General features: G+C 36.7%; 2 protein-coding genes across 2 annotated transcripts; both read left to right on the forward strand.

The window, feature by feature from the left end:
* Nucleotides 1-7267: 7267 nt before the first annotated feature.
* Nucleotides 7268-75635, forward strand: LOC123316965 (calcium-responsive transactivator-like). Its single transcript, XM_044903291.1, has 5 exons — nucleotides 7268-7558; nucleotides 14745-14969; nucleotides 47191-47370; nucleotides 67612-67704; nucleotides 75559-75635. The coding sequence occupies exons 1-5, from the start codon at nucleotides 7340-7342 to the stop codon at nucleotides 75625-75627; spliced, it is 786 nt and encodes a 261-aa protein (XP_044759226.1). The 5' UTR covers nucleotides 7268-7339; the 3' UTR covers nucleotides 75628-75635.
* Nucleotides 75636-124179: 48544 nt separating this feature from the next.
* On the forward strand, nucleotides 124180-125124 carry LOC123306576. Its single transcript, XM_044888636.1, has one exon. The coding sequence runs from the start codon at nucleotides 124180-124182 to the stop codon at nucleotides 125122-125124; it is 945 nt and encodes a 314-aa protein (XP_044744571.1).
* The last annotated feature ends 19055 nt before the right edge of the window (nucleotides 125125-144179 follow it).

Genomic DNA, 144179 nt, shown 5'->3' on the forward strand with positions numbered 1-144179 from the left:
AAGAGAAGAGGACAAGAAGAAACTGAATAAGCATAGCCAGATATTGAAAAATGCTTTAACAGAACTGCGTAATAACAGATGGCACCAGAGATTAAGGGAACTGAATACTGATCACTCGGCTTGGAAAATGCAAAAACGCTTACGACGAGAACGGACAGTTATACCTCCACTGCATGGAGCAAACGGAATGGTATATACGAGACTTGAGAAAGCCGAAGCACTGGCCGACTCAATTGAGAGAGAAGCCAGAATAAATTACAGAAATGATGATGACAATGAAGATCTAGAAGAAGAAGTGGAGGCAAACGAAGAACTGATGATGGAACCACCGGAAACCGAAATCATTCCACAACCGGCTTCACCAACAGAAATCAAAGAGATCATAATGAAATTGAAAAACAGGAAAGCGCCGGGAGAAGATAGGATAACGAATTATATGTTGAAGAAATTGCCTAGAAAAGGAATAGCAGCCTTGACGAATATAACAAACGGAGTGATGAGGACCGAATACTACCCAAAGAGATGGAAAACTGCAGAAATGATAGTTTTCAACAAGCCTGGAAAGGAACGGAAATTTCCTCAAAATTATAGACCAATCAGCCTACTATCAGCACTAGGAAAAATCGTCGAGAGGGTTATCGCTAAAAGGCTGAATGAGGAAACAGAAATGTTGAAGATAATTCCACCCGAACAATTTGGATTTCGACGAGAACATTCGACTGAACTCCAATTACTACGGCTCATAGAATACGTCACCGAAGGAATGCAGACCAAACAGGCCACAGGATTAGTTCTGATGGATATCGAGAAAGCTTTTGATAGAGTATGGCACGAAGGCCTAATCTACATGATGAAAAAAGCAGGATATTCGACCAAGCTATGCAAGATTATAAGGAACTATCTGAGGAATAGATACTTTTATGTGAAAATAGATGGAGCAACCTCTCAAATCAGACAATTGGAAGCGGGAGTGCCGCAAGGATCGGTACTTGGACCTCTGCTTTACGTAATATACGTCTATGATATCCCGAAGAATGCTAGAAATATGCTCACCTTGTACGCAGATGACACAGGAATAGCGTTCAGACATCGACGCCCAGAGATCATACACCGGAGACTGCAGGAAGCCATAGATGAATTACTCAAATGGTGCATCAAATGGAAAATACAAATCAATGGAAGAAAGACTCAAGCAATATTACTGCAAAAAAGAAGATTGAGGATGGAAGAAAACCTTGAAGTTGATGGAGAAGAGGTTGAATGGAAAAATGAAGCAACATACCTAGGAGTGACGCTTGACAGAGGACTTACATGGAAAAACCACATCAAATGTGCTGTTGATAAAACAAAAGCCGCAATGAGTAAACTTTAGCCACTCATAGGCAGAAGAAGTCATATGAATAAGAACATCAAGTTTACGATGATTAAAACTATTGCGCGACCACAACTCACATATGGATCGGCGGCATGGGGCTTCGCAGCCAAAACCCACATCAAGAGAATACAGGCCACTGAGAATAAACTCCTTAGAATGGCGATGGACGTACCCTGGTTTGTTAGGAACAAACAAATCTACAAGGACTTGGAATGGGAACCAGTTACAGAATTTATGAAGAGAAAGGCGGAAAGGATATTCGACAAAGCCAAACAACATCCAAATGAGGAACTGCGAAGATTAGTCGACTACGATCCAACGGAAGAAGCTAGAAGGTCAAGAACCTACCACCGAAGACCCAGAGATCAGTTAAGGATTTAAATGTAACCAAAGAAGAGCTTAACCTATAAAAGCTATAGGCAGCATACAAATATCAACACGACTATGATCGTGTGAGAGTCCAGAAACCATAAGAGTCAACTGGTTAATAGGCAAAATGCCCGGAACCTATGAAGAAGCAGTTAAGGGTTTTTAGTGGGTCTCGAGCTCAGAGAGTGAGAATCCCCACACTGTTCCCCCTCAGGAGAGGGTGTGTTCGTCTGTTTTGCAGATTTTCCCCCTGCTACACCAAAAAAAAAAAAAAAAATGCAAAAGAGCATCGAATTGTATTACATAACGCCCATGGGTTATCAATTCAATATTTAACGAGTTATTTTCATCTGTTTAGGAGATTAATGCTTTTCAAACCGAGCCTAATTTGTGAAAAACCATAATATGACCCTACAAGAAAATGAGATATTAGACAGGAAATTTTTTCTGCAAACAAAAGTATATTTTCCCTACCATTCAATAATTGGGTTTATGGAAAAATTACGAAATAGGAACTATAGTTTCTAACGTTGCAATTTCTTTCCAACCAATTCTTTCGTAAAAAAGAACAAAAAAAAACTATGAACATGAACATAGTTGAAAACACTTTCTCTGGCTGATTTTGTTAAAAATTTCTTCCCGAGTCATTGAACATACGGCTTCCAAAATATGACGTGTCGCCACCCTTGAATCATCCCGGGGGATACAAGTGCATTAATCGTAAAGGTTATCAGCCAAATCAAAGATTATAGAGTTAACTCTATAATCTTTGAGCCAAGTAGTCCGGTCAACTACAAACAAGATTGGGTACTTCTACTTATATTTTTCTAGAATTTAACCTTTGGTATTTGGATGAAGAAGTTCGCGGCATCATTCTTGTCTTCATTATCTCCTTCTGCTCATTCAATTCCCCTCAAATTATGAATAATAACAAGATGAAAAATAATCATTAACACTACAGTTTTCCCTCACACTCAAAATAGCATGTCATGAATTTCGTCATCAAGCGTTTAGATTTTTAGTTCGTTGAGACACAGTTAAAACAAATATATGTTCATTCTCCAATTTCTCAACTGCTTAACAGAATGCTTTTCTTTTATTAAAATATGTGAAATTCATACAAAAAATGCATTGCTATTTCTTTACATTCTTTTAATTGCCGAAAATTTGCGCCCCTCAAGCCTTCTACATTTTTAGTCGATGGGATGTGGCTACACTTAAGTTTAGCCGGCTAAAGATAGAAGAAACTAACATTAGCAAATACCCGAAGCTAAACCTTTTTTAGTTTAGCCGGCTAATCTTAAGTTTATGTTCACACCTATCTTTAGCCGTAACATATATAACAATAGGAAAATGCTGCATTAGCAATACAAGGAAATACCTATTTTTATTTCAACATTGCGTACACTACAGGGTCCTTGTTTGGTACCATAATGTCATAAAGAATATCTGAGGATTTGTAGGCTGGTTTGATGTCTTGTGTTCGGAACAAACCGCATATTTTGGTCAAATAGGGACTATATATAAAAGTTTCATATAATTGAACTCGGTAATTGATTGTGTTAGTGTTGGGGCGTCATTGGTTAAACGCAATGTTTAATTATGTTGAGTTCAGACTGGAAATCAACATTGGAGAGGGAAACACCAAAGAGCCTATTCACCTAAAAAGTCAGTCCTGACAGACGCTGACCAAGGTGATGTGACAGGAATAAGGATAAGGAAATCCTAATTTCCCGATACCCGATATATCTCGCCAAGGAGGCTTCAGTGGCGGACGATAGCTGTCGTTATGGCTGTGTGACACGTGAGACCATCCAGCATATCAACGAAGGAAGCCAGAAGTTTGCTGTCGCAAAGTACAAAAATAGACATGATGCTGTTGCCAAGAATTTACTCCCAGAATTGGCAATAAAAAAACAACTTCTAAGGTAAAAAAAATTTCCCTATTACAATTACCAACCGGATGCTGTATTGGAAAATGATCATCAGAATCTCTACTGGAATCGCAAGGTTCTCACGGACATAAAAATAACTCACCATAGACGTGACCTCATTTAACTGAATAAAAGAAGTTAACTTAATGCCTGAAAATAAACTAAGAATTTTTTTAGGGCTTCGTGCCATGAAAAATTTTCAAATTACTAAATAATCATGAGAATAGTGCAGTATTAATCGACGTGGCTATTTCAAATAATAACAGTGTACTAGACAGGCACATCGAAAAAATGTCAAAATAAATGAAAAGGATAGTCATGCAGAAAGTGGGTCTACTAGGGACGACGATAACTGTACGCAAGTAAATGGGAAATGCAGAAGAACATTCGGAATTCAACCCACTTGGGACAACAGGAAGCCGAACGATATCAGGGAGCCGACGAGCAGCCTTGACTCGACCACCACTTTTTTGTATAACCTCGTGGTTTCGTTTCTCATAACGAATTTATTTCATGCTATCGAGCGCTACTATATTTGAAGATTTTTTTTCTTAAGAGATAATTCGGGTTCGGATTGCTCAGAGTAAATTCATAACAAAATATGGGTTTTCGGGAAGCCGATATTCGAACGTCAAAATTGAAAAAATACCTTTTTCTGAACGCTTGTCGGTCACAAATAGGTGACTGGACTAATAGATATAAGAGTATTGATTTATATTGAATCGTCAGAAGCCATAGAGTAATTTTGATCAACTTTTAAAGTTCTCATATGTATAGGGTGGGCAAAATTGGTGATTTCTGAACTACAACTTTTTTACCCAACGAGATGAAAATGAATGTGCCATTCGTGTCGTCTTTTTTCGAGAAGCTAAAAATGCATTCCTCTACCTTTTTTTTTCGAGTTATAGGCCAAATTGGGCAATTTCAACTTTGGTCATCATATCCGTTTCTGTTGAACTGAAAACATTATAGAGACAATAATAAGGATAATTTCAGATGCATACCACCCGACGATATGAATATCGACAAGTGTTACGATCTGAATTGAGCTAGCCAATTTGCCATCGTCAAGGCCCCAAATGGAGTACGCTCTACCGAAGAAAAGCAGATGCTGACCATGGTTTCGGCCTCATTTGGCCTCATCAGAGCAACATAGCATTTTTCCACGGTGGAGAACGTTTGGAATTGATGGAACTTTATTCAATGTTGTCATTGAATCGGATACCGTTTCATGTTGGATGGCGCTCTGGGTAAATAATACCCGGTAGAACATGACAACATTGAATAAAGTTCCATCAATTCCAAACGTTCTCCACCGTGGAAAAATGCTATGTTGCTCTGATGAGGCCGAATGAGGCCGAAACCATGGTCAGCATCTGCTTTTCTTCGGTGGGACGTACTCCATTTGGGGCCTTGACGATGGCAAATTGGCTAGCTCAATTCAGATCGTAACACTTGTCGATATTCATATCGTCGGGTGGTATGCATCTGAATTTATCCTTATCATTTTATTCATTGCCTCCCCGTTTAGGCGTGATCATTCTTCATTATTGTACCGCTGGCATCGTACTCTGCCGCGACCTGAGCGCGTCTCAGACTTCCCAATTCATCATACGTCCGACGTTCGCAAAGGCGAATCGGCGTACTGAATTAGGGAAAATATGGGACATATGCTATTGTCTTCGTCTTGGTTTCTATCTGGAGGGGATTGAATCAGATACCGTTTCATGTTGGATGGCGCTCTGGGTAAATAATACCCGGTAGAACATGACAACATTGAATAAAGTTCCATCAATTCCAAACGTTCTCCACCGTGGAAAAATGCTATGTTGCTCTGATGAGGCCAAATGAGGCCGAAACCATGGTCAGCATCTGCTTTTCTTCGGTGGGACGTACTCCATTTGGGGCCTTGACGATGGCAAATTGGCTAGCTCAATTCAGATCGTAACACTTGTCGATATTCATATCGTCGGGTGGTATGCATCTGAATTTATCCTTATTATTTTATTCATTGCCTCCCCGTTTAGGCGTGATCATTCTTCATTATTATAGAGACACTTTTTTGATAGCAATCACGTGGTGTACTATGTTTTTTTTCCAACAGATATATTTGCCGAGCTATAACATAAAGTTGTGTTTTTTCTTACGGAAACAGTCGTTTGTAATGACCTAGAAAGAATAGCAATTTTTTTTTATTCAGAAATATATCATACATAGCCCCCAGATTCATTCAGGTATTATGAAAAATTTGATGTTGAGTTGATGAAAGTTTGTATGTTAATTTTCAATGAGTGAGTATCAAGTAGGCTGAAAATTACGAGAAATATGATATGTTAAAATGTTTAATTATATTATATATCATGTTAAATCAACTTGGTTGCTGTTTTCATATTTACTCGAACGTGGCTTTTTGAAAGAACCAAACACAGCAAACTTATCTGCCAACTGTTTGAAATACCTGACATTCGGTTGATTACGTTCGGGGTAAAGATGGAAATATGCATCACTTGCTACTCTATTATCCTCAGGCGTCAAAATAAAACATTTTGTCTTATCGTATTTCTCGTAATTTTTGAATATTTCCATAATGACGCCAATAATGACTTCTAATTCTAATAATTAATAACTGACAGTTGTTCTAAACCGAGAAAAAAACCATGGAAGATTGAATCAAGTATTCAAACGCAAAATAATAATTAAACCATGAGTAGAGACATATTATTCTGTGGTTCAGCCTACTTAATACTCAATCACTTGAAATTCACATACAAACTATATTTTTCATAATATCTGAACGAATCTGAGGACAATGTATGATGTATGATATATTTCAGGAACAGGAAAAAACTGTCGATTATTTCTGGATCATTTTAAACGACTGTTTCCATAAGAAAATCTGTTTGTTATAGCTCAGCAAATATACCTGTTGGGAAAAATCATAGTATGCCACTGGATTGCCATCCAAAAAGTGACTGTATAATGTTTTCATTTCAACGTCCCAGCCCAAACAGAAACGGAGATAATGATCAAAGTTGAAGTCGCCCAAAATTTCAATTTTTGCCTATAAATCGAAAACAAAAGAAGATAGAGGAATGCAGTTGATGTCATTATTAGTTTCTCGAAAAAAGACGACAAGAATGTCCCATTCATTTTCCTCTATCTCGTTGGGTAAAAAAGTTGTAGTGCTGGTATCACCAATTTTGGCCACCCTGTACAAGGCCTCGAAGAAAAAATTGAGAAACATCTAAAAAATAGTGCTAGAAGTATCTACCTCCATATAATTCAATTAATGATTTATTCACCTCTGGGTTCTTGTTTCCTAGAAGTTATAATATAAGCATTATTGGTACTATTTCTTCATTTGACGTATTTCCATATAATTTGCATGCGGCATACGCATATATCTCATCGTTGGAGACCCTTCAAAGTCTATGAAATTGCAGATGAAAACCCGATCGAATTTATGACCCGTAGGTACTATTGGATAAGAACTATTCGGACTAGTGCAACTTGCATTCGAGCGTTGCGCAATGCCTTTCTCCGATCGGTTACTTTCCCTAGTAAACCGATCAAGTAGGGTAAAACGAGAGTATAAATATCACCTAAATCCATGTTGCGTTTATATTTCTATAAGTGCATTTTATCGAAAGTGTAACGAAAAATGTGGTCAATAGTTTTGTTGCTTGTATTTGGCAGTGCGTTTGCCAGGCCTGCTTCTCAACCCTTATATCACAGTCAGTACGTGAGTGCTCAAGCTATTCCAACAGTGCAGTATAGGACACAACCTGATGCAACACAATATCTTACACAAGTGAACTACGGGAGGGGTAAAGGGCAAGGTCTCCAACAATATTCAACACATCAAGCTGCAGATAGACAGGTAGACAAAAAAGTGAATTGTATGTTCGAACCCGAACCAAAAAAAGTCACATTTTAGAAAGTAGAAGCATTTCTTGAGAAGGAAATATGTTCTGTAAGCAAATTAAAAAAACACATCTACACATATTTGGCGAAACGTTAACGCTGTAGAAACGAATGAGCAGGAAGCATGATAAATTGAACAAATACATGGTTTTCAAAAAAGGATTGATACATCGCAGTGGGCTTTGATTTCAAACTTAATATCATAGAATGTCAAAATTAACGCTCAATAGGAGGTTACAATCAGGCTTAGGCCTTATCTTTCTGGAACAAAGTTTAGTTGAGTGTACGATACTAATTGATATACCATTAAAAAATTCAACATGTTGAGTAAAGAGATAATATGATGCGAAAGTGCGTCATTTGCGAAAATTCGCAAACATAAATGAACGAAAAATAATTTTTTTAAAGTAAAGAAAAAGAACGTACGAAGGGCCGACTTCAAAATCGGAATTTAACAAAATTCCGAAACAGGATAGATGCCCATGCACAGTGTTCTATGGAGACATGGATCATTTCTCGATAGACAGAGGGATTTATGAGAGATTTTGATATATTTTTGAATATATTTATGTTTTGCTTTAAACGAATACTGAAATTCATTTATATTGTGAATGCCAATGCCAATACTGTGATCGCCAATTCATCAGAAATATGGAAACACCCAGTTCCATATGAATATCAATACTCGTTGAAAAAGCAACCTGTATTTTGGGTGATGACCCCCATTCCCCATTGCCATAAAGCACTGTAAAAGGTCGACATATAATTTATTGAATATGCCATTTGAAAAACAAAGTTGATATTTACCTCAGTTACAACGGATGTGACAGAGACTTGAAAAAATCGCAGATTTTTCCGTCATCCCGTATAACACACTGAAAATAAAATTCTGCAAAATATCTATTTATCCGTATAATTTTGGTCCGGTCAAAGATTATATACTGAGTATCCTCCGTAGGATTGCCTATTAGACGTTTATAGAGAACTGATCACAATTTCGTGCTGAAAATTTGTAGGTTAGAGTTTTAGATTACAAACTTTCCCCCTAAAATATTTTCAAATCTACGCAGCTTCCGGTAGTACCGGAAACAGCGTACTACTTTTGCATTTCGTATGGTACACGCAGTATATCTTTGCATCGCAGTAAAACTCTGATTTAATGGTAATTTCAACATTTTGCATTATGTAATGTCTTCTGGAATAGCTAAACAAGGAAACTACAGCTTTGATTTGAGAATTGAGAAAGTTTTTTTAGTATTGCTTAAATGCTAAGGGACAAAACCATTATCTAGAATTCTACAGCCAGAGAACTGCTTTAAGACAACTTGCCTCAAAGTGTGAGGGAGGAAAACTCACTCGAGAATGAAATAGACGATGATGGAAATTCTTACCTCAACTTCATCATTACTATAACGGTTACAAAAACTCTATTATATACATTATAAGCATCATCATTCATGTTTGGTTACATGGTGAAAGATGGTTGCACGTTTCATGGTATCTAGGACACGTCATTGATTCAAATGGTCTTCAATCAATGAAGGATAAAACTAAACATGAATTCAGAAGGCACAACACCACACTCTGGGTCATAATTCAACGGTTTATGAGTTATTGGGATTCTCATGAAAAAATCATGGAAGCAGGAGATCACCGGTTTAATGTTTCTGCTCGGGTCGTTCGAAAAACAAATCTTCACCTTTTTCAATTCCGCCATTAGGTGGTATCAAAACATTATTATTTTTTGCTGTTCGCAGTGTTCGCACCGAAAATGTACATGGTGTCAAATTCATCGAAATTCGAGCTTCTAAATTACAAAACTTACATTTTTCATTATCTACGACGATTTTACCTACAAAAAGAGGGAGTAAATAAAAACTATATCTCATATAAACATTCAAGAAAATTTATCAATAGAAATTTTGGAAAGAGTCCTTTATGGATTCTCAAAAATATCAAAAACAGTTTATTGAGTGCAATTAATGAAGTATAGCAATTATTAATCGGTACATTAAATTTTAGTTCCATTCTGTGGTTTCCGAAAGTCACACAGTAATCAAGCTGTTCGAAATTGCTGTTTTCCCTCATTCAAGTCTTCCTCGACCACTCTGAAAGTTTTAATTTGTGTAGGAGGATCTTTTAGGAAACCTCTATTCTTTTTTCAGGTAGAATCGACTGAGATAATAAAAAATGTGAGTATTTATTTGGGAATTTTCAGGTTTGATGAATTTTGTTTATACAATTGAATGATCTTTCCTTCTATAACCTGTAGATTTTCGGGCTTAACAGTCTTTCAATACTGATTAGGCAGTATTGAAAGACTTTAAAATTGTGACGTTTCCATCAAAATCATCACAGAAAATATGACCTGAAATATTCGTACCTAATTTCTTTCATATATATATATACCTACGAATCAGTCTACAGCGTTCTCCAACGTCTTCTGATTTCCAGCCTCCATTTTTCTCTGTCCTTCCAGAGGTCATCTTCAAAGCCCTTTGATCGCATATCGTTCATAATCCCTTTTTCTTCTTCCGTGCGGTGTCCATTGGAATATCTGTTGCGGTAGCCTATCATCCTCCATCCTTTGGACATGTCCGTACCAACGGAGCTGTTTTTCCCTTATATCTTCGGTCATTTGATGACTTACTCTCATTATGTCTAGGATGTTCTCATTTCTCACTCTGTCTAATCTCGATTTTCCTGCAGCTCGTTGCCAGAAATCCATCTCCGTGGCGTCGAGCAATCCTAACGACTTTTGTTTTAGAAGCCATATTTCACTGCCGTAGGTTGTGATGCTCTTTATTATGGAATCAAAGACTCTGTGTTTGTTTTCCTTCGTGATCGTCTTATACCATAGAATTCCGTTCAGTTGTCTTATTGCCATTCTGTTATTTCGGTGTTTTATTTCCTCGTCCATATTTCCGTCATTTCTGATGTGTACTCCCAGATACTTGTATTTGATGCATTTTTTGACGACTTGTTGTTCTAGTACCAGATCTTGTTGCTCTCCTCCGATGCACATATATTCTGTTCTGCTGATATTAACCTCTAGGCCCCAATTCCTGTATTCCTCTATGAGTTTACGTGTCATGTATACCAGGTCTTCGTAATCCTGCGCCAGAACCACCTGATCGTCGGCGAAGCATAATGTGTACAGGATGGCTTCGTTTAATGGTATGCTCATACCTCGGCATTTCTTCTTCCATGTTCCAAGAGCTTGCTCCAGATATATTCTGAACAAGGTGGGTGACAGGCAACAGCCCTGTTTCAGACCTTTGTCCACTCTGAACCCTCTTGACAACCTTCGTCCCTCCTTCACTTGACACCAATTTTTTTTATATACCTCTTGTATGGCCTTGATAAGATTTACGCTTATATTAGTTTTCTCTAGGGCCTCCCACAGTTTTTGTTGGGGTACACTATCATAAGCCTTCTTTAGATCTTTAGAGAAGATGTGTTTCTTGATTGACAGCTCTTTTCTTTTCAATTACCTGTGTCAGAGTGAACAGGTGATCAATGGTTGATCTACCCGCTCTGAAGCCCGCCTGTTCTTCGGCTTCCATATCCCGATATTCGTATTCAATCTTCTCTTTCAATAGTTTTCCATAAACTCTAGAAATTGTGCTGAGTACTGCTATGCCTCGAAAATTGTCACAACATTCCTTACTTCCCTTCTTATGAATAGTGGTTATGTATGAGGTCCTCCTTTCTTGGGGTATGCCCTGTCCACTAAGACACCGTTGGAATAGATCAGCTAGAAGTTCGAATAGTTTGTCAGTTCCGTATTTTAGCAGTTCGGGAGGAATGTGTCCCGGGCCTGGTGATTTCCTGTTTTCGAGTCCATGGCATAATTTTCTGACCTGTTCTTTGGTTACTTTGATAGGTGATGCCGTAATTGAAATATGGTCGTTGGTATTTCGTTATTCGTATTCTGGCCTTCTTTCTGTCAGTAGTTCGCTAAAATAGTTATCTTACTTCTTGAGAGATATGGGTGAAATGATATCTTTCTTATTTTGGTGCCGTAGGGATTTTATGGTTTTCCAGCTTTCAGTGCTCCTTGTCCCTCCAATGTATGTATTTATTCGAATACATGTCCTTTCCCAAATTCCATTTTTCTATTCTTGGATTGCCTCATATAATTTTTTTTTTCGGCTTGTTTATTTTCTTTTTTACTCTGATCCGTTTGTGTATTTAGATACTTGGTATATTTCGCTTTTTTCCATCTAATTATTTCTTCAATTTCCCCATCCCACCAGTATGGTATTCTTCTTCGGCACTTCTCTCGCTCCCCCAAAGTCTCTAACGCTGCTTCCTTCAGGCTTTCTTTTATATGCTATAACTATAAAGTTGTTGGGTGGTGTCAAAATGTTTCTTTGTGAGTTTGTTGTCTAATCTGGATCGAAAGAGCTGTTTAATGCTTTCATCATTGAAACCCTCAAGGTTATAGCTGGTACCTGAAATCTCTTGTTCTTCCTCTGTCGGCATTATTGTTTTTGTCTTTTTCGGTTCAAAGGGGAGTATTTTGGCCTTCACCAGATAGTGATCGCTTTCGCAAGTCACTCCTCTGTAGACACGGACATCTTGAATCTTCATCCTTGACTGTTGGCGCACGATCACATAGTCTATGATGGTCTTTAGACATTTTGTTGGTTTAATCCAAGTATACTTATGAGTTGAGCGATGTTGAAAGAATCCGTTAGTTATTTTCAGGTTGTTTTGTGCACAAATTTCTTTCATGAAAATCCCAATAACTCCCAACCATCAATTTTTTACACAAGGTTTGGCATAACCTTGAATTTGCCATAAAATCAGCTATCTAATGGTTGAACGGTATATATATTTGAATAATAATAAATAGTAGACTGCTTGCGGAGCAACTGGAAGCTGCAATGATCTGAAAATACACAACTGTGATTACTGTTCACTAAAAACGTCTAATAAGCCATCCAAAGCATGGCATCTATATAATATAATCTTTTGGTCCTGGTGGTCAGAGTGCGTGAGCACCGGAAATATACAGACGTCTCGTATTTCTCTGTACGTAAGAAAGAAAAGAGATGCCGAAAGTTTCTGACAAAATCTGCCATGGAATATGCCTGCATACACTCAATATCTGTAGGTATAAACAAACTTTCTTTCAAATGACAAATAAAAGTTTCATTCAATGAGAAGAGCCGCTTACAAAATAATATTTTATTATTTTGTGGAAAAAAAACTTCGATAATTATCATCGTATCATTTTTATAATTCAATTCGCATCTTCAAATCAAGAAGAAAATAAGAAGGCCGGTAAAAACTTAGAGTTCATGATACAGGAAATATTAGAATTTGAATAATCATCTATGATTTAGTGTTTTGAGTCAATCAAAAAATTCCATATATAATACTGCTTATTCTAAATTGGTCATATTTAATGATAGTTGGGGAGCCGAAGAAGGAAATATAAGGGGACATACCTCGGACCCTCTAGAGTACGTCTACCAAAAATTGAACCTGTATATAGGGGTAATTGTCTAGGACAGCCTGTCAGAATAGTAAAAAAAACGATCATTGTACATACTAGAGCGTGTCAGATTAAGATATATGTGCTTAATTACATGTAACTAAGTATATATTCTCTTAATCTGACAATTTAAGCGTTCCGAAAATGTGTAGGAGGGCGCCAAAGTTAAAAAAAAAAGTCACGTATACATTCTCGAGCGCGGTTGTGTTTTTTCTTATTTTGAAGCTAATGATTCAAAAATAACGGAAAAAATTTAATCTGACAGTTTTAGCAAGCCAAAACAATAAAAATTGGCCATAATGGTCACAAAACCGTTTTTTGAATTATCTCTTCCCGTGGGCTTCAAATCTTTTTCGCATCCATTATAAAAGTTGTGGAGTATAACATTTTCAACAAATTTGGTCCTAAGCAATTTTTTCTACGTTCAATCGTTTTTGAGATATATGGCGATTAATGCGAGGAGTTTAGCGATACATGCTGAAGCGAAAATTCACTCGTTGGAAAATAGTACATTCTAAGGTTCAGTCAGAGACTAATTTCGAAATTGTCATCATAGAAATACCTTGTCATTTTGACAATTGGATGAATGTAGATTAGACAGGGATTCTACATTGACCTTTCCCTTTCGCATGTGTGGCTAAGCTCTTCGCCCTTATCACCCTCTAACTCGAGAACGGTTGAGAGTACCTATGTAAAATAGCTTCAGACAAAAGTTGTGTATAATTTTATTATCTACAACTTTCATAATGAATACAAAACCGATTAGAGGTAGAGGCAGTGGAATTTTCGAAAAAAAAAAGCATTTTTATCATCTTCAAAGTGTCAGATTAAGAAAACTCCCCCTGATTAGTGTCAGATTAATGGGTCAACACGTCTACAACACCGAGATTAACCATCTGTATGCAAATCTGACTCGCTCGAGTATGTACAAGTAACAATTTTTTAAACATTTTCAAAGGATGGCTGTGATCTTGCGTCACGTCCAAATTGTCAGTACCTTGAAAAGTAGCTTCCTTTGGGTCCAATTAACATCCTCCAAAAATCTGACACGCCGGAAATTTTTGATTGGCTGATTTGTTTTCTTTTGTGGTTGGGTCATTTTTTGTTTGAGTTTATTTAAGTTCTTGCCACTTGTTGCATTTTTTTTTCTGCTATTGAGCTTTTGACTTTATCCTATATTGTATAAAACAATCTTTGGATGAATAAATTCACTTTACTTTACTTTATTTTACTTGACTTCATAATTATATAAAGTATCTGACACGTTGACGATTTTTTTCAAAATCTTTGAGATCCTGCAGACGCTTTTCCCACCGCTGAAAGTGCATACATCATAGAACCTTTTTTTCTTTCTACCTTCTTATCTTCAAAATCCACTAGGTCTCCACGACGCTCGAGTAAATCCCGATTTAGCATCATCGGCTACCCAACTATAAGGATTTTGATTAGTTTTGAGCTTATTTCCTGAAGAGCAAATATTTGATGACTTTCGGATTCATCTTATATCATCCAGTTAGTGGAATCGCTTTTAATCAAGTTGTTTTCACTTCTGTAAGATCGCTTCTGGATCCCCAATGAATCCCAAATGAATTGAATTATCTGATCACTAGTTGGAAAGTCCTCGTATTGTTTTCAGGCACAAAAGGCCCAATTTGGAGGTCCACATTATCTGCAACAGATTCAGGCTGCCCAACAACAAGCCGAACCGCAAGAAAATTATCCTGTACAAAGAAAGGCAACCCTACAATCCTTCGGCGGACAACAGCAACAAGTGAGATACGTGCCACAAAAACCAGCTGCTCAGGGATATAGACAGAATGAACAGCAGAAAATAGAGCAGGAAGAAGAGGAGGAATACGACGTGAGTTTTTTTTGTTTATGTTTCTATATCGACTTTTCTGATCTTGAGCTATTAGTAGGTATATATTCATCCATCTGAAGATGGTTTTGTGAAAGCGAAACAAGTGAAGCAGTTAAACACCTCTACATAACCTTCAAACGTTATGTAGTTACTTAGTATTTTATATCGAGTGGTATTATTTGCTTATGTTTTTTTTACTAATTTAGCCCACCTCTAGGGTTGAGTTACCTTCTCGAATTTTTTTTATATTCTGCTTTCGGATATTACGTATTCGAATTATATTCCCGAAAATTATTGAATGTCTATTGAATAAGTGTCTCACGCAACAATACCATATTGACGAATGAAATATATCGACTTTATTTCGACAATTTAGTGATGTCGCATGCAAGATAAATCAAGTAGACCTATAGACGGAGAGCCAGAGCAAAAAAAAGTCTCTGAATTTCTTAAGCCTGGTTTTTTCTCAGATGATTACAATCATAATATACAATAAAATGCTGCGGTCAGTCAAGTGGATGTTAGAACATGTGCCTCTGGTGCGCGGTCAAACATGTCGTGATTACCGACATAATAAAATCAATTTCTTAAGGCTGAAACTTTATAAACTTTCGTGTTTTAGTATGTAAATCAAAATTATGATAGTCAGTCAACGTCCGATCGGGACACAGCTGTTCAGTCAGCTTCAATGTGCGTAGCGTCGTTTATAAGGATGCAATTCGTTTATTAAGCGTGAATTTTTTTTTTTTTACTACTACTGACTATATTATTGATAAATAAAATGGTCAGTCAGTCATTCCGTAGAACAACGCCCGTCAGTCAGTGAATAAGAAATTAAATTTTTTCGCTCCCTATAGATATTACATCATAATCATTCAAAGTATAACACATTTATTTTAATGAGCAGTTCTTTAAAATTTCTTTGAAATCTCAGAAATAAAATTCGTTCGAAATCAACAGGATACTTAACGAACATGGGTATACGCACAAGTAAGAACTCATTGATTTTCAAACATTTCTAATATTTATTTAATTCATTAACGATAACAAGTTATGAAGAATCATCACATGATTCATCATCTGAATCTTCATCTGAATCCATATCATCATTTTCACTATCGTGATCTGACAAGTCGAGCTCGGGTGTTGCAGAATCTGAAAAATAAATAAAATTCAGTAAAAAAAGTATTTTTGTGATTGTTTAATCCAGATAAAGATATTTCTATAGCTGTATTTTCTTGTAGAGGTTGAATAATGACATCTTGTACAAGTTCTGGTAATTGGTCGCCTTTGAACCAATCCAAGTCGTATTTCTCATCCACCAATTTCCACCCGTAGTCTGTAGGAGATAGCTCCGTTGGAATTTGACAGTGAGCATTACGCCAAATATATGAAATGAAGCTCGCTCTTAAGAACTGCTGCATCAATTACGATTGGCATGGTGGCATACTCGACCCATCTACATTCTTTATTTTAATTTTAAAAGGATCATTTGTGGTGCTTAAACATTTATACGTCTGTGAAGATAAAACGAATCTTGCCTCGTCAATTGATTTAATTTTTTCAAGCCGTATAAATGGCAAACAAACTCTTGAACCTTATTGAACATGTTATTCTGGTTGCTTGCATTTACAAGTCCAAGGTCAGCGAATGTTTTTTGAAAATCTTCGCTTTGCTTCATTATCTGCAGAGGTTTTTTTTTACCTTTCTTGTAAAAAGCTGGGTTAAAATCACATCCAGTCAAAGCATGCAGTCCAGGAAGAGCATTGCAAACAGAATTTCCCAATTCTTGATGCATTCTATACTGTATTCACATTTATTTTAGCAGTCGGTTGGTCATGAAATAATTTTCTCAAGTTTTTGTAACTAGAACGGAGTAAGGTTGGCCCTCGTGAAATGTCGTTGATGTCATAAAGCCGTTGCCACAACTAATATCAATTTTCATTACGAAAATTCCGAAAGTGATCGAAAAAAGAGACAGGGTTTCAGGAAGTGCTATTTAGAATTCAGGTCCGCTCATTCAAATAGTTATACCCTGATATTTCAAAATCCACAATACGTCAGACGGTAGCGAACATATTCAATGTAATAGAATTTATATAATGGTTCAACTGAATCTAAACGGCTTATATTTTAGCTGAATGTTTCCACAATCAGAAAGATTGTGAATGAAGAGAATGACAAAGAATTTCCTTCTATGGGGAGACCCAAAAAAGTGGTGGCATTTGAGAATTTTATGTTTGAGTGAATGAATGCGAAAAGTTTACTACAGGATTTTCGATGAATGTCATCGTAGAATAAGTTCCCGACAATTGATTTTTCTATTTTTCATTTGACTTATCCTATACATTGTAAATGCCTCAAGGTACCAATAAATACCTAATTATTATTCTTATATCAATGTATTCAGATAAACAGCCACAAATACGTGCCAGTTGTACTGTTAGTTGTTTATTCATGTGAAATTTTTGTTCAAAGGTGAAGTTCATCTTGACTTGAAACTTCCTTCAATTCCTTTTACTTATATTATGCAAGATGATTTTTGTTGAAGAATTTAACATTCTTGTAATTATCTGTTAATTCCTTCGGGAATTCCCAACCACTGCATCATGCATTTTATCTTCGGGTTAATATTTTTGAAATCTACAACTGACGTAACGTATTCAAACTTTAGCCAAAGAAGATAACGAACATTAACTCTCCTCAAGCTAGTGCATATTATGATATTATACTGATCTCTTGTATTTTCCATGCAAATAACTGGATTTGGTATGCCTTCAATCAGTTTGTATAAACTTCAATTATGTTCTTCACATATTTTCCGAAGAGATTCGACATTGTCATTAAAAACGTAATAACAGAAACATTTACGTAGAACGGGCAACATAGCGTTGATTTAAATCCCAAAAATGATTTGACAAGCGTCATAACCTCACATTTTCGTACTATACAGAGTGAAATGTGTCAAATTTCCATGGCCAACCGACTGCTAAAATAGAAGTGAATGGAGTATACTGACATTAATCATCCTTTGATGCTTTCCAGTCACACGTCCAGTCCAGTCTACGCACATTAAAGCTGACTGACCAGCTGTGTCGCGATCGGACGCTGACTCACTATCATAATTTCGATTTACATACCAAAATACAAAAGTTTATAAAGTTTCAGCCTTAAGAAATTGATTTTATTATGTCGGTGATCACGACATGTTTGACCGCGCACCAGAGGCACATGTTCCAACATCCACTTGACTGACCGCAGCATTTTATTGTATATTATGATTGTAATCACCTGAGAAAAAACCAGGCTTAAAAAATTCACAGACTTTTTTTGGCTCTGGCTCTTGGACTACTAGTAGAATCGGGTCACTGAAGGCATTTAATGTCATGTTGCTATTGTTAAACTGATGAAAGAAAAACAGAACTATCTTTTACCTTCAATTAAATACACGAAGACGGTTGGATCTTGGTTGATACAACAAGAAAAAGCTTCGAAAAATATTATTTCAATAAGAACGGCTCGAACACTGTTCTCATTGAACATAAGGAATCAAAAAAATATATCGTTTCGTCGTATCCACGAACAATACCAAAAATTTAATATAACGGGCGTTCAAAAAATTTCTTCAATTAGGTATACTATGGAATTTTGAAGGTTAATATTCTGTGACTGAACCTATAAACTGTATTTCATAATTTTGTATGGAAAGTGGAAAATTACTTTTCAAGAAGAATTAACTGTTGTTTTCACCCAACGTGCTAGGACCATATCTTTCATTTAGTCAGACCACAAGAATTCAAACAATCTGAAAAAATTTCTCGCAAAAATTTCAACCGAAATGGAGAATTTAAATACGTAATTGACATCAATCTTGAATGGATCGAGGTATTATGTTTTTGTACCAAAACGCTGCTAACTATAAATTATATTCATACTCCATTCACTTTCATTTTAGCACTCGGTTGTCCATGGAAATTCGACACATTCCACCATGTATACTTAGTACTAAAATGTGGGGTTATGACGCTTGTCAAAACATTTTTGGTTTTCAATCAATCAGCCCTATGTTGTCCGTTCTACGTAAAAGTCTCAGTAATCAGTAATCAGTATTTTTTCACAATGTTGAATAACTTCGGAAAATATGAAGTCGAAAATATATGACGAACCTAATTGACGTTTATACAAACTGATTGAAGGCATACCAAATCTAATTATTTGCATGAAAAATACAAGAGATCAGTTTTTAAATATATTTATTCTGCTATGGAAGAAAATTGAATTATTGAAACATACTTTAATATGCAGTAGCTTCAGGAGGGTTAATGTTGGCTATCTCCTTTGCCTAAATGTTGAAGAAGTTTCATCAGTTGTAGAATTTTAAAAAATCAACAGATGAAATGCATCTGCTGCAGTGGTGGGGAATGTGAATCTCTCGAAGAAATTAACGGATAATTACAGGAAGGTTAAATTCTTCAACAAAAATCATCTAGCATCAGTGGAAGTCAAGGTAATTAAAGGAAGTTTCAAGGCAAGAGGAACTCGTCCTTTGAACAAAAATTTCACATGAATTAACAATTAACATGGCAACCGGCTCGTACTTATATCTTTTTATTTTTAATATTTTGATATAACAACGAGTATAATAATAATAAAAAATGAATACTTTTTTGATACCTTAAGACATTTACAATGTATATAATATATATGTATATACCTTTTTTTGGTCTCCCAATAGATGGGAATTCTTTGTCATGAATATCTGCTGGATTTAATTTCGGCCAGTTTTCTGGTTTCTAAGAAAAAAAATTCAAAATTGCTTTTGGTGTCATCTTCATAAAAGTACCTTCTGCTCAAAAAATTTATATGAATCACTTTTTTTAACTATTCAATTACACCCTGTATATATTTGCATGGTTGTGAATTCAATTATGACATGTATGAATATTATTCTTGTGGAAGTCCAACCCCGGCTTCACAAAGCTTGATCCGGCAATTAACGCTGAATTAACGGATAAACGTCAATGAATTTTTTCGATAATTAAATAGTGTTCATTCAGAATATCATTCTCGCATCAAATTATAATCTGTATACGTCAATTCGAATACAATGCGTTGATATGGAAATATTGCCATTTTATGAAAGCCCTTTTTTCTCGTGAAATTCTAGCTTTAACTCCGATGTTGGATTTTTCGCCAGTGGTGTAAAGCAACATACTGTTGTTATATAACAACATGTGAACATATAGAAGCAGCAAATTTCTATTTTTCGTCAAGGAATTTATAAATATTAGGAGATCCTATAAAAAAAAATTTTATATAGTGGCTTGTTAGTTCATCGCCTCAATACGTTTTCGTCAATTTCTCGATGACTTTCGTTGCTATAGAAATGCCGATTTTTGTGAAATTCTGTTTTTCTGGAGAAATTTGATTTTTTCTTACAACAATAGGAGATATCGTTCAAAATGCATCAATAATAACTTTCGATTGAAATAATCATCTGCATTGACTTGCATAAGGGGACAAAGGATCAAAAAATATTAAACTTACCTACCTAATTTGAGTAAAATTTTCCACAGTTTTTCACCATGGGTATAGGTAACCTGGAATGCAGATTTTGTCTTTGTGGGCGTCATCGAGCATCATTAGTGTGCAATAAGATGTCTAAAACAATGGTGTGTGCACTTGTCACTTTTTGCAAGCATCAACATTTCAGAAAATCGGGGATATGGGATCAGTTTCGTGGCGGCGCCACCATGTCATTGCTTCTTCTATCCATGTTCTACCAAAGGAAGTCCAATGATCTCTCGTTTTATTTTGTTTTGCGTTCATATATCGAATATCGATCAACGAGTTCATAATATGAACTGGCTGGCCCATTTTGTCAGCTGTTAAGGATTATGTGTGATTTACACTTTCATTTTATTTGTAAAAACAAATCTGTCAATATTTTCAACACTATCGAATAAGGGTTCGAAGGAGTATTTACTATTTTTCTTCAGGATAATTTCCGTTTGACAAATTGAATTCGTGAGGGGGATAATTCAATATGATATTAATAAAACACAGTTGATTGGTCAAATATCCAATATATTCAGTTGACGGAAAGGTAATTTTCATTATATCTACTCAGGAAGAATATTTCAAGTAACAGACTCGAATAGATTTATGTATTTCTGATTCTCAATACATGCTCCCAATTCACATTACGTATTTCCAATACAGTTTCTTTGAAACATTGCTGAAGTTTCCATAAAACTTATATCGGTCCCGAATGTTCGTTCATCTCATTTGGTTCTGCTTCAAATTCCAACAACACCGAATTCTTAGCTGTAATTCTTGATTGTCCATACAGAAAACTGAACGACATGTTGAATAAATGAATGTTCTACATCCCTTTCTCGAAACTAATACATTTTCACACACCAATAATCGTTTATAAATAGAACATATTCGTGAGTCGTAGGAAGTATTCAAATTATTTTCAAATATCAATTGACAATGCTCTGTCAAATTCCAAACAGCGCTACCTACAGTGAGAAAAACGAAACTGATCCCATATCCCCACGAAATTAAAAACAAAATCGAATCAGTGAATACACCAGTGTTTAAGACATCTTAGTGCGCAAGTATCGCCTAAAGCAAAATCCTTTAATCGTAGTAAATTCTTCCAAGATCCCAAGACGACATCCCTATTGGATCAAGTTGGACTTATTCCTAGATGAATAAATGCCAAAAACTCTCAGGTAAAATCTAACGGAAATAAAGAGAAAATTACGAAGGCGTAGAAGGGCCACATAATATTTTAAAAATATTTTTCCTTAAATTCCGACTTTGAAGTCGGAATTTAGTTAAATTCCGAGTTCAAAGTCGGAATTTAACAAAATTCCGAGTTCAAAGTCGGAATTTAACTAAATTCCGAGTTCAAAGTCGGAATTTACTAAATTCCGAGTTCAAAGTCGGAATTTACTAAATTCCGAACTTCTACGGGGTGTTCTACGACGACGTAGATTTGTTACAATTACAGTTTGCTTTTCTACAAATATTCAAATTCATATAATACAAGGTGTTCCCACATTTATGATGAATGAATAATTATGTATACAGGGTGTACATTATTATTTGAGTTTTCTTCTATGAGAGGTCATAACAATGATATGACCTTTTACAGGACATGACATGAATATTTTTTTAGACATAACTGTTTTTTAGGTATAGTTCGGATATTTTATGAAAAAATTTCCTTCCTATATGTACTCGTGAGGTTATCTCAATGGACACGAAATCAGTACACCCCGAGGTACACCCGGTGTGCTTTGATGTTTCTTACATGAAGAAGTCATTACAACGGTGAGAAAACCTCAAATAGGCAGCTCTATGACGAATTGGTTCATTTCCAAATATGCTGAGATATTCATGAGAGGATTCAGATTTCACAAAATAAAAACGTTGTCTTTAATAAATATTGAACTTGATGTATTTTATTGGAGATAATTGTCATTAGGTCCATGTTTTTGAATAATTATGAGATTATAGTCGTAGACAGGTAGAGGTAAGGTTGGGCACAACCTCCCCCCACCCCAGTACTGAAATAGTAACCATAAAATGTCGTCGTAGAATAACACCCTGTACGTCTAGCCTGTATCGGTTTCGAAGTAGATAAAATTCCGACTTTGAACTCGGAATTTAGTTAAATTCCGACTTTGAACTCGGAATTTTGTTAAATTCCGACTTTGAACTCGGAATTTAACTAAATTCCGACTTTGAAGTCGGAATTTAAGGATTAATATTTTTAAAATATTATGTGGCCCTCTACGCCTTCGTAGAAAATACTATTTTCACTGAACTCTAATTTTCTTGTTCTTTGAAAAGATAAAGCTCAACAAAACGATTAAAAATTTCGAATAGAATTAAGGATTTTATCTTGCACCTCATTTGCACAGAACTGCTCTTGATCCATTTCAATACTTAGTATTCCTTGATTCAGTTCACAATTTATCATTATTGTTTTTCAAAAAAAGACGAATTTGACCAGAAAAACGAAATTTCATAAAATAGCTTTATTTCCACAGCAACGCAATGTATCGAGAAAATGATGAAAATATACCGAGGTAATATGATACCGATGATGATAATCCACCCAGCATTAACTTTTCTCAATTTCTTCGTCCAAAATCGAAAAATTTTTGCTGCCGTATATTCACACTCTGTAAGAAAAGAAGAGATTGAAAAAGTACCTTGTGCCAATGGCAAATAGGCGAAGAATGAGGCTTTGCATCTAGGAGTCAAAATCGATTATCATCGAAGTGATGACGAAGTTATAGCTATTCAAATTTAGGCAATTTTTCAGATGTTCCACTTTATTTGCTGCTTAGTTTATATAACTTGTGACAACTTTTCCAACAATATTTAAGCCTCGTTTCCGCTGGACGTGATCAATTATGAATACAAAATCTTGTCCAGAAACTAATTTGCATCTGTTGTTGCAATGATGTAATTAGCTGTGTGAGCAATATTGTCATAGGGGCACATCCAACCCTGCATATTGGAAACCGCAGGTATTCTTTCGCTCAACAGGACATCAGTCGAGCTTGTGACATGCAGCAATACATCAAAGATAATAACCTGCGAGGTTCCGTGTACCGCAGATTTCAACATGTATCAAAGATCCATTAAGGGAGCGTACTCAATTTGATTAATTTCTCTAAGTGGTTGCCGCCTGGACCCACTCGATAATGATATGACGTTCACCTGCAAATTGCTGAAGCCGACGTGACCTCGATCGATTCAAGTTGCATTTGGCGCTAGGTTCGACATTCTGGAGATTCGACACTGATCTTAACAAGCTGGTCGCCCACTAGTAAGAGTGATTATTTTCGAACAACAGAATAATTGAAGGAAAATGAAAACGAGACTCTATTGCATCAGTTCAGTTAATGATTGACTGTGGTGATACAGAGAGTCAGTGAAGGAAGTTCTTCGAAATCTTCAGACAAATTCTGAATATACGCATCAATAAAAATCAGCAACATGATCATCGAAACTTTATCTTTGATAATAATCATAAATAGGCCTCGCCTCTTCTGGCAAGTGAATAATAAACGAAAATCCTCTGATAAGGAATCAGAAAATGTTTTTCGAATCAGCAGACTCACTCAAAATATTAACACAAGTCGAGAAACATAGACAGAGATCATGCTTTTGGTCTAATTTGTCCTCGTCAGAGCAACACAACTCACACCCCGACGAAAATGATATAATAATAATAAGCCTTTATTCTCCAACAGATTTTTTCAACCCAATTAAAAAAGAAAAATGTGAAAAAAAAAATACAATAAGAAACACAACAGCACATAGTTATGTTCAACAGTTATACATAGAAAAAATCAATAGTTACAAAATTTAATTTAGAAAATATTCAATTATACATGAACTTGGAGCAAATTATAGGCAAAGGGTCAATGTTGATGACATGAATTGGTAGACTCATTATAAGTTGTCAGCAGCCGGTATGGTGTAGGAATATACCTGAGCGCCATCTGGAAGGAAAATAGGACCAACTCAATTCACATCACTAACTCTCAGAGGAAAGACGACAGCATGTCAATCTCATTTTAGACGAAATAACATTTTCTTCAATTGAGTTGATTGTTAACGTCCATGGTTATATATTCAATAAAATGTTTTCAGGAATTTGGACAACTATTTATTCGAATCTTTTAGTACATCGCCAACGTTTCGAACCTTTCGTGGTTCTTTTTCAAGGCTCGTATTTAATGTGATTCGGAATGTGTCAGATTAATAAAAAAATTTATTTTCCCTCTGTAATGGGAAGTCAATGAAGAACACTGATGCGTCTTTCAAGAAGTATTCCGGCGAAATATCCTTCTGTAATACTTCGATTTATCAAAAATGAAAACAACAATTCTGTAAAATTAACGTTCATAAAACGAGCTAGTCATGGACGGGCGAAGGAAATCCCAGAGAAGTTGAAACATCTAAACGCAACGGTAGACCGGTTTCGGATCATTGTCCACTCGTCAGTACAGTGTAGCGTTTAAATATTCAAACAGGAGGATGGGGTCTTAAACTAAACCGGGGAGCCGTTTTGAATAATTGTTTCAATTCTCACCACGATGCGCCACCTGTCTTGGAAAGACTGAAACAAACATCACTTTCTCTGCAGACTCCTATACCAATAATGACCCTCAGAACTAACTACTCTCTGCAGTGAATTGTACAACAATTCTTAAAGTCAAGACGGTTCGCTCGCTAGATTCGGTCAGAAAATACGGTGAGAATAGAGCACACAGTACTCCTCCAAGTGCCAACCGGGCACTTCGGAAGTATCAAAACTAGAGACAACAATTCCGTGGAATGGTCGTTTCACTTTGATTGATGTTGGTTTGGTTGTTCGATTCAGATCGTTACATCTGATGATTCTACATACATCGGGAGGGGCCCTGCGTATCAACTAATTTCTTTTCAATAATAATAACAATTTCGAATTGGGGTTGTAACACAAAAATACTGGGATGGATGTACGTCACGACTGTAAGACCTATAATAATCAAATAATATGGGGCAGTAGCCTGGTTTGCTAAGACGAGTCAGGTAAGCACGAGGAGAATGCACGACAGAGTACAAAGGCTTGCCTGTGTGTGCATCACGAGAGCTATGAGAACTTCCCCAACTAGGGCGCTTGGGATCATCACAGACCTCACACCTCTACATTTAGTGATTTATAGGGTAGCCCATGAGGCCATCCGTAGATTATCTTAGGAAGGAACAGGTAACGAGAGAATCAAGAGTCAGAGAGTTTGGTCCTCTCTGAACAACTACATCTCATCTGCAAACCTTCCCAGTGACTTAATGATCAAGAAAGTAAGCATTGAGAAAGAACTTCAGTACAATGCCTTAGCAAGAAAAGATTGGGAATGGGAATACACCGACTACAAAATACAATAAAATGGTATACATCTGTGGTGCTAAAACCGCTACAGGAGCTGGCGCTGGGACTTACGGGGCAAGTACAAAGTGTGCACTATCGTTAGGCTCCTGTACAAGCGTCCTTCAAACGGAAATACTAGCCATCGAAAGATGTCTAGACGTAAATCTATAAAGAAACTAGCAGAAGTGTGATATAGCTATTCATACAAATAGTCAATCTGCCATAAAAGCACTGAGCTCGCATGTCATTGATTCAAAGCTGATTTGGGAGTGCTGGAACAAAATCAATGAGGTAGGCAAGAAAAATAAGGTCTTTTTAATATGGGTTCCTGGTCATTCGGGAATCGTAGGAAACGAGAGGGCCAATACACTTGCCAGAGAGAGCGCACAAACGCCACTCATTGGACCAGAACTCTTCTGTGGTATATCAAAATGCACCTACAAGAAACAGCTATGTTAGGGGGTACAATAGACCTTAAGGTCACAGTGAACTGTAACACCTTTTCAATATACACGGAGGGCCATCCATAACTTTCCACCCCGAATTTTGAGCTTTGGGATGGAATAACGAAAAAACGCTCATACAGGTCAAATTTTGTTGAAAGAGGGATAAATAAGGGTGTTCAAATGAGTTTGATATCACTACCCCTCTAGCCGCAACCCCTAACAGCTCTCATTTTTGAATAGGGAAAAGGGGTCGAGCAGCACCTTGTTGGAAAGGCAATTCAATTTCTTGCATGAGTGTTTTTTTTATCGCTTTATTATTATACATTGTGACTCAGTATTCCATCAATAACTTTCACACGCCGAATTTAGATCTTTGAGATGGAAAAAACGCTCAGACGGGTCAAAAACTTAATTCGATATCACTATCCCTCTAGCCGCTACCCTAACAACAAATTAATTTCAACAAAGCTACTCGACCTATTATTTCTATTCAAAAATAATTGCTCTAAGTGGAAGTGGCTAGAGGGTTAGTGATATCGAATTCATTTTTTGACCCGTCTGAGCGTTTTTTCCATCTCAAAGATCCAAATTCGGCGTGTGAAAGTTATTGATGGAATACTGAGTCACTCTGTATAATAATAAAGCGATGAAAAGGTGCTGCTCGACCCCATTTCTCTATTCAAAAATGAGAGCTGTTAGGGGTTGCGGCTAAAGGGGTAGTGATATCAAACTCATTTGCACACCATTTTTTGTCCCCCTTTCAACAAAATTTGACCTTTTCGAGCGTTTTTTCGTTATTCCATTCCAAAGCTCAAAATTCGGGGTGGAAAGTTATGGATGACCCACCCTGTATACTTTTTAACAATTTCGATTGATGTAAAATAATTCCTCAAAAAACATTTATATATATCATCTGAGATTCGATTACATTCTTTTGAATAACTTTCATGTTTTCTGAATAATTTGCAGATGATTGCAGAACTTTCTATCCGACAAGATTCTGTGCAAATATATGCCCAGGATTATTGTTGTGATCTCAACTTTGATTCAGTTCTCCCTATCAGTGTTACAGCAAATAAAAAGGGACAGAAACTGAATACATGCTGTAATCATCACTCTAAGAGTAAAGGGTCAAATACACGGGGCGAGTTTACAAATTACAAGCTACAAGCCGGCTTTTTCACAAGCAGCTTGTAAAGTATGTAGTTCATTGTACTCGTCGCACTCGCTCCGTTAGCTGCTTGTGAAAATGCTCTGGAAAAAGTTGAACTGCAGGCGACTTTACTCCCCACTAGCCGGCTTTTGAGCGAGTACCATGTAAACTAGGCACGTGTACTCAAAGTAGCTTGCACACAAGTGGTTAATAGCATTAGCAACACGTGGTTTCTACTCGCCAACTAGTTGGCTACTGACCAAGTGGAAAATTTTGTGTGTAGTAGACAAGTAGCGCACTCGCTTACTCGGCGGCTACTTACAAGCCTGCTTGTTAGTTTGTAATCTCGCCCCGTTTACTTCACCCTAGATAATGAAAAGCACAAAAAGCAGCCAATACATTGAAGATATTAGAACTCAAAAACAAATTATATAGAAAAATTTTCAGTTGAGGAATTGTTCAAAATGGTATCCCTCCATTTCAATACATTTTTGAGCACGTTGATACAGTTGCTTCACAGCTTTCGCCAACGTATTAGCGTATTGGTATTAGGTTGTGATTCAATAATGACGCAAGCATCAATAAATCTCTGTACTGCATAGACTTTTTTTTAAGCTCTTTCCATAAAAAATAATCCAATGGTGTCAAATCGGGGGATCGAAGAGGCCAAGCCTCATGTACATCTGTTTTCAAAAGTGTTAGTCAAATATTCGAGCACTTGTCTTGAATAGTACACAGGAGCTCCATCATGTTGCAACCACAATATTTCCATTGGAATGTTTTCTAAAGCCCGTTTGCAACAGCCGAGAATTCTCTGGATAATTCTCAACAAAATTCTCGCAAGAAAACGGCAGAGATTATTTTGTATGCAACTGAACAGAGAATTCTACCGAAAGTGCGTATGCAACGGTTTATAATTCACGGCGCATGAATTTTCGAGTAAATTCTCTAGAGAATTCTCGGCTGTTGCAAACGGGCTTAACAAACCAGGCAATGTATGTTCCGAAAAATTCTTACAAATTTCTCCTGTCCACCCTTCATGAATTTTCTTGAATTCTTGATCTTGGATTATTCTGAGACCATACGTGAAAATTACAATTATTTGTTTTCCCAATTTGAGAAAAATGTCAAGGAAGGTAGTAGTAAAGGTTAACGAATCTGCAAAATTCGAAATACTTCTCAAGATAAGTTTAAGATTTATTGAACTATGAAGTTTCACTCAATAGGAAATGTTTATTGATCACCCTTTGTATGACGGTGCCAAGCAGATATTTAGAATTTTTATTTTGAATTAATTCTTTGTGGTTACGAAAACGAAAAAAAATCAAAATATCCACGTACAGGGTGATCGAATATTCACGAAAATAGGAAAAGTCTAAAATTTTCCCAGTACGGATCTGATTTATTCGATTTCACGAATACTGGAGAATGGCCACCAGTATTTAATCTACATAATTCAAACCGTTTTCTCATGTTGGTAACACGATTTGAGATAAACTTATTACGGTTCTGATTGGGTGCATGGTGCATATTTTTTAGCAGTTTGTTGATCCATCGCGGCCTTTCCATTGATAACCGATTACTAAACTCTTTAGTTCTCAGAATAAGAGAGAAAGACAGACATTTGCAGATATATTTGAGGTCAAGAAAGAAAGAGCTAGACAACATCACAAATATACAAGGTGTTCCATTTGAAAAAATGAAGTTACCTTCAATCTGTTGTCTGCCCTCTATATATTTTGTTTTATAAAATCATTTTAAAAACAATTTGTTGATTTCGTATAACTTTTCTATAACATATTTTTTTATCTCTATTTGTAACAAGGATAAAATGGGGTATGAAATTAAAGTTGAAAAAATTCGTTTATCGAAATATGCACCTTCTATCGCATCGAAGAATTAATGAATCAAAAGTTGTAAGGAGCAATCTGCAAGGTAGGTACAGTAATTTACCTCAATCAAAGTTAGAAGCGATCAAAATTTTATTGTTGATAATTAAAGCTATAGCAAATCCTAACATTCAGATTTAATTATTTAGTACTTAGAGAATATACTCCCCGGATATATTGAATCTTGCTGTAGGGCGGTGCTATAACGATATCATCTTTGATGTATTGTAGAGGATCAACACTGACAATTGATTTTCTGTCTGGAAAGACAGAGCGAATCCGAGCTTGTGTCTAACGATACGCAAGGGATATAATAGCGTTGTTTGCATGAAAAGAATGAAATGAAAAAAGTACTTTGAACAAAATAAATCGGATTTCTTTCGAAACATTCCAGAGAGAATTTTAAAGGCTGAAAGCTGGGCCCGGGATTGAAGATAAAGCGGTCGCTCTGAAAGCGCTGCTGCTTTTATTGACCACATTCGATCTGGAGTTATTTGTTTATTTAATGGAAGAAACGTACATAAGTTATTCTACGGATGGGAATGATCAGCTTGAAAGAATACGATAGATGTTTGAACATTTCCGAGTCGAGTTACTTTGAAAGTTTCCCGTAGTGGGCATTTAGGTTTATTCGAAAAATGAGCCGTTGAAATCGAGCATAAGAAGAATCCTTTTGTTTTACTCAACTAGAAATCTGGTATCAATTTTTCAGTATATTTATAAAATTTATTTATAAAGAATTGAAACTAACGCATCTTTATGAAACTGATTATTGGTAATTGGATAATAAGTATTGATACGCTGTTTGGTTAATTAAATTGTTTAATTGGTCACATAAATTGATTAAGCACTCATTACATATAAATGAACTAATAATTCATCTACATTTTTATTTATACTGCTCAGCAATTGATAGGGAGCACTTATCAATTGTTCTATTTGTGGCTTATTTGGAACATTTGTTATACTTCTGTTCTTCTAGGGAAACTGAGTTGATTTCAGTTATATCATACCTTGGTTTCACTACATAGAGCTCTTTTCCTCTGACATGGACCAATTGTAGCACGCTGGTACGATGGCATAAAAAACAATGTGGTATTTGTCGAGAAACTTGTTTTTTTTTCCCTTTGAACGCATAAGATGATGTTTTTTTTTCAAAATGGTGATAAATGCTTTTTGTCAAGCACGATGTGATTTTTATACAGCGTTAAAAGGCATATGGTTAGTCAATATTTGGTTGGATCTTCTGTATTCCTTTGGTCTTTAGATAACAGATATGTTGAGCCATGTGATAGAAATATTGGCATTCTCTCAGGATTTTTTATGACATCGTTTATTGCGAGAGTTCATTTTCAATGCATATTCCTAAGTTTCTTGAACCAGAAGTTCTGCAAAACATAAGGTCCAGTTGTTTTCCAGTTCTTTGATAGCTGACTTTACTTCTTCAATATCGATTATGTCATCCTGCATCGGTTCATAGTTCTGAGCTTTAGATTTTTCACCTTCAATCCGTCTAGTATATATATTTATTCTTTTGAAAAAGAGTGTTACAAACTTTTACAATCTGAAAAACAATGAAGCGGGTGTAAAGAAATGGCAACAAGAGACAGATCCTAAAAACCTGTTCCTCGTTCCAGATCTCAGTGTAAGCAGAGGAAAAATGTCAACGGGGTACCATACATATCTTCGTATGATACATGAAAAAACAGAGATAAAAACCTCAGAAAAAACTCTCTGTTTGCCCGTATAAGTGTAATGATGTCTAGTATCTCCATTGAACTGATGTTCCAAAGATAACGGAGCAGAATTGTTCCATGGCTTTCTTTGGTGGCAACCTTTAATAAATTGTCTCCATCAGGTAATGTTAGTGACCGGTAGAGTCACATCCGACTTTTCAAATAAATTGTTCCCCTTTCCGGTTACATTTGCTCTTATATCATGTCAGAGGTTCCGGATACAGAGTTAATTTCTACTCAAATGTGTCAAGGCAGTGATGAGCTGTAATATTCTTAATCTCTCGTTATGTGTGTGTCCAGTTTCTGATTTCTTCAGCCAACTTTACTATTTTTAGTTCCTCGAGTCCCTCTCCGTCAGTCGTCCAATGTCCCTCTTTAGAGTTTCTGTTTTGTTTTGTAGACGTTTTTGCCATGGTGGCAATGGTGGTATTTTATGCAATCTTGGACCAGCAGTGTTCGTTCGGTTTACCACCCCCATGGTTTACGCTGTTGTTAGTGCTGTACAGTAAAAAAGTAGGTGCATATATTCCAATGAATTTCCGTTCTGAAGGTACTCGTTCTTGTTCAAGGCATAAATTACGACTCATAGTTTCTCGAATGTATTGTTTGGGAAGTACTGTTTGATGAAGAGGATTTGTTTCTTCAAACTCGGTAACGTATCTTTAAGATGTCTAAAAACATGGTGTATGCACTCGTAAATTTTTGAATGCAATGACATTTGACCAAATCGAAAATAAGAGATTTGTTTCGTGTCGGCGCCACCATGTTTTATCCTTGTTCTATCAAAGAAAGTCTCATGATACTCTCTCGTTTTATTTTGTTCTGCGTTGATATCGATCACAAATTACAGTAATCTGTAATCCCGATCGATCAACGAATCCAAATAAAATGAACTGGACTATTTCGTCAAATGTCAGCTGTTTTCGAATATTTGAGATATACACTTGAATTTTCGTTGTAAAAACGAATCTGCAGATATTTTAACACTATCAAGGATTCGAAGCAGTCCTTACAATTCTTCTTCAAGATAATTTCTGTTTGACAAATTGTATTCAAGAGGAGGTTAATTCAACATGATTTCAATAAAACACAGTTAATTGGCGAAATATCCAATATATTCAGTTGACGGAAACGGAGCTTTCACTATATAATCGTGAAGAATACCTATTTGAAGAACAGACTCGAATAGATTATTCATGTATTTCTGTTTCTTAATACATGCTCACAATTCACATTTTGTATTTTCAATACAGTTCCTTTGATTAAATATACCTAGTTAAGTTACCTAAGTGAAGTTTCCATAAAACTTGCTGTAGAGTCATTCGGGGCAACTGTGCGCACTTTTGCCTTTCAAGCCATACCCTGTTTCAAATGTTGAAGCTAGGAAAATTAAAACATATTCATAAGATAGAGAATTTTCTAATCTATGAAAAAACATCAAAAAGCAAACAAACAAAAACGTTTTTTTTTCCGCAACAAAAAATTTAATAGTGAAAGTCGGAGTGCGTTCACATGCCCCGTGTTGCAGGTAAGTGTGCGCACCCTCACGGGGTAAGTGAACGCAGTGCTTAGTGAACCACACAATCAAAACAAATTACAAAATAATGTCATCAAAATGTTACAATATTAGAAAAATGCTGTTTATTGTCAATACAGAAGCGCCTTTTTACAAGCAGTGCATTATTGTTCGTGCCACCATTCCTGATGAACACAACACTTGATACATTTCCCTGTTGGTGGCTCTTCATATTTTTCTGAACAAATAGGACAATATTGATCGAGTCTTAACCAAGAAAATCAACAATGTCGTAATTTATTCCTCACTGAACTAATGCCCATATAATTTATGCGCACACTTACCCGCGCACACTTTCCCCAGTAAGACAAAATTTGTATTGACGTTCTTATAGAGTTGAGCAGCTAAGAGAACCTAAAATTTTTAATTATATATTTAGATTAATATACGCATGATCGAATAAAATATTGTTTAACACTGTCGGACTCGGAACTTGGACCTGGCAGAATTTGCAGAGATGCTAAAAATTAACAAGAAAACTAGTGAATTTGATTGATTGCAAATAAAAAGTCAACGAAACGTCGCACGGCGCCTTCCTATGGAAAACTAATTTGGTGATTCTGCGCCCTTGCTTCACCCAAATGAACCCCTCTTTCATACATTGCATAGTCGAGATATACACACTGCGCACACTTACCCACTGCGCTCAGTTACCCCGAATGACTCTATCTGTCTCGAATGTTCGTTCATCTGATTTGTTTCTGCCTCAAATTCCAACAACAAAGGTCCAACAACAACGAATTCTTAGCTCTAATTCTTGATTATCCATACAGACCATACAGAAAACTGAATGACATGTTGAATAAATATGAATGTTGTATGACCTTTCTCGAAACTAATAGGTACATTTTCACACACCAATAATCGCTTATAAATACAGCACCTTCACAAGTCGTAGAAATATTTTTAAATTATTTTCAAATATCAATTGACAACTGTCAATTTATAAATAGCGCCACCTACAGTGGAAAAAACGAAACTTTTCCCTTATTTCCAAAGATGGAAAAACAAAATCTAATCAGTGCATACACCATGTTTTTAGACATCTTACGTATCTTTTCATGTCAATGTCAATTTGTCGGCGGAGCTCTTCCCTATCGTTCCGGTGTTCAGGCTTACTTGCTTTGGAAGGTGGACTTTCACATCAATTTCCTCTGTCTGTTCTTGCCCAAGTAGGTGAATTACATCTGGGGAGTTGATATTGGTCTCTATTGCTTAATTTCGTCGATCCTGGCTTTAGCTATGATTTCATTTCTCAAAATTATGAGGTATTTGTCTGCACACGTTCGTCAGAAACATTGAGGAGGATCGTCTGGAATTCACTGGTGTATATCTTCCTACTGACAATTGATAGTTACATCGTTGAAAATTATACTATCTCTAGAGAATACCCTACCGAATCTAAATTCACTCTGAGAGTGAATCACGAAACGTTAATTTTGTTGTATACAACATCCAATATTCCAATACACTATTTAAATTGAGTGGAAAAATCTCTATCTAACCTACCCTATACGTAATTCTGGTTTTCGAAAAAGGAAATTTTGAATGCATATGAAATCTCATTATGTTTTCTAGATAATATAAAGGGGTGTTTCAAATTGCGCGTTTTTTTTTTGAGAATAAATAAAATATAGGTGGCGACCTGAATTCGTCTGGGTATTTTGACATTTGAAAAGTGTGATGTATGACATTTATAAAAATGGCTTAGTACACGATACAACAACGCGTTCAAATTGATGAATTATTTAATGAAAATCAGAGTTCTGTGAAAAGTGTTTTTGGAAAATTACGTGAATTTTATGGTTTACATAATCTTTCATCTGAAAGCACTGTTGGTCGAATTATAAAAAAATTTCAAGAGACCGGTTCGGTGATAATCGAATTTTTGTGACCTGAATTAATGAATTTTGATCAAGAGGACATTTGGATTCATCAGGATGGCGCTACAGCTCACTTTGTAAATGACACAATTGATTTATTGAGACAATAATTTCAAGAACAAATAATCTCAAGAAACGGTAATGTGAATTGGCCACCAAGATCATCTGATTTGACACCGTTGGACTACTTTTTTTGGGGTTATGTGAAAAGCTATATCTATAAGAATAATCCGCAATCGGTAACTGAAGTGAAGGATGAAATTATTCGGGTCATTAGTGAAAACGTGCCTCAATTATGTCGAAATTTCATTGAAAATTTGAACAAAAGAGTGGACGTCTGTAGAGCTGCAAGAGGGGTCGATTTGACAGATATTATTTTTCGTACATAAATGTCATAACTGATATTTCAATTACCAATAATAAGTTTTGGAAAATGAATGCAAAATATGTGTTTTATTTATTTTTACCAAAAACCCGTAATTTGAAACACCCTTTATATTATATGTATATAATATTTTTACAAATTGGTTTAGAACGTCTTTCGACGTTGTCCGACGCCTAATCGTCAATTCTCTCTGTCTCTACAATCTTCGCTGTTCAAGTTTCTTTCACTCATGGACTTATTCACTGTCTTATAACATTCTTGTAGCGGGTTGCCACTCTAGAATCTGTCTAGGCAATCTTGTTTCAGGAGGAATGTGTTGTATATGTCCATACCATATGAGCTGTTTTGATTCTATTTCATCTCTTTTGCTGCCTTCAAGACCCATCCGCTGTTTTGTAACATCATTTCTTATATGATCTTTCCTTGAAATACATAAAGATCTCCTCGTCGGCGTCGCATCCAAGTTGCTCTTGGGGAAATTGCGTGAAACAATCTGTATATCTGGTGTTTTCATATCGACTAGACGACTGGAGGATATTTTGGGGGGTAATACAAGTTTCTCGAAGTTTTATCTGTACATCTGAAACAGAGTTCTTCATTTTCAACCCTGAGTTTTTTTCATTCGAAACTTACTGAAAAGTTCAATTGCAAAAACATTTAATTATGAAATACTTTTAAAATATACAGATATTTTATTATAGCCTACTACAAATTAGTATAAAATACATCACATAATTCAAATAAAAGGAGGCCATGTTCAACTGAACATACTCACTATTATGAGATACAGAAGCTACCCACACGTAGCTGTCGACTTCCATAAAATCTAATTGCTTTCTACTCGATAAATATCCAATTATCAGGAAACGTTATTAGAGAAAATTGCGAATACCAACAGAATCGAAGTCCGATCGAAAATGTGGATAAGACACGGCTACTTTCCCTCCTAATTGTAAGTACCCGCATGATGGTTTAATCTGAATGCGAATGAGAGCAATTAACAAGAAATTAAATAGTTATCTATCGATTTCCGAGGATTGCGTAATTTCACAATTATTACTATTGTTTCTTCAAGCGGAATCTAATAATTCTGATCATGAATATAGCTGTTCGAGCGAATACCCTAATCAAAAATCGAAATAGATAGGGGAGACCGGGGTTGGTTGTGCCAATTTTAAAGTATAATTATTTGTACATCTCGATAATAAAACTCAAGGCTCTCAAACGCATATTTATTTAGTTTAAACATATATCTGTAAAAAAATAGGAACGAAATAATTGAAAGCAATACAAAGATGGCTACTGAGAATTAAAAAAAAACTCTAAATGTCACAACCTGCCCCGACGTGAGGCTGGTTGTGACGCTCATGGGGTTGGTTGTGACGCCCCTACATATCGTCATCGGAATTGCAGTGAATGCATACAAAATATGGACTTTTATCCGGGCATTCTTCATGAGCCCATCTAGAGCAACTGGTGCACTGCAGCCATTTTTCTTTAGGTCGAGAGATGGAAAAAGGTTCGTGGTTCGTGACAAATTAAACAGAAAGTTTCCTCTTCATCTGCCGAACTGCTATTAGCTTAAATGGTCTTAGCTTTAGCTTTACCTTTACCCTTGCATATATTTCTCTTGACACCGGTTTCCTTTGTTTTTTCTTTTGTTCTTTCAAATCTTTCATCTTTTGTTTTTCTTCTAATTCCTTCTTATTTGGAGTATCTGTCCATATGGCTGATCTAACAGGTTTACGCCCTTTTCTTTTAGCTAGACGTTTTCCAGCCTCTGGTGTTGGTCTCAAATCTTCAGGAGAAAAATATGTTGTGATGCCAGAAGGTCCTGGTGAATTTTCAAGTTCTAAGTCTGGAAAGGAAAGGGAATATGTCTTAGATGGTGAATTTTTGGGGGTGCTTGGTGCCTCAATGTGGTTGGTTTTACTATTGGGCTGTGTTTCTGGAATGACACAACCAACCCCAAAGCACATTTCTGCTTTGTTCTCTTATTTCCAACTTTATTTCAATGAAGGGCCAAATAATTTTATATATGTGAGAAAGAGCATACCTGAATTAGTAATTTAACGCCACAATACTTGTTTCAGCTGTTACATTAGTCACTTCACACAACAATCTTTGACGTCACTTTTATTTCCTAAGGCATCTCGAAAATACATAAATCATCCAAACACACGCGGTACGTTAGCGATCAAAGCCACCGTCAGGCGCAATACGTAATAGCTATAGCTGGCTCTATTGGAATAATCGCGACGCGATTGATATCTATTAATTGAGAGCAAAAGCCTCTGTCACAACCAGCCCCCGTCACAACCAACCCCGGTCTCCCCTATTCAAGTAACGAATAGTTTAAAGCTTAGTGTGGATTTTTTATAACTGATATTTAATCGAGGATGAGGTTATTTGAAAAGGGCTTAATATAGTCAGGTTAAAAAAAACTGGAATTTAGTTTAGTTTTGATCTCATTAAACAGTTGAAATAGTCATATGAAAAGTTTTTTTCTAATTTAAACATATCAAGTGACATGTTTTGAAACTCATTGACGTTTTGAAACGTTTTACTTTTCGCAACCAGTTACGCAAAGTAAAATATTTCGCAACTGATGATGAAACGATACTTGCTTTCATAGTAACGGAGAGAAAAATTGAATAATTTCCGTCACTAGACGATTTTAAAGGAATCTCCGAGAGAAGCATTTAATGACGTTTCTGGTATTTTTAATTTGAATTCATACCCTATTCCTATTCAAAATTAAAAAAAATATTTTGTGAAACACGTTGGTAAACACTATGTTCCGTATTTCGCGTTCTTTTGCACAACGAGCGAAGCGAGCTTTTCCCAATTGGTTGCACAAATAACTATTGTCAAATGCCATATCATATTTATGTTATAATAAACATTTAGACAGTGATTTAAACTAATATTGGGACAGTTGAGTTGATATGTCAATGAATTGTATCAACAGATATCGAAAAATAATTATTGTGCATCACGATTCGACAAAAAATTCAGAAGAGTTATTTTGATTTTTCGTCGTGATAATTGGTATTCATTCGACATGGAATTGAAATGAAAACTATTGGAATATTCTATTGAATTTCAATTCAAACACAAAATTAATTATCCTGATTTATACTTTTGCTGGGGAAAAACCTTGATGTCTAGTTCCAGTTTTACAAATATTTTGAAGAATTGGATCCCTGATATCAAACAAAGTATTCTTCTAATGATAACCTCAGTTAATGAAGAAATAATATTTCAAACGAGAAACTGAAAACCGAATATAAATCAATTTTGGCGGCAAAAAAGATCCAAAGATAAAGAAGAACTAGAAAAGAGGGTGTTACCCATAAACTAGACAAACATATAAATATGGTCGTGTAGTAGAGATTGGTAGAAATATTTTCGCATTATCATATTTATATACCCAGTTTTCGGAACATAAGCGGGTAAAAGGGTGTTGAGTTATTTTTTCAGCAATATTTTCTTGGCTGTGTGAGTTTTGAATCAAAAATATTTTTCACTATGTCAACTCTTCTGCAGGTTATCAGACTTCAATTTCAAAAAAACTAAGTGTTTCGTTGAATACACAAATTTTTAATGGTCGAATACAATCATGGCTGTCATGAGAAGAAGAACTTAAAAGTCGTTTTCGAAATCTGAGAGGTTGATTCTGATGAAGATCATACAGAGTGTATCTGGAGGTGAGGCTTTTTTCAACTGAAGGTAGAACTGGTCAAAATAAAGCGTTTCACCAAAAATAACCTGTACAAAACTTTCAAAATGACAAATTTGAAAAAAAATTATTGAATGATTACTGAAATAGATTCTAATACGACCAAACCGTTGTTAGCTGAATTATCGCTAAGCAGTGGGAAAAACTTATCTCCTGGTGCGACCATGTGGTCTAGTTCAGGATATTGGCTCGTTCGATATTTACGTGGTAATGAAAATTGCAACTTACGATTGCCGAATTTTTCTCATTATTTTTTAGTAACTTACACGATTTTATTAAATGGCTCATTTCGATACCAACTGACAGAAGAGACTTAGGACACAAGTGTAAAGAATAGAATAATACTACAATACTACAATAATTATACGAAATCGCATCAATAAAATTCAATTTTTTCACAATGGGCATTGCAATCTTCTTGTTCGAACATTTCAAAAATCGTCGTAAAAATGGGATGAAATGAGGAAAAATCAGAGCACTTTTTCAGCATAATTAACATAAGAACTTTCAAGAAACTGCCTCGATTTTCAAAATTTTTTTCCCCCCCAAATTGCACGATATAACAATTATGATTCTGGCAAAAGTGACCTGATGCATCTTATCAGATGAACTTGGTACTGAACCATTAATTGTCCAGTCATATATTAATGTTTTGTTTCGTTTCTGCGATGCCGGAGTCACCTTGCACAGTCCCGCACTTGAAATTCGATGAAATTTTGTCGAACTTCTAGGGGTTGTAACTCAGCCATCTTGGCTATTTCATATAGACAATTTTTGTTTAAACTACTTATTTTAATGTCAAAAAAAAGCCTCACCTTTGAAAACACCCTGTATATAATTCTATAAAATGACTATAACATTGAAGAAGAATTTCAAAAGTTGAATAGCGAAAATACAAGCAATTTAAAATATCATATATTTCCGATTTTCTAAACTTATATGTAAATCTAGAACAAAAAAAAGATAAGATTCGACCGACGTCTTGTTGAAGGTACCACAAAGGCAAAAATTTGTGATCAATAAACGGAAATGGAATTTTTAGGTGAAGTTTGGATGATAGTAGTGGAGAGCAACGAATTGGTACTCGAATAAATTCTCTTATATAAAGCTTTGATACTAACTAGACATCACACTTTCATAATTCACGTATTTTGTGACGAATTCAAAAAATTTATGAACAAAATCAACTACTGAATAATGTCGAATCTTTCCTTGAAAATACCATCACTTGCATTTTATAGCTGGCGCTTTTCCATGGATTATTCAATGGTTAAGGCGACCGAAATGCACCAATAAAATAAAATAAAAAAATTCGTTCAAATTGTGTTTTGCCGAAAATAACGAGGTTGGGAAGCATTTTTGAAGTAATTTCTCTATAGCTGATGTTACTATTCAATTTTCTCATCAACGTTTGAGGGAGTGTCTGATATCGTATACTCCATTCACTTTTATTTTAGCACTCGGTTGGCCACGGAAATTTGACACATTCCACTATGTATAGTACGAAAATGAGGGGTTATGAAGCTTGTCAAAACATTTTTAGGTTTTATATCAACGCTATGTTGCCCGTTCTACGTGAAAGTTTCTGTTATTACGTATTTTATGACAATGTCGAATTTCTTCGGAAAATATGTGACGAACATAATTGAAGTTTATAGAAACTGATTGAAGGCAATCCAGTTATTCGTATGGAAAAGACAAGAAATCAGTATAATATGCATTAGCTTGAGGAAAGTTAATGTTCGCTATCTTCTTTGGTTAAAGTTTGAATACGTTACATCAGTTGAAGATTTCAAAAATATTAACCCGAAGATGAAATGCATATGATGCAGTGGTTGGGAATTGGTATCTCTCGAAGGAATTAACAGATAATTACAAGAATGTTAAATTCTTCAACAAAAATCATTTTGCATCAATATAAGTAAAAGGAATTAAAGGAAGTTTCAAGTAAAGATGAACCTTTGAACAAAAATTTCCCATGAATAAATAATCAACAGGACAACTGGCGCATATTTGTGGCTGTTCATCTTGATACATTGATATAAAAATAATAATTAGGTATTTATTGGTACTTTAAGACATATACAATGTATAGGACAAGTCAAATGAAAAATATAAAAATCAATTTTCGGGAACTTATTTTACGATGACATTCATCGAAAATCCTGTAGTAAACTTTTCGCATTGTTTTGCGAAAAGTTGCGATTTGCCACCACTTTTTTGGGTCTCCCAATAGAAGGAAATTCTTTGTCATCCTCTTCATTCACAATCTTTCTGATTGTTGAAACATTCAGCTGAAATATAAGTTGTTTAGATTCAGATGAAACATTATATAAATTCTCTTACATTGAATATGTTCGCTACCGTCTGACGTATTGTGGATTTTAGAATATCAGGGTATAACTATTTGAATGAGGACTCTTTGAGGACGTGAATTCTCAATAGCACTTCCTGAAACCCTGTCTCTTTTTTAATCATTTTCGGCATTTTCGTAATAAAAATTCATATTAGTTGTGGCAACGGCGTTATGACATTAACGATATATCATGAGTGCCAACCTTACTTCGTTCTAGTTACAAAAACTTGAGAAAATTATTTCATGGCCAACCGACTGCTAAAATAAATTTGAATGGAGTAAAGATATCAAACGTAATCCTTTCAACTGTACCATCTCTAAAGTCTCAAATGTTCATCGTTATTCGGATTCTGGTTCGTGAAATCGTTTTAATCGAACTCTTCCTCATGGATAACCAAAAGTAACATCCTTGAAGTGCTTCTCGAGATCCAACTAGAGGCACACTCCATTCCGAATCTTATCGCGCTTAAACATAATTTTCGTTTTTCCTCATTAGTTGAAGTGGAGCAGCCCACCCTCGAAAATTTATGTGAGCTCGATTGCACCAACAAACACAACCTATCGATTGATTTTCCATAAGTTCGGAACGAACGTGGCCAGCCAAACAAGGTCCAATTTAAAATCCTTCCGATAATGAGGTTATCCTACACCATTTTCCTGGATAATTATTAGGGTGAAGCGACGCAGCTACATAGACTAATCAGATCCTGGTATTCAAGATGTGATTATTCCAGAATTTATTTATTTTTCCTAGAAATATCGAACTCATTCAGGGGGAATGGATTCAGTGAATTGCTTACCGAAGGTAGATGGCAAGTTGAGACCTATCTGGAACCTGGGGTTTTATATCAGCTATTTCACAAAGAAAATGACATTATTCCTGTTTTTATCCAACAGAGGATTTTTTAACATAAACACGTTTTTATCAATTTACTTGTATATTAATTTAGAAGATTCTGATCAACTTGAATTTTTGCACACGGTTTAAGACAGATGATATTACTTTTCTTTCGAAAGATTATTAGAATATCTCGTCCAAGATCATTAGAAAAACCAGTGAAAAAACAAAGCCGGCGCCTTCACCAATTCGTCTCTTAAAGGTTGATTCATGCTAGACCGTGTCAGGTCCGGGCCGGGATCCGGCCGGGACACGGTAACAGAATCATATTAGCAATTTCAATTGACCCATCCACACTACACCGGTTGGGACAAGTGCCTTGCCCGTATTTTCAAAGTTACCACGGAAGGGAATAGGACTGGACATTCTTTTCCCGGCCCGGTCCGACTTTCAGTCAGCTTCTTAAAGCGGCTACACACTGCCCAACTCGGTCGGGCCAACTGTCGGGACGACCAGATTGGGTGTTGCGTACAGACGGCACGACCGCCGTCCAACTTGGTCAGTTGAATTTCACGATCGCTGGAGTATACATCGCTCGGATCAATGGTGACGGCAATGTTTGCAGCAGCGAATACCTCTCCAGTCGACATCTGAATACAGAATTCATTTCCACCCGACAGCGCTCCACACGATCCAACTTGGTCGGTCGGTCGTGCGGTTGGATGGCTAGGCCGTACGACAAGACCCGACAAATCCTCTGTCGGCGGTCATAGCTACACACGGACCGATTTCACATCCAACATCCAAGCCGGTTTGTCGGCCCGACCGAGTTGGGCAGTGTGTAGCCGCTATTAGACAAATGTTCTCTATGGTTAGCTCAGTTTGAGACAAAAAATTAAACGCGTGTCAAACTTTCATCAGAACTGGAAGACGAAATACTGATAGAATACCTGCGGGAGCATACTTGCCTTCACGACATGGCGGATCCAAAGTATATGGAAATATTCCACAAATCCACTATATGGAGGAGGATTGCTGAAAAATTACATCAAAGTGGTAAATAAAATGTCTTCATTTGGTTTCAAGAGGAAGCAGCATTTAGATACAATAAAAATGGGACAATTCACAGATTACGTATATTAATAGTTCAAAAATTCTGAGCAGCTGTAGACGCTAAATACTTTTTAAAGATTTCCCTTACTGCAAAATCTTCATTGAATAGTCTCCCTGGTTGATTCCTCAACGGTGTGATCGAAGAATGATCAGAGTTTGCTACTTCTTGTTGCGAATTTTGTGTTGCATCATTACGATCTTGTAGTAAATGAATATTGTCACTACGTTCACGTAAAAAATTATGCAGTACGCAACACGCTAAAATAACGCAGTCTACATATTCCGGCGCCAATTTTATTCCCCTACAGAAAATTCTAAACCTTTGCGTTCCAAACGCATTCTCGACCAATCGCCTCGCTAATGACAATCTATGGTTTAAATTCTTTTTATCAGCATCGTCAGCTGATTGAGGTCTTAGGTAGGGCCGCAACAAATAAGTTTTTAAGAGGAAAGCTTCATCACCAAATATGACGTATAGTGCACGGGTCGTAGTGTTGGGTAAATACTTTCTACTGGGTATGTTTAATGAACCATTTTCCAAACGTTTTCCAAGGGAAGAACAGGTAAAAATACCACCATCACTGTTTCGTCCGTAAGAACCAACATCGACCATAATAAATTTGTATCGAGCATCAACTAATGCTAATAACGCGATGGAAAAAGTATGTTTGTAGTTAAAATATATCGATCCACTACTTGGAGGAGCCTCAATGGTACAATGTTTGCCATCCAAAGCGCCTTTACAGTTAGGAAACTTCCATAATATTTCAAAATCTCTTGCCATAGACCTCCACATATCCTCCGTCGGTTGTGACATCACTTGATGTTTGGGTGCCGCACGAGCTGAAAAAACGAACGGAAAAAAAATTTGATAGACCGTGTTTCCATCTGCGATTCCTTGGCCAGACGGAACGTAATCGGGCCTTTTTTTAAGAGACTGGTGACTGGGGATGAGAAATGGGTCACATACGATAATGTCAGGCGAAAACTTTCATGGTCGAAGAACGGTGAAGCCGTCCAAACGGTGGCCAAACAAGGATTGACGTCCCGGAAAGTTTTGCAGTACGTTTGGTGTGATTGAAAAGGTATCCTCTACCATGAGCTACTGCCTAATGGTCAGACGCTAAATTGAGATCTCTATTGCCAGCAATTAAATCGATCGAAAGCAGCAATCGATAAAAAGAGGCCAAAATTGTCCAATAGGAGAGATGTCGCATTCCACCAGGACAACGCCAGGCCACACACGTCTATGATGACCCTCCAGAAGCTCCGGGACCTTTGTTCAGAGCTTCTTATGCATGCACCTTATAGTCCGGATCTGGCCCCAAGCGATTACCATCTATTTCTGTCGATGTCAAATGCTCTTGGTGGTGTGAAGTTGTCCTCAAGAGAGGCGTGTGAAAACTGTCTAACGCAGGTTTTTACCAATAGAAACAAGACGTTATGAGGACGGGGCATTATGAAATTACCTTCTAAATGGCAACGAGTAACTGAAAAAATGGGCGCATACTTTAGCCATAAAGAATGACTGTAACTATGGTAAATAAAGCTATGGAATGAACGTAAAAATAATGGATTTTTTTTCCCTAATCTAATATATTATAGAGAAAAACCAGAAGTCTCAAGCCGAAATTGACCCCATTGAGGCCTTCTTTCAAGGTCTGATACCTACAGTCAAACGTTCTCCCCGTATTAGCAGCATCTTGCCAAAGGAAGAAGATTTTCAGTATTGCATGAGTAAGAATTGGCTCAGTTGAATCAACCTGGTCCTTCATCTGAGATTTTCACATTACCTACATATGAATCGTCAACGAGTTCGTCATCAATAGTCAGGCAGACTCCATGGACTTCACTATCGGTATACACACCAACATCCAAAGAACCCTCCGATCAAAGACCAGCAGCCCAACCGGTAATAGCAAATGTGATAGGCAAATTATTGAATAATATATGCTGTATGTTAATGTACATTGAAATTTGCATATATGTTGATTTTCCTAATAAAATTTGTGTATTGGTTATTAATGAACTACCTGAGACACACTGCTAATAGCTCAGTAGGTGAAATGGGCTCCTGAAATTTTGTCTTCTGTATTGTGAGACCATATTTAACTTTTAAAAATAAAATATTGAAACATTCTTTGGACATATGAAAATATCCAAAGAATTGACTTTCATCGTCCAACAGCTCTTTATAGAGTGTTGCAAATTCTCCCTCAACCATCTTCTTACAGAATTTTTGATTTTATCAACTTGTTTCTCCTTTTCCTCTTAATCATTCAGTACAATAACAACGGCTTATAAGTATTCTTCGGAAAATATCATTCTGGAATCACAATTGCGATACACACACAGCTAAGGAACGGTCAGAACTGACGGTACAGCATGTAGGACGCTCGGCCACGCCCGGTTGCTACGGCCCGGAGTCGATCCCGACCCGGTTCCGACACGGTCTAGTATGAATCAGCTTTAACGAAACCACAAAAATACAGCGAATTCAATTTCAAACTGAACAGAAAGTCACTTTGAAGTTCCAAAGCATTTCCAAAGTTACTCTCAGTTAAGTGCGAAATCATTCAAAAAACTCGCTCTTGCTAAGATCGATATTCACTATTACTTATGGAAAATATTCCAGAATACGAAAAAAAAGAGGAGACTGACGAGAGAATGACATAAAATCTATCAATTGATGAAGTGATCGAAAAAAAAATGAAAGATTGTTTATTTTTAAGAACTAACATTCAGAAGAAGCTAAAATAGCTTGGTTGCATTGAATTCGGCAATGTACTGCTGAGTATTGAGCCTCACAACCAGAAAAAACATACAAAAAGCAAAAACGAAATTGTTAGGATGTTTCTAGTCACTGCAAGGCTAATTTGAATTCGAAGAAAAAGACTGCGCAATGTAAAATGTGCATATCGGTCATTTTTGCGTTTGTGTACATCGTCATCTTAATGAGTATGTGACAAAAATTTCAAAATGAAAAGCCAAGCATAGATTTAAGTGATGTAGATTGAAAGCTTCCATACTTCGAGACGAAATAGCAGACTAAAGTAGTCGCGAGTACTTCTGGGGATTACTAAGCACTAATCTCTTCGGAAATCTTGTCGAAACACGAATAAACGATCAATTCGTTGTCAGTTTACGACCATGTAGTATACCATAAAATATCAAATATATATTCATGAGTAAGTCTATTTCATGAAGAATAAGTCATCAAAGTCGTCCGTTGAAAAGAAAAGAAATAGAGTAGGCGTAGGTTAGATTAGGTTAGGTTAGTTTAGGACGGTTAGGTTAGAAAGGAGATGCTCAGACTTGAATTGCCTGCGATCTACTTCAATATTATCAGACTCCGATCGATCGAATTTGAGAAACTGACCCGACAATCAGAGACACGAGGGATGATATATATTCTGAATCATAAAAAAACATGGGACTGGAATATGTAAAAATAACAAAGGGTTTATATTTAAAAAAATATCACCGAACAGGCAGACTGAAAAAAAATCTTTTACTACGCGACTGCATTCTACATGAAAAAGTGTTTGTAGAAGGTGACATTTATTACATCAGTCACACTGATACTTTACGAAATAGAGGCACCAGTATGAAGAGCCGAAAAATGAGTTTTCCCTTATCACTTGAAAACAAAAGAAGATAGAGGGATGCGATTTTGGCCTTTAACAATTTGAAAATCGAGGTCGGAAACGGGTCATCCACTTTTCGCTAGCTCTTACGGTTACACCCTGTACCTACACAATGAATAAATCATTCAAGATAGCAAAAGCTATTAAGTGATAAGTAATATCTTCGAAAACTAATAAAATTAACGCCTGAAGGCTCAGGTTGAACATCATTGAAACCATGATAAGCTCCTTCTTTTTCTCCGTTAGTAAATTTGAAAATTTTTCCTCAATTATAAAATCTGTGATAGATCAATAAAACAAGGAAAAAGAAGAAGAAGGAGCCGAACAACCGTGTATTTCCCTAAGGCACTTATGATAAGTATGTGGTCGAAGATATGAAAAAATCAGGGCCAATTTATTCTTGTGACAAAAAATCCTAAACCCAGAAAAAATATTTCCGATCTAGGCAACGGTATAATCCAGCCTACCCTATGTACGCACGAAAATGACTGACAAATATTTGTTTCCAGCCAAATCCCTCCTATCAGTTCGGATTCGACGTCAAGGACGACCTCTATACAAACTACCAGAATCGCAAGGAACAAAAGGAGGGAAACAAAATTACTGGAAGTTATTCCGTGGTGGATTCCGACGGGTTCCTACGTACTGTAACTTATACCGCAGATCCCAAGGAGGGATTCAAAGCTGAGGTGAGTCTATTTATTCAGGACTGCATTGATCATCTCATTTGAATGATGGCGAAACTTTATTTCCTTCCTGCCTCCATTTCTGCCGGTCGGCAGAAATGGAATAAGAATTCAAATAATTGCGTTCGGGGAAAACCCAATTAATGCGACATTTGTTAAAGGGGAAAAGGGTGGAATTAGAATCGTCGGTTTCGGTGGAATTGATTGAATTTGTTCCCGCTGATTGCTCATATATATTTGATGAAAATTGCTCTGGCAGATTATGCGGGAAAATATTGACATTTCGAATTCGAAGGCAAAGCTGGTCAGAAAGCATGTCATAGTACTGAAATTTCATGATGTTCTTTGGTGGGCACGTATCGATGTTGTTCATAACTTTCCATAATAAATTCTTAACCGAAATGGATCATTTCACAGTACATCACTCCGCTAGTGTGACCATTGTGACAACAATGTGTGCATGAGTTCAGCTCTTGGAACATATATATGTTACGGGCAATGTAAATAATTGGGCATTGTTTATAATGACCGGTCAATTTGAAAAGTGCCCAAAAGGATATCACAAAATGATAAATTATGTTGCAAATATTACATTGCCCGGTCATTATGTCTAATGCTAAAAGTCAAGTGGGCAATTTGAAAATCATTTTCATTCATATTTCTTATAAAAAATAACAAATTTTTACATACCTAACTGACAAAGTAACAAATAAAAAATAACAAAGGAAATTTCCCATGCTGACAAATAAACCGGTGGCGATGAAATAAGTACAAACAAAACTTAATAAATGAAAATAATGTATTACATATGTACGTACTTATATTTACACAAAATGTCAATATGAAGTAATACATAGAGGGTTTATTTATTAGAGCAGCTTCCACTTTGGTGACATTTCGAGTTACATAGCTCTTTTTCTTTACGACACTTGCACTTGTCGGATTTACAGCCAACTTTACAGCCACATCGACTATAGCCTTGGCCCCCTGTCTTGGATGACAATCTTGAACATTCTCTTAGTGAAATCTCTGTCTGTGGAATATCTTCGCCATATATAAATTTCTCATTACATTTTGTAAATTGGTTCCTGGCATAAAATCGATTTATAATTCCGTGTTTCGTGCCTAATTTATACAGATTAGTATCTGTTACTTCGAGAACAAATGCCAAAATATTTCTTCCATCGGTACGACCTCTGTCGACATCTAGGACTCGAACTCTAACTGTGTTACCTTTTTTAGCATCAGGGTATTTTGTGTTAGAAGTTTGAACCATTTTTTCAGCTTGTTATTTTAGATTGTTCGCTGAAATCTGCCTAATTTTTTATATGTCGGCTTTCTTTTTTTTTACCAAGGGTTCTTCCGAGAAAACTTCATGCCCGAAAGATTCTTGAAATTATTTATTATGTAAATCAGGACTTGGTGTAGCTGGCAAAGTTGAAGTTTGAACATAACTATCAATAGAAAGTTGTTCCTCCTCATCACGTTGACTTGGACCTGGTAGGTTCGCTAACACATGTGACTCAGGTTTATTTTTCAGTGGACCTTCTTCTACAGACTGTAAATTGCTCTGATCTTTTACTAGAACTTCTAAGTCTTCTTCACCATTTATATTATGCAGAACGTCTGTGGGTAAAAAACTTTTTAAATCAACTTTTAACTTTGTTCCAAACATGGCCTCATACGGAGTACAGTTTATGCCACTATGATGAGCTCTGTTCTTCATTAGCTGTACAAAACGTAAGCCTTCTAACCATTTCCTAGTGCTATTGTCTTCTAGCCACGAACAAAGCATATTTTCCACGTCCTGATCCTCACATTCTACGGAACCCTGACTTTGGGAGTGTCAGGGCTTCCCATGCACCATCTTCAACTCGTGCCACATGCTACATAGTTCGCTAATAGTACTGTTAGCAAATTCTCTCCCATTATCACTTTGCAAAATACTGTGCGCACCAAAAATTGCAAAAATGTCCAAAGCACATAAGCTACTTCTTCTGCTCTTTTGCTTTTAAGAGGTCGAAGTTGAATGAATTTCGTAAGATGGTCTTGGTATACAAGTATGAATTTATATTTATATCATCAGCTTGTGACTGCATGTCAATTACACTTACTTAGTATCGTTCTAACAACTAATCCTTTTCTTGGCACACTGTGTTTTTTTTTTCGCAGGTCATACATAAATTTAGATATGTAACAATCATTTCCCTTGTAATGTTTTTATACTTTGAATTTAGCTCTTTTTCCATACGGTTTCGACCACCGTGCCCAATTGCTATATGTGCATCATGTAAGAGTTGAAATAACTCTTTCCGATGTACGTAAAATCTAATTTGTTCTTTACCTCCCTTTGAAGGAACTATCAACTTTTTCTTCTCTCCAATAGTCATTACGTCAAACCTACGAAAACACTTATAATCTTATTCTTATTTACCACTTTCCTTCTAGATGTTTTAACCTTTTCTAGTAACTCCAAGTATTGTGGCTTTGTGAGAATTAGTGTATTCTGAGCTTTTGATGAACATAATTCATCCAGACGTTCATTAAAACTATGCTTCATGTCATTGACGTCAGTTACTGACTCTTCCTGTATTTTATTTTATAGAAAAATTACCAACACTAAATAAACAGAACCCAAAGTCAATTTAAGACATATATCAATAAGTATTGGTCACACATAAGCTAAATAACATCCAAAGACAACCGGAAAACGTAAATAACGCGACGCAAGTCACAAATACAGCCTCAGGCGACAAGCCACTGAAACAGCAAGCGCAAATAGATTTTCGCTACCCTAAAATGGAATTGCGCTTGCTCTGTACACAACCGTTGCAAACCACTCTACGAACAAACCTAATGAATGCTGATTGGCCAGCCGAAATTACACCACACGCACGTGGTTGTCCCACTGCTGTCAATTAATCAAAGTGCCCAAAGAAATAATAGCGGTATTTATAATGACCGGGCAATGTGAGAAATTATCGTAAAGTAATTCAAATTTATCAAATTGCAGAATTTTAATGGTCATTATTCATAATAACCAAGCATTATGAATACTGACATAAATAATTACATTGCCCGTAACATATTCAAGAAATGGAAAATAAACGTTTGTTGTTGGCCAGAGACTGAAGTGATATATGCTAACTGACAAAGAAACTGCAGTACCCAGAAGGAGCTGTTTAAATTTTAAATGTTTTTGGGTAAAACATATATAGTATAGCGAGGAGTAAATGATTAAAATTCGGAGAAAAAAAAGTGTTTACAATTTTTTTTTTTACTTTCTAATAACTTGTTTATCCACCGCGGTTATCTTTACACTCCCCAACACGTTCTGGCATTGATACAAGAAGATGCTACCTGTAATTCATGTCTCGGAGCCGCCAAAGTCCGTGGGGGCTGGGGTAAATTTCCAAACCTTCTACCCATGATGTCCCGAACATGTTCTATGGGCGAAAGATCGGGGGATCTGGGCGGCCAAGGCAAAATATTCATATGGGTAGCTTCAAAAAAGTTGAAACTATCTCTGGCAACACGAGGTCGAACATTATCTTGCTGAAATATTGGATTCTCGAGCCGGTTAAGGTAAGGGAGAACATATGGCTCCACCTACGTTACCTTTGAAGGTAACGTAGCGCTGTCATGTTATCTCGAATAAAGACTACGGGTGACATTCTTCTATGTACAAAAGCACCCCATACCATAACGCATACTGTCCGGAGTACATGACGCTCAATATCAAAATGAGGTTCACGTCTTTCTCCTCGACGTCGTCTAACCCTTCTTCGGCCAACCCAAGGAGAATCGAAATTCATCAGAAAAGACGATCTGATGCCATTCTACATTCGGATGTTGTCGTTCTCTGCACCACTGTAATCGTTGCCAGCGATGCTCAACCGTAAGGCCAGGCGCAAATGGAAACGCAGGTTGGTGAGGGGACACAGGGTGACGCAGCTTTTTCCTGCGCTGCACGTAGTATCTGACAAGTCACTGTCACGCTTTATTTGCGTGGTCTTGTTCTTTTCTATGTTTTACAAAAACTCACGCTGGGTTACCTCACTAACCTGCGTTTCTATTTGCGTCTGGCCTAAGAGGTAACATAAGATCGGGTTGATAATGTTGCAGTCCAAAAGACCTTTTACGGTGGTAAATCGTTCGGACAGTTACAGGATGGCCTTGTTCTCCTAACCACTCATCAGCTAAAGATCGAGTTGTCGCAAATAGGTCTCTAATGGCTATAAGTCTTAGACGCCGATCTTGAACTTCATTTGTGCCTTGTGCCCCTTCGACGTTCGGTGCCTACTCTTCTTCGATTTTGAGCATTATCAAACCACGCTTTATAATATCTCATTACAGTGGTTGGATTATGTTCGTACGGTTAGCGATTTCTCGAAATGACAACCCCGCCTTCTGTAGACCAATAATTCGACCTCTTTCAAATTCACATAGCTAGCGATAAATTCCGCGTAGACGTGGTTTGGGCATTGTAACAACAACTAAACATCGACTTTGGATCTCTTCGAACAGCTAGTTTGTTGTAAAATTAAAAAAATTTGCAAAAAACGACTACAATATTTTTAAGTATTATAACAAAAAATGTTTATATAAAAAACCTTCACGATTTTTTTCTCCAAATTTTAATGTGTCTTACCAAAAGAAAAAAATTAAACAGCTCCTTCTGCAGTTTCTTTGTCAGTTAGTACTCGCGAATCCAATTACCGATGAGGGCGCTGCGAAATGAAAACAAACTTTGACGTTTGTCAGTACTCCTTTCGAGATTTGTACGGCCTAACAGAGTTTTTCTAGAAAATCAAGATATTTATCAGAATTATCGAAAGTGAATTTATTGATTTAGTTTCGTAAAGAAAGATCAACATTCTTTGGAAATATTTCATTTGAAAAGGATGAATTGTGGAATAAAATCGAGCGATGAAATGGTGATCCACTGTACCTAGACACAAAATCCTAACCAAACGTTACCATACAATTTTGCGTATGATACAAGAGCTCAGGGAACAACCCCAGTCAAAAAACCTTTTCTCCCCGTGAGTGTTGTGGATTCTAAGAGATGAAACTGTTTACAAAATGAGCTGAAATATTTCATATTGAAGGGCATCTCGACTTTAAAAACTGATTTTTTCCTCGAAGTGAAAGAAAGAACAGTAACTCTTCTCCAAATTACTAGAAAATTTAATCTGAAATGGAAAAACAAAAGCAGAAAAATATGAGATGAAAAAATTAAGTTCTATAAATCAGATTGACCTAAAATACACAACCCAATTCAAAAAAGATCTTGAAAGTTCATGTATAATCATACTGAAATTTATAAATTAGACGATCATAAACCAGATGATTTATGGTTTCTTCTGGGTCCCCGCATTCACAACTAGGACAACTGGATTCCATCGGAATATCATACGTCCCTGTGTTCGACCATTAGGGTTTACGCGACTTCAGTCTTGGAATCGTATTTTGTGGAATATTGGATGTAATTGGAAATGAGTCGGAAAAGGAGTGAAATTGTTTCCCAGAATTGATAACTGCAGTCTGTCTGCAGGGGCGAATATAGGCTGTACAATGTTTGAAAGAACTGGTAATCATGGAATAGGTGAAGATCTAATACTTCCAGTTATAATTCTCATAGAATATATTCAATATTCTGTAGTCACAGACAGATCAAACAGTACTTTATTGAAGTTTTTTCTTAATAACACTGAATGTTTCGAATTTGTAGAGTATATTAGTAACCCCTCATCTTCCTTCACGTGAAATCCACTCAAACGATAAAAAATTTAAGTTGTAATTTCAAAATTTTGAGTTCTTTGGAATTCGATTTTTTCAAATTGGTTATCATCTCATGTGTGCCCTGTTAATTTTTGGTGCAACAAACAAATTGAGTTATATATGCTACATAATGAAAAAATTTAAGCAAATGTCCTAAGAAGTATTATTCAAAAAAGTTTGACCTCTAGTTTTCAGCATTTTTTCATATGAATCCCAAGGCGTTGCATGCATAAGGTTGAATTTTCCATTAAATCGGCTATCTAAAGGTGCAAAGATGTACTGCGTGTACTTGACATAGTAAAGTAGTTAGCTGTTTCCGGTATAGCAGGAGCTGCAGAGGTTTGAAGATACTTCAAGCTTAAAGTTCATAGTAGAAAATCCCAGCTTACAAATTTTCAGAACAAAATGACTATAAGTTTCCTATAAATGTCTAATAAACCATCAAACACCCTGTATTTATTTAAGTGGACAAGGAGCGCGCCAGTGTTCTATTTAATTAGTTTTTCATCGATCGAATAGATCTGCTAATTTTATCGGATGGCCTAGAATACTTCTCGTTTTAGATCATTTTGAAGCCTATATTGCGAGTATTTCACTCCAAATTTGTTTGTGCTTCCTTGGGCCTGATCACGGTTGATTGTTATAATGTTTCACAAAATCCGTATTCGGACAATAGTCATCGTTTTATTCTCTTCGTATACTTCTATTCCATATCCATCAGCGCCGTACGCAATTTCATCATATTAGAACGAGTAACCCATTCGACTCGATCCAATTAAAATGCTGTAACGTACGTTCCGTTCTCGTTTTCATTGAATCATCAAACTCTAATACCCAGTCTGATTTCGAAAGTATTCACAGAATCTGGAACTGATAAATTGGCGTGGCCGAATTTCCAACATGGAGATTAATAACTCGACGCGTATGTAGCAATCAAATAAATCTCCACTAGATTCGAGTATTTTTCGTTGACTATCGTGGCATACACGTTGATTAATGGCGATATCATCGCTACTTCACACTGCATGAAGTATAGAACCCTCGCTATCGTGATTCAGCGAATCCTAACCTGGGTATGGCTCCCTCTGGAGATGGTGGATTTCGAACGAATATTCATGATTATATCCTATACAGGGTGTCTGATGAGTGGGTGTACAGGGTGAGCAAAATTCGATGGGATTGCATGGCAGATATTTAACCATAAGAGCTGAGGCAAAATTTATGTCACGTTTCTGACCTTGATTTTCAAAAGATTAATAACGGCCAAAAGAGTATCCCTCTTTCTTTTTTTATTTTCAAGTTATAAGTAAAATAGTATAGTAGTAGTTTATTGATATCAAGTAATTACATAAGAATAAAAAAGGAACAAGGAACAAGTCATAAATTTACATTAACATAAACCTATCAAGAAACATAGAATTGTTTTTACAATATTCCTTGAATTCGTTGAGATTATATGGTTCACAAGACAAGAAAAAATTTATACAGTGACTTCTTGAATTTTCTTGGACAAGTTATGCTCCTAAACTTGAGGGGAAGTACATTGAACAGATTTATTGCCATACAGTCTACAGATTTTTCCCTTGTTACACTAGTATGTGGTGGAACATGGAAAGTATTGATTTTTCTAGTATTATTTGTATTCCTGTAGGCATCAAAATAATGATTGTGCTTAGTAAAGAACAAAAGTTTGTATACATGTATAAGCCATAAAATGTTAAAATATCCTTTTTCTTAAATAATCCACGTCACGATTCTCTTAATCCTAGATGTAACATGATTCGCAAATCTTTTTTTTTTTTGAACAATGAAAATATCACTCATAAAAGATGCACATCCCCAGAAAATTATTCCACCAGAGACTATAGAATGACCGTAGACTGAAAATTGGCATAATACACCATCTTTAGATAACAAAAGTCCATCCTACATCTAAGCATGAACAATGCGTAACAAGCAACTTTAAGTCTTCCTATAAGCCTTTCGGTATGTTGACCCCATTTTAGATGTTTATCGAGGAATTATTCCAAGGAGTCTAATGCTGTTCTCCACCTTGATGGGAACATCAGAGACAATAACTGTTCCCGGAAAATTCAACTTGGATCTGTCACTGTGAAAGTACATGCATTGGGTTTTATTCATATTAATAACCAGATTGTGAACCGATAACCAATTTCCTACCACTGCCAGAATAATTTCCGCCTCTGCAATAGATTCGGTAATAACTGCTGATCTGTAATTCATATCATCAGTGAATTTTTGTAAGGATATCGTTGAGGTACTAAACAATGGAAAGTACAAGCTTGATCTCGTAGCACCACCTGTGATGACATTCTGTGCTCGATGCAAGAAATGTACATAAATCAGAAAGAGAAGGGGATCAGCAATCTTTCCTTGGGGTACGCCCAATAAGACAAATAAGACTCCATGAGTTTCAGTTCTTCATTTCTGATTCCGCAGTTTTCAAGAATCTCCAATAACCTCTGATGGTCCACACATTCGAAGTCCTCGGAAAGGTCTAAAAAAAGTCCTAGTGGAATTTGATCCTGTTCAAGTGCCTTAACAACCCCATGAATGAGTTCGAACAGTACAGTCTCTATATTTTTGTTTTTCAGAAAACCGTGTTGACAGAGAAAAAGGACTTTAAATTTGATGAAGAAGTTAGTTAACCTAACCAGAGAATGTTTTCGAAAATTTTGGAAAAGGAGCATAAAATGTTTATGCAGGGTATTTCATGAATCGTTGGCCATAGCCCAATGGTGAATGCAGATCATCCAGGCCTCTTCGAAAAGTTGCCTGTTTTGTATCCTAAGGCAATTAGTTTCGGGAATACGGGGTGATTTATTAATATTGACCTAAATTTGCGATAGCCATAACTCTGGAATGCAAGGTCCGATTTCAAACGGTTCATGAAATATACATATTTTCAGGGCAGTACACAAAATATCATGATTTTTAATTCGACACAAAAATCTATATTTTTCACATCCCTCACAGAAATTTCGTTATTGCCATGAAAAACTACATAACCCATTCTAAGGAATTCAGTCTTAACTTTGCATAGCACATTTGTCACAAGAGAATAGGAACCGAACGAATTCATATTTTGTGTCATTTATTCGAAATGCGGTCCTCTTTTTATTCCTTCGGTGATATTTTTAATTGTCTTCGGTCGATAATTTAAAGTTTTTTAAATTCTGTTCAACTCATTTTAAACCCTCAGTTCTCACTGAGTGTGCGTGAAAAAGTGACAGACACTTCTGACATCACGGGAGTATTTGCAGCAGAGAAAAGAAGAAGCCTGTAGAGAAGTTAAACAAAATCCGGATATGATAAGAAGGGAAATAAATAATCTGATTTTAAGAGCTAGGAAATATGTCTAGATGAAGGAACTCCATTTCGAACATCTCTGATGATAGTACATTTTCATTGTTGAAGAATAAACTTTAATACTTATGTGTGTTATGAAGCAAATACACTTATGGAATATATTTTCCAAGATGGTTTACATCATTTGTATCTAAATTCAATATGTAACATCAAAATAATTCACAGCTCGACTTACATACTTTTAAACACTTTTTTACGAACACTCAGTATCTGCTGAGGGTTTAAAATTAAGAAGAATTAAACGGAATTTAAAATAATTCAGAATCGCGGCAAAGGACACTATATATTATCACCGAAGGAATAAAAACAGGACCGCATTTCGAAAAAAATGATATAAAATATGAATCCTTCTTGTTCCTATTCCCTTGTGACAAGTGTGCCATGCAAAATGAAAATTGAATTCCTTAGAATAAATTATGTAGTTTTTCATAGCAATAACGAAATTTCTGTGATGTGAAAAATATTGATTTTGGGGCTGGAATGAAGAATCTCGATATTCTGAGTACTGCCCTGAAAATATTGATATTTCACAAACCGCTCGAAAGAGCATTCTGAAGTGAACAAACCCATGAAATTTTTTCGAAATAGGACCGTGCAGTCCAGAGTTATGGCTATCGCAAATTTAGGCCAATATTCATGAATCACTCCGTATCAAAACAGGTCAGTTGAGAACTTCACTGCCGAATGATCACAAATATGGTATTCTTATACTTAAGTCACAAGTGCAATTATAACATTATCCAGACATGAACCTGAGCAAGAGCGAGTAACTTCTCTGTTAGATACTGTCAAGTTAAAAGAGCTCAGTACTGACAAGTAATTTCTCACATCGGGAGAATCAATCAAAAAGTTGAAGTCACCAACCAAAATGAAATTTGCCTTTAACAGTGAACAACGTCGGAGAATAATTGTTAACCTCTCCAAAAATAAGTCAACGTCAGCTAATGGCCAAGTGTTAGGTCGATAGATACAAATGATTAATAATTTATAATTTGCATCATATAGTTACACAGAACAACCCTCAATCACGTTAATAAGACTAACTGCGGGTTTCATAAAACCTTGATTGTTCTACCAACGATTTGACAATCACTCGATTACTGAAACGAAATCACTGAAACCTTTTAATTTCTGAATATATTGAAGAAGTAGCAATTGAGAATGATTTAATGAGCGTACGACCATCATAATTTGATGCGAGAATGATATTCTGAATGATCATTACTGAATTATCGATTGAAAACAATTGACGTCTATTCGTCAATCAAACGTTGATTCCCCGATCAAGCTTCATGAAAGCCGGGTTGGCAAGTTTTTGTCGTGCAAACGGTAAGCATGGTGGTTCAGCGATCTATAGCAAAAATGGCCTCAAATTCAAAGAGGGATCATATTTAAATAGACTTAAGTCTTTGACTTTGAGGCCCACCTTGCTATAGATCGCTGAACCATCATGCTTACCCTTTGCACGACAAAAACTTGTCAGTAACCTATATCCTTGTAGATGGTAGATTTTGAGTTCTTCTTCACATTTACAATGTTCGGTGATAGCTAGGATATCTGGATTTTCTCGATTAACCATATGGTTGATAGTGGTGGCTTTCATTAATTTAAATATAAACCTCATGTTATTTTTACATATTCTAGTCCAATATTTTTTCTGATTCAGAATACATAATATACATCGTGTATCTAATTGTTTTTCCAATAAAAAAACTCCAAAACCAGTTCTGTCAAGTTGGAAGGTTATTTTCTTGGAAAATATATTATGATAATAAACTTTACATAGTCATTAAGAAAGAAAAAAATCAGTTCCAAGCGATAGCTCTAACTGTCGGAGAGGCTCTTTATTGCATCCATTAGTTGTTTCATGGGGTATCATCTCTTGTTTTGTTTTTAATGATGGATCGGTTCATAAAGAACGGTTGGAGGGTTCGGAGGTTGTGTGGTCTGCTCACAAATTTCTTTTGTTTTGGAATCAACTTTTCTCCATTTCATCACAAGATCATTTGGTGGATTATGGAGTGGATTTGTTGGATGGCCTATTCTCCTCAGTGTTCTCATGCTACTACGTTCTCCTACTTCGATATTATTAAGGGTCGCCTTCTACAGTTATTACATATCAGATGTGCATATGCTGATGTCGGGTCTCTATATAGTTTGGTTTATTCTGTAAGCTGTAGAGGGGTTTATGCCGCGGTTTTTGTAGGTGAGGGTCTTAAGTGCTTTGATCCAGCAATCATTCTTTGTTTTCATTGTAGGAATGCATCTTGAAGTTGGTCTTATTATTCACTGTATTTCCTGAATATTTTGCGTATTGGAAAGGTTGGAGCATTTTTACAAATGGTGAGTTTTCTTATATTTTATGGCCAAATATTATTAATTCAGATTTGTCAGTTTTAGTTAGTATTCTCTATTTTTTCATCCATGTCATGATTTCGTCACATAGCTCCTGTAATTTCTCCATGGTATCTTTCAATTCTTGCTGTGTGTTATGAGTGCTGTATCATAATCTTATTAGTGGACGTAATTTTCCAGTTCAGTAGTTGATTTGAGCGAAACGGTCACACGACTGGTTGATTGTTCTGGTGTTTTCCTTTCGAGGATTTGTCAATCATGCCATATATTCATTCAAAAATAGAACTCGTTGACACTATTTTATTTCATGGTGAGTGCAAGTGAAATTCTTCCTTAGCAAACTGGTTGTACGCAAAAAGATATCCGCTGAAAATTTATTTATGTCTGCGAGAGATCATTGATTTGGTGGGAAAGTGTAGCCTGCTACATCACAATGGCAGATATGAAGGAAGAAATTCTGAAAGAGTCGAAGACAGCAACCACAAGAACATATACTATATCTAGTGTAGTGGAAGTTAGCCACTCTAAAGAATGAAAGACATTGAATAAAGAACCGTTTTACACCTACCATCATCAAAGTAGACAGGCACTGTAATTGAAAGATTATTCTCCAAAAAGAGATTTTGATAAGGCTCTCGAATAATGCAAACATGAAAAAATGAATTATGTCCACCGATGATATCACATCCACAAGAAATGAGGCAAACAATTCTCGTAACACCGAAGTCAACAGAAAACCCCCACTCTGTGAGAACAAATTTCCAGCAAAGAATGTTACTGTCATTTAAAGATGGCCTGATGATTATGAGAGTAACACAAGATTGATAGAGGATTCTTTTAATTCAGATATTTGAAAAGTTTTATACACTTTTACTTGTAGGAGGAATGGTTTATTTTGATGAGTTCTAACAGCTATTAAAATTAGAGACTCACATTTGGAAACACACTACATAGAGAATATCGATTTCATACATAAATGGATCATGTGTTTGATAAAATCGACCCAGTTTTCCAACAATCAACCTAGCCAGTATACTCACACGATGCTATGGTGTGGACAGCGTTTAAGGTTTTCAATAAGGAAAGAACTTGAATTCGCCTGATTCCGAATAATCTTCAATCTCGGTGTACATACCGATATTCCAAATATTCCTAGAAGGAATGTATTTCGATAGCAACAGTCGAGTACATATTTCGAATACATACCAGTTTCTATCATATATACCTAATGTGCTTGCTACGGCGTACAGGCTTCAGTATATTGGTAGGTTCAACCAAGCGCGTTCCATATAGATTCAGTAAAATAGACGAAAATTCCATAATTCCGATTTGATATAACGTCAGTTATGTTGTAAACATGTGTGACGGCTAGAGATAGGTGTGAATATGAAGTTAAGGTTGGATGGCTAAACTTAGGTTTAGCTTCGGTGATTTGCCAATGTTAGTTCATTTCGTCTTTCGCCAAACTTGAGTGTTCTCACAGCCTCTCGTCTAAAAATATAGAAAAATATAGCAAAAGTATTGGCAAGAATTTGGAGGAAGCATTTGTCCGGCAATTAAAGAATTGTAATTCTTAAACTTACGAAAATAATGAAATAATTGAAACAATGCAATTTATCTACGAATTATACCTACATATTTTCAATGGCAGAAAAGTATTCTGTGGAGCAGTTATTATGAGCGAATTCAAAAATCTAAATCTAAAAGTTGAAAGTACCTGATGTTTCAATTGTGGCCAGGTTATTGAATGAAAAAAAACACTTGAATGCTCCGTACAAGGATGGCAACTGGCTGTATTTCGGAAACCGTATGTTGGGAGAAATTTTTTTAACAGAGCCAGCCTAAACAAACATTTCAACAATTTTCAGGTTTAATGTTTTTTCGAGAGTTTTTTTATGGGTCAATTTATCACTTTTACAAAACATAATATTTTTGTGTTCAAGATTGGATGTTTTCGCTGCTTTTAGTTTAATTTGTTATACTTGATGAATTCCATCCTTCATTCCGTAAAGCAAGTTATTGAGTGGTGGGTGAAATATACCAATGTATATGGAAAAAACACTGTATCTAAACACAATCCACATTTACTAATGGCCCTTATATATCCTAACCTCACTTTATTGTACAAAATAGCATTAAGTGCTATTGCATATCCATATGGAATCAGTCATTTCGGGTAATGATAAAATTTCCTGAAGCAAATAAATATTTTATCGAACTTTAGACTGTCCTCAAATATAAACCGGTAGCCGGCTAATCTTAAGTTTATGCGGACACCTATTTTTAGCCGTTACATATGTACATACAGGGTATCCCATTTTAGGAACTTTTGCGTCGTTTCTCCCATTATTTAGTTAGTGGATTGTGGTTTTCGCGATAGTGTCCTATTTCTTTATGAAATTAAAACTGCCGCAACCGGAATTTTGATAGCTCTTTTGGTTATTGAGATACATTGTAGAATTGAAAAGTATAACTGTTCAGAAATCTCTCTTATCTCAGTTAAGTTTCTTTTCAATGATCGAAGAAGTTAAAAATTATTCTGATTCTGAATTATTGTGACGTAATTTATTTTCTCTAATATTGTCTGTTTTTAGTTATGAAGTACCTTAACATATAAATTGTTTCAATAGAACACCCTTTATATTATTTTTTAAATTGATTAAGTATGATCTGATTTTTTACACTTATACTATAATAACACATATTTCGTACTGATAATTTCGTCGTCGTTTTACACATTCGAAAAAATATGACGAACATGCTCTCCATCGTCTACATAATAGTGGTGGTTCATTTTAATCCTTCGAGTTGGAGGTCTAGGGCTATCAGTATGAAAAAAAAGTTATGTCAGCATATTTTATTCATCCTCCTATTTACTCTATCCATCAATTTCTCTGACCGTCTCTTTTGAACTGATATTTCTCCTGGAGTAGAAATCCGTAAAATATTCTGAATAGAAAAAAAAACGTATAAATTTATAAATTATTATGATCCTTGGTAAGCAGTCACTCCATCCTTCCTTGCATATAGCTTATTATTCACTTCGGCATTCTATTCTAAATAAGGAAAAATATTAAAAGACTGCAGCATTGATATAAGACATACGGTATTGACCGTGGTGGAATAATCTTTCTTGAAACTGGATGGCCAGGAGTACCTAAACATCACTACGGTGTATAAAAGGATTTATTTGATTGATCGATTTTATTTTCGCTTATGACTTTTCTTTTGATTTGGTGGTAAAAGATGGATCCACCGATAAAATAGATCGCTGGGCTTACTAGTAACTAACTATGTCACTACTATTTATTTTCACTCTCCGCTTGCACTGTAAAATTTTTTATCCTGTCCTGCTCCTCCGCTGAGCTTATATAGACGCTGGAAACTTTCTCGCGGTGTTTCGCAATTTCCAGAAGTAACAGGGCCGGACTGATTACATTCTGATAGGTAGAATATGGCTAATTTGTTAGAACAGTAATACTTTTTAATTCGACTCTGTAACGCAAAAACCAAAAGAGCCACAAAATTTTACTTGCGCTATTTTTGATTCTATAAAAATGTAGAAAACTACCTAAAATGGGATATTATTTTTTGTCAGAGTGGAATGCAGCAGGCATTTCAGTTTGTTGCCTCATTCTACCCTTTTTCTGTATGGCAAAGGAAAATTAAAAAAATGAGGATTTGTCTAGATTTCTTGTACTTCACATTGTCAATGTCAGGTCGGATCGACCGTTGAAACGTAACAAGAAAGATCGAGAACCGTTGCAATAATGTGAATCCAATCCTCGCTTTGATATTCGCTCAAATCCCGTGCCAGTAATTCCATCAACTTACGCCGATTCCCCTGTGTTTATAGGAAATGGAAGGATAGACCGGACGAAATTCTCGAAAGCAACATAAAATTCATGGAAGCATATTTGTTTTGAATATATAGTGGATAGGTACCTACCTGAATGTGAATTACAACAGTCTTGCATTTCAGGATTTAGGCTAAACCGAATTTATATTACGGCCGTGATCTTTGTGCGATATACGTAGCATCTGCTGGGATTTCCTCCCCAAGCCTTGCAAAATGCCGAAGTCATGGACAGCAATACTGGAACATTTGAAGCGAAAATGGATACTTTTGAAATCTCCTGTTTTCCTCTATATAATGTTGGTCTCTCCTTTGTATACGTGCTCTGGTGGCCATCAGATGAATCAAGCTAAAGAAATAGCATATGTACAGGCAAAACAGGGTGAGCCTTTGACATGTACAAGGTGGCCATAATTCGTTTTCTACTTGGGGAAACTCGAGAATTATAGCAGCTAGAAGAAAACGAATTTTTGAACGAATTGAGATTTTGACGATTTCGAACAGTTCTCATAACTTTTTTGTCTTTGAAGTTACAGGTCTCAATCTTCTGAGGCACTTTTATACGAAGAAGATTTTTCTCTAATTTAAAAATAACTAATTCAATAAAAATTCGCCTAATGATTCGAAAAAAAAAATATTTTGGGCTCGTCAGTAGATTATACTTAAAATAGTGCATGTAAAAGGTTCAAGTTTCAAGATTTGTAACTTCAAAAGTTATAAGAACTTTTCGAAATTGTTAAAACCTTATTTTTGCCGAAAACTCATAAACGAAAAATCGTAGGAGGCTACGGTTTTCACCATTCTTTGTTTCTTTGAAAAAGGATCTTGGAAATGTGTGATCCGTTTTCTGCTAGCTACTATAGTTCTCTAGAACCGTTCAGTAGACAACGAATTTTATACATCCTGACCATATATTTCAACATTAGATATTTGAGCTCAAAAGAAATACTTTTTTTGTTACTATTTTTCCCTGTTCGGTCTAGATAAAAAAATACAGGGTTGAAGTTGAAGAAACATGAATACTAATAATAAGACCCAAGATCATTTGTGATCTGAATAATCGGAAATCACAAATCAACGAGCAACAATTATTTATCTTGTGATGATTTAATCAACCTTATAGAATAATAGTTCAAAAACTCACCAACAAGATTCATTAAAATTATTCACAAATTCATTCGTTATTGTCATCACAATCTTTTTCTTGTTACAAATTACCAAAAATGTCACACTTCGTGAAAATCGATTGAAATAGGGTAGAAATAAAAGCATGTCATGAATATGTTTTGCCAAAAAAATGCACTCCCATTTTAGAAAAAAACTTTTTGTTTCGTTTTGTATAATTTTATATTTTCAGTTTCCAATTCAGGATTGGGAGATAACAGATTTTTTCTTCGCCAGTACCGATAAGCAGAAATTAAGACGTCTTTATCGGCGCAAATATTACCGATTTTCGACATCCGGGGCACATCTAGTTTCCACACCCCCCCGGTGGGTATAAAAGCAGATTCCGCAAATTCGAGATTTTGTTGATAGGCGTTACGATAAAGACGCTCAGTGGAGCCGTCCTTTTTGTTATCAGACTGGTAATTTTGTTTTTTTCTTGGCAGTTTTCTTTTTCTTTCTCAATTTTTTTTTCTTCGCCGAAGTAACTTTCTTTTCGGTGCTAGTGCACGTCCCAAAACCTTAACCGTCTTTTGACCAAAGGTAAGACAACACTTGGTATTGTTATTTTGGAACTTCAGCCTCTCCTCTAACCAGTACTGTGCCACATTTTGAGTTCCACCCCTATTGTTAGTACGATACCCTTCTGGTGTGGATACCCGGGAGGTGCAGAACGCACTTTGAGCTGTCCTTCCCTCATTTTTCCTAACGTGCCAGTGTACACCTCTACTGTTAGTTCGATACTCTGCTGGTGTGGATACCCTGGGGGCGCAAAAAGCACCTAGTGGTGAACCGTCGTAGGTCTGTGCCGTCTTAATCAAATCCCAAACTTGCTGAGTTTCGATTCGTAAATATCGTATCGCGTTTGAGATCGGATTCCCCTCTTTATTCCGTCCGCTTCACTCCGTAAATTCACCGCTTTACATTGTTACATATGTCTGATTCCGAGGAAAACCTTTTCAAGTGTGTAAATTTTCCGTTCAACCCATTATATTGCGCTTTTCACTTGACGGATTTTGTAATAGTGCCTTCTCTGTCGACAAATGAAATTTGTTTTCTTCGATTTTGACTTTCATTGGTCGTGGCTAACATCCCAGATACCGCGCAACCTTATCTTCGACTCGAAGCTACCAAGGTAGGTTGGCTATTTTTCCTTCAAAGAATAGCTGGCGTTCGAGTACCCGGAGGAAAAAGACGTTATAGATAAGCACTTTGTTAACATAAGCACTTTCACTAAAGTGTCTCATTTTTCTTCACTGTTTTCACCTAAAATGGCACACCACAAAAAATTTTCTAGTGACTTGATGCAATTAATCAGATAGACTCGAACTGTAATGAACCATTGCTTTTCAAAGCATTGAATATTATATCATTATAACATTGAAGAGAAGCTAGGATAAAAGAATAGAATTCCGAATAAACTCAAGTTTTCCATTCCATTTTGGTGTACGAAGTAGTATTTCTAATATTGTACAATAAATGAGTTACCATAAGATGAAGATTGAAGATTCTTCTCTTGATTTCTAATTCATAATAACAAATTTAGCTTGCAATCACCCATATTGGCTCTGATATTCATCTCAAATAAGTTAACATTTATTATCGTTGTTCATATCATTTCATACAAAATTAACCAAATTGAAAAATAATCCATTCAACCTTTCATTTTCAAATACAGAAATAAATAATATTTTCTTTGAATATTCAAAGAATGCTAAATTCATACATAAGAACACCATAATGACAGCAAAAAAGCTTCCAGAAAAACAGGCGAAATCTATGAAACTATACATCTGTAATGTGTTATGTTTTAAGGTTATGGATCTTTCAAACAGAGTCTCATTCAGCCAAAGTACCTACCCAATTTTTCTAATTCCACTGATATTTTTATTTTTGAATATTAAATAACTCTATGAAGACGTGAAGACAGATCTAATAGGGAGCACCTTGAAATCGCAGGCAACATTAGCCTTTTACTAAATAATTTTTGAGGAAGCTTCACCTAACAAAAGCTCTGCTGCTGTCAAAAATCACGTGTAACATTTGCCCTCGTCGTAATCCACTGGTAGAAGCTAAAAAAGTTGATTTTACATAATTACCTTGATTCTATAGCATCTACACATTCTGACAAATATGACACTAAAAGTGCCTATAGATTACTCTGACGTGACGTGGGAACACGTCATGATGCGCATGATTCAAAAATCCAACATACGATTTTGCGAGAGAGCGTTAAAATTGTTCTGACGTAACGTGGGAACGTTCGAACAATTCGAACGCTTCCGCACAAAACCCTATGTAAGATATTTTAATCTTGCGCATTATGACCTGGTCCCACATCACGTCATAGTAATCTGTAGGCACCTTAACGAGATGAATAGTTTAAGAGGGATGAGCAAAGTTTGTTTGATTCCTTTCAAATGTAACACTCTATAACTTCGAATAAAAATACAGTATTGGTACACCCTGTCGAATCCCCATTCGAAGATGAGAATCCTAGAGAAGCTCGAATACAAGCTAAGAAGAAGGAAAGATTGCTTGTTGTCTGATGGACATTGTTTAGGACAACAAAGCCATGATCGAGCATGCTATAAAGCTGGTAAAACAGTGCTCAAATAATATGCCGCTGAAACGAGAGTAAAGACATTAACGACAAGAATAGTTGAAAAGATGAGAAACGCGAAATCATTTGAAGCACTATCGCTCAGAGATACGAGATGAATTAGAGTTGAGGATTTGGTCAGATCGACGAGAGCTTCAAGGTAGTTTTGAGGAGACCATGGTCTCCGATGAAACAGTGAGCAGAAACTCAAAACCGCAGAATCACTGGACCGTTCAACTGAGCATCCTGATCCTGAGTGATGGCATTTGACCCATCCGATTCAGATCTTAATAACTGTCGATATTCATATTGACCGGTTCTCTGCGTCTGAATTGATTTGTGTCTTTGCATTCATATCTTAGTGAAGAAGTGCAATTTTATGGTGAACATTGAAAATTTAAGTATTATTATTCTACTCACGTACTGATGAAAAAAAACATTTCAGAAAAGACCAATAATTGAGTGACATCGAGAGCTTTGAACAAAGTTTTTTCCGTTACGTCGTTTGAATAGTGCTTCGAAATGTAATATGTGTGCGAAGTTGATAGCATTTGGACCATTCATCGCATTTCTTGATTATTGTGACAATATCAGTATGTCCATACTTCAACATCACAACTGCAACTTGGGAAGATATATAGCTTCTTTCCTCACGTCGATGCCCTCTAGTCCATAAGAACTAATTCAGTCAACTTCTCCGTATAAAAATCCCATATTGTTGACGATGAAAAAACAATTAAGAAGTGAACTTGTGAAGTCGTGCGATTGACGAAATTCCAACATTATCTGTGAGAGATAATATGTGGAATTTTTCTTAACAATCAATTTGGATTTTTTAGAATAGAGGGAGATAATATGAAGGCTAATATTGATGTAGTAATAAGTAAATTTCAACAGATTTTTATGCAACTAAGCGTAAATGAACTTAGAAAGCCTCAGAAATCTATACCAACGACATTCACTACCTGAAAGACATGTCTTGCGTAGGTACTTGAAAAAATCAATTCCATTGAAACCTCACATAGTTATTATCGTTTCTAATCATTATAATTTACTTGATTGGCTCGAAAATAAACATTTTTTTTATTTGCAGGTTCACAGACAACCAACTGATATTGTTGTGAAAATACCAAAAAGGGAGCCACCTAATTTCGAGAGACATAGACCTGACCAACAGTATCTGCAGGTGAGAAAGAATTGTGGAAAATAATGAAAATTATTTGAAAAAAATAAACCGACAAGTAGGCGATCTGTCATTTATCATCTACTGTACGAGACTTAAAGGTTGACTCCAGCGGTTTCCTAGGAAGGCTGCGTTCGACGCCTTTCATCTACTCCATGTATTTCAATGAGACTGTTATTCTAGCTATTGAGTTGCTTAGCGACGCTGCAGTGGTAAAATGCTCCAGGGACTGGTCGGCGGGCTGGACCTACTGTCCTAGGAGGTCGTACTTTGGGCAAAGCGTCTTGATCGGAAGAGGTGCGTCGTTTTGCAGCCCAAGGACTTTACGTTGAATATAATGGAGACTCGCTTACTTAGGCGAAGCGATGAGAACGTAAACTTCTTGGACAAGAAACGAAGAGCCTTTTCCGATCAAGATTCTCCGTGTGAGAATGCTTCAACCTTTTGTTAACCAGCTATGAAAGCTGATAATTTTTAAGAAAATATATTTTCGCACATCCTGTGTCCTTCTTCCTATCTCTATTTCTCTTTCTCTCTTCTAGTCTTCTTGAATCCATTGCTGAAGGCTTCTCTTAACTCTCTCTTGTTCTTTCAGTTCTTTCTGTCTTGTGCTGTTCTAATAGAATTGAATTCTGCAATCCGTTTAATGTCTTTATACCATCTCTAGTATTAGGCCTTTCTTTTGATCTTCTTTCTGTCCATGGCCTCCATTGTATGATCCCCGCATTCCATCTATTATCATTGATCCTTGATCATAGACATAAAGACATAGACTGAGCAATGTCAGCATGAAATTGGCTTTTTTATAGAAAAAGAGAAATGATCGTCGGCATTTACCTGTTTTTTTTTTGTTCACACAGAGGTGAGTGTGGAACAATCAAAATTCTAGAAGAAAACAACTGTATGCCCGATGTTCAGTTTCTCTCTGTCACTTTTTTTTATCGTATTTCATGCATAGATAGAAAGGAAAGGCACAGTCCATGTCTATATGTCTATGTCATTGATACATGTCCAGCAAAACATCATTCTATGTGTGTCCCTCGTAGTGTTATATCAGTTACTTCTGTTCTTTTTTTTTATGTATTCTTATATAAATTTTACTCAAAGAAATAATACTATGCGTGTTATTCTCAATTTGTGATTGTTCTGTAACGGTCCGTGTTTGAGCTCCATAAGGTAAGCACACCTTGTGTATCCTATTTCGATAGAAAACATATAAGTCCTCCTTTCAAATATAAAACATAACATAAGTTTTATAATAACCAGTTCCTAGGCATTTTATTCTTTCAACATTAGTAGCAAGTAGCTATGACCCTTTTTCTGACCATATAGAATAAGCTCAAATAACTCTGGAAAGTTTCGGAATATCAATGGAGTCGTATCATTAAATTCATACTGGAATTGGATGGAAAATGAAAAATGTGAAAATTTATCGATCATGCCATTTGATAAAACGAAGTTAGTAAAAACATCAAAGAAATAGTAACACTGAATTTTTTCAGCATGTTGGATGAAACACTGAAAATAAATTCTATGAAAATATCGTGAAAAATTCTCCGTGAAATTTTTGAATAAGACTAACAAAGATTTACACTGTATCAGCAACAATGACTGGATGACCTAAGCAGTAAAGCCTAATAAATCACTTCGACCAAATTAGCTGGTCATTATACATATTGTCTGGATATGATACAGGCTGTGCCTTTGACTTGTACTACAGGGTGATTCAAAACTCGACGTGAAAAATTAAGGGACATATAGAGACTGATGGTGCTGATTAAACGTAAAGGAAATTTTTCGCCAATGAGGCTTCGTTTCCGAGTTTTTGGACATTAATGTTTCTGTATACAAATTTCATAAATTATAGTGCGCCTTAAAATAAATGAGATGCATGTCAACACTTATTGTTTGCCAATTTAAAAGTTGCTTCGCTGGTTCAGTCCTTATCTTAAACATGCAACGCATTGAAAGCTTGTCGGGAGTACAACATGAGATTTCCTAATAGACGACAACCATCTCGCCGGGTGTTTTCTGACGCTTATCAAAAGCTGCGACAGTTTGGAATTGGCATTTCTCGTACTGGTGCTGATGGTGCTACCCGAAATAATTACTATGATGCTATGAGAGAAGAAGAAGTGATAGATTGTGTATTCGATAATCCGGAAATTAGTAGGGGAGACTGGGGAGGGTTGATACGTTTTTTGGAATTTTTATTCTGGAAACTGATTTATATGAAGAAACAGGACTTTTTTTTTATTATATGATTCTTCAATTAATCGTTCAACAAAATAAATATAGAAGTCTCAAAACATAACCATCTTATTCTATACAGAACGTTGAACACAAAAACATGCAAACTGTCTCAAGCCTCCCCACATATGGGAGGATTGATACGATGTACTGGGAGAGTAATCGAGAGGATTATTAAGCTCAGTAGGTAGTTCAGCAATGATACTGGCTTGCTTTGGTCCCATAGGTGTAGAAAAATCATGAAATGGTCAGTTAGTCACTTCCGCACAAGAAAAGTCGACCTCGTTAAATACATGGGGATTGTACGGATAAATTCCAGTTGTTAAAAATCCCTTTGATATGTTGGATGGTGAAAACGCCTTCATGTAGGCCTATCCAACTAGCTACGGAATATTTTTTTGAAGATGATTCATGTATCAGGCCTCCCCACGACAAATGTCTCAAACCTCCCCGAAAGCAATTTTTAGAGGGATTTATGTTTTCATCTTATACTCATATATTTTGAAAGGCGAATAAAACTGTAAATTGAGTAGTTTTATGCATATTTCCCAGTGAAATGTTTGTTTATGCCGAAGAATTAATGCATGATCATAAAACCCTTAGGTAACTTGAGTAAAAACTTACAATTTCTCACCTCGAAACACTCTTCGTTGAATATTTCACAAACAAACTACTGTAAGCCTTACAGATTAACGTCACGCAATGCCCTCTGCCAAAGAATAGTGTTCACTAGTATAAAACTTTTGAAAACGGCTACAGATCGCGGATATAAGCCTGTATCAAGCCTCCCCATGTATCAAAATGCTCCCTAGTCTCCCCTACTAGACGCATTGCTTTCCGGCCTATGATGTGTCATTGAGTTTTGCTTGGAGAACCTTGGAAACCGAAGTTTCACATCCATTTTATAAACAAAAAGTACATAATTTGCACCCAGGAGATCACATTCACAGACTCGCCTTTTGTCAATGGCTTCTTCAGCAACATGAACAAAATGAAAATTTCTCAATGGAGACGCTTTGGACGGACAAAGCTAGTTTTACTCGAGATGGCATAAATAACTCTCATAATGAACATGTATTGTCTTTAGAAAATCCTCACGCTTTTAAAAGAAGGGGTTTTCAACAAAGATTCTCCATTAATGTATGGGGCGGAGTTTTTAACGAAAAATTACTACCAATCCAAGTCCTGCCTGATCATTTGAATGCCGATGCGTACTTGCAGTTGTTGGAAATCAATCTCGATAATTTGCAGATTTTCCTGAGGATTTGCTATACAATCGTATGTGGTATCGGCACGACGGAGCACCACCGCAGGTTGGACGAAATGTGTCGTCTGGTTAAACCAAAATTTCAATGGTAAATGGATTGGTCGGCGTGGTCAGGTGCTATGGCCAGCGAGATCACCTGATTTGAATCCTTTGGATTATTTTGTATGGGGATATTTGAAACACAAGTTTTACGCAGTGAAAATTAATGATAAAGAACAATAAATTGGACAAATTATTAATGAAGTCGAATCCACTCAGAATAGGCGAAACATGCAATTAGTGTACAATTCCCTTATTCTGCGTTGCCAAGCATGTATCGATGCTAATGGTGGCATTTTTGAAAATTCGATTTAATAAAAATACAGACAAAATTTTGAGTCAAGACAACATTTGATATGTCCAGAAAACGTCAAGCCAAGATTATTTTGACTTTCTTGACTTTTTTTCAGACAATAATTCTTGTCTTGTCGACCCCTAATGAAAATGAAAAGTTGAATGGGTTATGTTCAAATGTGGTAACTGTATTCAGGTTTTGCAAGAGTAGCTCATTTATTATATTATGAAAAGCCCAACAAATGGAAAAAATATTTTTTTTAAATACTAGCTTTTTCTAAGGTTTCCAAGCCTTATATTCAATGCTGATTCAATGAATGCATAGAAAACTTCAACCTGACAACGTCAGATTTTCAATGGTGGTATAGCTCACTATGTAAACTTATAATGGCTATACATTTTTATCTAGATCGAATCGGAAAAAATGGTTCAATGGTGTTCAAAATTAATATTTTGAACACTTATATCTCGAAAACAAGGCAAGATCCAAAAATTTTACTTTAATTTTTTTAACAAAAATAGCAGCCTGTATACATTCCTCAATTTTTTGCCTCGAGTTCTGAATCACCCTGTATATATTAACAGTAGCTTCTTGATGTCAAAAAAAACACTTTTACCATTTTTTCCGATTCGATCTAGATAAAAATGTGTAGCCATTATAAGTTTACATAGTGAGCTATACCACCATTGAAAATCTGACGTTGTCAGGTTGTGTTTTCTATGCATTCATTGAATCAGCATTGAATATAAGGCTTGGAAACCTTAGAAAAAGCTAGTATTTAAAAAAAATATTTTTTCCATTTGTTGAACTTTTCATAATATAATAAATGAGCTACTCTTGCAAAAACTGAATACAGTTACCACATTTGAACATAACCCATTCAACTTTTCATTTTCATTAGGGGTCGACAAGATAAGAATTATTGTCTGAAAAAAAGTCAAGAAATTCAAAACAATCTTGGCTTGACGTTTTCTTGACATATCAAATGTTGTCTTGACTCAGAATTTTGAAATTTCTTGATTAACTAGTGACACCGTGCATGGTGATTCCCCGGCGAACTTTTTTTTTGCGTTTCTTACTAACCTGACAATCTGATGGTTCCCCGATATTTATTTGTTTTCTTACGAACTCTTTACTCCATTTAGTTAAGTGAGGTTATTATTACCGAGAAAATATAAAAAGAAGGCTCAATAGGAAATCGAATATACTAGACTCTTCCTTTGGTATTTCCAATTATTTTCTTTTCAACTTTACCTATTATTATTATCTATCTATACGCCACTGCTAACGGACCTAATTCTGTCAAGTGAACTTGACTTTGATACCTTCTACTACTCTACGTCATCACTCTTTCAATCGGCTTTGAGCTGAAATGCAACTTATTTCTATACCTACTCATTATTGTCATGTGATAATGTTTTACAATAAGTAACATTGACTCTTTAGTAATTAGTTGACTGCTGCCATTTGGCTCCGATTCTGACAAAGAATATTTTTACTAAGAAGCAATAGAGAGTTTTAGTAAAAATATAACATGATCAGCGAAATTGGAGTTACTTCGACTAATGCGAGTGAAGTGATAAATCTGAAACTGAAACCGTAGCTACGAAAGCGGCAGTAAAAGGAATAAGCAGCAGCATTCACCAATGCAATATAGTGTGGAAGGTGCCCGTGGCAATACTGACAGAAAGAAATTCAGTTATTCTTTCGAAATTCGGGTGGATACAAGTATCAATGGCGAAAGTAATGAATAAGCCAAAATTATACCATGTTTTCATAAAAATAAAAAAGTATATGCCTGCAGGTAAAAATTGCAAATCTACATTCCAATTGGAGTTTCAGCAAAATTGTCATTATTCATTTTCAATTCACATCTTTGTAGCAAAAATTGCTTGCAATAAATAGAAATAGGTATTTTATGTTAGAATATGTTTTTTTTTTTTCACAAATAAACGTGTTTAAGCGTATTCACGGTTTGACAAGAAATTTTTTGTAGTGACAAGAAATCTTTGTATTGACATAAAATTCACTGAACTTTGATAGACCCTTATACCTCAATTACACTCAGCCACTGCCACTGCCACTCGCGCTGCCGGAAATATTTCCCGAAATACTTCTGCGGCAGTATCGAAGGCAGTGAGTATTTACACTCTGCTCCATCATTCCTCTCGCGGACTCGCGGCCAAGTTTCGGCAATGACGCTTTGTCTCGTTAATATACAGAAATACGTGAGAACATTGAAAACATGTAGGGTGCAAAATGTGTGGTCGGAATGTGGCCATAAGTGATTTTTTTTTCGCCTTCAATTCCTCAATTGGAATATCACCCATATTCCGACTGATCCTTTTCCAGGCGTCGTGAACCTTATGTTTGATTTTATGGGCTTTGTCGCTTTTATCCCATATCACCCTTTTACCTTCTATGAGTTCTAATAGCATAATGATTTTTTCATTGTTCCACTCTGTCGTGGACATTTTTCCCAATAATATTGATTTGATATATTATATTGATTATTTTCGAAACCCTTCGCCGCTTACGTTGAGAGCAGCAACCCGGTTGAATGTAAACACGTACTGCCGCTCGCACTGCCGGTCCTTTGACTTCCGTACGAAAAACCGCCAATTTAGGGAGCGTAGGGCAGCGCGAGTGGCAGCGGCAGGAGCAGGAGAAGTGTAGTGATTACATTCTCATGCTGCCCACTTCCCTGCTCACTTCCCTGCTCTTTGCGGCTGAGTGTAATCGAGGTATTAGAAATAAGTACGTGAATCTATATATCTCTACATATCTATGACAACGTAGAAAATATTAATTTGGTGGGTCTTCAACAGAGTTGCATTCATCCGAATTTTCGGATTTCACAGATATTTTTCATTTTTCAATATACCTAAGCTGTATTCTCAAGTGAATATTTAAAAGGTTTTGTAAAATACATATTTTAGAGTTGACAAGGTGACGAGATTCAATTGGAATTCGAGATTATAATTTTGAATAGGTACTATCATGTGAAAATTTTTCGAGGATATTGTCGTGCAGTGAAATTCGTATTGATTCAATTTTCCAGGATGAATGTTTAAAACCAAAATCACTCAAACTGAATTAGGTTGGAAAGTGCACATTAGAAATTCATACTCCGCTCGAAAGCTTCATTATGTAATGAGTTGCTGTTAGGACATTCAGTTGATGAAGACGAAGAGGTGACTTTAATTGAAATGGTCTTGTTTGTTTCTGAAGCCTTTTTTCTACGTACACACAAGGGTTGAAAAAAGACAGCTCGAAGCAGCGAGTTTTAATAAACTCGCTCAAACAAAATGACTGCTTTTTAATTTCACCTTCATTACAATTTCCGGGACTCGACTGAAACAGAATGCTTATTGAAAAATTTTCACTCCATGATAACTAGTTCAACATACTCAAAGAAAAAATTCAGTGATTTCAGAAAGTTTATGACATATAGATTCAGGAAACATTTCAGATATCTGAAAATATTTTGAGGAATATCGATATCATCGAATTGAAACTCGATATCTATTTATATTACGTATAGTTATAATACAATGTAATGTCTTGTGAGAAATTTCGGGAGGATAATAACACTAAAAAATCAGAACCCAATTCTAAAAAAAAATGCAAATCCGGCACTATCTACCAGATGTCGCTCAAATTTCCCAAGAATCAGCAAAAGGTTATTCTGGAGCAAGGTTCTGGATTTGTACTTGGTAAAATCTGCATTTTTTGGAAGATTGGAAGAGAAAATTTGAGTAGCTGAACGGAGACCACTCCGATAATCAATTCAAATAAGGGCACACAATATCCTGACGGAACTTGGAAGGATCTCCTCATTTTCATACTCATTTGAGATTGTTTTATGAAAATGAAAATAATGATTTTTTCAAATTATTGATATCAGTTGAAATACTGCTCTCGGTTTCCTCGCAACAGTCATTCATATTCTTTACTTTCATTTCAATATTCACCCAAGATAATAATGTGTTCGGTGATTTTTCAGGCTATACCTTTAAGAAAAGGACCAACAAGACCTGCGGAGAAAGACAATGCTTCCTACCAGTATCAGTAGTTTGATAAATTTAAGATCTCAGCTATTATTAGGTTTCTGTTATTTTTGAAACTTTTATACATTCATGTTATCGAGTTTGATAATAAATTAGTTATAAATCTAAAGTTGGCATTATTTATTAATTTTACATAAATATTTTTCCAGTATCTACAAAGTAGCGTCGCAGAAATATGCATTATTGTTTGCTGACCAGGTTAATATTGCTATTGTAAATTTGCTGTTGTTTTATAATCGAACCTAAAGTCGATTTAATTTTGAAGCTGCCCTTAAGCCAACTAAAGGTTTCATAATCAAACCTAAAGTCCCTTTAATTTTAAAGATTCCTTTAACCCTACTAACTATCGGTTTCATAATCAAACCTAAAGTCGCTTTAATTTTAAAGCTTCTTTTAAACCAGATAAAAATGACAGTGAAGGAAGCTTTAAGCTTAAAGTGACGTTCAATTCGATTATGAAACTGGACGTAAAAATGACACTAAACGAAGCTTTGCTTAAAGTGACTTTGAATTTGATATAATAACTGACAAAGAAACTGCAACACCCAGAAGCAGCTTTTAAAATTTTAATTTTTTTTTTGGTAAAACATAATTAGTATAGCAAGAAGTAAATGATTAAAATTTGGAGAAAAAAAAAAGAAGGGTTCACAATTTTTTTATAACATTTGCTTATAATTTGTTTGTCCACCGCGATTATCTATACTCTCCCCAGCACGTCTTGGCATTGATGCAAGAAGATGGTCTATTTCTTCTTGAGGGATATTATCCCAAGCTACCAGTACTTCATGACTCACAGCCGCCAAAGTCCGTGGGGGGCTGGGGTAAATTTCCAAACCTTCTACCCATGATGTCCCAAAACATGCTCTATGGGCGAAAGATCGGGGGATCTAGGTGGCCATGGCAAAAGATTCATAGGGGTCGCTTCAAAAAAGTTTAAACTAACTCTGGCAACATGAGGTCGAGCATTACCTTGCTGAAATATTGGATTCTCGAGCCGGTTGAAGTAAGGGAGAACATATGGCTCCATTATTTTTTGAAGGTAATGTAGCGCTGTCATGTTATCTCGAATAAAGACTAAAGGTGACCTACTTCTATGTACAAAAGCACCCCATACCATAACGCCTACTGTCCGGTGTACATTACGCTCAATATCAAAATAAGGTTCACCTCTTTCTCCTCGACGTCGTCTAACCCTTCTTGGAGATTCATCAGAAAAGACGACCAGATGCCATTCCACATTCGAATGTTGTCGTTCTCTGCACCACTGTAATCGTTGCCCGCGATGCTCAACCGTAAGAGGTAACACAAGATGGGGTCGATAATGCTGCAGTCCAAAAAACCTTTATACGGCGGTAAATCGTTCGAACAGATACAGGATGGCCTTGTTCTCCTAACCATTCATCAGTCAAAGATCGAGTTATCGCAAATCGGTCTCTAATGGCCATAAGTCTTAGATGCCGATCTTGAACTTCATTTGTCCCCTTCGACGTCCGGTGCCTACTCTTCTTCGATTTTGGGCATTATCAAACCACGCTTGATAATATCTCATTAAAGTGGTTGAGTTTCTGTTCGTACTGTTAGCAATTTCTCGAAATGGCAACCCCGCCTTCCGTAGACCAATAATTCGACCTCTTTCAAATTCACTTAGTTAGCCATAAATTCCGCGTAGACGTGGTCTGGGCATTTTAACATTTAAACATCGACTTTAGTTCTCCTCGAACAGCTGGTTTGTTGAAAATTTTAAAAAATTTGCAAAAAACGACTACAATATATAAGTAACAAAAAATGTTTATATGAAAAAACCTTCACGATTTTTTTCTCCAAATTTTGATCATTAACTTCTTGCTGTTCTATCTGTGTTTGACCAAAAAAAATTTTAAATTTAAACTGCTCCTTCTGGGTGCTGTAGTTTCTTTGTCAGTAAGTATATATAGGAGGGTCCAACGAGAATTTTTGGACTCAATTTTTGGACTTTAAAATGAAAATTAGGAAAATCGCTTGGACCCGTCAATTTCGGATTCGAGGGGGAAAAACTCTTCTGCTCTTTTTATCCCTTCAACTTTGAACCTCTAATGGGGGTGAGCACAATCCCTTGATATCAAATCAAAAATTGACGGGTTCGAGCGATTTTTCACATTTTGTTTTTAAATCCGGAAAATCGAGGTATTAAGATTTAGTTGAACCACACTATTTCAACATTAGATTCTTGTGGTAAAAAAACTCTTTTTTTGCTCACTTTGTTTGTCGATGCGGTCTAGATAAAAATATACAGGGTGTATTTGAAGATGAGGCCTTTTTTATTAGAAAGAAAGAACTGGTGAAAATATAGCTTTTCACCGAAAAAACAGCTGTAAAAATCTTTGAAAAGTTGAGGAATATTTGAATATAATTACTAAAATAGGTACTAATAAAACCCTAGATCATTTGCAATCTGAATTATGGCAAAGCAAGCCGGATAATCGAGGTGTAAAGTTTTCGTTGGACCACACTGTATATTTCAGAGAACAGCCTGTTGGCTTTATCCAGATCCGTCTTTCAGTTTTCATTTCTGACGATGTTACTGATTTCTTGCCATAGATATTATCTGCTTCAAGAATGTGAGTTTTATGTCTACCTTAAGGTGCTAGGAAAACTCTTTGTTTCTTTGGCATGCTGATTATCAGGTCTGTGTCTTCCTTCTAGAGAATATTAGCCCTAAGTTGAAAAAATGATCATGTGTTTCAACATATATTTTATCAGAAATGCTTAATTTACTGTAAGCTCCAAACACTATTTTACGATTTTTTTGGGGAGTTTATTATAATATCAATTCGATGTGCACATGGTTTATATTATCTAAAAATAAAAAACCTCATCATCCGAAAACGAAAAACTTCATAATGTCCTCCATAGCTGCATTCATATTTCTGTTACAATAGAATGGTAGATATCGCATTAATCACGAAAAATGTTCTCATATATGGTGCACTCGAACAACCCTTTAAATGCTCCAGATGGTCAGGGTCATCGACACATTCACTTATGTTTCAGTTAATAACATTCGATTATTATTCATTGATTATTCTTTGAGTTCTGCTCGTTAAATAAGATCTAATGAGTTCTAGTGAAATGCCTAAATTTCTCCATTCTGACTTTTATTTGAATGATTTGAATATCCATTTCGGACCTCACATCGACTCTATTACTTGAGGTCGTATAAAACACTGAAGTGTTCTTTTCCATAGTAGGCAGAGATCTTATCGCGACCTCGAGAGTCTTAAAATGAAATTGAAAATATACGCTTTTCCTTTTCCTTGAAGCATCAAACCCCCATAGCAAGTGGATTTTAGCGGCACTCGGCTTTACCAGGAAATTTTATTTCAGGTTTTATTATGAAAAATATTGTAGCTATACTAGAAGGAAATCCGCAGGCAAGTAACAAATGCAGTTTCTGGTTTATCTCAGTGCCGCCCCAATAATACAGAAACGGTAGTTCTCTGTGACTGGATTTAAAGTTTAAATCTAATAATTCTATGCTCATGGGAGGTAGTGTAACGGAGAGTGCAAATAAAGGTTCGATTCCCTGGGGTCTACTAAAACTGGAGATCCTGGAGCGCGTATTTTACCCTTCACAATGCTTCAGTGCAATCATAAATGTAGCCCGGGTTGCGTATTATGCAAACATGTTCTAACGTGACGGAAATATCTTCCGCTATTGGAAAATGTTCGTACACTCCTGGAGGATTCCGTTGTTCCAAAACCGAGATAATGGACCGTGAAAGTTCATAGTTTGAATATTACTAGTGGGGTGTACAACAGAATTTTGTTACGCAAAGAATACTGGATTCATAATGATATGGAATTTTTTTATTAATTTTGTTTCAGAAACTGGGAGTTAAAAAGCCCTGAAGAATTGCAGCAGATGCGGAGTCCTCCCAGATTAAATTTCAACCGATATATCTTTTTGTTTTATTAATTTTTTGAAGCTGATTACTGATTTTTATTTTAATTTGATTCATTTATTCACAGTGGGGTTTATGGAATTTCTGGTAATTTCCTTTCGTTATTCGTTAAGTTATTCGAATTATCACTTAACAAACGTTTCACTATGAAATATTGGGCGAGAGAAGCCGAAGCTAGGTTTTTGATATCAGGGAAGGGCCTTGAATGACTTTAATTCTTTTGATATCTGCAATGGGGTATTTTCCTAAATTTCAAAATATATGTCATAAAAATCCTTATAACTCAAATATCTTGAAATATATTTTTTTCGAATTTTAACATATTGCATTTTGTCTGTATTCGATTACGAAAATTCTGATTTCAGAAGTGCTTTTGTGAACATTCTACGTCATTTTTACAATCCGGCAACGCCCATTTGTGTCAGTAATGGTCATGAAAGTTTTCTGATCACCATAGATGTAATAAATATCAAGTTTGATGATCACATTATTCACATTTGACAAGAAAAACACACAATGACACAAAATGTCATCGGTTTTAAGAAGGTAAAGACACAGAGTACAGAAACAATTTTTTGTAATCTGTGGATATCTTCTTGGTTGGTTCCAGTGTTGTCGAATTAACAAAAATTACTATATTTGAATAAAGGCATTCTACGTCACAAGCTTTCACATAGTCGAAGTTTCGAAGGGTGTATTTCTGAAATGTCTGAATTTTGAAGCGAGTCTTTTACGTGTTGAATAACTAGTAGAAAAGGCTTTCCATAAATAATCTCAAATTCGGTTTTGGAGTTTCAGGAAACTTGCCCATTCCCGGAATAAGTATATGCTCCTCTGGAGAGAAGTGTAAAAGTAGAAAGTCTAAAACCATAATAATTATAATCTGATTACAATAAAATATTAAGCTTAAACATTTTTCAATAAGGTAATAAGTTAGACTCGAATCAGTTTGAAATAATAATATTATCAGGTTAACGCTGAAGCTAGTAGAACCCATTTTTTTCAAAAAGATCCGCAGTGGTTTAACATAAACGAGGTAACATTATGATGTTATCAGATTCGATAACCCTCTGGGTTCTGCAAGCTTAACGGGTTAGCAGAACTAACGATTTTTCCAAGATTTGAACGGAAAATTACTTTTCACTAGAGTTATAAATAATGAATTAGCCTCTGATTTACATTATATTGAGGTCAAAAAAGAAATCCAAAATACCAAGATGGTTCTGCTTTGCGGTGGTTTACTACAGATCTGAATAAAGAACAATAAAAAGAAATCAATTCGGTGTGAAACAAAGCAAAATTGCCATGTAGCTGTGCTATATGACGTTTATAGCGGCTACACACTGCCCAACTCGGTCGGGCCGACAAACCGACTTGGTTGGTTTGTGATACCTGTACCACAACTTTTCAACCCAACGAGATAGAGGAAAATAAATGCCACACTACGTTCGCCTTTTTTCGAGAAACTGTGATTGGCTTTTTCTCTCACCCTAGACGCTCCTTAATAGAATAGAAATAGAATAGAATAGAATAGAAATATATTTTTCCACTGACTAAAGAGTGTGAGAAATTGTCAACATACATCATAATATATACAGTCAATATTCAATTACAAAATTATAGAGACAAACATTGACATTCATTTCAATTATAGAGCACATCATAATTAATAATACATATACAACTTAGACATGTCAAACATTACAAGCAACAATAGAAAAACTCCTAAAAACGGGATGTGAAAAATTCATCTAGTGAATATAAAGTTTGTTCCTTCAGGAAACACTTCAGAGAAGACCTGAATTTCACCGAGTTTTGAATTTGCCTTATTCTTGCGGGAAGATGTTTGTACACTCTGCATCCCAAAATGCTGAAACTTCTCTGAATCTGGGTTAGTCGTGTATAGGGAACCCTTACGATTCCGTCAACAGAAGCTCTTGTAGCACATCGGGAACCGTCATGCTTTTTAATGTCACGATGTTTCCTCACATAGATGGCACAGTGAAGCACGAACAGAGATGGAACCATGAGAAAACTATGCCTGAAGTACTCAGGACATGATGCAAGACGTGTGAGACCAAAAAGTGACCGGATGATCCTCTTTTGCATCCTGAATACCCTGTCCGAATCGGTACTGTTGCCCCAGCAAACAATCCCATACTCCAGTAACGGAGCAACAGCTGTGTGGTAGTACGTTATCAGGACATCAACACTGCATGTACCTCTAAGTAGACGCATTGCATAGTTTCTGGAGGCCAGCTTACCACAAAAGGCGTCGATATGCTCCCTCCAACGAAGATGACGATCAAATATGACACCCAGAAATCTGATCTCACTTGACAATTGTAATCTAGAACTCTCCACCCATATCAGGGGACTTTCCGTCATTATTGTTCCATTCGGCAAAAAAGTTATTATAGATGTCTTGTTCACATTCAGGATAAGTCCATTATTATGACAACAGCCTCTCATAGCTTCATAACAACATCTAGCTCTAAGGGCCAGCTCACCTACACTTTTGGCCTTCATGAGGACAGAAGTATCATCCACATACTGGATCACACTACCATATGATCCAAGGCATAGAACAGTATCGTCCGCCATCAAGATGTACAAGGCAGGACCAAGTGTACCCCCCTGCGACACACCAGACGAGAGCACCCTCAAGTAAGGCAGCACCTCCACACCGTTCTCCGTCAGCTTCACCATCTGCGACCTGTTGGTAAGATATGAAACCAACCACTCATTAACGACACCCCGCAAACCCATACGATCCAGTTTCTACAATAACACAGCTATGTTCACAGTTTCGAAAGCACGGCTCATATCGAAAGAAAGCATCATGCAGCACATGCCATTCTCAAAACCCTCCTGAATATCGCCGTAAAAGGATATCATGGCATCCTCAGTGCTCCTACCCTTTCGGAAACCAAACTGTCTCGGAGACAGCAATCCGCAACGATCAATGAACCCGTTAAGTCTAACCAGGAACAGCTTCTCGATAGCTTTCGAGAATACCGACAACAGGGCCACCGGCCTGTAATTTTCAAAAATTGCTCGATTACCCTTCTTATGAACAGCCACAACAACAGCTGTCTTCAGTTCCACTGGAAAGTGGCCAGTCTGAAAAGACAAATTTATCAACTGGGAAAGCGGCGAAGCAATGTATTCAGCAACACAACGAATCAAACTACAAGGTAAACCATCCGAACCACAAGATCTCTTCGTCGACACAGAGACAAGAACATCGAAAACCTCATCGGGAGTAACAGGAACAAGAAACATAGATATGTTGTTCATCTTCGTGGAAAAATCTGCTCGTGTATGTGAACTTTTAGAGGATCTCCTCATTTCGTCAATTGAATCAACAAAAAAATTATTAAAACTATTCGCTTTATCTAATGTGTCACACCTGGGAAATCCTGAGTCATACATTACATGTGGTGTAATCCTTTCATTTCGAGAAGACAAATTCGTCCTTATGTAGCGCCATACCGCACGATTCTTATTATCAGCGTTCATTATCAAGTTATCAAAATATGCTTTCTTCGCTGCAAGAATGTTTTCAATATGCTGCTTCTTATAACGTTTATAGATTTCTCTCACATTGTTGTCTTCTCTACTCAATTTATGCAAATCACAGAGGAAATTACCTTCCTCAATAATTCCCTTAGTTAACCAAGGATTCCTGACGGCGTTTCTCCTCCTGTACTGTTGTAAAGGAAAGGAAGTATTGAAAATGTCACTGAAGGCAACGAAGAAGCGAGAGAACTGATCAGCAATACTGAGTTCGTCGTTTAAAAAATTCCAACTCTCTGTTGACACCAGATACCTGAATCTATCTATACTATCAGAAGTGAAGAACCTCCTCCTACCCTGAGAGCCCGACTGTACATTAGAAGTAGTACCGCAATCAAAACTCAACAATTGAACCCGATGATCTGACATAAAACTGTCGAGGGTCTCTCCCCGGAATAGAGTCGTCCAATTTATAAAAATATTATCTAATAGTGAGGCACAATTATTTTGTATAACAGAATATTCGCTCATACACCCTGTTTGAAATTCGAATTGTAGTTCTCATAAACACAAGTGCGGACGATTCTGCGTGAATAAACTTAATTCGCCATATGTGAACTTCTTCGAACATTAAAAAAAGAAGAAGAAGAATAGGAGTGCTCCGGATTTCTCCGTAAGATTAATTTCGAAGTGATCTTTATTTTGAAATCTGACTTTCTACTAAAATTTACGCCAAGAATTGATACAGTCCATTCTCTCACCAACAATTCTATCGATTTCAAACATTTGGTCCTTACGAGCCGTATTCAAATTTGGCTCTGGTTATTTTTTTTTTGTTCTCTTTTGGAGCACGAATTTGTCGGAAAGAAGTAAAACTCTTCACTGCTGTAGTGCGAAAACCATAAACTTCAGTAAATTTCGCGTTGTACATGAATTATCATTCATTGCCGGTGTAATTTATTCAAATATAGCATCAAAAATTGAAAATTTATTGAACCATCCATTTCTTGAAATTTTCCACATTGTGAACTCCATTTTATGTCAAAAAAAAGTATCGTTTGAATATTCTGCGATTGACTGTATTCTGCATCTGCGCAACATCTGACATCTTTCACGTTCAGGCGCTTATTGTTGCCACTTCGATCATAACTTGCTCTGGTGTTTATTTACATTTTTCCTAACACAGATTTCGCTATCAAGATGGACAAACTTAAAAAGTATCAGACTCTAAGAAAAACGGCGCAATCGGATATTGGCATGATTTATTCATTGGCAAGTCGTGTTAAGACTGATAAAAGTATAAAAACTTTATTTAAAGTGCGCTGCTCAGAAATAGAACAGATTCGGGAAGATTTCATGAAAAATCATAATAACATTCTATCTATTCTTCTGACAGAAAGCGACGCTGATCTTGATAAAGAAGAAACGATTCGTGAAGGATTTTTAAATGAATTCTTCGTCATAAAGAGTGTTTACGCTGACTTATTTGAAACGGACAATGGTGACGGTGTACAGTCTGGAATGAATTCAACAATGTATTCGCCTAAAATAGCTAACTCGAATATTCAGTTGCCGAAGCTTGAATTGAAAAAATTTCATGGAGAATATAAATCATTTCCTGGTTTTATAGATTTATTTGATGCACTTGTTCATAACAACCTTGCTCTCAGTGCAATCGAAAAATTTAACTATTTGATAAGCTCTTTGGATGGTTCTCCACTGAATCTGGTAAGAACTCTGCCGTTAACCTCTGATAATTATATAATTGCGTATGAAACTCTGGTGAAAAGATATTCAAATTCTCGTTTACGTGCACAAGCTCTTTGGAATGAATTGGACTCCGCACCAAGGGTTAACTCCGATAATGTTAAGAATTTGCGAAAATTATTAGACACATATACAGAGAACATAGCTGCTTTAAAACAAATGATGTTTCCAACCGAAAGTTGGGATTTTCTGCTTTTCATGATGCTTCTCAAACGATTAGATACACCAATCATAACCAGATTTGAAATAGAACACGGATCATCTGATATACCACGATTTGATGAATTGATGAAATTTCTAGACCGTCATTGCTCAACTTTAGACACTCTTAGTTTTTCTCCAAGCTTTACTACAAACAAACAAACTCACTGCGATCCTTATAAGAAACCTGAAAAATCTTTTTCGAATAATACACGTACTTCTGCTTTTCATGCCAATTCCTCGCCTATAAAGTGTTTATTCTGTAAAGAAAACCATACTATTTATCGATGCAATTTATTCAGAACAAAGTCACACGCTGATAAATACAGTTTTTGTCGATCGTCGCATCTTTGCTTCAATTGCTTGAATTCATCTCACGATGCTCGTTCATGCCCGTCCGCATATAAATGTAAGAAATGCTCATCAAAGACTCATCATACCCTACTTCATGTAGATAAATCTTCTCAAATTGAAACTCCTGATAATTCTTCTAATGTCAACAATGCCAGCAGTCAGCCTTCAACATCGACTGCTCAACCTGCATCATCAACCTTGTCAGCAAGCACTTCATGCTTTCTGGGTACACGAGAACAATCGAAATCGAAATGTGTGCTTCTATCCACTGCATGGATAGACATATTAGATTCTCGGGGTAATTTTCAAAAATTCCGTTGCCTACTAGATTCGGGAAGTATGACTTCATTCATTTCAAGTAAGGCTGTTAATCGCTTGGGTTTAACAAGAGATAATTTTGCTGTTGAGATTCAAGGGTTGAATCAGATGAAATCGTGCTACAGTAACGGTAGAGTAGTGATTTATATGAAGCCAGTAGATAAAGAGCATCCAGTTCTTCACACTGATGCTATCATTCTTAACAAAATATGTGGTAGTTTACCGACTCGTCAGATTTCTATTGAATCATGGTCTCATATCGAAAATATTCCATTAGCTGATCATGATTTTAATAAACCGGGTAACATCGACGTTCTGATCGGCGCTGATTTATTCTCTAAAGTTCATTTAAATGGAAAAATCACTGGCAATAATAATGAGCCTGACGCTCTAAATACAATATTTGGATATGTGCTAATGGGAAGCGTTGAAGTTCCCAATGTTTCAATTTCTTCTTTTTTCACTCAAATGTCTGATTCAGTAGGTGTTGAGGGGGTTTTGCGGTCGTTTTGGAACATAGAAGAGGTTCCTTCAATAACGATGTCATCGCCTGAGGATGATATTTGTGAGAACCACTTCAAAGCAAATCATTATCGGGACGATACAGGACGATATACTGTATCACTTCCTTTTCGAGAGTCAAATCCAGTTTTTCCGGGAATGCGAGATTTGGCTCTCAATCAGTTTTTATCTTTGGAGAGGCGATTATTGAAAAATCCAAAAATTTACGGTCAATATGTAGAATTCATGCGAGAATATTTAGACCAGAATCACATGGAGCTTGTTTCAGCCGAGGAAGTTTTTGACGATGCTTATTACATACCTCATCATTGCGTTCTTAAGCCATCTAGTGAAACTACTAAATTGAGGGTCGTGTTCAATGCGTCCGCCAAATTGCCAGGTAATAAATCTCTGAATGATTGTCTTTATACTGGACCAAAATTGCAGCAAGACGTTGCTACTCTTTTGATCAATTTTCGACTTCATACTTTCGTAGTATGTTCGGATATCAAGAATATGTATCGGATGATTTTGATAAATCCTTCTGACAGAAAATATCAACGGATATTATGGCGCTTTTCGCCAACTGAAACCGTCCGTGATTACACATTAGTAACCGTTGTTTATGGTATCTCTTCCTCGCCATTTTTAGCTCTCCGCGTTTTGAAACAACTAGCTGCTGATGAAGGACAGTGCTTTCCTTTAGCTTCAGATATCATTGAACACGCTTCGTACGTTGATGATTTCATTGGTGGTGCTGCCACTTTTGAAGAAGCCCAGTCATTAATTACAGAGCTTATCGCCCTGTTGACGCGTGGTGGTTTCGAACTCCGAAAGTGGTCCAGTAATGAACCGCGGTTACTTGCTGATTTGCCTAGGTCGCACCTTTCCTCGACTTCATTGTCATTTGATTCCGATCAGGGATGTACCTCTTACAAGGTTCTGGGTTTAAACTGGAACCCCAGGACGGATTGTTTTCATTTTTGTTTTAATTCACTCTCTGAACGATCTTGCTCGAAAAGAACAATGTTATCGACTTTAGCACGGATTTATGATCCGCTCGGTTTTTTGACGCCAGTGACGTTCCTCGCAAAGAATTTAATACAACGCCTCTGGGCTCTAAAGATAGGTTGGGATGATATTCCTGATCAGGAAATTTTTAGAATTTGGAATCAATTTTCAACAGAACTGCACTGTCTATCCAATTTGAAAATTGCTCGTTTACTCTTTACTCCTGACTCATCGGAGTATGAATTACACGGCTTTTGCGACGCGAGCGAAAAGGGCTATGCTTGTGTGTTGTATGTGCGATACTTAAATGCTAACGGTGAATATCGGACTCAATTTCTTTGTGGAAAATCTAAAGTAGCTCCTCTTAAGAAAATAACGATTCCTAGGCTGGAATTATGTGGGGCTGTTCTATTGTCAAAACTTTTGCGCTTTTCTTTAAAATCGTTTCGCGAAAAGATTAAGTTTGTCCGAATTCGCGCTTGGTGTGACTCTCAAATTGTGTTGCAATGGATTCAAAGCCCTCCACATCGATTTAAAACGTTCGTCGCTAATCGAGTGTCTTACATTCAGGAAAGAATACCCTCTGAAAATTGGTCATATGTAGCATCGCGTCATAACGCTGCGGATATTGCCTCTCGCGGTGTCCTCCCTTCTGAATTAGCCCAGGATCATAACTGGTTCCATGGCTCGGAAATATTGCGATTTTCTGATGGTATTGATGATAATGCAATTTTATCCACTTGTTCGTTACCTCCTGAAGAAAACCGAAAACATACCTTTTTCGTTGAGACACACGATGATCATATTATTGATAATCTCTTAGATAGATTTTCGTCTCTTTCGTCGCTGCAGCGAATCATAGCCTATTCCCTACGTTTTTTATTTAATGCACGCAATCCACTCAAGAAACGAGTTGGGCCTCTCCTGTCATTCGAACTTTACGAGTCTTTACTTCCGTTGGTCCGAAGAACTCAACAAGTTCATTTTTGTAACGAATTAACATCAGGAGTATATTCAAAAGCTCTGCGAAAACTAAATGTCTTTTTAGATGCAAACAATCTTCTTCGCGTCGGCGGTAGATTAAAGTATTCCTCATTATCACATGATCAGAAACACCCTTTGTTACTGCCTCGGAACAGCAGGCTCACCACTCTGATAATCAACTATTTCCATCAGAAATATTTGCATTCCGGTGGTCGAACAACTCAATTCCTCATTTCTCAACAATTTTGGATTTTATCGCCAAAACGAGCTATAAATTCAACTTTAAGTAAATGTTTTCGCTGTTGGAAGGTGAAACCGAAACCGTTTCAACCACCTATGGGTGAGTTACCCTCATCTAGGATCAGTCAAGCAAAACCTTTCAGCCATGTTGGAGTTGATTTTGGCGGTCCGTTTTTCCTCACCATGACCCGTCATCGTGGCGTTAAAAAATGTAAAGCATACTTGTGTTTATTCGTGTGTTTTGCCACCAAGGCAGTTCATTTGGAGTTGGCGAGTGACTTATCTACGGAAACGTTTTTAGCTGCATTACAACGTTTAGTAGCTCGCCGTGGACGTATATCGTGTTTATATAGTGATCACGGAACGAATTTTGTTGGTGCTACAAGGGAACTGATAAAAGGCATGAGCAATGCAGCTGAGCATGAGGGAATAAAGCATTCTTTCATTCCGCCTGCGTCTCCTCATTTCGGGGGTTTGTGGGAAAGCGGAATCAAATCTGTGAAAAACCATATTCACAGGGTCATTGGTGAACAAATTCTTACCTACGAAGAGTTTTATACCGTTTTAACTCTTATAGAATCTGTTTTAAATTCTCGACCCATAGGGGCGTTCAATAATGACGTTGAAGACATTAATGCTCTTACGCCTAATCACTTTCTCACGTTAGAATCAGTGGCCTCTATTCCAACCGCCGATTTCACAAATGTGAATATAAATCGACTGTCCAGATTCCAAATGATCCAACGGTTGCATCAGGATGTCTGGAAGCGCTGGCATCTAGAGTATTTACATACTCTTCAGCAGCGAAGTAAATGGCTGAACCCTAATTTTTCTTCTCCTAAAGTAGGTTCTTTAGTCGTTATTAAGGATGACAACGTTCCACCCGGTAAATGGGTGTTGGCCCGCCTAGTCGAGTTGCACCCTGGTCGTGATGGGGTTACACGAGTTGCCACCGTTAAAACAGCATCGGGAATGTTCAAACGTCCTTTAGTTAAGCTTTGTCCGCTACCTTGTGTGGATACAGACTCGTCTGAATCCACTTAATTATATTTCATGCTCAATTTCGTTGTTTTCACATTGCAGCAGTTAAGCGTTATGTAGTTTATAGTCATCATGATGTAGAATCATGACGTAGGTGTATACCTTTTTCTCAATTTATTTTATAAAAAAATGCATTAGATGCATTTTCCCGGCGGAAAATGTTTGAAATTCGAATTGTAGTTCTCATAAACACAAGTGCGGACGATTCTGCGTGAATAAACTTAATTCGCCATATGTGAACTTCTTCGAACATTAAAAAAAGAACAGTATTAATCAAGCAGCCTTAGACTATACGTCGTCGTCGCTTTCGATTGCCTAATTTATAAAGTGAGTTTAATTTTGTGCCTTCAGTCGCATCTCATTAATTTTTGCCCAAGTCGGCATCGTTCGCTTTGAACCTCAAAAACAATAAAGGTTTTGGAACATTTGTTAACACTGTAACTTGAAGTGCGGGTTAGCGAAAACTACAAGCAAGACAAGAGCTCAGCACATCCAGGATCCGTCGAAAGGGCCCTTTCCTCCAGAGACGGAAGACCCGCCGCTACAAGAAGATTAAGAAGAATAGGAGTGCTCCGGATTTCTCCGTAAGATTAATTTCGAAGTGATCTTTATTTTGAAATCTGACTTTCTACTAAAATTTACGCCAAGAATTGATACAGTCCATTCTCTCACCAACAATTCTATCGATTTCAAACACACCCAGAGAAACCAAAAGCAGACAACAAATTGAATAATTCCTTAGTTCTTACACTATCTTCATCCTTAAAATTAATGTTGAAGTCACCTGTAATTATCGACCTTGAAGGCAGTCCCATCAATATGTCCTCCAGTGAGTCAAAGAAATAGTTTGTATCAGTACTAGGTGTCCTATAAACACATATAATGTCAATGGTAACCGCACAATATTTAATCCTCACAGCTGCCGCCTCCATCAACTGATCGCGTAAAATTTCCCTCCGGAATTTACACTCCTCGACACATACATCATCCCTCACAAGTATCATCACACCACCACCACCCATTGAACTCCTGCAGTAGGCATCTGCCAACCTATAACCATTCACCCTGAACACGGCCAGCTCGTTGGTCGTCAGCCATGTCTCCGTCAAACAAAGCACCTCTGAATAATTCACGCTATGTAGAAGTGTCTCCAACTGTTGGATCTTTAGCCTTATGCTTTTTATGTTGAAATTCAGCAGCTTCAATTTCCCTGTTCGAGCCTGTGTTTGGTCTAGTCGATTGCGATGTTCGAAAAAATCTGAACCGCCTCACAGTCACACCGACAGGCCAGACCACCGGCTTGCTCAAGTCATCCATTATATCCATCTCGGAACCCACCTTGAAAGACACACTGCGAGCATCCGGTCTCCTCGGTAGGGGCTCCACTGTAAATGTGTTCGTGGGGAATTTAGTCTTCAAGTAGTGCTCAACTTCCTCAGCCCTAGTATCAACATTCACACGTCCAACATGCAGCCAGACTCGTCTTACAGCTCCAGAAAACGACTGTCCTGGATCACATGCATTACCATGGACCACCACTCCACTCCTCGGTTCCCTTAGTCGAGTGTTAGTAGAGTCCGACATTAAATCGGGACCCGCATCAGGGAGCAATCCCGATCCACCAGTAGGTTGTTCTCCGGCAGAAATCGCAGGAGAAATGGCAACGCCGGTGGATCTCAACTCGGAGGTACCTATATATTTATTATTTTCCTTTAAAAGATTTATTATTTCCTGTTGATTGTTGATAGTCCTTTCCAGTTCCTTATTGAGTCTCTCCAGAGATCTCCGCTCGACAATTGATATCCTCAGCGAACACTTCAGCTGATCCAACTCATTGGTCACTTTGAGGTTACCCTCAACGGGTTCCACCGAACTGTCTTCAAAGAACCCAAACTGATTCTTTACGAATTTTTTCAAGTTTTCACTAACAGTTACTCTGTCTGGTATCGATTTATTTAATATAATGTCAACTAATACATCCTTATTTAGCTTATTCAACTCCGACTTCATTTTCACATCCGACACACTCGCCATCACACATGTAATAATTGCCCCTTTGCTCGGGCGCCAGTGGGGCAATCAGTGGAATCCCACGTCTCTCACATAATATCCAAAGAATTAGAGAGCCGGGGTATACTTGAATGATCAGTGGAGAAGGGTAGCAGTGAAAACTAGGTTGGTAGCGTCTTCTTGGTCTCTGTTTTCTTACGGTTTTTAATCGTTCAAAAAGAGTACCTACCGCTTCTGACGAAAATCTAGCTCTAACTGATTTGAGGAACTAACTCTCACTGGCAAAAATAACTGGCAACAAAATAAACGTTCAGTACTTAATTCCTATTGGATTAAATTATATACAGAAATATGCAAGTAATAACAAATGTTGATGTCAACCTGCGGCCTGGTCGGTGTGGGGGCGGCTGATGAAATACGGTCTCTCCAGGAAAATACGGTTGAAATAGACGGTCAATACGGTTAAGTTTTCTACGGTCACTCCAGAGGAGTACGGTGGAAATAGACGGTAATTACGGTTAACTTTTGAAATCCTGGCAAGTCACTCCCTCTGTCGGCGGAAATCGATACAGTGGCTGGTCTCAGTCGAATGGCAGTGCACCCTGCCTCTGTCTCTCTCTCTCTTTCTCTCTGTTACCCTCTGTCGGCGGAAATCGGTACCGCGGCTGGTCTCAGTCCAATTGCAGTGCTGTCTCTCTCTCTCCCCTTCTCTCTCTGTAACCCTCAAAATGGCTGTCAGTCTGACAGCAGGTCGGAAGAAGCTGTCAACCTGTAATTTGATCGGTCGGAAGTCGGCAATCTATTAACAAAATAAGCACCAAAAATACGGTAGAAGTCCTCCTGGGACCCAACGGCGGTCGAATAACTGACGCGGAAGCCGGCACTATACACAGTCTACGATCACTAGATCACGTTTGAAACGGTAGGTAAGTATTTTCAGCCAGTCCAACGGACTAAAGAAAGCGGAAAATAGCCCTCAGTTATGCACTACGAAAGGAACAATAATGCTACAAGTGACTTGCCTTAAACTTTCAAACTTCTTGACGTAATTTCCAACTCACGGTAATAACAACTTACGCACTTTTCTCGGCAGCTTGATCTGCACTACTTCGCTCTTGACAGGCAGGGCCTCGAATTACTCCTCTCCTCGGAAAATTTGCCCCACTATGGGTAACTCATCTCTCCATTGGATCCACTCCAATTGTTCGGTCAATCAGCCGGCTCGGAAAGAGACAGAAACAACTGAAGAGAAGGAAAAACTGAACAAGTTGAAAGACCTCTCTCGACTCAGAAAAAGTACGGCTGAACGGAAAGAGTTATAAAATATATGAATTCTGAAAACAAGAAGACATAAACGGTTTCCGCTACAAATATGGGACTGGTCGGTGGAAAACAATGACATAATATCAATCGGTAAAGACCCCCTATGATAACATAACGGTTTTCTTCGGAGATATTTCGGTTGATAGGTCTTATTATACAAGTATAGGTGAAGAAATTTCCTTTTCGTGGCGGGGCTAAATCTGCCTCGTCACAAAACTTATGATGCCATCAACTGCATTCCACTATCTTCTTTTGTTTTCGAGTTATAGTCCAAAATTGAAGTTCGGGCGATTTCAACTTTGGTCATTATCTCTGTTTCTGTTGTGTTTTTCCGTATGAAAACTGTTGTTTCAAACGACTTAGAAAAATCGCAATTTTTTTGCCGTTTCAGAAATATATCATACATAACGTGACCATTTATTTTCTGACTCAAAACGGGACACTGTTTTTTTTGAGTCAATATATATGTATATATAACGGGTATTCAATAAAAAAAAATTAATTTATTTATTCACAGAAAATAAACTATCAGGTAGGTATTACAAACAAAAACATTTCCCAAATGTTTAGTTGTATTTATATTTATCAGGGGAACAAATTTCCTTCAATACTGCTTGTGACGATTTTAAGTAAGAGTGGAACTCTTGGCACGTTTTTTCTATATTCACCTTAATTATCAACATCGTCTTTAGAACTGGAATTTGCTTAGAGACTAGACTCCCTTTCCTAATCTAAGGTAACTTGTAACTGGGTATTTTCAGATGTCCACAATTTGTTCATCATAGAAAATACTCCTTTTACTGGAGCATTTTTAGCCGACAAACATAAAATATATCCAATTAATATACTGAAGTTTTCATGCCGAAGATTGTTGGTGTGAAAATGTTTGGATACTTCCACCCAATGAGTTTCCATTCGATTATTTTTTGCTCTGTGATGTACATAGTTTGAAATCAATGGAAATCCGTCAAAAACTCCTGAATCTTTATTAGAGTCAATATATTCTTTCTCAATTTATATATCCAGAGATTTTTGAATATCTTCCAGGAGGGTAATTTTTTTTTAAATCTACCCAATAAAATATCTCCATTTCTTTGGTAAGGAAACAAGTTCACTGCTCCAGATATTTACAGGCCAGCTCTTTAATTTTAGCGCAGTTTTCGAAAACGGGACAATCTTGAGTCCCGGAGTTCAGTTCGGGGACACCGGGACAAACAATCAAAAAAAGGGACAGTCCCGTTCAAAACGGGACGTCTGGTCACGTTAATCATACATCACCTTCAGTTTTTAGAAGTCATTTTGAACTAATTTTTTCATAAGAAAAAACACTTTATGTTATAGCTCAGCAGATATACTCGTAGGAAAAATCATAGTACGCCACTGGATTGGTATAAAGAAGGGTCTGTATAATGTTTTCATTTCAACATCCTAGCACACTCAGAAACCATCAAACTGATGCTGCTCCTGAAAATGATAATCATTTTCATTTGCAGGAGCAGCATCAGTTTGATTTCCACAGTGTCAAGATTTTGGATTTTGAGGACAACTGGTTGAAGCGCAATATTAGCGAAATGGTATTTATAAGGCTGAATGAGACAGTTGATAATAGAGTGGTCACTCAGAATTTGAGTTCCATATATGAGAACGTTTTAGAAATTTTCAAAACCAGAGAACGAGAGGGAGATCGGCCTGGTATCTGATAATGGGACATATGTGGGTGGCACTGTGTATGTTCTTTTGAATTCAGTCTCTCTCAGCTGACAAATTGCATTCGACTGTTGAAGTGATGTCGAACGCGCTACAAGAGAATAAGTTTTTCAATGTATCACTGTCTGCTGCCTCTTCTTGTACGATCTATTTTTTGAAAGCATAATTTGGCTTTGGTAAGTGTTTCTCAGTGTGGATCGTGACTATGCAATTGTCTATTTTATTGTATATATTTTATTTATTTTCTTCTGTGTGTGTTGTCGTTTTTCATTTTTATTCACGATAATCTGTATTTTTTAGCCCTGAAGAAGCGACGATATATGTTGCGAAACGTTGGCATTAGCTATAATTTGCTGATTTTTTTCACTTTCCTAGTTTCCCTTAACGTGAACTTACATCAGATATTGATTGCTTTAAGAAGAAGGAAAAAAATCTAAATGAAAAACAAGCAAAATATAACTTTTAATGAGCAAAACGACAGTTTTGAGGTGAAAATAATATCGATAAATATTTATGACACTATTTCAGGATGAGTTGACACTGCAGATTGAAAATACAACTCAGTTTCTCTGTGAAAAAAATTTTTGTTTTTATTAGGTATTCATAAAATTTATGTGATATAATATTATGTACAAAAATCTTACCTGTAAAAGAGAAACGACATTTAATGCTAATAAATACAATGTAATCAATCTCTTACGGTCAGAAAGCAGAACAAAAACATACACAAACATCTACTAATGAACTGAACTGACTCAAGTCATAACAATCAAACTAAAGAAATAAATTTTCTTTACATATAAATGTAGAGTTCCAGAATTACATCTCGGAGGAAAGAGAGCGAGCAGACTTTGCTCTGATTCGTAGATAGACGTAGATCTGCGCTCTGATTGGACGGTATGACGTAACAGATTAAAAAGATGCGATTCTGGAACGAGCCATAACTAACCGGTAAATCGGTAACGGTTTTTCTTTGTTGAGAGTTCGCTAGTGACATTAGTTATTTTGACACACGGAAATGTATGTGGTGTTCAGTCAGATTTGGTTTTTAATATTCTAAAATATTATATTATTGAGTTAGATGTTGTGTATTTCTTTGAAATCCTTCATTCGCCTTTTATGCGGAAATCGGATGTTTTCAGTGACTAAAAATGGCATGCCACGGATGCCCTTATAATATTGGTAAGATTCCCTGGAACCTCCAGAGAATGTCCAAGGGATTCACCATTTTGAAAAGAATACACCGAGGGATATCTTTGGGATGATGTAGGTAGTACCCGGTATATCTCCAGGATGTACAGAAAAGTACTCCTTAAATATGTCCTTTTTGGCAGCCAAGACATGTCTATGGACCATCTTTAGCAAGTCCTATGTCCCGAGAGAGATTGCCCCAGGTATATCCTCTTATTTTGTGAGAGACGTCCCTAGGATGTCCATAGAATGTACTTGTGTTGTTAGGGTACAGACGAACTAATTGCAGATATGAAAAGACCAAAACCAGATGAAAAAATGGGGTTCACACTCGTAAGGGTGAGACAAACAATATTTTCATTTCGAAAACTGGTAAAGTAGTAAGCATAATGAACGGACTGGTGGTAAGTAGAACAAGAGTTTCAGAATAACTCCATTATCAAAACGATTCGTTGAGATAAAATAAAACCAGCAAGATACTTTTACTTGTCTATAGCCACATAGGAGAGCAAAATAAACTGAGTGGTTAGCATAACGTTGCAAAACGAGAGCTCCCGAATGACAATATCAGATATATCCGTTGAGGTGCCCTGCTAGTGTGGTATTATACCAGAAGGGCACTTTGAATTATTTATATCTCTGTAACGGTGAGTGGTGGAGAAAAACTAATTGCAGATTTGAAAAGAGTAGAAATTAGCAAAACGCAGATATGCCACAAGCTAGGTTGAGAAGAAAAACAAGTTTTTTTTCCGAAAACGCATATAAAGTATAAAGGACAATAACAATTTTAAGAAATTGTGATTATGACGCCATCTGCAAGTTTTACGATTTGTCTACTTTTTCTCGATAGAATGTTAACTAGAACAATCCAATAACTATGCTAATTTACAATAGAACAACAAAGGATAAAAACTAGAAATGTCCTTGCGTGACGGATAAAAAGGAGGAGGGTCTAGTGTAACTGTGCCCCTCAACTTATTGAGCATTTCTGCTAGCAGAAAATTCAAAAAATCAAGTGATTATATAGGTATCAATGGACGAGTTCAGGAACATTTGCCAACCTTGTAAATAATAGAAAAAAACTCTTTCAATGGAAACGTATTCTTTTAAAATTATATTTGTGCCTTTCAGTTGCTTTCATCATTTTACAATCCTTGGAATGTCTCCGGCTCTCGAATCGAAGTGATATAAAAGAAAAATCATATTGAATTTTCAAGGTGAGTTTTAACATTATTCAGGCGTGTTTTTTTGTGTTTCCTAAATTATATTTATGGTTTCATCCATGAACAAATAATTTATTCATTAGAGTCATTCGGGGTAACTGAGAGCAGTGGGTAAGTGTGCGCAGTGTGTATATCTCGACTATGCAATGTATGAAAGAGGGGTTCATTTGGGTGGAGCAAGGGCGCAGAATCGCCAAATTAGTTTTTCATAGGAGTGAGCCGTGCGACGTTTCGTTAACTTTTTATTTGCAATCAATCAAATTCACTAGTTTTCTTGTTAATTTTTAGCATCTCTGCAAATTCAGCCAGGTTCAAGTTCCGAGTCCGACAGTGTTAAGCAATATTTTATTCGATCATGCGCATATTAATCTAAATATATAATGAAAAATTTTAGGTTCTCTTAGCTGCTCAACTCTATAAGAACGTTAATTCAAATTTTGGCTTACTGGGGAAAGTGTGCGCGGGTAAGTGTGCGCATAGATTCATTATCTGGGCATTAGTTCAGTGAGGAATAAATTATGACATTGTTGATTTTCTTGGCTAAGACTCGATCAATATTGTTCTATTTGTTCAGAAAAATATGAAGAGCCACCAACAGGGGAATGTATAAAGTGTTGTGTTCACCAGGAATGGTGGCACGAACAATAATGCAGTGCTTGTAAAAAGGCTCTTCTGTATTGACAGCATTTCTCTAATATTGTAACATTTTGATGACACTATTTTGTAATTTGTCTTGATTGTGTGGTTCACTAAGCACTGCGTTCACTTACCCCGTGAGGGTGGGTACACTTACCCGCAATACGGGGCATATGAACGCACTCCGACTTTCACTATTAAATTTTTTTTTGTGGAAAAAGAATGTTTTTGTTTGTTTTCTTTTTGATGCTTTTTTATAGATTAGAAAATTCTCTATCTTATGAATATGTTTCAATTTTCCTAGCTTCAACAATTGAAACAGGATATGGCTTGAAAGGCAAAAGTGCGCACAGTTGCCCCGAATGACTCTACATATTAGATTATGGTTTCATCACAGACACAGATCGCCTCCATTACTAATGTGTTCTGTGATGATACCGTACCTTAATAACATAGACATAGAGACATGGACTGTGCTTTCCGTTTTTACCTATACATGAAATACGGTCAAAAAAAGTGACAGAGAGAAACTGAACATCGGGTCAGTTGTCTTTTTCGAGAATTTTGATTGATCCGCACTCACCTTATGTGAACAGAAAAGAGACAGGTAAAGGCCCGACGATCATTTCTCTTTTTCTATAAAATAGCCAATTTCATCCTGACATTGCTCAATGCCACATTGCTAAATGTGGCAAAATTCTTCATGTACAGTTTTGATATTCACGTACGTGAATATGTTAGCTACAGGTCAATCCATTTTTTACACATTTCTCAAATAACTGCAAAAAAGACCAAATGAGGTGTTATTATTCCTAATCTACTTCATCACTAATTTTATGGATAACAACGGACCACATTCCCACATATTTTGTGGTTCAGCAGGCGGTCAAAACAAAAATTATTACTTTTTTCGCTCTATTCACTATTCGGTGCAGGTAACAAAATTTCTAGGAGCTGTGCGAATAACATTTCCCGAAAGAGATTTTTCATATATGGAATGTGACAAAAATATGGGACTTGGGACTAAGGAAGTTCCTAATGACTAGTACAAACTTTTGAGAATATCAAGAATAAAGCCATCAGCATTCCAGGTAGTATGGAGAATATGTCGAAAAATGTCCGTTTACCATACAAAAGATTAGGCAAATAGAATCTACTAACAACCATTCAAGTCTCAACAGTTTTTTTACAAGTTTTCATGGAAGCTGGACACATAATCCCCTTACAGGCAACTAATAGTTTATTCAAATTGGAACAAGAACAAAGGTATGTACTAACCCTGTTTAATTTCCCTTTTCTCATAAATTACCAATTCCTGCCGAAAATACAACAATCTAATGACTCTAATGAGGTTTTGTAAACATTATTCACTATGCTCTGCCCCACCATTAGGGTTCACTAGAACAGAATTACAGGTCAACAAAATTACAAATAATTACATACAGGGTTAGAACTATTTAGAGGCTGACTACAGGAATATCGAAAACCGTTTAAAAGATAAGGTGGCTTAAATCACAAAAAATAGTACACCGGTATAATCGCTGTATAGGATTATGACTACAAATCGAATTTCCTGTAGTTATCTCCAAAAACAAATGAGTTATAAAGAAAAGAAGATAATATTGATTTTCAGTTATTTCTCAGGAACCATCTAGAGTAAGATCCCAGAGCGACCAGGCATAACTTATTTGCACACAGATGAAACTGTAGGATCTCAGACGAGTCTCATGTGCTTTGAATACATGCGAACTTGTGGAGCTTGCCTAGTGACACCTGGGCAGATACCATGAAGGTGGCAATGAACTTCACTTATTTTCACATGTCTGATTGAAATATGTCATTGAAGTAACTATAAAAAGTTATATTTCATCACTCTAACAAATAGTAGTGATCAAACATCCCCTTAACATGAAAATTATTTAACCGGGAGTGTGAGCGCGAGAGCAATTTGCATGCGTTTCAGAGTGAGACTATGGTAACTCGGTTTCCTTTCACAATCTGTTTGGAGTCCCTTTACCGTATAATATACATTGCTCGCACATGGCACATACACTACACATACCTAAGAGTATCAACTCTTGCATATACACAGCACATACTTATACATAATAAACTGACCGCATTTATAGTCCGTTGTTAATTCAAATACAATGGGGTAGTATTTTCTTTCAAATTCTTGAATGGTAAATGAACAGCCATGCCTCTTATTGAAAGAATAATTCTTTTATATTTTCGTACATGATGTTTTGCAGCAATCGATTGCAGTACAGTACATACAGTCTCGATTATCCGAAATAATGTGGACCAAAGTGATTTCGAAATTTTGGATGATCCAAATTTTTTTTTGGAAATAAGAGTTTAGGATGCCTGTAACATAAGATCGAGAAGAAAATAATATTTTTGTGCAGCTTCAAAGCGTCTGTCAAGAGTTTTGGCCATGGAAAATGTTTGTCACTTATTATAATATAACTTCAGAATAATATTCTTCAAAACATATATAAAAATCAGCTATGTGAAAATAAGTTAACTAACACTTATTTTTAGTTAACTTTGACACCTGGTATCTGCCCAGATGTTACTAGGCAAGCTAAACAAGGTCGCAGGTATTCAAAGCACATGAGACTACTGAGGTGTGAACTGCTGGTGTAATATCACATCAGCAGGAAATTTTGAATTGTCTATAATTCGTGTTACATATGTAGGTGAGCAAAATGAAAGAGTTGAGGAAAACGGAAGCAAAACGAGGGCATAAAAATTGTGAAAATTCTTTGAGGTGCCTTGCTAGTGTAACGCCGCTGGGGTTACCATGGCTGTAAATGTCGCAACGTTTCCATATCACTTTTGAAATTCGTCATTGAAAATAGCGAATAAGTTTTCCATTGTCACAAATGAAATGAATTACATGAAAGGTCGTTCCTGAGGCGGGGACCGAGAGTAGAGAAAAGCTCATCGCTATCGATTTCATCAGGACTGTTTTTTCCGCGGGTACCGCTGCGGGTCGACGGGGTGAAATTAAAATCAGGATTTCTCCAAATGACAGTAAAAGCGACCGCCGTAGTTAACAGTCGACAGGCAGATTTTTCATTCCCCTGTTCAATCTCGCGGACGATTACGGCGCGGCACACTCGAGATAAATCATCGTTTTATTTGTTTCTGCTTGTTAGAAATACTGACTGAAAATGGACATTTCGGAATAAATTCATTCATCAGGATTTTCCTTTTGCCCGACGGAATTCAATTTATGAATGAGAATGGAAATTTTGATCGGGGTTCGAGTGTTCCCTGGAAGGTAATGATTTCGTTTCGCAACGAGTCACTTATAATTTGTTCACATTGTGCCAGTAGATTTTTTATTGTAAGTTTTCACCAACTATTCAAAATCGGGGGTATTCTGATTTTGTAAAATTAATGCAGTTGATTGTTACCAGATAATTGCGTTGGAGATGATAGTGTAAAAACATTCATTGTATATCGTTCAAAATCATAAAATTAATAAGTCACCCGCATGAAGCTAATACAGTAATGAATAAAAATACTAACAACATAATATATGAACTCGGAAGGACATTATTCAACTAAAAACAGAGGTAATCTAGAGTACATCATATAAAAAGTCACTTGAAGTCAGACGTAGGCACTGAGAAAGTTTAAGAAATTTACAATTAACACAACGTTTACAGTTACAGAGCAATCATGTAAATTGATGAAAGTTTCTGAAGGAAATCCAGTGTCCACCCCGGAGAGCATAAGGAGTCATTCATCTGAAACTTTATAACAGTAATAAGTAATATATATGTAAGTGCAAGGTGAAATAAATAAATACAGAGTGGACTTGAGAAATAAAATGAACTGACTTAACAAATCAATGAGATGAGCATGAGAAAACAATAAATCAGCATTCATTATCACTGAGAAAGACATGATAAAAAAGGTTCAATACCCATTTTCTGTGAGAAAATCTAGAGAGATTCGAATATCTATGTTAATTGTAAAATATATTGAAAGTCATATTCATGAGGGGCACATTAATGAGTTGACTCGATTGAACAGATCAATTAAGCAGCACTATTGAGGATTATGAATCTGTTTGAATAATGCACACGTGGACACATTCCATATAGAATGAAAGCATGAAAAACATAACATGAAATGGATTAATTAATTATTTCTATTAGACATTACCTCTTGCGTATAATAAGTTAGCACTGGAATTGAACGAGATGACTTCAAACTGAATTACTTAAATGACATGAACTGAGAGAAATATTACAATAATCGAGGTTAACACAATTACAAGTTAACATTAACAAGTTAATTTATCAACCTGAACAACGAGAATCTGGGAGAAGAGTGGTCAGTTTTCGGATTCGGAGAAACTCTCAGAGTTCTCGATTGAGGCTGCTGCGTAGGTTAATCAGCTGTTTTCGAATAACCATAGAATTTACATATAGTAATGAGTTGATATTTGGAACCAGTCAGTATCGTAGACAAGAGCAAGGTTGAAGGGGGCATTGCCAACGATCCCCGAATTTCAAGAAACACCTGAGTAAATTTGGGTGACGACGACACTCCGTCCTTTTTTTATATCATTGGAACTTCAGCCTTCCTTCATCCCTTACTACCCCGGTTTGGGTTCCACTCCTACTGCCGAAGCACCCCGCAGGCGTGGATACTCAGGGGGTGCAGAACGCACTTCGGAGTAGCGAAGAACTTCCTTCATCCCTTACTCCCTTGTTTAAGTTCCACTCCTATTGCCGAAGCACGCCGCTGGCGTGGATATTCAGGGGGTGCAGAACGCACTTTGGAGTAGCGAAGAACTTCCTTCATCCCTTACTCCACGGTTTAAGTTCTACTTCTACTGAAGCACCCCACTGGCGTGGATACTCAGGGGGTGCAGAACGCACTCTTTCCTCCCTCGTTTGTCCGACGCTCACCGCTGCTGTTATCGAAGAACCCCGCTGGCGTGGATACTCAGGGGGTGAAGAACGCACCTAGGGGTGAGCTGTCGGGAATCTGTGCGGTCTTGTTTCATCCCCTAACCTGGCTGAGGTCCGATACCTGTCCGTTAAGTGTGCGTCTTAGGTTCTGGCTGGAGAACAAGTCCGTAAACCCCGTATCACGTTTGAGATCGGATCCTGTTTCATTCCGTCCGTTCTGCCTGTAAATTCACTGATCTCGAGTCTTTCACTGTACTAATTTTATAATAGTGACATTTGTGTTTCCTTGTACGAGTCGACAAATATAATTTGTGTACGTTGATTTTGACTTTCACTGGTTGTCGCTTATACCCCAGACACCGAGGAACCTTGTCTTCGGCTTGTAGCTACCAGGGTAGATTTTCTATTCTGCCTTGAAGAATAGCTGGCACTCGAGTACCCCGAGAAAAAACCGTTACAAAAATGGCGGCCCAGCGGAGAGGCACCTGCAAATTGAATGAATTCTGTCTAGGAGATTTTTGGGGAAAAGCTTCATTTTGATCAGTTCTAGCTTCACCTTTAAATATACCCTGTATAGGGTCTTCTTTCGAGGATTCCATTTGAATTTGTTTTTCATGGACTTGGATTCTTCTTGTGGGTATTAGGTGATTCATTTGATATCTGAATGAGAAAAAATATGTGTGTCAAATATATAAAGAATCAACTACATGGTTCGCTAGTTCTAAGTCGAGAAATAAATGAGCAAAATTCATAAAACACCATCGATTATAAAGAAAAAACCAATAAATGTGTTACTTATATAAAACTGCCCAAAGCCTCAATTTCTCTATTCGCCTTTTCAGCAGTTTCGTTCGCCAATGAAATACACTGTATAAAAAGTAAATCGAATCACCTTTGATTTTTTTGGAAAAAACAGAATAGTTGAGTTCACAATTCATTCTTTCTGCTGTATTCTTCAATATCTAATATATAAAATTCTCGTGTCACAGTTTTCGTTGCCATACTCCTCCGAAACGGCTTTACCGATTTTGATGAAATTTTTTGTGCTTATCCGGTATCTATGAGAATCGGCCAACATTTATTTTTCATCCCCCTAAATGTTAGGGGTAGTCCACCCCTAAATTTTTTTTTTATTTTTTAGACAAAATTTTTAATTTCTATTTTTTTATGATACAACATACAAAAATACATACAATCCTCAATTTTCACCCTTCTGCGATCAACCCTTATTTTTTAATAGCCATTTTAGTAATTTAATCATTTTTTTTTTGGAATTTATAGGAAATTATTTATATGGCAAAACAACCTTTGCCGGGTCAGCTAGTTATATGTATATTATGTTTGGCACATAATTGAATAATGATCAGATATAACTTTTCCCGAAATGTTTAGCGTACTGTCTGAGTCTGAATAAAACTTTGAAGAATATTTGCTTTCTGCTAGCACACTTCTGAAGACCGGATACCCTGTATCATTGCCGCTGATGTTGAGGCAGTAGTAGCCCCTAGAATTTAATTAATGGAAAAACATTTCCACTAGTGAAGTAATGCAGCTAATGATTCACCTTTATCTTTGGAAACAGTTGGCACAATTCACACAAAAATTTCACTTCATTAGCTTCAGGAGTGAGTTCTGCCAATTAAGCAATGGTGCAGGTGGACGCTTTGCGAACAAATTTATAGGAAAACAAATCTTTAGGAAACAATATTGCAACTTTCCATTTTGTCCATTGAATAAAACATATTTTTGGTTGACTTCTCCAATATCTCCTTATATAGCGCGTGGCCCACACCAGACGCTGCGCTCATTTTGAGGGAGTAAATGAAGATATTTTGAAAAACTTTTCTTGTGGTGTATGTAGGGTGTTCGAAAACAAATAGACCTCGATATAGACCACAGTTACATTTTTTTAGATGTAACACCTGTATTTGACCTCAAAAATTAATGGCAAGTTCGAGTTATGATGAGTTTCTTCAGATCACTTTATACCTTAGAAGTACGAGATAATGGCGAAAAATTGGAAATATGGAGTTTTTTAAATAGCAATTAATGAAGAAACTAGTTGAGCCAGCGATACAGACAGTATTTTTTCGAGTAGACAAGTTGGCTATTCCTACGCTCAAAAAAAATTTCAACTCTGGAATATACAGAGTGATCATAATTAGTTCTCAAATATCAACTACATATAATCGTCAAAAACTTTCTTATTCCAAATGGCACACCCGGTATTTCTATATCTCGTTGATATATTTAATTATCATCGCTCTGTTTATTCCAGAGTTGAAATTTTTTTATGTGTAGGAGTAGTCAATTTGTCTACTCCCTGGCGTAACTAGTTTCTTCATTAATTGCTGGTTAAAACCACTCCATAACTTCAATTTTTCGCCATTATCTCGTGAAGGGTGCTTCTAAGGTATAAAGTGATCTGAGGAACCTCATCATAATTTTAGCATGCCATTCCATTTTCGAGGGTGTTACAGCTAAAAAAGTGTAACTTTGATCTATATCAATTTATTTATATAATATTTATCAAATATTGTTTTTTTTTGAACACCCTGTATAAATGACAATAATTTTGAATCGTTCTTTTGAACACCCTACACACGCCAAAAGAAAAGATTTTCAAAATATTCTTATTTATTCCCTCAAAATGAGCGCCGCGTCTGGGGTTGGCCGCCCGGTATATTTAATATAGTTCAGTAAACGAAATAAAATATTGAACTCAAAACAGATTATACGATTTGGGTGAAGGTAAACTTGAGATGCTATTGTGATAGTGAAACAATTGTCATGGTTCAAAAACTCAGTTTGTGAAAATCGTATAATCTGTTCAATTATGGATTGAAGTATTGGCAACATCAATTTAATAGATAAAATATTCGCAAACCCTATCATTTTCTGAACATCGAGCCTTTCATCAATTGAAAGGGACAATAATAGTAGCATGAGTGATTTTTTTTCTCTTCACAAGGGGGCTGTTGGTTCATGAATAAAATTTGTTCGATAGAACGAATTTGTGTGAAAAGAGGCGGGTTTTACTATACAGGCTGATTAATAACTATTGGACATAGGCTAAGGGCAGATTTTTTGGACCAAAATATGGCGATAGGACCAAATAAACTCAATAAAATATCGCTGCGGAAAAAGATAGAGGGCGTTGAAGTTGAATTTTTATAAGGGGACAGAATAATACTTTCTTCGAAGTTCGAAAGTCTTTTATTGAAAGAAATAGAAAAGGCATAGAAGTCGGAGGAGGCCACGTAGAACATTTAATTTAAGTTTATTTTTTTATGTTACATTGTTTTTATCTATGCTTTATCGTCGAAATAAATAGATGAAATAAATAAATCGTTACTTCAAATCCAGTTCCGAAGCTCTGAACTATTCAATTGTGTTTTTCTTAAAAACGAATGAAAAAATATACAGTGAAATTATTAGCAAAAAACGAAAAAAAAATTCAACTTTAACGCCCTCTGTCTTTTTCCACAGCATTATTCTACTGAGGTATATTTGATCCTATCGCCATATTTTGGTCCAAACAATCTGCTCTTACCCTATGTCCCAATAGTAAAGAATCACACTGTATAGAAAATAACTCAATTCTTCAGGATTTTGTCAAGTATTAAAGGTGAAGGATGAGTTCATCAGCGAGCGCTCTACTGGCAATTTAATGGATAATTTCCAAGCCAGAGGTCAACGACAAAGTAATCGATGGTGTAAGCACCGTGCTCAAATGAGGTCTTTCGATGCCTCAGCGATAAGAAACGAGAAAATCCATAAGAGGACATAAATAAGCTGCAGGGACGTGTGCTAGGTCCATTAACAATCGGATGCGATTTTCTTCGGGTCACCACACCACCGTAAATTATATATTTACCGGAACAGTTCATCCCCTTCTCTTTATGTCTTTTTTCTCTGAGAATAATGTGGAATTACGGAACAGGATTCTATCGATTCGTGATTTGTAATGCTGATGAGCTGGGACTGTGATTGCACGCAGGGAATTACGAATGGAATCGCGCCATTTGATCTTCGCAAGAGAAAAAGAGGCACAGAATCTGGAGCTGATATATGCCGGCGTTGTTTACTGTTTCTCTCTTCGAGTAAATATTTCGACTATTGTGATATAGTGGGATACATATTTGGACACCGAGAAGTAATGCAATCTTACAGAATTAAATAAATGATTCAATTTGAACCAGTTTTTTCTCAAAATGGTTGAAAATAATATAGTACTTAAATTTAGAGAAATTCAAAAACAATAAACATATATATCGTCCACGATTCCTTTATTATGTTTCAAGCATTGCGGTCTTCAAACTTCTCTCCAGAGGAACATTTCCTTATTCCATTTATACAGTGTATTTAAAGGAGAAGCTTCTTTCAACTTAAGGTAGATCTGGTAAAATGAAACGTTTCACCAAAAATCACTTATACAAAACTTACAGAATGATGAAGTCGAAAACAATTGAAAGTGATTATTGAAATAGTTCCTAATACGACCCTAAATCATTTGTTGTCTACATTATCGCAAAGAAATGTGAAATATTATCTCGTGATGACTGACTCAACCATATGGTTGGTATTCCCGTTCAATTTTTACGTGGGAATGAAAATGCGAACTTAAACACAAGTCAATACTAGTCTTCGAGACTGAACGTGTCTCAATTGATAATTTGATAATAAGATGAACAACGCTCTGAGATTAATTTCGAAACTTGCTCTCGAGAATTTATCTCAGGTGGACACTAACCATTATGGTACCTGTCCACCTGCGGCAAAATAGTATCGAGAGCAGTCTCAAGCACTCTCCGTCACACGTCAATACTAGTCTCCGAGACTTAACGTGTCTCAAGTGCCTAGATGAACAACGACCTCAGATTAATCTCGAAACTTTCTTCTCTCGGGTGGACACTTACCACATTTATCCGTTTGTTCGAAAAAAAAAAATTCGTACGAAATGATATTGAATTTCGTGACTATAAATGGTATGTCACATGCTTCAGCTTTCGGCGGAAAATTCTACAAATCTGAGAAAACCTCAATATTTGGTTTAAATCGACATTAAACGTTCTCTCTTCTGTCGCTGACTAGGTTTGATAAAATAATAGTACTCGATAAGATTTGTAGGAAAATTTATTATCGTTTCTTCGTATATTGGGAAGTAGATCACAAATCTATTAAAGGTCAGTAGAGTCATAACTCCAAGTTGAAGATTGAAAATCTGAATTCTCTTGAATCGTTCCACTGGCACTCGAACTCAGCACATGCTGTATTGCTGAATACGTTCAAATTGATCATTTTTATTTTTGGAGTTTATACGAGCAGTCATTCTCCTACATAGTTCATCGAAAACCTTCAATATCTCATGCTAATATCAAAATGACTTTCTTTGAAGCACGAATTACTATAGGGGACCTCTCGTGATCGGCGCTGAACTTTCCCCTGCATCTTTTCATTGCCGGAAAAAAGAGCCTGAATATTTCCGAGGATATATCCGATAGAAAGGAAACTTTTTTATGAACTCCCCGGAGAACAGAAGTAAGAATTCATCGTGGGTTGCGATAATCCTGCCTAAGCCATCTTCGGTTTTATAGAGATGAATGGCCGATAGGTATCATCAGGGCTGGAATGTCGCCAGTTCCCAATGCTCATTTAATACGTTTTATTGGGGCTTATGGGATTACTGCATAATATTAGCTCCTCAGACCTAAGTAATTTACCCTTTCTTGGGAGGAAATTCGTTTTTCGTGTAATAACACTTTAAGGGTTCCTGGTTTAGAGGGAGAATTACAGTTCGAGGCATGGTCATCTCGGACGGTTGTGAAGGCCTGGGTTATATGATAACGATGATGTAAAGCGTTTGAGCTGAACTTGATCATATTATGTTCAATAAATCTGTAGAATGGGAGCATATTGAATTCTATTTGGTTATATTCAATCTTCAAGGGTGTCACGTAGTGAGAGAAGCATGAGATATTAGGTACATTTTTCTTTATTCCGACAAAACGATAGCTTGAAATTTATTTTGACTTTGAAAATATCTACATCTAATATAATCCCAAAGATTATAATCTTTGATATACTCCATTCAATCGGTTGGCTAAGGAAATTTGACACATTCCACAATGTATAGTGCGAAAATATGAGGTTATAACGATTGTCAAAACATTTTTGGGAATTAAATCTTTCTACGTAAGTCTCAGTAATTACTCTGCATTCACTTTCATTTAAGCACTCGGTAGGCCACGGAAATTTGACACATTCCACTCTGTATGGTACGAGAATGTGGGTTATGGCGCTTGTGAAAACATTTTTGGGTTTTAAATCAGCACTATGTTGTCCGTTCTACGTAGAAGTCTCAGTTATTGTATTTTATCACAATGCCGAATCAAAATCATCAAAAATATGTGCCGAACATAATTGACGTTTATACAAACTGATTGAAGGCATACCAAATCTAGTTACAGCTACAAGATAGATCAGTTTTTAAACATTGTTATTAGTTGTAGATTTCAAGAAATCAATCCGAAGATGAAATGCATATGATGCAGTAGTTGGGAATGGGTATCTCTCGAAGGTATTAACGGATAATTACAAGAATGTTAAATTCTTCAACAAAAATCATCTTGCATCAATGGAAGTAAAAAAAAAATTCTACCTGAATTTAATAATTAACAGGACAACTGGCTTGTATTTATGGCTGTTTATTTTCAATACTCTGATGGAATGATAATAATTATATATTTATTGATCTCTTGAAACATTTACAATGTATAGGACAAATGGAATGAAAAATAGAAAAATTAGTTTTCTGGAACTTATTCCACGATAAAATTCATCAAAAATCCTGTATGTAGTAACTTAACGCATTCGATCACCATAAAATAAAATTCTCAAATGCAACCACTTTTTTGGTTCTCCCTATAGAAGGAAATTCTATGTCATGCTCTTCATTCATAATCTTTCTGATTGTGAAACATTCAGCTAAAATATAAGTCGTGTAGATTCAGATGAAACATTATATAAATTCACTTACATTGAATATTTTCGCTACAGGCTGATATATTGTAGATATCAAAACATCATAGTTACCTACTATTTGAATGAGCGGATCTGATTAATTCTTAAGAGGAGTTTATACCACGGGACATGATGCAGTCAATAGTGTTTTCTGAAGTCATTGTCTTAACGTCTAGAAAATTTCATACATTCAAAATTCAAAACATTCAAAAATTGATATTTTAACCAGTCCTGGCGTTTTAAAAACACCCTTGGTACAAAAATGGCGCTTACATCACTTTAGTCGCTTCGTTTCCCTTATTTATACTCTATAATCTCCGTATCTAATATATTCAAAACAACAAGAAAATTATTTGCTATGTGACAAACAGCGTCCTTTTACAGAACTGTGTTCTGTGGTCCTATTCTCTAAGCTAATCCATTTTCTATTATCGAAAATAGCAGATCGATAACGAAATATTTCATTTCGCATTCATTGCCTAGCAACCAGTGCAGAAATTCATTTATTTATTGAATGACTCGTTAAGGAATTGAACCAGACCATGTTTCACAATTATTTAAATGAGGGCAGCGTGAATTTTACGTATGCCGAGCATTTGTTGAATGCGAAACACAACTTCAACGAAGATTTCATGTTCATGTGCAATGAAAAAAAAAATTCAATCGTGGTGAAAAGTTAATTTCTTGAGTGGGTGTCAGAGACTTTATTTCTTTTTTCTCGGTATTGAAAAAAAAACTTTTGAGCTATTTGCAGATTTATATAGGTACAATTTAACCCTTTAAATTCAAATTCAACTTCTTCCTAACAGTAGATATTTACTAAACGTGACCGGTTTCGCTCAGGTTATAACCTGTCATCTTTAGACTGAACACTTCAGGAGAAAACCGGATATGGGTTCATACTTCACATACACGTGCTGGACCTCAACAACGATACGAAATGAATGAAGTCTACAGTAAAAGAGGCAAACTCAAGTACGACATGTTGAAAATAATATTATTTGAGGTTAATAAAATCATAGATGGTAACTAAACGATATCTACCAGCAACAATGCTGGAGCCATTCCAAAATTACCCCAAAAAACACCCCAATTATCTTTTGACATATATTTTCATCTCTTTTGAATCGTGAAATTGTAGAACTTATTCGGACATTTTCAGAAATTAGCTTCTTCAAGTTGTATAAAATAGCTCAACAAACTCCTACCACCTTCCGTTCTCAAATTGCTAAGTGATGGGAGACGCGACTTGTATCGGAATTTCTAATTCCGTGTACAGACAATAATGCTTCAGAATGGAGCAAATTTCGAAGCGGAATTAACTATTTAAATGTATTACACGTAGCAGCCGTAAAATTAATGTAAAGCCTGATTCGAGCTGAAGAAACGGATAGGGATATTCCGGATATTTGTAGCTTTGCGATAACTCTGAACTACTCCAACATTATGCGGCATTATGGGAGGTGAAAGTATTTATGTATTCCTATGACTATGTAGTTTGACTCAATATCGTATATTCTGGAACGTTTATATGGGCTATTGGCATCAATTAATGTGTCAATGATCATGAAGGAAAGATTCAAGGTGTGCTACGTGGTAATTTAGCACATGGTATATTACATTTGTTTCGTCTAGTATACGTGAAAGTTAATCGTATCGTCTCTGATTATATGATCTAAAGTAATTTTGGCCGTGCGTAGGGTTTTTACTCATAATAACAGGATTTTGCTTTACATATTATGTGTAGATGGTCCATTTTCTTCCATAGAAGCAGTTGGTTGTCCTTGAAAATTTGACACATTCCACACTGAAAATTATGAAAACGTGGTTATGATGCTTATCAAAATATTTTTGGGTTTGAAATCAGCGTTGTCAGTTCTACATAATGTTAATTACTACAAAATTATGTTAAACACACATAATTACATTATGCGGTAATGTACAAAATGCACGTAATGAATTATTGAAACGTAATATGCAGATGCTTGGTAGTGGTAATCATCTTGGACTAAAAGTTGAAAATGTTACGACATCAGTTTTGGTGGATCCCATTTTCATCTAGAAACACATATCTGAAATTCTAATCCAAAAATTTATATTGCAGAAATTTTCGCAAGAAGAGAATTTTGTCTGCAATAATATGATGTTATTATTCATCTAAAATTTCAGGTTCGTTTACCCTCTTGTATTTATAATCTACTGATTTTAAAATTTTGACAAGGGATATTTGTTCCTGGTTATATTCCAAATTATCTTTCAATTCTGTTTTAGTTAGTAAAACTCTATGCTTTCATAAAAGTGAAATTGGATGTTAAGTAGGCTATGAAATTTTGGCTGACGTGATTCAATACGTGATAGTTGAAAGTACTCACTTTAATCAATTCCTGTGCCCTAGCAATGCCGAAACATTTGTGAGTTCTTACAGAATAATAAGATGAAAGGTAGAGCTCAAAATCATGTTGTAAATTTCGGTTATTTCGTGAAAGTAATGTAATGCTAAATCATGCTCAAAATCGGGGATCTTCAGATATTGTCAAATTACTGTAGTGGACGGTTACCAAATAATTTAGTTGGAGATAACATATAATGAACACCATTCACAATCATAAAATGTACATTATTTCTTGTATTTGTAGAATACTTGGAAATGAATAAATTCTATCTATCTGTCTATAAGTTATTCGCATGAAGCTAAGACAGTAACAAACACAAATAAAACCAACATCTATAGACTCATGCAAAGTGAAATTATTCAACTGAAAACAGAGGCAATCTAGAGTAGTTCAAATGAGAAGTCACTTGAAGTCAGACTTAGACAATGAGAAAGTTAACCAATGGGGAATTCTCCTCAATTTGGGTTATCACTGCATATGCAAGTTTAAACTGAATAATTATGAGTTTCATTCATGATTTTTTCAAATGCACCGCGGAAACTATTCAAAATCAATCTTCACATTTGGGATTTTGAAATTTTGATCCTTTGGTTTCTAGTTAACGATTTGACAACAGCGCCTACTAGAAAATAAAAAGAACAATGTTCGATCAGCTTGTTTAAAATAACAGCTGTTGATTCACAGGCGTGTACTTACTGGCGAGCCTCAACAGCAACCGGCCATAAAAATCCCATAAAATTTTACGACCTTCCTCTTTGGTCGCAGCCTACATTGACAGCCAGCCTTCTTTGTCTACCTCATCAAGATAATGTATTTGTTGTCCTTTATTATCAACGTATTGTTGTTGATTTTGGAAAACGGTTGAAATGGTTATTTTGAAATGTGACCATTCAAATATATTTCATAAAAAATACATCATTTTTGTCAAAAGGAGTATTTCCTATTCAATAATAACACAACCCGTGTAGAGTGTCAGTTTAGTGCGTGACGACGAACTTCTTGAGAGGGTTCAGCGGCGGGCGACGCGAATTCCTTACGGATTTACCACACCTTACCACACTTGCTTATTCTGAAAGACTCTCCATTTTAGGTCTGTCCAGTTTTTCTGAAAGGCGTAGACGTGGCGATATGATAATCACCTATAGATCATTGAATGGCCTTTTTGGAGTGGACCTTACGTCTCATAGAGACTTCGTGGAGATTCAAGTTGAACAAGGAAGTCTTCCGTACGACATCCAGGCAACATTTTCTTTCAAATAGAATTTTCGATGAGTGGAACCGTCTCCCTGCTCTGGTTGTGGACTCCCAATCTGTCAACTTTTTCAAGAACCGGTTTGGTAGACTACTTCAGTGAAATAGTTTTCTTTTTTGTATTATTTTTTTTTCTTAGTGTTACATGCTTTTGTTTTTTTCTTGTTTTTTTCATTTCTTTACTTAATTGTATTGATGAGTTTATAGGTACTTACCTCAACTCATTCTGTCAGTTAATAATAATAAATAATAACCAATACAGTGACAAAGCAATCAATAAAGATTGATTTCGAAAGCCTCTTTATACTGCCAGAAAACAGAAGATTTCAATAATGAAATTCAATGAGAAGGTTGAGTTGTAATTGTCTCGCCGTTTAGGCGTGATCTTTCTTATTATTGTTAACATTAATGATTTCAAATCACTTAATTTGTCTTCCCTTTCTGCTATTTAGATCCAAGGCCATATTCACCATCGAATTGGATCATTACAACCACTTGAAGATGCACAGCATAAATTCCTCCAATTTTACTTCATAGGCAAAATGGATGATCAATTCGATCAACGTCAATCTATTAATACAGATATGAGAAGAATAATTCTTCAAGATCTGCAGCAACTACTTCATGAACATCATGCATTGGTTCGATTGTTTAAAACTGCTTTGGAACGTATGCCAAGTGACGATCGATCACAAGGTTGTGAATAGAGCAGATAAACGACCTGTTTGAGCACATGAACGCCAATTCAACGCCCTTACAATAGACGAAGTGGCAATTGTGATTGTAGGTGAAAACTTGGAAACGCGTGATATTGTTCTTACGCGTCGCAATACTGGAGAATTGCAACGAATATATGAAACACACCGTTCATACGATGCTCTGCAATACTCGCTAATGTTTTGGAGAGGTGATGATGGATATCATTTCAATATCAAGATGATAAATGAATGGTGAGTATCTATATTAAAATTTTAAATGTCTACTTAATACAAATTTGAATTATTTGATTTTAGGCCAGGAAATCACCAAGAAAGTTAGCTCGATGAATTATTATGCATTTCGTTTAATGGTTCGTCAAAATGCTGATAACTATTTGCTGAGATTTCGTCGATTGTTGCAGCAGTAGTGTGTGGACATGTATTGTAAAATTGAAACGGAGCGCCTCACTTATATCAGAATGAATCTAAACTACGTTCAGAGGTTCAGAGGAATATATTCATTTACGAGATACAATATCCACCGAAGGAGATGCAGCTAATGTCGGTAGATTGACAATTTTACTAGCAACTTATATTGGCAGCCCGCATCATATGCATGAATATGCACAAGATGCAATGACAGATGTTCGAAATTATGGTCGTCCTGATTTGTTCATTACATTTACCTGCAATCCAAAATGGGAAGAAATCACTCAACTGCTTCTTCCCGGACAAACATCAGTTGATCGACATGACATCACTGCACCAGTGTTTGAACAAAAAGTGAAGTCGCTAATGGATTATATTACAAAACATCATGTCTTTGGGGATACTCGATACTGGATGTATTCAATTGAATGGCAAAAACGAGGCCTACCACATGCACACATTCCCATCTGGTTAGTAGAAAGAATTCGACCAGAACAGATAGATGACGTTATATGTGCCGAGATTCCTGATCATTTGAATGATCCTGAACTGCATCATATTGTAGTTACTAACATGATTCATGGACCATGTGGCATCATCAATCCCCAATCACCATGCATGGTAATGGAAAATGTTCAAGCCAAGATTTATTCAAGAGATTTCACTCCGGACTCTATCACTGGTAACGATGGTTATCCACTGTATCGCCGTCGATCACCTGAAGATAACGGCAGTACCACCATGAGGAGAGTTAATGGAAATGATTTTATAGTCGATAATACTTGGATTGTTCCTCATTCACCACTTCTTTCGAACACATTCAAGGCCCATTGTAATGTGGAGTACTGCAATTCAGTGAAGTCAATCAAATATATCTGTAAATAATGAAAAAAAGGCAGTGATAAGGCGGTTTTTGTTGTACAAAATCCCAATACCAATTGTTAGTGATCCGGCAACATTGTAAAAAGTAAAACGAACGCATTTATGACGAGACAAGAAACAAATCAAAAGTACTCATGTTATTTTTGTAAGGAGGATCATTCTATATTTAAATGTGACAAGTTTTTGAGTTTAAATATTGAGGATAGAGTGAAAGAAAGTGAAAGGCTCAAGTTATGTAGAAATTGTTTAAATCCTAATCACAGCGTTAATGAATGCAACACATCGAGCTGTAGAAAATGCAATAAGTATCACAACACTTTATTGCACTGCGAAAATAAATCTAATGCTAATAGTCGAGTCAATAGCACGGATAAGGATAAATGTAAGCGTGACAATACTTAAGATAATGTTTGTGGCATTTCAACGGAAATAAATACTTCTGAATCAATATCTTTAGCAGCCATGGCAGGCAGCAAAACATTGTCTTTACTATCAACTGCAACAATAAATGTTAAAAATAAATATGGAAAATTCATAAAGGCACGAATGTTACTTGAACCAGGTTCACAAAGTAATTTTATATCTGAAAAATTATCAAATATTTTAGGTTTGGAAAAAATTCCAATAAAATACAGTATATCAGGTATTGGTAACAGTTTCAGTGCAATTGCTAGATACAATATGATAATTAGCATATACTCTATGGTAAATTAATATTCTGACACTATTCCATGTCTAATCTTACCTAAGATCACACAATATTTGCGAAATCATGACTTTAATTCAAGCGTTTTGAACATTCCGGGAGACAAGTTATTAGCATATCCAGATTTCAATAAGAGTCAAGAAATTGATATTTTGTGCGGAGTAGGTATATTCTATCATTTATTACTCATGGAGCAAATAAGGCTTGACAACGGTCTGATATTGCAGGACACCCAATTAGGTTGGATATTAGGCGGAGAGATAAGTAACTTTGGATTAAGAGCAACGAATCATATTTCTAGTAACGTGGCAATTAATGACAATGAAGCGAACGAGTTGTTGAATGAGAACTTTTGGTAAATTTTGGCAAATTTAAAATTGTACAAACATTGACATAAGACATGATGTTTGTGAGAAAAATTTCATTTCAAATTTCAGTAGGGCTCCAGATAATAAATTTGTAGTAGAAATTCCATTTAAGGTTGAGTCTTTTCAATTGAGAAAATCAAAGGAAATGGCAATTAAAAGATTCTATTACTTAAAACGCAATTAGAATTAGAGGTTTATTTTAATGATCTCGAAGATGATGGTTCAGCATATTATGTTCCACATCACCCAGTTTTAAAGGACAGTGATACCACCCCATGCAGAGTTGTGTTTGACTTCTCAGCAAAATCAGACAATAATATTTCTTTAAATGACCTACAATTCTCAGCACCTTCTATACAAAGTGAACTGATTGATATAATTTCAAGATTTCGAGTACCAACCTACGTTATAACGGCAGACATTTCCAAAATGTACAGACAGGTATGGCTTCACCACAATCAAAATTTTGGTTTCAAGGTCTGTTGAGGAAAAATATAAATCTAGCCCTGGATGACAGCGACAGTTGATATAATAATTGTTTTCTGTTAATGTCATATTTTTCTCTCTTAAAAAGTTAATTATATATATTCTGACGACCAGAGGACCTCATTTTTATTTGACCGGTTCTGACGACGAACATTTGGTGCCGAAACTCGTGTATGAATAATCTGAGGAGGAGCGAACGAAATAATAAAGGTCAACCTCCGATACGATTTCCAAGTCAGAGTAAAAAGGTGACCCGCATTTCTACTGAGGAGATAACGTATAGAGAAGACGACGATAAAGCTTCAAGTAGAATGCAGTCCGACAGACATTACCCCCGACACTCTGAAACTCAGGAAGAAAATTGTGACACTAAAGACAAATCCGATGACAAATCACACAATACCAAGACAAGTAATTCTTCCAAATCAAGAATACGGATTTTAGAAGTTGAGCTACAGACCCAGAAGGATTTAATGGTTTTAGAAAAACAAAAGGCAGAATTACTTCTACAAATGAAAGAGAAAGAAATACATTCAATGAGAGAAATAGTCAGAAAAACCCTTGAGTTGGAGAAAGCTAAATTATCAGAAGCATCAGACACATCATGTTCAAGTAAAAAATCTGTTGTAACATCAGAAAAAATATGTCCAGTACAAAAAGTAAAGGAATGGTTGTATGAAGAAAATCCTGTTCATCAAACTAATAACTCTACCGAAAACATAGCACTACTAACGCAGACCTTAGCAGACGGAGTTAATGTACTATCTGGTGTACTGGAAAATTCCAGACGTAATAAATTTTCCCAAGATTTACCATATTTCAATGGGAAATCTGAAGAATGGCCTATTTTCAAAACCGTATTCGAGAGAACAAAGAATAATTATAGTGAGGAAGAAAATCTATCCAGACTTCAAAAATGTCTCAAAGGGGAAGCTCTCGAGGCTGTTCGACCGCTGTTGATATCGTTCGAAAGTACACATTCTATTATGGAAACTTTAGCGATGAGATTTGGGCGACCAGAATTCATAATAGAGACAATTCTCAGAAAAATTCGTTTCTTGCCAAATTTGAAAGAAGATGACCAAGCCAGTTTCATCAAATTCGCCACTGAAATTCAAAATTTCAGCGCTACAGCAAAAAATCTCAACATGGAGATCTATCTGAGTAATCCACAAGTATTGAGGGAGCTTCTCAATAAATTACCCACTCATTTGAAGTACAATTGGGCAGTCCATCTGTCTGTAATGAATAATATTGGAATGCCTACTTTGGATATATTTTCTTCGTGGATCCAACATCAAGCTAAAATTCTGAGTATATTTTTACAACCCAAAGCAGATGACAGGAGACGACAAGAAAACTTCAGCCCCAAAGAACTAAGAAACAATAGACATGTTCTAATGCAAGTAGCACCAAAATGCCAAATTTGTAGTCAAAATCATCAAACTTCAAAATGTAGAGAGATTTTAGAAAGAAGTATCGACAGTCGATGGGAATTGATTACAAAGAAGAAGTTGTGTTTCTCTTGTTTTGGACGACACCAAATTAAATCTTGTAAGAGGAGGACAAAATGTGGAATTAACAATTGCACAAAATTCCATCATCATGTTCTACATAAACAAGATGCAGAAGCACAAATCGAGGGTCCGAATAGCCAACCATCATTTTGTTCAACGACTCCTAGTTATAATGAGAAAGTTTTGCTTCGGATTTGTCCAGTTGTTTTATCCGGAGAGAAAAATTCAATCGAAACATATGCCTTGCTTGACGACGGATCTACTGTTTCTCTAATCGAAGACAACCTTGCAGAATATCTGGGATTAAATGGAAAGGAAGATCCATTGAACATTTGCTGGACAAATTCAACAAGTCATAAAGATCAAAATTCTCGTCGAGTGAAACTGAAAATAAGGGGGCTTTACGAAAACGAAGAATATGAAATCGATGACGTTCGAACTATGACTGGTTTCAGTCTGCCAAGCCAGAATTTCGATTTCTCGAAGATGAAAAATGAATGGTCTCATCTGTCCATTTGTCCGCAAAACTTATTTTTCAAGAACGACGTTAGGCCAACTATTTTATTGGGACAAGATAACTACCATCTCATAATGCCTAGAAAGATTTATGAAGGTCCACCAAATTCACCACTTTTAAGCTGGACTAAACTTGGATGGATTGTTCACGGAAAATTTAGATGCAAAAAGGATATTCTCGACAATTCAAATTTCAATTTCTTTTGTTATCAAGAATCTGAAGATGATTTACATCGGTTGGTCAAAGATTCATTTAAGCTTGATAACTATGGAATTACAAAGCCGAATTACGAAACTTCATTATCACCGAAGGAGGAAAAGGCACTAAAAATTTTAGAAGAAACAACTGCCTATACAGGAGAACGTTATGAATCTGGACTGTTATGGGCCACAGAAAACTTCAGATTTCCTCCCAGTTATAACAACGCTCTAAGTCGACTTCATGGAATAGAACGTAAATTAGATCGAGACCCAATATTAGCGGAAGAATAATGTCAAAAAATAGATGAATATTTAAACAAAAATTACGTCAAGAAATTAAGTGTAGAAGAGGCAGCCCAAACACACAATAAAACTTATTATTTGCCACACTTTGGAGTGCGCAATCCAAATAAACCTGGAAAATTGCGTTTAGTGTTCGATGCTGCAGCAAAAAGTCATGGAGTATCCTTGAACGATGCTTTACTAACTGGACCCGATCTCTTGAATTCACTACCAGCGGTCCTCATGAAATTTAGACAGCATGCCATCGCCTTTGTTGGAGACATAAAAGAAATGTTTCATCAAATTAACATAAAAACAGAAGATGTCGATTCTCAAAGATTTCTTTGGCGTGGAATGGACAGGCATAGAAAACCAGACACCTACATCATGAAAGCAATGACTTTTGGAGCAACTTGTTCACCATCGACTGCCCTTTATGTGGTGAAATTGAATTCCAGAAGATTTGAAGATCAATATCCTGAAGCTAGTAAAGCAATTTGTACCAAGGAAAACATGGACGACCATTTAGACTGCTATGAAACAATTGATAGTGCTATTAACAGAATTCAGCAAGTAATTGAAATTCATAAAGCAGGTGGATTTGTTATATGTAATTGGATCAGTAATTCGAAAGAAGTTTTAGACAATATCCCTGAAGATCTCAAAGCCCACAGTGACAAACAGTTGAATTCAGATGATGGCCTCGCTACAGAGAGGATTTTAGGAATGTGGTGGGACGCGAAAACAGATACGTTTATTTTCGTGTTAATGAATCAAAATTTGAAAATATCCATTTAAAAAGTCCAACGAAGAGAGAGATATTGAGAGTTGTGATGAGTATCTTCGACCCACTAGGACTTGTATCACCAATATTAGTGGCTGGCAGAATTTTATTACAAAATATTTGGCGTTCGAATATTACCTGGGATGAACGTCTACCAAGAGATCTTCAAGCGAAATGGGAAATCTGGCTCAATTTACTAAATAATGTGAAGACGTTCAAAATTTCAAGGTGTTATTTACCACTCTCAAGCAGTTATGGATCTACGGAACTCCACATATTCGTTGATGCCAGTGAAGAAGCCTATTCAGCAGCAGTCTATTTGAGAAACGAAAATGGTCCAATAATCTCTGTTTCCCTAATTATATCGAAAAATCGCGTTGCCCCCCTGAAAGGAATTTCAATACCACGTCTGGAACTTCAGGCAGCTGTGCTTGGATCTCGGCTTGCTGAAACAGTTCAAAATTCCCTGGAAGTAGAAATAAAAGGAAGAATGTTTTGGTCTGATTCCCAGTCTGTTCTTCATTGGATAAAATCCGACTCCAAAAAATATAAACAATTTGTAGCGAACAGAATCACAGAAATCCATGATCTCACAAGACCCGATGAGTGGAAATGGATATCGACTGACTTGAATCCTGCCGACCTAGCGACTCGCTTCTGCAAGAAAAAATTTCTAACATTGAATTCATTATGGTTAGAAGGTCCACCATTCTTGAAAAACTGTAAATCCGAATGGCCAGACCAATCTCGTATATTTTTGAATCATAAGTCTGATTTAGAACTGAAGAAGGAGTATGTGACTGTTCATATGGAGAATTGCATCTGGATTATTCCGAATTCATATATTAACAGATTCTCATCCTGGTTGAAATATCTTAGATGCACTGCTTGGATTATTCGTTTCACAAGGAACTTGAAAAGTCATAAAAAAATTCGGAACACACTGAATAGAACATTGGATGTGCCTGAACTCACCTTAGAAGAAATTGAAGAGGCAGAAAAAATGACTCTAATTGCAATACAGTTTTCCCTATTTCCAGAAGAAGTGAAGCACCTGCAGAGTAAAAAAGCCTTGAAAAAATTAAGCAAACTGTTTCCATTGTCACCTTTCCTTGATGAAGATGGAATAATTAAGATGAGGAGTCGTTTGGAAGCATCTTCTGAAATTGACCGAATGACGAAATTTCCTGTAATCCTAGATGATTGTAAAGCAGTAAGATTGTTGGTACAACATGTGCATAAACGATTTTTACATCAAGGAACAGAATCTGTTATAATGGAACTAAGAAAAAAATTTTGGATTTTTAAGATTAAAACAATTGTCAAGAAAGTAAAAAATACTTGTCTTTGGTGTAAGAGACGAGATTCCAAACCTGAAGTACCAGAAATGGGACCATTACCCCATTGTAGAGTGACGAAACCTCCACATCCTTTCTTTTACACAGGAATGGATTTCTTCGGACCCATCGAAGTTGCTGTAGGACGAAGACATGAAAAACGTTGGTGTTTATTATTCACTTGCATGTCTGTCAGAGCTATTCACATTGAAGTCGCTCATTCGCTAACAACAGACAGTTGTATAATGGCCATACAAAGATTCACCAGCCGCAGACCTTGTCCACGAGAAATCTTCTCTGATTGTGGTACAAACTTTATAGGTACTAATAGAGAGTTACAGCAACAAGTGAAACATTTGGATCATCAAAAAATTCAGAAGACCCTTATTCATATGGAAGAAAGTATCAAGTGGAATTTCAATCCAGCACGAACACCACACATGGGAGGTTGCTGGGAGAGGTTGATTAGATCTGTCAAGAAAGGCTTGAGCGCAGTACTTACTTCACAATATCCTAAAGATGAAACACTACAGACACTCCTTTCTTATGTAGAAAATATCGTCAATTCTAGACCGCTTACTCCCATTTCTTTGGACGCAACTGATGGAGTACCATTAACTCCCAACCATTTTTTATTGGGAGGCAATTTTTATTTGTTCCTATCTACAAATTTTCAAGAAGACGATATATTTTCCAGAAAACAATGGAGAAAAGTTGGACTCATGGCAGATCACTTTTGGCGACGTTGGTTGAAAGAATATTTACCTACCTTGACTAAGCGCTCAAAATGGTTCCTGAAAGCGAGACCTCTCAAAATCGACGACCTCGTTATAATATGTGACGATGACTTACCTAGAAATTCTTGGCCAATGGGTAGAATCATTCAGGTATTTCCGGGAAAAGATGGGCAAATCCGATCAGCGGAAATCAAGACCAATCGAGGAGTTTTAAGAAGACCAGCAGTTAAAATTGCTGTCATCGGGGTGGAGAATGTTGAGGAAAAATATAAATCTAGCCCTGGATGACAGCGACAGTTGATAATAGAATAATTGCTTTCTGTTAATGTCATATTTTTCTCTCTTAAAAAGTTAATTATATATATTCCGACGACCAGAGGACCTCATTTTTATTTGACCAGTTCTGACGACGAACAAGGTCCTTGTTGGTTGCAATTAAACAGTGATGAATACCCTATAGGCAAAAACTGTAATACCTTGGAAGAAATTCTAGAAACAAGAACGGTTTCAAATATTTCTTCGAACAATGATGATTCAAATATCAATTGAAATTTATTTTGGGAGGATTTTGCATCAATACCCAAAAAATTTTATTGAAAAAACAATATTAAATTTAGAGAGAAAAATGACTAACCAAAATCGTAATAATGATCAGGAACAACCAACAAACCGTCAAGAACAACCAAATTTGTTGAATGTAATTCCTTATGTTAATGGCCTTTCAGAAAAAATAAGAAGAATCGGTTCGAAGTTCAACATACGAACTGTTTTTAAAACGCAAAATGATTTAAGATCTATATTAACAAAAACTAAACTTTTGAACGAAAAACAAAAATCAAAAAATTGTATATACAACATACCCTGTATTTGTGGTAAAACTTATACAGGTGAAACGTCCAGACCTCTAGAAATAAGAAAACGCGAACATAAAAATATTATTAAAAATAGAGAAATTAATCGATCACAAATCGCAGATCACATTTGTTCTAATACGGGAGACCACATGATGGATTGGGACAACACTAAAATTTTAATGACAGAACCAGACCATTTTAAACGAAAAATTAAAGAGTCTACGTGTATTCTATTAGATCAAGATAATAATTTGGCAAATTGTTCGGTAGGAATAGATCATATTTGGATCAATTTACTAAATAAGGAACTGTCATCCGGTAATTTCAAAATTAAATGAATCAACGTTTCTGTACAGTCTCTGTTTCTGTGTGTTGACAATTAATGTCAGACAAAAAGCGACAATTCAGAAGATTTTCAAAAGTAGATTTTTTCGTCTGATGAAGGAGTCTGATATAGACTCCGAAACGTTACAAAGAATTATAATTTCAACGTTATTTATTTTGAGTTCATTGTCAGGCAACAATTTTTTCTAGTTAATTTGCTCCTGACAAATTAGTGCAAGAATTTACGCAGGAGCAAATCGTTGATTTCATTTTTAATTGATTTTGTTTCAGAGATTGGGAGTGAAAACCCTAAAAAGTTTATGAAGGAATGATGATTCAATTTTCACGAAATTCTCGGATTTAGGAAAACTGAAAAGAGTTGTTGCCTATTGTTGGCGATTTATATTCAATGCAAGAAGGTCTAGTCATAAGAAGGCTGGTCCTTTAAGTATAAGCGAGATAGATGAAGCATTCGACACTTTATTAAGAGTAGCTCAACTTGATTCATATAGTCAAGAAATATCTGATTTAAGAAAACGAAAATGTGTGAAAAAATCAAGTTCACTTGTAAGCTTATGTCCGTTTCTTGATTCAAAAAATATTTTACGAGTAGGAGGGAGGATTTCGAGAGCGAACATTGCTTATAATAAAAAGCATCCAATAATTTTACCTAAAAACCATCCACTTACAATTTCTATAATGCGCAACGAGCATCAAAAATTACTTCATTGCGGTCCACAACAATTATTTATTGTTCACGATATGAGAAAAGTTTTGGCCGTTAGCTGGTAGAAATATGGCCCGCAAAATTATCTATCGATGCGTTAGATATTTCAAGGCAAACCCAAAGGCATGCCAGTACATTATGGATAATTCACCTTCAGAAAGACTATCTCAGGCATTTCCTTTTATCAATGTAGGATGCGATTACGCTGGTCCCTTTTATTTGAAGGAAGGTGAGGCTCGTAAGCCAACTGTAACCAAGGCTTGGATATGCATATTTGTATGCATGGTTACAAAAGCGGTCCATATTGAGTTAGTGACAGAATTGAGTACTCAAGCATTTTTCTTATGTTTTAAGAGATTTATAAGTAGAAGAGTAAGACCAAACATGAAATTTTCCGATAATGGAACCCAGTTTGTAGGCTCGAACAATGAACTTTTGAATATCGTCAAGTCTAATGGTGATTTGATCACTTGCAAATTCATTCCACCAAAGGCGCCCAATTTTGGAGGCATTTGGGAATCAAACGAACATCGTCTAAAAAGAATAATAGGTAATAGTCAATTACGTTATGAAGATTTCTCAACAATATTGTGTCAGATTGAATCCATACTCAATTCCAGACCACTTACCCCCCTTTCCTGTAGTCCTGATGATATGTCTCCACTCACGCCTGCGTATTTTCTCATTGGGCGACCTCTCACAAGTTTGCCTGAATCTAATTATGTAGATATTCCTGATGGTCGATTGAAGTTGCATCAGCAGAGGCCAAAGATGGTACAGTTATTCTGGAAACGATGGAGCAATGAGTATATCAATGGCTTGCAGTCTAGGTTGAAATGGAAGGTCAATGGTTCCAGCATCATCAAGAATGAAGCATTGGTATTGGTAAAGGAAGACAATGTTACTCCTCTTATGTGGAAAATGGGAAGAATCGTAAGTCTCCATCCAGGTGATGACAGCGTTGTGCGCGTTGTGTCAGTGCGCTACATCGACGGTAGCATTCTCAAAAGGCCTATAACAAAAGTGTGTGTTCTTCCTATTGACGAGAATATGAACTCAATTTGCGAGAAGAAGGAATGTTAAAACTTAAGATTGAAAGAAAAGACTTATACCTCATTCACTTTTATTTTAGCAGTCCGTTGGCCACGGAAATTTGACACATTTCACTCTGTATAGTACGGAAACGTGGGGTTATGAAGCTTGTCAAAACATTTTTGGGTTTTTAATCAACGCTATGTTGCCTGTTCTACGTAAAAGTTTCTGTTATTACGTATTTTATTACAATGTCGAATCTCTTCGGAAAATATGTGACGAACATAATTGAAGTTTATACAAACTGATTGAAGGCATACCAAATCCAGTTATTTGCATGGAAAATACAAGAGATCAGTATAATATCATAATATGCACTAGCTTGAGGAGAGTTAATGTTCGTTATCTTCTTTGGCTTACATCATTTGTAGATTTCAAAAATATTAACCCGAAGATGAAATGCATATGATGCAGTGGTTGGGAATGGGTATCTCCCGAAGGAATTAACAGATAATTACAAGAATGTTAAATTCTTCAACAAAAATCATCTTGCTTGCATCAATATAAGTAAAAGGAATTGAAGGAAGTTTCAAGTTAAGATGTACTTCACCTTTCAACAAAAATTTCACATGAATAAACAAGTAACAGGGCAACTTGCGCGTATTCGTGGCTATTCATCTTAATACGTTGATGTAATAATAATAATAATTAGGTATTGATTGCTACCTTAAGACATTTACATTGTATAGGACAAGACAAATGAAAAATAGAAAAATCCATTTTGGGGAACTTATTCTACGATGACATTTATCGAAAATCTTGTAGAAAACGAAAATTCACTCAAACATAAAATTCTCAAATGCCACCACAAGGAAATTCTTTGTCATCCTCTTCATTCACAATCTTTCTGTTTGTGGAAATATTCAGCTGAAATATAAGTCGTTTAGATTCAGATGAAACATTATATAAATTCTTACATTGAATATGTTCGCTACCGTCTGACGTATTGTGGATTTTAGAATATCAGGGTATAACTATTTGAATGAGCGGACCTGAATTCTAAATAGCACTTCTTGAAACCCTGTCTCTTTTTTCAGTCACTTTCGGCATTTTCGTAATAAAAATTTATATTAGTTGTGGCAACAGCGTTATGGCATTAACGACATTTCATGAGTGCCAACCTTACTTCGTTCTAGTTACAAAAACTTGAGAAAATTATTTCATGGCCAACCGACTGCTAAAATAAATTTGAATGAAGTATAGTTGTATGCATACTTACTATTTACATTGTTCATGCATTCTCAACACTATTTTATTTTAAAAACATTATCTGTAGAAGTATTTTTTGTTTTTGTTTAAATGTAGCCATTTCAAAGCCGGCGGTATGTTAGTGATCCGACAACATTGTAAAAAGTAGTAAAAAGGCAGGTGGGCACCGCGAGTGTGCAAGTCGAGTCAGTACAGACGTACAGTACAGTCCACTGCGATGAAGAGATGACATGCTCTTCAAAAAAGCGTTTTACAATTTTGAGTTGTTTTAATCTATTACGAAGTGGTGAAACAATCCCCCACCCTGAGTTACCACCAATGATGAGATCACGCAGTATCAAATTGGTCCATATGTCAGCTGCAATGAGGATATTTTCATTTCCCATACATGAACGTTCTCCGACTGTTGTACACCTGGCAGTTCATCTGGAAAGTGGACAAAGAGTGCATTTCAATTCTACAAATATGGTTCAACGAGCTGAAACACCTCCAGCAACAACATTGACCAGTTTTTTTTTCCATATGCCAAAGTGATCCATTTGCACGAACTTTACTCTGAGATGCCACGCTATTATACTTGGAATGCTTCTTCAAAGAAATTTCAACGCCGAAGACAAGGTAATGTGGTGCCCAACCATCCAGATGTGCGTTCAACTGATGATCTTGGTCGCATTTACACAGTTCATCCGAAAAATGAGGAATGTTTCTACTTGCGATTATTGCTGGTGAACGTTCGTGGGACGATATCTTTCGAGTCTCTTCCAACTGTCGATGGTGTTGTGTATCCAACATTTCGTGCTGCATGTCAAGAGCTCAATGTTCTTGAAACCGATACACAAGGGATATACCAATCGCTGAAGCAATTGTTTCTGCATATGCAAGCCAGATTCGCATATTATTTGCCATCATTATTTCGGCATGCTTTCCGTCGAATCCATGTGAACTGTGGAATAAGTACAAAGATGACATGTCAGAAGACATATTACATCGTATTCGTGTCAAATCAGGCAATCCCAATCTAGAGGTGAATGCGGAGATCCATAACAAGGCTTTGATTTTGATCGAAGACCTGTGTTATCTCATGTCTGGCAGTTTGTTGGTCAAGTTAGGAATGCCATCGCCTCATCGTGGAACTAACGACGTTTTCAATAGAGAATTGGAACGCAAACGAGAGTATGATCGAGATGCCTTAAACCAATTAGTACAAACATTGAAGACAATGGAAGAAGGGAATGGGGGCTTATTTTTCCTTGATGCCGCCGGTGGAACTGGTAAAACTTCACTAATCTCAATAATTTTAGTCTCTATTCGTGCAAAATCAGAAATTGCAGTAGCAGTCGCTTCTTCTGGGATAGCAGCCACTTTGCTAGAGGGATGCAGAATAGCTCATTCTGCGTTTAAGTCACCTTTAAACCTGCAGACAGTTGAGTACCCAACATGCAATATTGCAAAGCACTCAGTAGTGGCAAAGGTTCTGACTGCAAGTAAAATAATTATCTGGGATGAATGGACAATGGCACATAAACGAGCAACCTTCTGCCTCATTTATTCTCGCACCCGGTAAAAAAACTAAAAATGTCGTTCATTACAAGGTACAATAATGAAGGAATTGTAAAATATTCAAAACAAAAATTTTTATTATGTACAATTGGGTACCTACCTACCTCTTAAGTAAAGAGAATTCTTTTAATGTAAATGACAATGTACATACCTATTTCAATGTAGTTAAATTTTTTCGTATATTTTGTACTTTAATTTCACCTAATATATCTCCTGCTTGAAAAAATACCAATGGTTAGTACAACTTGTGTCTCTGAGGCGAAACAAAGTTCGCTGGGTCAGATAGTATTTAATATAACAAAATATATTTCATTGATTGAATTCATAAAGATTAAAAATTCACTTCGTTGTGAGAAGAATAGGATGTTAAATATCGACACGAATTAAAAAATTATGGTCACTATAAAAAAAAAGCAGTCCTCGGCCACGCAATATTATTTACCGAATTGAATAAATAAATCTTACAGTTTACGCAAATATCGAGAAAATCATGAAATTCATGTTATAGGATGATTTCGCGAAATTTTAACGACATTCCAAATTTACCTGAAACCTTACTGCAAAACGAATGATATTTGATTGCAGTTTTCTGGAACTTCATGGAAGCTATTTTGATTCAAAATTTCGGATGGATAGGCGATTCCGTTCAGGAGTTAGAGTGGTTTTAATTTCCATTCATATTTTAAAAACACCTTGTAAATCAGAATTTAGAAAACTTGGTTAAATATATGGGGGTTTTTTGTGATCTTCGAGTTCTTACTTTTTCCTTAAATATTTGGATGATGATCCTTCTGCCTTCCGACATCTTCTCTAGAGATTGTTATGTTTTCTTATAAAATACATAAAAATGCTATTTTTATTTTGAATATATTTTGAGTACTGAAGTACACGCATGCAGTAACTGCAGGAAGCATAATAATAATAATAATAATAATGTCTGGCCTGCCTGGAAGCTATCTAGTAGATGGCCTGTAGGGTAGCCAACGTAACGACGTAGACAGTGCAGCCAGCCACGCCTGCTGTCCGCAGTCCCATTCCTCTTTCCCCTCTCTTTCACATCCATTAAAGGGGTGCTATTTCTGCTCCCATTTCTGTAACCCTCACCCAAACCGAGAGAGGGGAGCACTTTTTTTTTTTTTTTTTTTTTTTGTGTAGCAGGGGGAAAATCTGCAAGACAGACGAACCACCCTCATCTCCTGAGGGGGAACAGTGTGGGGTTTCTCACTCTCCTGAGCTCGAGACCCACTAAAAACCCTACTGCTTCTTGAATTTTGGTTCCGGGCATTTGCCTATAAACCGTTCATCTCTTGGTCGGTTTTCTTCTCGCACACTATCGTGCTGGGATTTATGTGTTTATCCTCTATTGGATTAACACTTTATTGAATTTTTCAATAAGTTGTTATTTTAATCTCTTTTTAATTGATCTCTTGGTCTCCTTCGGTAAATTCGCATTCTCCTTTTGTCTTCCTCTGGGTCGTAGTCCACTAGTCTCCTGAGTTCTTGATTCGGATGGTTTTTCGCTGTTTCGAATAATTTCTCTGCTTTTCTGTTCATGAATTCCGTTATGGTTTCCCATTTCAGGTCCTTATAAATTTGTCTATTCCTGACAAACCAAGGTGCATCTATTGCACATCGTAGCAGCTTGTTTTCAGTGGCCTGAATTCTTTTGATATGGCTCTTTGCCGCGAAACCCCAGGCAACTGATCCATAAGTCAGTTGAGGCCTAGCAACGGCTTTGATTATCTTCAATTTTGTCTCTTTCGACATGTGGCTTCTTCTTCCTATCAGAGGATAGAGTCTATTCATCGCTGCTTTCGTTTTGTCGATTGCTTGTTTGATATGACTTTTCCAAGTAAGTCCTTTGTCAAGTGTTATTCCTAAATATTTGGCTTCATTTTTCCAGTCGATTTCTTCGCCGTCAACATCCAGTTTCGTTGTGGGTCGCAGTCTTCTCTTCTGTAGTAATATTGCTTGGCTCTTTTGTCCATTGAGCTTGATTTTCCACTTTATGCACCAGTCATTTGTTTCGTCAATCGACTCTTGTAGAACTCGTTCTATTATTTCAGGATTTCGGTGTCGAGTTGCTATGCCTGTGTCGTCAGCATATAACGTTAGCATGGTTCTTGGATTTTTCGGAATATCGTGGATGTATATGTTGTACAGAAGTGGCCCAAGTACTGATCCTTGGGGTACTCCAGCCTCTATATCTCTTGTTGAGGAGCATTCTCCTCCCACTTTCACGTAAAACCTTCTATTTTTGAGATAATTCCGTATCAACTTGCATATTTTGATCGAATATCCAGCACATCTCATCTTATATATTAATCCTTCATGCCATACTCTGTCGAATGCTCTGGCGACGTCTAGTAAAACAAGACCTGTAGCTTGTTTATTTTGGAATCCCTCTGTTATGTACTCTGTGAGCCTTAATAATTGTTGTTCTGTTGAATGCTCTCTTCTGAATCCGAACTGTTCTGGTGGAATTAGTTTCAGATTTTCGGTTTCCTCATTTAGCCTCGTGGCGATAATTCTTTCTACTACTTTTCCTAAAGCCGACAGTAGACTTATCGGTCTGTAGTTTTGTGGAAACTTCTTCTCTTTGAATGGTTTATTGAATACTATGACTTCTGCTGTTTTCCATTTTTCTGGGTAGTGTTCTGTCCTCATAATTCCATTCGCGATATTAGTTAGAGCGGCTATACCTTTTCTAGGTAATTTCTTTAACATAACATTCGTTATTTTATCGCTTCCGGGAGCTTTCCTCTTCTTCAAACTTCTAATTATTTCCCTGATTTCATTTGGCGATGTTGGCTTGTCTATTTCAGCAGTCGCTGGTAATTCATCCATTTCTTCATCATTTTCTTCAACCTGTTCTTCCAAATCTTCATTATCGTCGTCTATCCTGTAATTTATTCTCGATTCTCGTTCGATCGAGTCCGCCAATGCATCTGCCTTATCAGTATTGGTATAAGCCATTCCCCTTTCTCCGTGTAGGGGTGGAATTTTAGTCTTTTCTCCTCGTAGGCTTTTTTGCATTCTCCATGCAGAATGATCGATTGTATTCAGTTCTTGAACCCTTTTGTTCCATCTGCTTGTTCTTAGATCTTTCAGGGCATTTTTCAGAACTTGGCTATGTCGGTTGAGGTTCCTTCTATTTAGATCATTTTTGTTCATCCTATATATTCTTCTGAGTCTTCGATATTCTTGTATAAGATCTTTTACTTCTTTAGGCGTATCGCCATGCGGATGACTTGGAGCTGGTCTCTTCACTCTTCTCGTGCTTTTTTCGTAAGCTTTCAATATAATCTCTTCCAGTTTATCAACCGCACATTCCAGATCGTCTGGAGTGTTTATTGTTGGAATTTCTGTTATTTCCGATTGTATTAAATGGCTGTATTTAGTCCAATTGGTATATTCTCTCATTTCCAGCAGTTTTTCTCTTGGTTCTTCTCCAATTGTCAATTCCACGGGATTGTGGTTTGAGGTTCCATCTTCCAAAGTTTCAATCGAGAATTCTTGAGTTATATTTTTCAATATCGCGATATCTATTACATCTGGTATTCCTCTTCCAAAAGCAAGATATGTCGGTAGCTCTGGTCTAATAACTATGGCATTTTGTTTTTCGGCGAAATCCTTGAGTTTTTTGCCATTTCTATTCTCTGTTATGCTATTCCATAATGGGGATTTACAGTTGAAATCTCCGATGGAGATTTTCGGGTTTGATCCTTCCAACATGTTGTTTATCTCTTCTTCCAATAGATTGTTTTGTGGTGGCTTATACGCCGAGGTTATTTCGACTCTTTGCCGATTTAATTCGGCAACAATCGTCACTTTTTCTGTTTTTCCTTGTGTTTCGTCGGATCTACTTTTAAAGTAGTGTTTCAGATCTGTTCTCACCAATATTGCTACTCCTCCTCCGGTGTTTGTAATTCTGTCACATCTATATGTTTCATAATTCATGAAATTCAGTCTTCTGTTCCGGTTTATTCTTGTTTCCTGTAGGGCTATAATATCAGGTTGTCTTTCTGATATTATTTGTTCTATCTCGGCTTTCCGAGTGTTGATCCCGTTTATGTTCCACGAGATTATCTTGAGGGATTTCTTCCTAATATCCGTAAGGTCCATTAATTCAGTTTACTGAATAATGTTTGGAGTTTTTTCTCCATTTCCCTCTCAATTTTCAACATTATCTTGTTGAAAATTTTTTCCGTGAAGATATCTAAATCATCGGCTGATTCAGATATCTTTTTCTTCTCCTGTTGACTGTTCACAGCTTGTTTCATTGTAAGCTTTTTCTGTCCTTCTTTTTTCTGGACGGGTTTTGGAGTCTCCCTCTTCTTTTCCTGCTCTGTAGGTTGGATCTTCGCTACTTCCTGAATTTTTTGTTCAGAAGTTGTTGTTTTTGTTACCTTCTTTTTATGTTCAATTGATTTTCGGGAATTTTTCTTTCTGGTCACCAACTTGAACTCGCTACATCCTTTATAGCTAGCTGGATGGCCCTCTTCTCCACATAAGACGCATGTGGCATTTCTCTCTTCACCTTTTCTGGTGAGTGTGCAGTCATTGCTGCTGTGGCTTCCTGAGCACTTCACGCATCTCCACGGGAAGGAGCATTTGTTTTGTGCATGCCCGTACCTTTGGCACCTAAAGCACTGGCTTGGACTTTCAGGCCTCTTTTTATGCTCAACCACAATACAGAGGTTGTAGAGTCGCTTCACTTCGAATATTTCCTTTTTCTGGGTTTTAACCAGGTAGAGAGGTATTTGTTTCTTTGTCTTGTTCGATGTCATTCTGGACACCTCAGCGTCTGTTATTCCCTGGAATATCAGGTCGTCCTTAATCAACGCAAGATCAGCGTCGATTGGTAAATGCCTAATAACGGCATATATCTTCTTCTCCTCCTCCATTTGGTAGGTAAAAAATTCTTTACCATGCTGCTCGAAGAATATAGTGATTTTTCTAAAATCATCTACGGTTGACGCGATGATTTTTATACCGTCTTTAACTGTAGTTGCACGGTTGTAATTTATCCTTTTTGTGTAGAGAGCTTTAGATATCTCTACCCAATCTGAGGTGCCCATCATCGTGATGGGTGGAATTTTATCTCTTTTAGGCACTTCCGTTGCCTTCTTGACAGTCTCCTCATCAGAAGAGGAGCTTTCTTTTCGCGCGCGTTTAGTTGGGGGCGGATCGATGCAATTAAACAAGAACATCAGCGTCAGCTAGCAATAGAGAGCAACACCAACACCTCTGATGAAATCCTTATGCCTGGACAACAACAGCTAGAAAAAATTGACGCTGAAAGTCCATCTTGCAACCCAAGTGAGCCGGAACACCAGGACGATAGGGAAGAGCTCCAGCGACAAGTTGACTCTGAGATGACGAGATACTTTGCCGAACTGGAAGGAACAGATTCTCTTTATCGAATAGCACCTCCCCGACTAAATACATCCAAGAAACTGTTACTCATAATCGACATCTTCAATAAGGACGTTTTACCTGAGTACCTACATAATGGAAGTTCATTGGAATATCTGCATCTAGTTTTTTACTTACAGCGCTAACGACAGCTAAAACCATAGGGGCAAAAATTCGCCGAACGAATAACGATGGTCCAAAATTAGACAAATTACATGCGTCACCATGGCAGAAACGTCTTCAACACAAAACAGAGAGACTAAGAAGAGACATTGGTCGACTGACGGAGTACTTGAACGGGAATCGCGAAAGAAAGGTTGTGAAAGCTGCCAAAGAAATCATGGATAGAAACAGAACACACACAGAATGAGAGACGGAGAATGCAACACCTCACAACTTCCTCGACACTCTGAAGCAAAAGTTAAGTCTGTTTGAAGAACGCCTGAGGAGATATAAAAGCAATTATAGCCGGAAAAGTGACAATAATTCATTCCAAAAGTCGGAAGAAACTTTCTACCGGTCACTCGCATCGTCTGATGGCGAAAATGGAAAGTTACCACCGAAGGAAGCCATTGAACAATTCTGGACCGAACAATTTTATCAACGAAACCTCCGTTCAATGGAGCTACCGGATGGATTGAAGATGAGAAGTCTGAAGCTATAAAATATGAGCCGATTCAACATGACATGATCACAATTGAAGAAGTAAAATCAGCTATCAGAGGACTACACAACTGGAAAAAACCTTGGGCCTGATGGATTACAGAACTTCTGGATGAAGAAACTTTGGATCATGCATGACAAATTGACCTCCGCAATAAATGATAACATTGCAAATCCTGAAAGAATGCCAATATTCCTTACACATGGCACAACGTACCTGTTACCTAAAGACCAAAGGAATACAGAAGACCCATCCAAATACCGACCAATCACATGTCTTCCAACCATGTTCAAATTAATTACATCGTGCATTTCAAACCGAATTCACAACCATCGCGAAAGGAATAACATCATCGCCATGCAACAGAAAGGATGCACCAATGATAGCCGAGGGTGCAAAAAACAGCTAATAACACGGGTCAACACCAAATTTGACTTTTACTGCAAAGCATAAAATTTCGATAGTTTAGATCCTAATTAGACGAAAAAAAATATATGGCATGAAAAATTTTGCTTCTGTGTTCAGGAGACTGATTCAATGATATCATTTACAATAAATACAAGCAACATGTAGAGCCCATGGCTTTTCTTGATTCCAAACAGGAAAGTCACAATATGCTTCATAGGCTTCAGAGAGAACGTGAAATGTCTTTAATTCGCATTTCACGTCACGAATTATAATAAATTGACCACATATAAAACATAATGCATCAGCATGGTATTTACACTTTCTTGACGACATTTGAGGTTTGTCTGGGCTTGTGAACAACACCTTATCGTTGTTTATGACTCGAGTGCCCACTAGTGACACTTTGTAAGGGTAAACGCTCATCTCGCTATTTTTGAATTATTAAAAATTATAAAAAAAATGAAGAATGAGCATTATTACTATAACTATCACAAATGCAAACTCTTTACCAAAAAAACGTATTTTCTTTTCGTTTTTGTGCATAATTAACCGGAAAATCCTAGTATAAACGTTAGGACAAAGAACGAAGAATTTTTTGTAGAGTCGTGTAATTGATTCAGTTATCTGCAATTAAGCATTCTCCAAGCGGAGGAATCTTTACGCTGCGTACATAGACTACAAGAAAGCATTCGATTCCATACCTCGCGAATGGCTCTTGACTATTTTGAACATTTACAAGGTGGATCCCAATATTGTTAAGTTTCTGAGAAACGCCATGTCAACCTGGCGTGCTAGTCTTCAAATGAAAGCAGCAGTTGCCTCCATTACAACACATAGACATAGAGACATGGACTGTGCCTTCCCTTTATATCTATGCATATGAAATACGGTCAAAAAAAGTGACAGAGAGAAAAACACGTCGGGAATGCAGTTGTCTTTTTCTAGAATTTTGATTGGTCTACACTCACCTCTATGTGAACAAAAAAGAGAAAGGTAATGTCCCGACGAGCTTTTCTCTCTTTCTAATAAATAGCCAATTTCATGCTGGCATTGCTCAGTCCATGTCTCTATGTCTATGTTACAACAGGACCTATTTCAATAAGACGCGGAATTTTCCAAGGAGATTCGCTGAGCCCTCTGTGGTTCTGCATGGTCCTAAATTCCTTGTCTCATGGATTGAATTCTACGGACTACGGATTTAGCATCAAAAGCGGCAGTAGAACTAGGATGAAACTGAATCATCTCCTTTACATGGACGATTCGAAACTCTTCGCATCTACCAAAAACCAAATGCAACTGATGCTGGAAATAGTGGAAGGAAGACATCAAAATGAAGTTTGGACTGGAAAAATGTCGACTGCTGAACATAACATGTTTACACTGATCTAGCGAAGGCGTTCGATAGTGTGTCCCATAAAATTCTTGGTAGAAAGCTTAGGATGTTTGGTCTCCATGATAACTTATGTCGGTGGTTGATGTCTTATGTCTCAGACAGATACCAAACCGTTAAAGTAGGCGGAACATTATCGTTTTCGATACCGGTAACTTCGGGAGTCCCCCAGGGTAGTCACCTAGGCCCTTTGTTATTTTTGATTTTTATCAATGACCTAAGTCTTGTCATCCGATTTGTTAAGTTCTTGCTCTTTGCGGATGATTTGAAGCTTTTCTTTTCAGTAAAATCGTTATCCGACGTTGAGAGATTGAGATCGGACCTAAAGGCAGTTGAGGATTGGTGTGCTGCCAATTGTCTGGCTATCAACGTTGATAAATGTAAGTTCATGACGATATCCCGTCTGGAGCGCCCCATCATGGTCGATTATTGTATAGGTGGTAAGAATATAGATAGAGTGTTTGTTTTCAAGGATCTGGGTGTTTCATATGATAGCACATTGTCTTTTAGGGCACATATTCAGGCCATTTCTGCGTCATCTCTCAGGACTTTGGGATTCGTTATTAGAAATGCTAGGGACTTCAACGTCGAGACTCTGCAACATCTTTATATATCTTTAGTTAGACCTATGTTGGAGTTCTCATCTGTCGTGTGGTCTCCATACTTATCGATCGATGTTTCTTTGCTGGAGAGGGTTCAGAACAGGTTTCTCAGGTGTGCTGCTGTTAGAATGGGTACTTTCTCGATCTATACTTTCTCAGCTAGTCGAATGCGCGACCGTCTTGGTCTGTCCTCTTTGAGAACGAGGAGGTTTCATGCGGATGTGATATTAATTGCTAAGCTCTTTCAAGGTCTTTTGTACTCCCCTGACTTGTTATCGCAATTCAGTCTGTATGTTCCTCCTAGACCCATCCGAAGGTTTGATTTGTTTCGACTTGCACAGTCGAGGACTAATTATTGTTTAAATTCTCCGGTTTCGAGGATGATGAGAAACGCTAATGTCGTGGACTCCTTAGGAGTTGATATATTTCATGATTCCATTTCGAGGTTGAGAAGAGATTTGAAGTACCTGATAAGACTGTGATATTTTGGATACATTTGAGTTGTTGCTCTATTGTCTTCTTTCTGTTTTGATGTATATATTTATATGTATGTATACTTGAATTTGCTCTACGTCTACTCTCTTTTGTGTTTTGATGAATTGATTTGTATTTTTTTTCTTAACTAAAAGGTCATGTACCGTTAATAAATAAATAAATAAATAAATAAATAAATAACGAGAGGGAAAATAGAAGATGGTACGTTCAAACTCAAGGAAGGTGCAAAAATTGAAGCATTAAAGGAAGGAGACACATACAAGTATCTGGGCATAAAACAGGCAAGAAAAATCAATCAGAGCCAGATGAAGGAAAAACTGACGGAGGAGTTCACCCGAAGATTGAGAAGGATAATGAGAACTGGCCTTAACAGCAAGAATCTGATAAAAGCTATTAATACCTACGCTTGCTCGGCGCTGAGCTACCCACTCGGTTTCATCTCTAGGACCACCACCGATTTGGCAGCCTTACAGAGAAAAATAAGGACGATGCTGACTAAACACAATAAACATCACCCCAAAAGCTCAATAGAACGGACCGAGCTGCCACGACATCTTGGCGGTAGAGGAATTGTTGATTTGTCCAACCGTATGTCCCAGGAAATTGAAGGACTTCGAAAATATTTCCTGAGCAAGGCTGCCTCATCAGAACTCCATCAAGTAGTTTGTGTTGCTGATAGTTCTACTCCGTTAAAGCTACAGCAGGACCACCTGGAAACTGTCGAACACTCTGCAGAAAGTAAAATGCAGAAACTGATTGGCAAACCTTTGCATGGAAGGCACCAGAACGAGGTCAACCATGATTACGTCGACATATCTGCGTCGAACTACTGGTTGTCTTCCGGAAGGTTATTTCCTGAGACAGAGGGCTTCATGCTCTCCATCCAGGATCAGGTGATTCCAACAAGGAACTACATGAAATATATCGCCAAGGATGCCTCAGTGGCGGATGATAGCTGTCGTTGTGGTTGTACGACTCATGAAACTATCCAGCACATCACCGGGAGATGTCAGAAGTTTGCGGGCACGGAGTACAAAAATAGACATGATGCCATTGCCAAGATTCTTCACCAAGAATTGGCACTAAAACACCAACTTCTAGCTTCGAAAAAGGTGCCTTATTACAATTACCATCCGGATGCTGTGCTGGAAAACGAACATCACAAGCTCTACTGGGATCGCACGGTTCTCACAGACCGAAAAATAACCCACAATAGACCAGACCTCATATTGCTCAATAAGGATGACGACAGAGCACTATTTATCGACGTGGCAATTCCAAATAATAACAATCTTCTAGACAGGCACACTGAAAAAATTTCAAAATTCAGAGATCTCGAGGAACAAACCAGAAGACAGTGGAAGCTGAAAGATATCAAGACCATCCCTTTTGTCATTTCATCTACAGGCCTGATACCGAAGAAACTACTAGAGAACTTGAGGAAACTTCAGTTAGACGAAAATATCTATCATGCAGAAGGCGGTACTGCTCGGAACGGCGAGAACTGTACGCAAGTACATGGGGAATGCAGAGGAACACCGTCCGCTCCGACAGGAAGTTCAAACGTTGAATGTTTGAGAGTAAAACACTTCATGAGTTGTGCTCCTGTGTATTTCATTTATCTCGTGCGATTGTTGGAAATTTATTTTGAATAAGTGCACTCATTCATTTGTGAGTACTTTTCTCCTACTGGTTTTTTTTCTTCTGTTTTCATTTGTTGATTTTCATAAAATCAGCAAATGATTGCTGGAGTTAACAATCTCTTCTGGGATTCGATATTGGTTGCGACGCGCACACTCCCTACCACAGGTTCATTCAATACCGGCTGCCAATCACGGCTGTCTGTCACTGCGGTGTTGTTTACTCTTCTCTTGTTCTGAGGAGTCAAATCGCCTGCTGCGATTGTTGGAGAGATTTACGTACTTCCTATAACACTCTCACTATCCTTGATCCGTGGCCCACCCTTCTGTGCTGAGTCTTTCTTACAGGCCCAAGAAAGCGAAGATTGTTAATATTTGTTGTTCCTTTACCCGAAAAATGTCATGATCACTACGTAATACCACAGCTAGCAATCGTTTAATCTCATCTAAGGAAGTAACCCTTCTCCTATTAACGACAACCCTATAACTATCCATCATTTCAATACACTTATGGTAAAGATTAATAAAATGGCAACTAGTGTTTTGAGAATAGAGGAACTTCAAAACGATATCCTTACTCAGCTTTCGACTTGTAATGCCGCTATTACTAAGCATTCCACTATGCTATCAGATCATCGATCATGCATTGATGAAAACAAAGATCAAATAAAAGCTATTTCTGAAGCTCACTCATGCTATTTCTGATATCAGATCACAGATCACGAACCCAAAGACTAATGCATCCGAAGACCCAGCAATTGTTCCGGAGTTGCTCGATCGGATTAAAAGGTCTCATAATATTATTGTTGCTAATGTTCCGGATAATGGAGATGAATCTGTAGACCCTGTCTCAGCAAGGGATATTGTAGATCTAATACAAAAAAATGCCAGTGCCTACCTGATCAGTACTCGACGACTTCCGTCAAAGGATAGCAGTCGTCCTCGCTGGTTGAAGGTGTCCTTTTCCAACACGGATATTGTGTCGAATATCCTCAAACATAAATCATAAATCAATGTTGACACTCTTGGATACTGTGGAGTTTGTATATATATTGAAGATGAAGTAGTCAAAACTTTTAGTATTAAATCATCAACCCATAACTGGCCTGGAATTGATAACATTTTCCGCAATCTCTCTTCCCCCAACCCATGTCTGTTCATCGGATGCATTTATCGACCGCGCCCATGTGAGTCTGACGCCAAGCTTTGTGAATACCTATCTGAGTTGTCCATCCATTCCAAAAATGTTCTCATTACTGGTGACTTCAACTGCCCGGACATCAAGTGGCCTTCGGGACAGTGCGCTGTTGGATCCCCTTCACATCATTATGCCAAATTATTGCAAGACTCTAGCCTGCAGCAGTTAATTTCGAAGGAAACCAGATATACGGAAGGTCAAACTTCTTCAACTTTGGACCTGTTTTTAACAAACGACCCCAATTTGCTATCTTCAATTGAATACCTACCACCCCTTGGCAAGTCTAACCACGTTGTTCTACTATCTGAACTACAATTATATATACCAAGTTCACCCCAATCCACACAGAGGATCGTGAAGAGAACGAACTACGAAAGAATTAAGGAGCTACTATCGAGAGAAAATTGGCATGAGGTTCTTCCTGAGGGTGCTGATGTCGATAAGTTGTGAACAACATTCTCCACGATCTTCAGCAGGGCAGTTACTCTGAGCTCAGAAGAGAAAATCATCAAATCAAACGTCTCTGAACCGTGGATCACTGGGAGATTCAATGAAATGATTAGGAGGAAGAAATCGCTGTGGCAGAGGTATCTCCGAAGTCGCTCTCGAAATGATTATTTAAACCATAGGTCCTTTTCAAACTTTCTGTCCAACGAATTAAGAAATTCCAAAAATACCTATGAACACCAACTAGCATGCTCTAAAGACAAAAAAAGGCTCTTCAAGTACTTGAGATCTTCATGTAACAGCAAATTGGGCATTCCTTTAGTCAGAAATGGTTTTAAGTATTCCTTACACATGGCACAACATACCTGTTACCTAAAGACCAAAGGAATACAGAAGACCCATCCAAGTACCGACCAATCACATGTCTTCCAACGATGTACAAATTAATCACATCGTGCATTTCAAACCGAATTCACAACCATTGCGAAAGGAATAACATCATTGCCATGCAACAGAAAGGATGCACCAAAGACAGCCGAGGGTGCGAAGAACAACTAATAATAGATTCAGTTATCTGCAATCAAGCGTTCTCTAAGCGGAGGAATCTTTACGCTTCGTACGTAGACTACAAAAAAGCATTCGATTCTATACCTCACGAATGGCTCTTGACGATCTTAAAGATTTACAAGGTGGATGCCAATATTGTTAAGCTGAAAAACGCCATGTCAATCTGGCGTACTAGTCTTCAAATGAAAGCAGCAGATTGCTCCATTACAACAGGACCTATTCCAATAAGACGCGGAATTTTCCAAGGAGACTCGCTGAGCCCTCTGTGGTTTTGCATGGCCCTGAACCCCTTGTCTCATAGACTGAATTCTACGGACTACGGATTTTCCATCAAGAGCGGCAGTAGAACTATGATGAAACTGAATCATCTCCTTTACATGGACGATTTGAAACTCTTCGCATCTACCAAAAAACAAATGCAACAGATGCTGAAAATGGTTGAAGGATTCTCAGGAGACATCAAAATGAAGTTTGGACTAGAAAAATGTCGACTGCTGAACATAACGAGGGGGACAATAGAAGATGGTACGTTCAAACTCAAGGAAGGTGCAGAAATTGAAGCATTAAAGGAAGAAGACACATACAAGTATCTAGGCATAAAACAGGCAAGAAAAATCAATCAGACCCAGATGAAAAAAGAATTAACGGAAGAATTCACCCAATGATTGAGAAGGATAATGAGAACTGGTCTTAACAGCAAGAATCTGATAAAAGCGATTAACACCTACGCTTGCTCGGCGCTGAGCTATTCATTTGGTATCATCTCTTGGACGACCACCGATTTAGCAGCTTTACAGAGAAGAATGAGGACTATGCTGACTAAACACAATAAACATCACCCCAAAAGCTCAATAGAACGGACAGAGCTGCCACGACATCTTGGGGGTAGAGGAATTGTTGATTTGTCCAACCGTATGTCCCAGGAAATTGAAGGACTTCGAAAATATTTCCTGAGCAAGGCTGCTTCATCAGAACTCCATCAAGTAGTTTGTGTTGCTGATAGTTCTACACCCTTAAAGCTACAGCAGGACCACCTGGAAACTGTCGAACACTCTGCAGAAAGTAAAATGCAGAAACTGATTGGCAAACCTTTGCATGGAAGGCACCAGAACGAGGTCAACCATGATTACGTCGACATATCTGCGTCGAACTACTGGTTGACTTCCGGAAGGTTGTTTCCTGAGACAGAGGGCTTCATGCTCGCCATCCAGGATCAGGTGATTCCAACAAGAAATTATATGAAATATATCGCCAAGGATGCCTCAGTGGCGGACGATAGCTGTCGTTATGGCTGTGCAACACATGAAACTATGCAGTAAATCACCGGGGGATGTCAGAAGTTCGCGGGCAAGGAGTACAAAAATAGACATGATGCTGTTGCTAAGATTCTTCACCAAGAATTGGCACTAAAACACCAACTTCTAAGTTCAAATAAGGCTCCTTTTTACAATTAAAATCCGGATGCTGTATTGGAAAATGAACATCACAAGCTCTACTGGGATCGCACGGTTCTCACAAACCGGAAAATAACCCACAATAGACCAGACCTCATATTGCTCAATAAGGATGACGACAGAGCACTATTTATCGACGTGGCAATTCCAAATAATAACAATCTTCTAGACAGGCACACTGAAAAAATTTCAAAATTCAGAGATCTCGAGGATCTTTCATTTCATCTACAGGCCTGATACTGAAGAAACTACTAGAGAACTTGAGGAAACTTCAGTTGGACGAAAATATTTATAAAGTCATGCAGAAGGCGGTACTGCTCGGAACGGCGAGAACTGTACTCAAGTACATACATACATACATACCGTCCGCTCCGACAGGAAGTGCGGGTGGAGCAGGAATCCAATCTACAGCAGGGAGCCGAGGAGCGACCCGGACCCGACCACCACCAAGCCCGAGCCGAGCCGAGCCCGAAAACCTGGAAAGGGCTCCAACAGAGCTTAATCCTTTTGATATCTGAGATATTTGGGATAAGTGAATTTTCCTCTGGAGAGGAATGTGAAAGCCGCAAGGCTAAAGTCATAATACTTCCACAACGTTACCTGTGCTCAGCATGTGCAGAGCTTTCTTGCATTCCTCTACTAAGAATGAGTTATCCTCAGAAAGGAATGTTAGGGTTCCCTTACGTTCACAAAATATATAGATGCGTTTTCGAAGTCCTTTGCGGTTATTCTCCAGAATGTGGACCAGAACAGCACACAGTTCAGCCTGCACTATGGAACAATACTTCCCTAGGGTGATGGACAGTTTGAAACGAGGACCTCAATTCTCACTCCAGTCCCTGTGGACAGAACAGAGCCATAGGTGAACCAAATGGGACCTCCAGACACAAGAAGCCTGATTATTGTGTCACATAGATCTCTATCAGAAACAATTAGGGGGAAGGGTTTGGCTGGTGCCCGCGTGATCCCCTCTATTCAGAAAGAATTCATTGAAGTCTTTCACCAGATTGAGAGCCCTTGCGTTACCCCTAAACAGTCTGCACCGAAAACATAATTCCCATATTCCTCTAATGAAGCTCTATGTTGATAAAAAGTTATTCACCTAAACAAAGAATTTAAGAGACACTAAACGTTTTCAATTCATTACACTAAAAAATTAAATTCACTCACATATAAAAATATTCCATTTTAGACAAAGTGGTCATCTGGGAGACAAACCGATTAAAAACAATTGGTACATGGAGCCAATGGGGGCTATCGCTTGTGAATTCGCCGCTATAGGTGCTAGAGTAGCGTGATGCCTGCATCGTAGAACTAGATTAGGTGGTTATAATTGAGTCTATGGTCCCCATATATTTATTACAAGCTTTACTTGCCTGCTTCGCAGGACCAATTTTTACAATTCTTCCTTCAACACAAAAGAGAATACATACCTGATATGACTTTAATAATGCGTCCGCTGAAAAAAGCCTGGACGAATTTCACTGCTACGCTATATATAGATGGATAATACATCTTTTACATCTAACATCCACCATATTTTGTAATTTGCAATCATTCAACTAGCCATATTTTTGGAACTATTAATCCAAGAGGTAGGTATTCTTGATAAATTAACAGTTGAACAAAAAATCTTGAAGAGTATCTACGGTCAAGAGTTTGATTGACCTTACTAATGTTATACCCTTAAAAACGATCTACCTTTATAGTTCAATTTCACGTGAAAGATTTAGTTTTTTTTGATATATAAACAGTATTCTGGAAAAATTCTCTAAATTTATAGGCGAATTAATTAATTTGTCCAAATCGCTGCGAAATTTATTTCACTGCTGAGAACAAGGTCAATTAAAAGTAATCTTATGATTTCCAGCTATAAAATATTTTGATAAGGTACTCCAAGAAGAAAGCGATCAAACATTCGAACATATTATATTCAACGAAAAAGAACAAGCGGGGAAAAGAAACAACATTCGAAGAAGATTCTGTAAACAGAC

This window comes from Coccinella septempunctata, chromosome 1 (genome assembly GCF_907165205.1).
Source record: "Coccinella septempunctata chromosome 1, icCocSept1.1, whole genome shotgun sequence".
NCBI classification, from domain to species: Eukaryota; Metazoa; Arthropoda; class Insecta; order Coleoptera; family Coccinellidae; genus Coccinella; species Coccinella septempunctata.

Excerpts from the sequence above, each read along its gene's own strand:
- LOC123316965 (XM_044903291.1), top strand. The coding sequence starts at position 7,340 with ATGTGGTCAATAGTTTTGTTGCTTGTATTTGGCAGTGCGTTTGCCAGG. Across the intron at positions 14,970-47,190 it reads AAGAAGAGGAGGAATACGAC|CCAAATCCCTCCTATCAGTT; the intron begins GTGAGTTTTTTT and ends ATTTGTTTCCAG. Across the intron at positions 47,371-67,611 it reads AGGAGGGATTCAAAGCTGAG|GTTCACAGACAACCAACTGA; the intron begins GTGAGTCTATTT and ends TTTTATTTGCAG.
- LOC123306576 (XM_044888636.1), top strand. The coding sequence starts at position 124,180 with ATGGATAATTCACCTTCAGAAAGACTATCTCAGGCATTTCCTTTTATC.